This window comes from Equus przewalskii, chromosome 19 (genome assembly GCF_037783145.1).
Source record: "Equus przewalskii isolate Varuska chromosome 19, EquPr2, whole genome shotgun sequence".
Lineage (NCBI taxonomy): Eukaryota > Metazoa > Chordata > Mammalia > Perissodactyla > Equidae > Equus > Equus przewalskii.
Genome location: NC_091849.1, coordinates 34,098,072 through 34,212,438, shown reverse-complemented (window position 1 = coordinate 34,212,438; position 114,367 = coordinate 34,098,072). Strand labels below are relative to the sequence as shown.

Genomic DNA, 114,367 nt, shown 5'->3' with positions numbered 1-114,367 from the left:
GAGAGCCTGGAGGTGCTACTGGGCCTTGAGGCAAGGTATTTCCACTTCTAGACTCATGTCTTCCGATTCTTACCTGTGAAAAGCGGGCAGTTTTCTAAGTGTTCTCAATGACTGCCTTTCTCATACCTGGAGTTCCCCACAGCAGGATCCCAGGCCTGGGATGGACTGACTGGTAGGTTTCTAGGGTAGCTGCCCTCTGCCACTGCCTTTCAGGGCATCCCAGACACACAAAAAGGGCCACGTTGCTTTCCAGGCCTGAGAATATATCTGACCCCAGAAAGAGCATATTTCTCCAACTTCCCCAAATATATGAAATGAGTCTTTAGCTCCTTTTGTCCCTGTAATTCTGTATCAACGATTTAGTGAGATTCGGTTCAGGGGGATATTAAGGTGGAAGGCTCTCACCTAGAGTTTGCCAGCCCCTCATACTTTGTAGTTAGAAAAGGAGTCCCCACCTCAAGTGTTGGAGAAAGTGTGTAAGAATGGGATGGAGCTGAACTCCACCCTTGATATGAGAGTGTGATAGAAAAAAGATCCCCAGAATATCATCTAAAAAGGAAAACCGGAACTATGGACCAGGCTTTAACTGCCCGTTGCCTGTATTTGTTTAGTGATCAGCAGGAAAATCTTTATCTGCGAAGCTTTTTTAGGTTAGAGTGGACAGCACGAAGGCAGAAAACTGGGAGGTCTACAGCTAGTCATGGGGAGAAAGGAAAGAAGGAAGCGGATGGAGTATCTAGAACCAGAGGGAAGGAGCCAAGGGTGGAGCAAGAGGAGAGTTAGCCTGCCTGGGGCCATGAGATTAGCGGGCTCACCAGCGGAGAGGTGCCCTGATACTCTGATTCCTTAACATGCTGACCCTTTTCCTTGCCCACTAGTAGGCTTTTCAGTTTATAAACCTGAGGCGATGAGCCTTTTGGAAAGGGAGGAGGCCTCGTGTGTCCGTGCTGGACAAAAAACCACAGCCAGACGGTGGGTGCAGGAATGCCTTTGGGGCCCCTGTCCTGCTCTGCCTTCGACTCATACTGATTATAGTAAGTAATTCTAAGGGCTTGTGGGTTCTATTGGGCAAGATATAGGCTCATCCTAATTAGTTTTCTCCTGGTTGATTTTACTACTGCCCATGATTATGCAGCCTTTTTCTCTCAGCTCTTGCTCTGATTCAGAGTTACTGTGAGGGGAGGCTAAAGATGGGTTTCTTTGCCCCTCATCAGTTCCCAGTGGATTTAGGATTTCTAAGTGGGCAGAGGAGCATTTACAGAAATAATGTGCCCTATTTAGAATCAGCATCTTCCTTTTTCTTTGGAAATGGAAGCAGAACAGAGACTGGGCCTTTGGATCTGGAACCCCCAAACTCTCAGAACCCTCCTGTTCAAATAAGCACCACGCTGAAGCTGGTGGCCCGTATGCTGACATTGGATGAGAAAAGGTGTCTGGGTGATGGCAATGAGACCTCCAACCCTCCCTCCTCACCTCTGTCCTCTTAGTGAAATTGTAGGGACTTCTCACCCAGGGGAATAGGAAGAGGACCTGAGAGATGTCTCGACAGGAAGAGCTGTTTGCCCCTTGAGGACGAGACCCTCCCTGGCTGGGGAGGGCCGAGAGCCCCTGCCTGCTCCATGCTCTCCTGGCTGCTGAGGGCCGGGGCCCTGGCCCTGGCACAGGATTGATGCCCTCCTTGCCATCCAGACAGTTGGGGCACACTCTCCCTGGTTTCCTAAAGGCAGAAGAATAACTTCAACTACCAGACATTTAAACAGTTGGAGCTTTATTACAGACAAGGTTAACTTAAACATATACACTGTCAAATTCTGTTTAAAGACTAAATCCAATAAAGTCATTGTTTCTATTCATTTTATTCGTTTATTTATTCTGTTTTTTTTCCCTCCCCAAATCCCCCCAGTACATAGTTGTATATTTTAGTTGTGGGTCCTTCTAGTTGTGGCACGCGGGATGCCACCTCAGCATGGCTTGACGAGTGGTGCCGTGTCTGTGCCCAGGATCCGAACCGGCGAAACCCCGGGCCGCCGAAGCAGAGCGCGTGAACTTAACCTGTCAACCACTGGGCTCCACTATGCTCTTATGAGTAGAGGAGAGTGCTCATAATGACCCTCTCCTGGCTTAAGAATGGGAAATCACACCTTCTAGAAAACGTAGCATATCCATTTCAATAGTGCTACCAGGACTGCAAATTATTAGGTATCGAATCAGAATTATAGACTTTAAAAGTTCAAGTTAAAGATCACTTTCCCGTGATGTAAAAACAAACCCTGAAGTCCAGGAGTCCTGAAAGACTCCTTAAAAACACCCTCAGCGAGAGCGGTCGTATGACGTTGGAGAGCACTTGCCCTTCTGCCGCTGTGGGGGAACACAGAGCTTTTTCCTCTCCTGATCTCGCTGGGACTTTTTCGTCTAGCGGTTGGGAAGAGCTGCAGTTTCAAGGCTGGACTTGGAACCCTCTTAGTTAGTACAGGGGGAGGGAAAAGAGGCAAATCTGAGGAGCTCAAAACTCACAGCGTGGGAAGGAAACGGGCTGAAGAGAGTGATTGTCCAGCAGAATGTGGGAACCTGCCGGGGTCCTGTTTTCCAGCTGCAGAATCTGGAGGGTACTTGTTAGGCAGAACTCACATCAGATTGAAGGCCCAGCTGGTCCCGGCCTCTCACAGGGTCTTGGGCCTGTAATCACGGCCTCTCCTGTCACTGCACGGCCGGTTTTTGAGCCGGTGGCTGACCTGTAACCCCTGGGGTCCAGTGAGAAAAGGGGAGCAGAGGCTGGCTGAGGGAGGACCTGACCCCACTGAGTCCAGGTGGAGCCCTGACCCCCGGAGCCTGTGTGGTATCATGGGAGGGACCAGGGGGCTGAGAGTCAGATGAACTCATCTACTGCCCCTCCTCCTGAAGCACTTTTCACGTCTCGGCCCCGGGGATCAGGGCCCCCACTCCCAGGGCCCTCCCCCGGGCCATGGAGGCCCTCGGCTTCCTCTCCAGGATTCCAGAGAGGAAGATGCCAAACCTTGGTGTGTAGTAAGCCCTTGCAGTAGGTCTTCTGGATTATTTACTAGGACAGTGGTTTGAAGAGGTTTCTTCCTGCCACCTGCATAGATAGTTCTCAGGCGAGGAGCTGGAGTTTACCCTAGGCCGTAGGGAACACTTTCATTTTAGTCGGGTGGCCGGGTGGCAGTATGTCCCAATTTGTTTGAGGCACTTCCAGTCGAGATCCCATGTCCCAGTGTGGTTATTAATAGCATTCCCTTTCACTCCCAGAAATAAGAAGTATCCTTATTGTGACAATAAATCATACGGTCCCTGGAGTTCTAGGACAGGTCGTATTTGCTCCAGTATCAGCTCCTACTCTCTGAATTCCCTCCCCAGTCATTCTTTCTTACTGGAACCGGTAGGACTAACTTGCCTACAGGCCCCTCAACTGTCTAACCAGGAACCCCTCTGTTGCTACAGGTTGGTCACGCAGTTGGTTTCTGTCATCCCTGTGGCCACTGACACTGGGCGAGGGTGAAACTGTTCATTGCTCTCTGCTTTGACAACAGCCTGCCTGAAGGAGCACTGAGAAGTGTTTGAAACCCGGTTGTAAACACCCTGAAGAAAATGGAGCGTTGACTGGGGTGTCCTGTGCCACAACCCGTAAAGTTCACATCACTTTAAATTGTTGTTTTCCGTGAACACTTGAATGCACAAGTCAGGGCAGTGGCAGGGCAGGTGTGGGCTGTCAGGCCCATGCAGGGCTTTAAAATGAGCTGAGTTGAGGTACTTCTGGGGGGTCCACCCTCTTCAGGGAGCCAGAGCCGCCCCACCCCACCCAACTCCCAGCTGCTTCGCTCACATTTATGTTTCCTGTCTGGGGCCTAAGGACTTGTGAGTTTGTGACCTCAGTTCTAAGTTTCCCCTTCCGTCTTTGCTACCTGTTGTGCACACTGGAGTGGGATGGAGAAGTCTGCTGGCCCCTCAGGCTGGCTTTACAAGTGGGGTCACCACGGGTGACCGCCTCACACCACCATATTTGCAAAAATTTCCATGCTAATAGCCAACCTTTACTGAGCAACTGCCACCTGCCAGGGACTGTTCTAAGGGTTTACCTGTCCTGGTGACCTTAATGGGGAGGTGGTTTTATTCCCACTTTGTAGGTAAAGAACCCAGCACGGAGAGGGTGATTAGCTTGCCTAAGGTCATCTAAATGATAACTTTTATTCTATTTTTTATTTTATTGAGGTCATAATAGTTTCTAACATTGTGAACTTTCAGTTTTACCTTATTATTTATTGGTCACTGTATATATGTGTCACTTCACCCCTTATGCCCACCGCCAACCCCCTTCCCCTCTGGTAACCACTTATCTGTTCTCTTGGTCCATATATTTGTTTAATGAATGATAATTTTTACAAAAATTACTGCCACTTATTTTCTGATTATAGAAGTAATTATTGTTCATTATGGAAAATAGAGAAAAATTATGACATAAATTTACAAAATTACAAAATAAAACAAGTCATCTCTAATTGCACCCTGAGACATAGCCTCTTGCTTTGTAAGGTTCTGTCAGGTTTTTTTTTTTTCCCCTGAGTATATATTTTTTAAAGCACAGCTGGGATCATTTGCTGCATCTGTTTTATAGCCTGGTGTTTTAAACGTCCTCTGTTGTGAACATTTTCCCTTGGCAGTATCTACTCTTCTACACCGTGCTTTTCATGGCCGCGTAGTCTTATACACAGGCGCCATAATGAATTTTGTTCTTAACCAATTTCCTATTGTTGGACATTTATGTAACTTCCAAGCTGTTGGAATGAACCAACATGCAAATTCACAATGAGAAATATATCTGGCAAGCAAACAAGACTATTTCTGCGAGTTGGTCACACATCTTTTCCCTGTAAGAAAGTAGGTAGAAAATCAAACTATATCATAGAACTCAAAAAGGGGTGTTGATCTTAATAACTGGGTCGGCAAGCCGTGTGATGGCCTGCTGAGACGCAGTTGGACGTGTTTGAATAAGGTTGCGTCCGTTGCAGCTTTCCCAGTTACATCAAAGACGATTCCCGAATCGTGTGTGTCGGGGTCCCCCTATCCACACCTTTAGAGGTGCCCTGAGGTCAATGGGTTCTGCCTGGGATTAATCTCGTCTCTCCTGCCTCTCTCAGGGTCCTGAGTGCCTGTCACCATCATCCCTGTGGACTGACACATGAACATCTTACGTGGCTGTCCATGGACACATACATCTTGTCATCTGTTCCTCCGTGACTTACGTCTCATTGTCTTGTGTGCGGAGAATCCATATCTTTGTAACAGCTCCGTATTTGGTTGACAGCACGTGTCTTAACGTCCTCCTCTATTAGATGAATGCGTAGATTACTGGGAACCTATTCAGTGTCCTTTTCTCTTGCGGACATTTGCAGATTGATTTAATGTGTGTCTGTGTGTAACTTTTTAATTCAAGCAAAGACTTTGTTCATTGCTATCTCTAGTCATTCAACTTTTTTTTTTTTGGCACACCTAGTATGTGCCAGGTACTGTTCTAGATGCTTGGCATCATCAGTGAACAAAAAAAAGACAAGACCCCTTCCCTCACGAGTTTGTATACTGTGGGGTGGGGCTTAGGTGTTGTGAATTTCACTGCGTGGTAGTATCTGCTTAGCCACTCTCTTGTTACAGTGTTTGTTTAGTGTGAGTTTTGCCAGTTTGAATTGTTGTGTAGACATTTTAACTTAGCTACGTTCAAAAGACAGCTTAAATAGTGTTGTCTAAAAATTTTTTTGTAGTGTTCTTATATATAAAGAGTGTGGAGAGTAGAGCAAGAAGGAAAAGGAGAGAAGGCAGTGTGCACACCGGGACCCTGCAGTGTGTCTTAAGTGTGTGTGTGTGTTTCAGCGTTTCCCCCTAAGTGTGGGCGCCTGGGGAGCTGTACTTGGTTTCGTTTTGCTGGGCTGGCTTGCAGTGTGTTTGGATTTGCCTTGGAAGCTGATAGATACATGTAGGCCTCAGACGTGCCAAGTCCTTACTTCCTGAGGATCATTTTATTATATTAATTTATTTATATTATTATTATTTATTATATTAATTTAAATGTAGCCAAAAGCGACTTAGTGGAGTCTGGAAACCAAGGGACTGCTGACCCTGTGAGTAGATACATAGTCAGCAATTATGTGATGTGAGCGGGAAGTTTCTGGACCTTAAGAGTAGAGGGTGTGCAGTTTATACTCAGTTCGGGGCTCGTTGTCATCACGGGTGGAGCAAGGTCCCTCTCACTTTATTCCCTCTTTCCTCCTTAGCCCTCTCCCACCCCAGAGGGTAGGCAATTCTTTGTCTCATTCGACATGTGCCTTTTTTTTTTTGTCTTCTTAAGAAAGGTGTACTTTTGTGTGGGGTACACATATCTTTTTTTTTAAAAAAAATTTTATTGTAAAATAAAACTCATGCAAATGTAAAAAATTCAGTCAATAAAGAAAAGTATAAAGAAGAAATTCAAATTTATTCATAACCCTACCACCTACACTATGAGCATTTTGATGTGTATACTTCTGTCCTCCAGACATTTTTATACACGTATATGTGCCAACATATGTTAACTTAAAATGAAATGATTATATATAGTTTGTAATCAGGTAATGGTCGTCTGTGCTCTTTCTTGCCCAGGGCCCTCTGGTTTCTCTTCCAGTCTGTACATCTGGAGTGGCTCCTTCTCTGTAGTAAATGCATGTGGTAGAGGTTGTTCTGTCACCTTAAAGAGGTCTGGAGGTAGGCACTCCCAGGCAGCATAGTGGCTCTAGGATGCCATCAGGGCCTCAGGCTCCATCTGTTTTGTCCACTGCCATCCTTAGCATATGGCCTCTTCAAGGTCACATCATGGTCAAAAGACGGCCACTGTAGCTCCAGCCACCACATTCACATTCCAGGCGGGAGGAAAGAGGAAGGTAACTACATCAACTCTCCTTAAGGCAGCACTTCTCAAAACTTCAAATGCACCTGTGAGTCAACAGGGGCTCTTGTTAAAATGCACGTTCCAGTTCTGTAGGTCTGGACTGGGGCCCCAAATTCTGCCTTTCTAACAAAGTATCTCACTTTTTAATAACAGGGCTGTAAAGAGCTTTCTGGAAGCCCTGTCCAGTGACTCCTGCTTTCGTTTTCTCGGCCAGAACTGTATCATGTAAGCAGCCCTGACTGTGGGGAGGCTGGGAGAGGTGGACTTTTAAGCTAAGCACTTTGTCACCCTGAATGCAAATGTGTTTCTGTGAGTAGGAAAGAAGAGGGTGTTGTTGGTTGGTGACTAGCAGCTTCTGACAGGGTGCTCAGATCACATAGGAAGAGCTTTTTTAAAAATCTGTCCCTTTAGAGGCTGGCCCGGTGGCGTAGTGGTTAAGTTCACACACACTACTTTGGCAGCCCAGGGTTCACGGGTTTGGATCCTGGCCACAGACCTGCACACCACTCATCAAGCCATGCTGTGATGGTGTCCCATTTTACAAAAAATAGAGGAAGATTGGCACAGATGTTAGCTCAGGGACAGTCTTCCTTAAGCAAAAAGAGGAAGATTGGCAACAGATGTTAGCTCAGTTCCTCACCCCAAAAAAACTGTCCCTTTAATAGTCACAGTTCATTTCCTTTTTTTTTTTTTTTGAGGAAGATTAGTTCTGAGCTAACATCTGCTGCCAATCCTTCTCTTTTTGCTGAGGAAGATTGGCCCTGAGCTAACATCTGTGCCCATCTTCCTCTATTCTCTATGTGGGACACCTGCCACAGCATGGCTTGATAAGCAGTGGGCAGGTCCACACCCGGGATCTGAAGCACCGAACCCTGGGCCGCAGAAGCGGAGCACGTGAACCTAACCGCTGCGCCACTGGCCGGCCCTGCAGTTCATTTCTGATAGAACGCCACATACAAATATGTAAGATCCTGTAAATACATTGTTTTTTCAAAATAAAAAACTAAAAATCTCCAAGATCCTGATCCAGCTGTAAAAAGATATTTTTGAGACATTCTTGGTTGTCGAGAGCAAGTAGATGAAACAAGAATAGCAGAGTGTTTTTGACTGCACTTTACTTTCTCTGCTTTTGTGAATCTTAGAAATTTTCCATGCAGAAAGCTTTTTCAGAAAGTTTTTTTAAAACCTGAAAGATATCCAGAATATATAAAGTACTCCTACAATTCAACAACAGGAAAACAAACAACTCCATTAAAAAACGGGCAAAGGACATTTCTCCAAAAGAAGATATGCAAATGGCTAATAAGCACATGAAAAGATGCTCAGTATCACTAATCATTGGGGAAATGCAAATCAAAACTACAATGAGATACCACTTCACGCCAATCAGGATGGCTATTATTAAAAAAAAAATGAAAATAACAAGTGTTAGGCTATGGAGAGATTGGATCCCTTGTGCATTGCTGATGAGAATGTAAAATGGTGCAGCCACGGTGGAAAATGATATGGCAGTTCCTCAAAAAAAATTAAAGACAGAATTACCATATGATCCAGCAATTCCACTTCTTGGTGTACACCCAAAAGAACTGAAAACAGAGACTCCAGTAGATATGGGCACAGCCGTGTTATAGCAGCTTTATTCACAATAACCAAGAGGTGGAAGCAGCCCAGGTATCCATCAGTGGATAAACAAAATATGGTATATATGGATAAACAAACAAAATATGGTGTATATGTACACACACACACACACACGCTGGAATGTTATTTGGCCTTAAAAATGAAGGAAATTCTGACAGGCTACAACATGGATGAACCTTGAGGACATTATGCTGGTGAAATAAGACAGTCACAAAAGGACAGCTACTGTTTGATTCCACTTACATGCGGTACCCAGAGGAGTCAAAATCATAGAGACAGAGAGTAGACTGGTGGTCGCCAGGCGTGGGCGGAGGGGGAAATGAGAAGTTATTGTTTAATGGATACAGAGTTTCAGTTTGAGAAAATGGAAAGAGATGGATGGTGGTGATGGTTGCACAGCAGTGTGAATGTACTTAATGCCGCTGAGCTGTACACTTAAAAATTATTAAAATGATCAATTTTGTGCTATCTACATTTTAGCACAGCGTTTGAAGAAAGAGTGGCTGCTGGCTGGGCTGGGCAATGAGGAAGTCTCGTTTGGGATTATCCTTTTAGGCTGGGTGCTGGGGAGCAAAGACTAGCTGACCGCAGCCGTCATGTTTCTTTAACGTGCTGTTGTTAAAGAAAAAAAAATACATGCGTGCATGCATTTATGTTTATATTTTACCATAACAAAAACTTTTGGAAGAAAACTTGTTTTTTTTATTATGAAATACAAGTTTTTTGTGTAAAAAAAAAAATTGTGGAAAGTGATTACCTGAATACTTTTCTTCAAGAATTTAGAGTAAATTCGTCCAGATTTTATGTATGAATACCTATTTTTTAAAAGGATCAAGCTGAATCTTGTTTTTCCACTTACGGCAACTGACTTGTTTTTCCACTTATGGTGTCATGAAAGTGTCTCCAAATCTTTCCATGTGGATTTACTACGTTCTCTCTATAGCTCGTGGTGCTTCACTGTGTGGATGGGCCGTATCTATTTGGCCAATGGAGAGTTATCATTTATGATACTTTTAGTTGTTTACTTATTTAGCAGCCCAAGTTAAGATGTTTTAAAATTATTATTTTGTTGTTGTTGTTGAGGAAGATTAGCCCTGAGCTAACTACTGCCAGTCCTCCTCTTTTTACTGAGGAATCCTGGCCCTGAGCTCACATCCGTGCCCCTCTTCCTCTATTTTGTATGTGGAACGGCTACCACAGCATGGCTTGCCAAGCAGTGCCATGTCCGAACCTGGGATCCGAACCGCCAAACCCAGGCCACCGAGAAGAGGAACGTTCGAACTTAACCACTGCGCCACGGGGGTGGCCCCTTAAAATTCTTAAGAGTGAAACCTGCCTATTCTTCTCCCACACGAGAGATGGTAGGCGCATTATTACCCTCAGAGTCTGGTTCCTGACGTGGATTTTGGTGCAAGTTCAGAACCTCAGCGCTGTGTGCGCTCCCTGCTTTGTAAATATTCCTGCCTTGTGTGTGTGGTGCCCCGCTGGTCATTGGGAGCTGGTCCTGGTACCAGGCAAGAGGGCTGACTTTTTTCTCTCCTAACTCAGACTTTTCCCCCAACCTGTGCCAGTCGTGGCCCTGAAGTGTACGTCCTCTGCAGAGGAACGCCACAGGGCCGGGGCATGACGGCCACAGCCCTGGCACTTGAGTCCTGTAAGCCTCACTTCCCTCTGCTGTCCTTTCCAAGACTTTCCCTAGCCACCTAAATAAGCTTTGCATTCCTTCCTGTGGTATAATAAATATATTTGGTCCTTGTCCCCATTCCCAGCACAGAGCTCCTAAAACTCTTGAAATGTCCTGAGTGATAGAATTGTCTTTTGTTACTCATAAAGGACCCCTTTTGAGCACACCAGAGTTTATGCTAATGAGGTGACTTAGGGTGGGACCCCTGGATAGCCTTAGGATGGGGCCGGTCACCAGAAAGACCAAGTGACTGGAGGGCCAGAACCTCTGGGAAGTCGGGGGGTTGGCTGGATATTAAGCGCTATAAAATGTCTTGGACAACGAGATCTGATGAGCTCTTCTCTGTTGGGGAACAAGAACGCGCTTAGGTCCACAGAGGAGCCAAGCTCCTGCCTGTGCCTGTGTATCTCTACATCTGGCTGTTCACCCTTTAACGTCCTTTGTAGTCAGCTGGCAGGAGTACGTAAACTGTCCTCCTGAACTCTGAGAGCCGCGCCAGCCAAAAAGCCGTTGTGGGAGCCTTTGCTTTGTAGCCAGCTGGTCAGAAGCGCAGTTGACAACCTGGATTTGAGATTGGTGTCTGAAGTGGGGGCAGTCTTACGGGACCGAGCCCTTAACCTGTGGGATCTGACGCTATCTCCAGGTAGACAGTGTCAGGATTCATGAGATTGTGGGGCACCCGGCTGGTGTTGCAGAATTGCTTGGTGCAGGAACCCCCCTCCCCATACACACGTCTGGTGACCAGAGGTCTTGAGAGTAGAGGAGGGAAATAGAATTTTCCCCTTGCTGTGACACTGCTGACACGGCAGCCCTGACCCTCCCCCTCCCCGTACAACAGGGGCTTCCTAGACTTGGCCCTCGGCCTCCTGTGCCCCAGCTCTTCCTGCTCCGCAGCCATAAACACAGACTCGAGGCCTCCCCCTCCCTGTGAATCTGGGGTGTCCCTCAGGGATTTTTCCTCCGTGGCAGAGAAATCGTGTGCTTCAGGGTTGGGTGACCTTTGAGGATGTGGAGGCCGTGGCCATATGCTTCACTCGGGGGGGCTGGCACTGTCTGACCCCTCCAAGGGGAATCTCCATTAGCATGTGATGATGGAGAATTTCGAGAACGCGGTTCTGACTGCACAAGTCTCTGTTTGACTCAGTTCACCCATTGCTGCCTCCCGTTTGTTGGTAGCGATGTGGTCTAGAGGTTTCAGGTTAGTTGGTTTTAGTTTCGAACCGTTTGTATCGGAGACCCTGCCCGTGGGAGTTTCACTTCTCTTCTGAGATGGCCGGCCCCTTAGACAGCAGCCGTGGTGTTGGCGCTTCCCCAGCGAGCTCTTCATTGTCCCCCGACCTCGTCTGTTTCATGTTGACAAAAGGGCTAAGGCTGGGTTTGCTCCATTATCTCTACTTTCCTGTTTTCAGTGCTATGAACAGAATTTCATTTTTCCAACCCACTCTGATCATCCTCCTGGAACAAGGGGAAGCACCGTGGGTACCAGATCTGCAGGCGGCCGAGGACACAGAGCTCATCGCATGGGACCGTGAGGGAGAGCCCATTAGCGCCCCTCCTTGTTCTGGCTCCTTCCCTCGTGGTTTAGAGCTTTGGAGAGCCCCAGGCAGCATGCTTATTTAGAGGATTCCTTGTTTTCTCTTGGTCTCTAAGCCACCAGGTGGAAGTCTGATGGAGACCTCCACATAAATACCTCACCATGCGTTCCTCTCCTCTGGGTGAGCCGTCTGCAGGGAGGAGAGTGGCCCGACTGTGGCCCTGCTCGCTCTGTCTGTGCATGACGAGGACACCGGGACCTCCAGCCCTCAGCCCTTCCCCTCAGCTACCGCTTCATTTTCTCGCCCTTTCCTTCTAGGGGTTGACTCTGTCTTCACACATCCCCTGACTTCCCTGTTTATTTCTCAGGCATCATGTCCTGCCCTTTGCTCCCTCCTGCTCATTCTCCTTCATGCAGGTCCAGTACACTCGGCTCCTCTGTCTGCTGGCTCTGGAGGTTTCCATCTTGGTCCCATTCCCCGCCCTTACTGTTCGGGCTTGTGAAGGAAGTGCTGCCGTTCTCTCTTTGTTGTTCTTGATTGTTCTGTTCTCCTCAAGTTGACTTTTGCTCTGAATGGGGATCAGGTCACATCTGGTTTTTTGTCAGATGTAAGAGCAGAACCAGGCAGTTGGACCCACCCCTCAAACAGGGCGTTTCTGAGGATGCTCAGTGTGGAGGGAAGGCGCTGGGAGAGCTCCCAAAGGCTGGGCTCCAGAGAGCCAATGTTCTAGAATCTCGTGGATCCCAAGAAACCACAAGAGGTCTTAGGAGAAAGGATCCTTCAAGTATGGTGCGTGCAGGAAGGGCTCCACTAGGAAGTCACGTCTTCCTGCTTGTCAGAAAATCCACACTGGAGAGAGAGAGGTTTGCGCTCTCTCCCTCCTGCAGCCCCGAGGCCTTCCCCCGGCAGAGTCTTATAGATGTAAGGAGTGTGCGAAGGTGCTGGAACACAGACACGGGTTCTCTCACAGCAGTGGACTCGCGCCAGAGGGCCACCCCACACCTGCAGTGAGTGTGGGACGTGCTTTGTGTCCAGTGGTGTGACTTTCCACAGCGGAGAGAAGGCCCCTGAGTGGGAGCAACGTGGCAGGGCCCTTAGCCGTAGTTCCCAGCTGACAGCACGTGGGAAGAAGTGTCCCGAGGGCTGAGAGTGTGGAGAAGCGTCGCGAATCGTCACTCAGGCTGCTCATCAGTGCTGCATGATAGACAAAGCTCCACTACATCACCAGGCAGGCCCCAAGAGGCCGCTTTTATTGTTCATCACACGGTCCACACTAGAGAAAAGCTGTGTGGAATGTAAAGAATGCAAGAAAGATTTCAGACAAGTCACACCTCATGACACACCAGGGAGTTCACACCCCTAATAGGCCCTGTGTGTGCAGCAAGTGTGGAAGAGTGTTCATGTATTACACTAACTACTGTACACTGCGGGGTTCACACCAGAGAGAAGCCCCGCAAGTGCAAAAGCTCCCGACGCCTGGTTCCTTCGAGGAGTCCCTCTGGGGAAAGCCTTGACGTGTGGTGAGTGTGGGAAGGCCTTCAGGGGTCAGCCCGTGTCATCGCCCATCAGCATCCATACTGTGAAGAAGCCTTAAGACCGCCAGAGGCGTGGAAGAGCCTTCAGCCCAAACTGGAATCTTGGCCCATCAAAGAGCTGGCACTGGAGAGAACCCCCGGGGGGTTGCAAATACACGAAGGCCTTTTCGAGGAGCACCAACCTTCCTATTCATCAGACTCCACGCCTGGAGGGAGGAGGGAAGAAAGGTTGTTAATAATCATGGAGACCTTCGTTAACATCACAGAATTCGCACAGTTTCAGATCCCATGAGTGCGATAAGTGGGAAAGCAGAAAAAGATCACACCTTACCCTATCCCAGAAAGGATGTGGGAGGCAGATTGTGCACACAGACCGAGGAGGGGAAGGCTGTCAGTGGAGCCGACTCAGTCCAGAGCCAGGTTGGCATGCTGCTCTGTGAAGGGCAGAGAGTAAATATGTTAGCCCGTGGGCTCTGTCTCAGCGCCTCAGCCCCGCAGGTGGGGCAGGAAAGGAGCCAGAGAGCATACACGAGTGAGCGGGGCTGTGGGCTGGTAGAGCTTCCTTCACAGAAACAGGCGGCCGGGCAGATTTGGCCCACGGGTCATACTTTTCCATCCCATGTTGTAGAGAGAAAGCCTCTTAAGAAGCCTTAATAATCCAAGGGCGGAGTCACACAGGACTGGATTCCTTCTTTTTTTTTTAAATTTTTTTTTTTTAAAGATTGGCGCCTGTGCTAACAACTGTTGCCAATCTTTTTTTTTTTTTCTGCTTTATCTCCCCAATCCCCACAGTACACGGTTGTATATCTGAGTTGCATGTCCTTCTAGTTGTGGGATGTGGGATGCCGCCTCAACGTGGCCTGACGAGTGGTGCCATGTCCACGCCCAGGATCCGAATCCTGGGCCGCCGCAGCGGAGCGGGCGAACTTAACCACTCGGCCACGGAGCCGGCCCCTGGATTCCTTCTGCAGAGAAATCCTAGCAGAGCGTGGTCCGTGGTGCGGAACCCTCCAGGGTGCCCCAGCGTTGTGTGAGGGGTCTGGGAGGAGATGCGTGGAAGATCCAGAGACCTGGGTTCTGTCACAGAATGGCTGAGGGACTAGCAGCCAGTCCCTCAAAAGCCATAGGGCTTCTATGAGGAGGGAGGTAGCATCTCTAAAAGTGCTCTCAAAGTAAACATGGCAGACGCACTTAAAATCGTGATTTACGTGAAAAGTTTCACTCTTGCCAAAAAGTTTGTGAGCCTAGCTCTGCCAGTTTCCCACAGAGGTCAGTTTGGGAGTATCAGCTATGGGTGGCATGTACAACCATGGGGCTGGGTGAGTTCACCGAGGGAATTCGTGCAGGTTGTGCTGGGGGCCTCCAACGTTTAGAAGTCAGGGAGAAGGGAGGGGTCTGGCACGAAAGACTGCATCCTGTGAGGTGGGCGCCCTGTAGTGGGCAGCCAGGAAAGCGGGTGAAGGAAGCGTCTGAAGGATGGGATAGTCAGCTGCCAGCGCTGCCATGTGTGTTGGGGGGTAGCAGCAGGGCGAGGAATGGACCACAAATCACCACCACCTTGGGGGCCTAAGACAATGGAAACGTGTTCTCTCACAGTTCTGGAAGCCAGATGGTCCGAGTCAGCAGGGCCGTGCTCCCTCCAAGGGCTCTGGGTTATAATCTCTGCTTCTTCCGGCGCCTGCCGGCCCCAGATGTTCCTCGGTTTGTGGTGGAGCTCCGTCCTCTGCCTTCATCTTCACAAGCCCTCTCTTCTGTCTGTGTCTCTCCTCGTCGGTCTCTTAGGACGCTTGTCGATGGATTTATGGCCCACCTGCTAATCCAGGATGGTCTCATCTCAAGATGTTTAACTTAATTACATCTGCAAACACTCTTTTTCCAAATCAGTTCACATTCATGGGTTCCAGGGTCAGGATCTGGGCATATCTTCTGCGGGGACACCATTCAACCCACTACAGGTTTTGTTGGTGGAGCGAAGGTAACCAAGCACCTGAGCCAGTTCTGGAGAGAACAGGGGCAGTGGGAGTGCAGACAGCAAGCATGCCTAGAGCTAGAGGGTACGACTGAGTCACACTCGCCTGATGAAAGCCAGGATCCTGTTACACCCACCTCTCCGTGTCTCCGTGTCTCCGTGTTGGATGCAGCACCCCCCACACACGTTCTCAGGAGGAGGGGCCGGGGGAGGCGGGAGGGAGTCATATCACAGTGTTCCTGTCACACAGCCATGGCCTTTCTGGAATCAGCCATTGTAGGGTGCGCATTGCGTCAGGGTCTCTAGATGCCACACGAGCTTGACTGGGGGTGGGGTGGGGAGGGCATTGCTGAGGCCGGTGGGCAGGAGTAGAAGAGAACAAACTTGCGGTGGCCCGAGCTGCCGTGGGCACCCCCGGAAGCCCTTAGGCTGCGTGCGGGCTCGCAGAAACCGGGTTACTCTGGTACTGAGGCAGCTATCCAGAAGGCAGGTCGTGTGTCCTTCCTGCAGCCACAAGTGACTTGTCCTCACGAAGCTACACCCACCTGCTGAGCCTCCAGGAGAAAGAGGCTGTCCTGTGTGCAGGTTTGGCATTGAGGCCCGTGCCCAGATAGCTGGTGGTGAAGGCCCACCCCAGCTGTTTTACGTACGGTTTCTTAAACAGGGACACAAACAGTGGTGTGCTTTGGGGAATGGTGGGTTGAGGGAATCTCAGCCTTGAACCAAAGAGAACTAAACAGAAGGTCTTGGCGAGGGGCCTTGGCCGGAATAGGCCAAGTTTCGACATATAGACAAGACGGATGCCAGGATGAAACTGCTCACTGGAGCGGGGTGGTACCCGGAGGAAGGTGGTTCGTGAGGAGGATGTATTTCAAGTCTTAAACATAACTTTTTCACAAAGGCTTTCTTTGAGACGGGCCTAAGTAAGTTGGGTCCCCTGTTCTTTCAGCTCACTTGTTCAGGGTCCGTCATCAGCCCACGGGGGTGGTTCCACCATGGTAGGGGCTGGCCCAGCATCTCCGCCTGACACCTGGCTGACACGGAATGAACCGGAGGAGAAGCGTAGGGAGAAATAATCAGCTGTCTCCTGCTTCTCCCTCCCAGAGGGCTCTGCTCTGAGCAGTTACTGTGCCATGTCCTGGAGGACTGCAGTTGCCAACCACCTGGAGGAGCTGTTCTGTGAGCGCTGCCCTGTGCACAGCACAGGCCTGTGGAGGAAGAGTGGCTGGCCTTCTCCCGGGGTCCCTGAGGATGGAGTGACTCCACCCTGTCTCTGTCGGCTTGTCTCACCAGCGTCCTCTATTGTCACCACACCAGTTGCTTGCCGTCTCCCAGCTCTCCCTCTTCCCTGTCCTGTTCCCAGACTGAGGAATGCCAAGCTGAAGGGTTTCCTGGGAGTCTCCTCTCCCTGCAGGCTTCCCTTCTGCTCTGTCAGCCAACCCCAGCTGAAGCAGTGAACAGGGGCCGGCAGTGTGCCGCCCCCAACGCCAGCATAAGCCCCTCCATCCGATTCCATCCTCCCACTGGTCAGATGTTCTTCAAACCATCTGATGGCAGCAAACGTTTTTCCTTGTCTTACATGCACTTCCGGGAGCATGTTCACACAGGCGTGTCACTACAACAAGACAGGCCAGCACTCAGCCGTTTCTGAGGTTTGTCATTGGAGATGGAATTCCCGGAAAGACCCACTTTCTGTGTCCTGTGCCTCTGGCGTAGTTTGTAATCAGAATGAGAAATTAAAATATTGAAAACTCTCTGTGTGTTGTTTTCTAACCTTTCGTAAGCAATGTTTCAGGAATAGGGCTTTGCTCAGCTGATCTTTCCGTGACGTCTGATTCTTTTGAAATTTAATTTTGACACACAAAGCCCATATGGTTTGTGAAGCACAGATTTAAAAATTTTTTAAACCTATTTTTAGCTAAAGGAAGGTTGTAGAAAAATAGGTTTTATCTAATCAAATAGTCTTTTTCGAAGAGTGAAGCCTAGTTCTAATAGGATCGCTGGAAAGGGTGTCTAATCTTGCAATCTTTGAGAGGTGTCCATTTCATTGCCTACTGGTGTGCTAGCTGCACCGGGTTTCCCAAGTGATGTTTATTTGCTGGCTGTGAAGAGAGGGGAATGCCCCCCAGACCGTCACTGGGGCCTGTCTGCAGAAGTGGAGTGGACTTCCTTATGACCCAGGGTTTTCTCGGTGTGATGCTGCCTTCAGCGTGACCTAGAAGGGATGCCCCAGTGTCCTGATGTCCTCTCCACACACGGCACTAAATAAGTAATCTGAAAATAAACACGAGAATGTCCTGTTTTGTAGACAATTTCAGAGGGAAACCCTTGAAATGGGAATAGACTTTTTAAAAAGCATCCTTTGCTTCATCCCTCAACTTTCTTTGGTTCTGATTCCATTCCTCACTCTATAAACTCTTAAATATTTGAATTTCAGTTTTATTAAGATAGGTAATTTCCACTGTTAGACACGGACTTTTCTGAGGGGTGGCATTAAAAACATAGGGCTAGACGGAGCTTTTTGAAAGCGGGGACCCTCTCTCAGTCGTCTTGGTATCTCCAGCTAGACCTGAATGAATAACTGAAGGAGGATTGAGTGACTGAAGGAGGATTGAGTGAACGAGGGCCTCTGTGCTTCCACGTGGCCATAAAGCAGCCAACCGGGTGCTTGCTCCTGGGAGGAGGTGGGGTCCGCGGTCTGCCCGCCCCGCCCCGCCTCTTGCACCCCCGCCCAGAGAGGGGGTTACAGCTGGGTGGACCCCGAAACCCGGGCGGCCGGATGGCCTCAGCACCCCGGGTCAGAGAACAGTGAGGGCGGCGCCGAGATGAGGCGGGGCGGTGGGCTGAGCGCACCTCTGCCCGGCCAGGGAGCAGGGGTGCAGGGAGGAGGGGAAAGAAAGGGCCGCCCGGCGGGAGAGCGCCTCGGACCCGCGAGGGAGCGTGCGAAAGCTTACAACGCTGGGAGGACAGGCAGGAAAAAGGTTTCCTTTCGGGGGAAAAGGAAGGAGAGAGCTGACGGCAGACGGGGGCTGGGGCGCGCAGATCAGCCCCCAACTGCAGGCAGCACAGTCCTGGAGCCGGAGAAGCAGGTTTATGAGCCTTGAAACCTCTGAGCCGGGAGAGATAATATCCATAAAATCCGGGATTGCTAGAAAGCCGCAGACTTGCTTCTCCACTGCTGAAAATAGAAAATAGGAAGTGAAATTAATAGCGCTGGGAATGAGAAAGAAACAAGGCCATGTGTGCATGTCTTTAAAGCTAGACAATAACAGCATCTTCTGAACACATTACGTCCCAGGTGCTGAACTGAGCAATGTGCACTTATTTCATTTAATCCTCGTAACGACCCGAGGAGATGGGTATCACCATCCTGTTTGATCGGTGAGGAGATTCTCTTTGGTTGAGTAGCATGCCCAAAGGTACAAAGCTGAGCCCACTTCCAGCTGACTCACAGGAGGGATTTAATCACTATGCCAGCAGCTTTCAAACTGTTTTGACTCAGACCCACAGGAAGAGATGTATTTTAGGTCTTAACCCCATGTACACAGATGTAATATATAACTGGAAGGAAAATTTCATAGAACAACATGGACCCTCACTGCCTACAGCACTCTCTGATACTTTCTATTCATTCTATTTTATTTAAAAGGAAGTGCTGGTCACAGCCTGCTAAATGCATTCTATAATTCATTAAGGGGACAGGACCCCCCAGTCGGAGAAACACTGCATTACCACCCCCTACACTGGGGGGGCTGGGTTGGACTCTGAAGAGGGCTCTACCAGGCTCCCCTGAATTGCTGGGCCGAAGGGGAAATACCCTCCTCAGATAGAGCCGTCCCTAAGATCTTCTTGACTCTGCTGGTCCTGAGGAATTACATCCCAGTGTAGTGGGAGGGCTTGCCTCAGAGACCTTTGAGGAAGTGCGGCAAATGAAACGGGCAGTGAATTATGAACAAATAATTAATAAGCGGTTATAAAGGGGAGCCGCGTGCATACACGAGGAGCAGTCCACGCCAGGTGGATCTCTGTCCTGTTAGAAATACTTCTCCCAGCACTGTAGACACAGTGCTCCCGAATCTCAGCAAAGCATTTGACTAAATTCCTAATAGCCCTAAGGATAACTTTGGAAATATGGGATGGTGTGTCGTTAAGTAAATTTATCCCTGCTTGACTACCTATCCCAAACAGGGCTCGAAAGAGACAATTCGTGAGGGAGTTCTTTGTAAAAACAAAAGCCCTGAACAAGTGTAAGTTATAATTTACATCGTATATTTTGTTGTGTCTGCCTCCTCCACTGGAAGGTGAGCCCTCTGAGGGGAGAGAACTATTTCCCTTGCTGCCTTTGTGTTCCCAGCCCCCAGCCCGGGCCCAGGCATTTAGATGCTCCTCGGTAACTGGCTGGAATGTTATCATTAATTAGTCAATATCTGCCTGAAAGAGGACTCCAGGGACACGGTCCGGGGCTCTGGCCTTCGTCCTCTCCTGTTCCATATTCTTCCCAGTTACTTGGACAGGGGAACGGATGATAAATTTATCAGAGTTTCAGGTGGCAAAAAACTGGGACAACCCAAGCACTGGATGACAGAATCAGGATCCAAAAATAACTTAGCAGCCTGGACTGGTGGATGGAATCAAGATGAAAAATAATAGAGATCTGTATTCTGCCTGGAGGGTCTAAAGTTTAACTTCATAAGCACAGGGTAAGGGGGTATGTGGTTTAACAGCAACACATGTGAGGGACTTGTGGTTTTTATTGGAAGCTAAAACATGTAGCAGCAATGTGGCGAGGCCACCGACGCTGCAGACTTAGCCAGTGAAAATACAAGGTTAGTGAGCAATCGAGGGAGGTCAGAGTCCCTCTACTTAGTGAGGTCAAATCGTGCTGGAAGAATTGGCTTTGCCTGAACAACAGTTATTTAGGACGATATGGACACTGCAAACCTTCTAAAGAACAAGATGTTGAATTTGCCCACATGAAAATCAAAGATCTCTGCTGAGTAAAGGACACCATAAAGTCTGGATGGATAACAGACTAGGAAAAGATATTATATAAAATTAACAAAGTTGGGGCTGACCCGATGGCGTAGTGGTTCAGTTTGCGCACTCTGCTTTGGCAGCCCAGGGTTCGCAGGTTTGGATCCTGTGCACGCTTGTCAAGCCACGCTGTGGCAGGCTCTCACATAAAACAGAGGAAGATTGACATGGATGTTAGCTCAGCATCAATCTTCCTCAAAAAAGAAAAAAATAATTCACACAGAATTAATATCTAGTGTGTTTGAGAACACTTGCAAATCACCAAGAGAAAAGCAGGAAACCACGGGCAAAGAGGACAAGAGGGGACGGGTGGGCATCTCACAGAAGAGAAAACTTGCCCTGCTAGCAGTGTAAGACCAGGGGCGGGATTCACCCCATCAAAGAAATGCAAATTAAAACCTCAAGCTTCCCTTCCTGGTAATAGCAGGATAGCTCTCTGCAGCAATCCTCCTGCTGAAAACAACTAAATAAGCTGGATCGAAAGTTTTCAACATCTGTAAAGGACTGACAAGATGGGACAGTGTCACTCTGTAGGTCACAGGAACCAAGGAGGGAAGAGCCCAGAGGCTGCTCTCTCCCTAAGGACCTTCACCCACTAGGGGAGGGGTGAGCTTTCCTTTTGATGGCATCTCGAGATGAAAGGGGTTCCATCACAGCCCAGAGCCTATCCCGGGTGGGAAGTCTAACAGGAGAGCCCTCTCCCTCGGTGAGCCAGGACGAGGGCAAGCTGGAGTTACAGCTGGTTCTCTCGGCCTGGGTTGCCCAGGGTATTGAAGCCTTGACTTTGGATAACTCGGCACTGACGATGCCCCCAGCCTCCTAGAAGAAGCCAACACAGATTCTCTCTGGAGGAAATTACCTTCATCCTGGCCCTCAAATTATTCCTACAAATCATTTTTCAAATATAATGACCAGCAGATAGTCAAAGATAACTCGGGACGCAAGGAAATTAGGCTCCAGCCCGTTGCCCTAGAAGCCCAATTTCTGTGGCTGCCAGACTCCAAATCTGATACCTGGGGGCCGGGGTGGCACAGGGCATGTGGCTGTCAACAGCTGTGTGCGCCAGCATCCAGGGACTGTGTGAGTGGGTGACAGTGTGGCTGCATGTGTGTGCCACCAGAGTGCTGGCGATTTCTCCGTGGCAGAGCTGGTCAAGTTTTGTGAGGATATTCTAACTTTTCAGAAAATGTGCTTGAGGAAGGGTCATTTTTTCTAGCTTGCATAAAGGTGCCCTGTGGCCTAGGGGCAGCCCCCTGTGAAGACTTTAGATACTGGAACTATCTGTTATGGAGTATAAAATAACTAAGTTTATTATTTTAAAGACATAGCTTGAATATGCCTGCAGGAAATAGGAAATCAGAACAAGTGATACAGCAGATTTTAAAAAGAACCAAATTGAACTTCTAGAAATGATAAATGCAATGAAAGAAATGAAATACTCACGCCAGTGAGATAACCACTTTATACCGACTAGAGAGACAACAGGAAGAAAGGTGGGATATAGCCAACACTGGCCAGGATTTGGGGAGCTGGGGTCCTTGGGCAACAGTTGTGGACGTGTACAGAGTACTGCCCTCTGGAGAGGCACCTCTAGTGCCTTGTGCAATTGGCACATGTGCCCACTGTCACCTACCGGTCCTGACCCTGAGATCAGAGCTCAGAGAAACCATTTCACAGGCCCATGCAGAGATAAACGTGAGGGCATCTGCCCAGCCTTGTACTGCGGGCAGTATGTGCCAGTACCTGCAGCTGGCAGTGGCTTTATTAAGGCAGATAAGGGAAGAACGTTTTTGTTTGGAATAATTCGTTCTGTTGCCTGTGGAAACTGAAAAAGGAGGAAAGCTTATCTTTAAGGGGCTCTACCTAAATAGGAGAGTCAAGATTGATTTTTCATGTGGAGATGATTACAAAATTCAATTTTAACAATATTTTATTTGTGTTGATGTCATAGTTATTAAAATCACTTAGCTTGTTTTGTTAAAGTCAATACGCACTTGTTATAGAAGAAGTTATTCGGATTATGTGACGTGGCTCTTTTAGAAAACTAAAGTACTTTTATAATGTCGGTGTTTCTTGGTAAGGGTCTCCTTATAGAGTGTAGCAAAAATAAAGTCACAGCCAAAGTGCAAAACTGACCAATTAGTTGAAGAGAGTTTTCTCCCAGGGACTTCAATTATTTGCATCATTAATTTTTGCTAAATTTATTAACAAAATTATCTTTCCATATTTCTTTGGATACATTTGCAAAGTTAATGATTAATTACTTATAAAATTATTTAATGCTATTAAATTTAAAAAGTCTATATAGTAAAATGTAACCTAGAGCCAAATCTGAGATGTGAAGATGCTGTATTAAATTTACATCAAATGACAAGCACCAACTTTGTGTAGAAAGTTGATTAAATAAGAGACACAGACCAGCACTTTAATTGAACTCATAGCATATGCTTTAAATAGTGAATTGAATCTATGGTATTAAAATTAGATCCCCTGGCTCCAAATACTGGATGCTGTTTGTGCTGATAATATTTAAAACAGTGGCAATTCCTGAACATCACTGACTCACCCCTGGAAGATAATCCTCAGAAAAGTTCGACAGGTGAGGTGGGCCAGCCCAGAATCCAGCATCCTGAGCGGGCGTACCCCAGCACCCGTCTGGGCCTGGATAAGAAAGGATTAACTACTGAAATGTATTGCCACCAATCGGCTTTAATGTTTCCTGGCTCGTTGATGTAAAATTGTTTGTGTTGAGGCTACATTTGCAAGCTCCTTATTAAGGGATTAAATTTACACTGGTTTGCTTTGTTGTCTTTGCAATGCTCAGATACATTTTTATTACCTTCTGGGAGCTCTAGGGGTTTCTCATAAGTAAGCTTCTTGTTAATTGCCTCTTTTGTACATAAGCAAACTCCCAAATTAGACAAACGAAGGAAAATGGAGAACTGAAATTTCTCTACTTAAAATGTAATTCTTTTGTAGTTTTATGCACTCTTTCTTCCTTTTCATTAATTATTGAACACACTTTTATAATCCGTGGGGTTAACTGGCCCGAATTAAAGTTGAAACTGGGAAAAAATACATATGTAGTCCAAATGATGGTGCTTTTTTCCAGTAATAGTTCTAAGGGACAGTGGGACGAATTTGAAAGAGCACAAACTTTACACTCGTTCAGACCTGGGTTTTGACTGGGGTTCCCCAATTAGCTGTGAATTAAAAGCTCTGTGAAATGGGAGCATCTCCTCCCCTGCATTGTCACGAAGGTTAAAGCTAATATGAGCAAAGTGCCTGGCACACGGCAGAGAGTTTTTAACATCATTCCCTTGTGTGATTCTTGCCGGGGTCTGATGATTTAAGCACGTCACTCTTGTGGGGTTTTTGTTTTGTTTGTTTTCACGCGTAGCATGGCCTGGTGGACTGTTCTTGCCCTTCTATTTTTCTTTTCAATGTGATTTTATTTCATCTGGACTTCAGACATACCTTCACATGAGTTAGTTTATCCAATCTCCTCAGTCGCCTATGAAGGTCTGTCTCAAGGCCGTCAACATGAGCTCACAATCCCAGATTAGAAAACCCACGAGGAAATGATCCATATGAGTGAGAGTTTGCCTACGTAACAAACAACAGGATTAGATAGACCCTCAAGCACTTCGGACATTGGAATTATGTGGTTCAAGTTATAAGTATGTTAAAAATTATTGAAGTCATAACACAAGGAATCAAAAAGCATGAGAAATAAACAGAATGCTATAAAAAAAGATTAGATAGGTATCAATGATTACAAATGATCACTATAAACTCAATGGATGAGTTAAACAGAAGATGAGAAGTAGCTGAGGTTAGAATAGGGCACTGGAAGATAAATCTGACAAAATTACCTCAAATGTCGCACAGAAAGATAAAGAGATGAAAAATATGTAAAAGAGAAGAAAAAGCATGATGGATAGAATGAGATGTTCCAACAGATGTCTGAAAAGAATTTGAGCAGGAGAGAACAGAGAGAACGAGGCAGAATGGAGAAAAATTCATGTATTTACAGATTCACTCAGAACTATTAATAAGCACCTAACGCGTGTCAGGCACTGCTTTAGACTCCTACAGCGGGTAACGAGATGATCAGAAGAGATCATGGTTGATCATCTGTTCGAACTGATTCTGGACAAGCATCCTCAGTCTCAGGGAAGAAATCCCAAGATCTTCTGAATCCTCACCCAGACACATCAGAGACAAGTGGAAGAACTCAAAGATGGGGGAATATTTGAAAAGAAACCAGAAAGAAAACATGTGTTTTCCACAAAGCAAGGATGCCTGGATGAATAGCAAATTTCTCAACCACAACTATAGAAACTAGAAGACTTGGAAATACCGTCTTCATGGTTCCTGGAGGAACTATCTGGCAACTTAGACCATTACACCCAGCTAATCCATCATTTGAGAACAAAGGTGACTTGAACAAACCCCCAGTATAAAGTCAACTCCTGTTTAGATTTACCTAATCTTTCCTGATTTTTTAAACAGTTGGACAAATATGAATATAGACTGAGTATCGGGTGGTATAAAGAATTATTATTTTGTTAGCGATAATGATATTGTGGTTAAGTAGGAAATGTCCTGATTTTCATAAGATGAATATTCAAGAATTTAGAGGTGAAATCTCAGGATGTGTATAATAACTTTAAAAAAACCACAATGAGATATTATCTCACATAATCATATTGACAAAAGTAAAAACAAAAAAATTGGAAAATACCAAGTATTGGGGAAAGCCAATGTCTACATGCTGCTGGCGGAGGCATAAATTGGCTAGCTGGAGAGTAATTTGGTATCAAGTGGTAAAGCTGAAGATGCATTTTCCTCCTACCCATCAGTGCTGCTGTCGGAGGAGGTAACTGAGAGGACGTGACCGCCAGTTGACCCGAGAACTGGACCTGGGCAATCGGACGCTCCTCACCACCCGCCCTGTGCTGGGAATATCTTCTCTCCCCATCATTCCCACAGTGGGAGCCATTTTCAAGGACGCAGCCTTGAGAGGGCGCTGTGCTGTTGAGACCATCTGGACGGCATACGTGACTGAACTCAGTTAAGGCTTCTATATAAACTTTTAAGATTTGGTGGGCGAGTATGGAGATCTACCTGTCTTGTGGCCGCCCGAGACAAGCCTTGTAAGTAAGTTCCCGTGCTTATTAAAACTGCCACCTACCAATCTGGAATGGTCTACCTCTTTCTAGGGTCTCAGCTGGCCCTCTGGGTCTGGGGGCTGGTTTCAGATATCACCCCAGAAGCTCCTGAGGTTGTGAACCAACAGATACTTTCTACATTTATATCCTAGAAAAATTCTCCTACGTGTGCAGAGGCATATTCCAAGTGGTCCCAATGCGCGCTAGCTAGAAGTTAAATCTACATGCCCCTCCATCCTCAGCATGCATTTTTCCAATACCCTGCCCAGTCTCTTGTGTGTTGCATCCTCATTGGAATCTTTCACACAGACGTCCTATGTAGAAAACACCTGAAACAAATCGTTAATGAAGGACACAATCCTCGCACAGAACTCTGAACAAGAATGCTTATCTAACAGGTGGATCAGTAACAGATGATTATATTCTGATGTGAATATTGCATCACCTGTGATGTGCTCTAGCCAATAACGTTTAGTTTAAATTTAATCCAGCCTTTGGATCTAACTTACAGTTTAAAGGAAATACAGAGGAAAGAGGAAGAGCAACATGCTAACACCACCACAAGGAAGCAGTCCGATCCTAAGGTGGGATATTCCACAGCACAGGCGGCCCTGTCTGTTCAGCTCATCAGTGTCATGATAAAAGGGACTATTCGAGATTAAAAGAGGCTTAAAGGACACAATAAATGAACCGATGCAGCGTGCGGTTCTGGATTGGGTCTCATTTGGAAAACTAGACCTTATTGGGATAATTGGGAAATCTGAATATGGAATGGATAGCAGATGATATTAAGAAATTATTTTTCATTTTGTTAGATGTATTCATGTTAATTTGATGTAAGCAAAACTTCTTTCTAAAATGTAGACACAAAGATTGTAATATCAAGACATCTAAAATTCTGGATTTTTAAAATATAAAGCAAGTTAGTTTTTAAAAATGAGGATGAAATAAAGTCTTTTTTTTTTTGAGGAAGATTAGCCCTGAGCTAACATCGGCTGCCAATCCTCCTCTTTTTTGCTGAGGAAGACTGGCCCTGAGCTAACATCCGTGCCCATCTTCCTCTACTTTATATGTGGGACGCCTGCCACAGCATGGCTTGACAAGCGGTGCCATGTCCACACCGGGGATCCCAACCGGCGAACCCTGGACCACCGAAGCGGAACGTGCGAACTTAACCACCGTGCCACCAGGCCGGCCCTATAAAGGCATTCTTATTCAAAGAAAAACTCAGAGTATATCACTTACGCAGCCTCAGTGAAAGATTCTTAAGGGATGTATTTCAGGATGAAGGAACGAAACACTGAGATGCAAGAGAGAAGAATATGCAGATAAGGAGGTGAAGACATTTAGACAGGTGTTGACTGGATGAAGCAATAGTAACAACAACATCCATGCGGTGGGTGTGAAATCAATACAACTGAATGCTGGACATAGTAACATGCCGGGGGAGCGGGCGGTCAGTGTGGTAGCAATCAGGCCTCTTGTTGTTCTGAAAGAAGGTACAGAGTTTAACCAACTTTGGACTGTCAAGTACGCGTGTTAGAATATGAAAGATATTTACTAAAAGAATGAAAATAGAAAGTGTAACTTCCAAACTACTAAAGAGGAAATAAAGGAAAAAAGAAAACACAACTATTTCTAATGCAAGCAGGAAAGGGGGAAAGAAGCAGCATAGGAAAAATCAAGAAACAAAACACAAAATAGGGGCTGGCCCCGTGGCCGAGTGGGTAAGTTCTCACGCTCGTCTTCGGCGGCCCAGGGTTTCGCTGGTTCGGATGCTGGGCGCAGACATGGCGCCGCTCATCAGGCCACGTTGAGGTGGCTTCCCACATGCCACAACTAGAAGGACCCACAACTAAAATATACAACTATGTACTGGGGGGACTTGGGGAGAAAAAAGCAGGGAAAAAAAAGAAGATTGGCAACAGTTGTTAGCTCAGGTGCCAAGCTTTAAAAAACTCACACACACACACACAAGATAATAGTAATAAATCCAAATATATCGCTAACTGCAATAAATATGTTTCTCATGTTTCACACAAGGGTTGTTGGATTGGATAATTTTAAAATATCAAGCTATATGCTATTTATTAGAGTACATTTAAAACAAAGAGGCACGGAAAAGTTGAAAATAAATGAATGGTAAAAGACATAAAGAAAAAAAACTAACCAAAAGAAAGTATTATTAGAAATGAAGAGGACTTCTATACAGAACTCAAAATATAATGATGTATACCTTAAATTTATTTAATGTTATAAACCAATGAAACCCAAGAAAAAATATAAATAAATAAAAAAAAATTTCACAGCAAAAGAAAAAAGAAAGGAGGATCTCTCCATAATCGTAGACAATATAATTCACAGGAAAGAATTAATAATTCCTAATTTGTATGTACAAAATAATATAGTCTATAAATATAAGAAGTAAAAACTGACAGAATTATAAGAATAAATTTATAATTATCAATGAAAATAGGAGATTTTAGAGTATATCTCAGAAATTTCTAGATCAAGCAAGGTAAGAAATATACTAGCACACCATCAATAAGCAATCTTGTATATAATAATTAGAGAACACACATTCCTGTCAAATACATATGAGACATTTACAAAAATGGCAAAAATTGGCCATGTCCTTGGACGTAAGTCTCAACAAATTGCAAAGGTTATTATCATACAAGACCATATACTTAGACCACAATGCAATTGTTAGAAATCGATTTTTTTCAAAGATACTTTTAAAGCTCCACATTTTTGTAAGTTTAAAACACACACACCCAACTTCTAGATGAGTCATAGGTCCAGTAAAAGACACCACGGTAAAGAGCCTACATCTTACATCTGGACAGCAGCTGCAGTGGGAGTCAGCATTAGATTAAGCTCACAATAGGCCACAGTCATTTTTCTAAGATCCGCCTGACTAGCACGGGCCAAAGTGGTGAATCAGACGGAAGGGTTAGGCATCACTACCCCTGCTTCTTTCAAGTCCTTGATGGGAGTATTAATGTCTGCATTTCCCACGGGGATGCAGTGCTGCTTCCGGTTACTATCTTGGCAAGAGGCAGAAGTTCCAGAGGCTTCCACTTAGCCCTACCCACCATAATGACCAAATAATTAATAATCCCATAGGTCAGAGCTGGTGTGAGGGTTCTGCTAGCCGCCAAATACATCCGTTCCAATTATACTTTCAGGAATCAGGGAAATAACCACAGGGTGAGTTCATGGGCCAACTGGGCCCCTTGTGAGTCAGACTTGGGTTGAGATTCCACCATCTGTCCACCATATACCCCTGCTTCGAATGGTGGGCTGCAGCGGCGTTTTGAATCCTAAGGAATTGGCCGAAATTGAGAGCCAGTATCTAGTCATCCCTGAAGGTCTGGGTATTTCCTTTTCCCCAGCGCACAGCCACTCTAGAAAATGGCTGCAGGTCCTTTGGGGGATGCTTGGAGGAAGATTAAGGTGTTTACTTGTGGCAGTGGTACAAGGTCCTTCTTCAAGGAAACCTGGCCTTTTCAAAGGGCTCTGGGTCTGTGAACTGACTTAAGTCTGGAAACTGGGTGAGAGGGTATCATCTCCACTACGGTGAGTCAAGTTAGGTTTTTCGCTACCAGACCAAGAATTTTTCCTGTTATATAGATCAAGCAATATTCTAATAGGCTGACTGCCTATTCCGTTCCTAGGGACACCATGATCAATTAGCTACCATTAAAGATCTCTGGAGGCCAAGGCATTCTGATGGCCAAAACATCCCTGGGGCCCTTCACAGTTGATGTGGCCATCTTGTCTTTGATGGTTAAGTGCTTCCACTTTGGCCTCTGCTACAATGGAATGCCATCATCCTTGTTGAAACCGGGAGCCTGTCTGGAAGGTGGCATCCTCTGCAGTCATAACTGGCCTACAGCAGAGAGCAACCATAGAACTTTTGAAGAATGCAGGTCCTCCTGTCACTAATATATTTCTCAACGCCTTAGTGAAGGGAGCGTCTTCATGGGTCTTCACATAGACTGTAGTTAGGGATAGGTCACACATGATAAATCCTGTCCAACATTGTGATCTCCCCACACCTTTGGATTTCCTTCTCCACATCACGCCAGCGGAGCTCTGGCATCCTAATCTCAAAATCAGACCTCATTAAACTTGAATATTGAGTTCAAGTTTCAGTCATTCAACTAAATAAAAAGTTAGAGCCACCTCTAGCTACACAAGCTAGAATTCTAGCCTGGAATTCTAGTAAACATATTCATATAAAAAATTTAGCCTGATGTAGTGTTATATTTTGCCCTCCTTGATTTACCAACCTTAGAATCCACTCTCACACGTGTTCCCAGGTTACTGCCCATATATATTAGCAAAGTCCTGCAATTCTTTTGGTGCCTAAGTGACTTTCTCGTGGCTCATATTGTGTTCCTGTCCCTCTGGAACATGCTAAGATTTGACACTAGAGATAGGTCTAATGGCAACACGGGATGGCTGTGGTGGATCCTGAGGGGAACGAGCATCCTCTCTCAAGGCATCTAGCTCAGGTAAGGCTGTCAGGAGTTTTTCAAGTAGAGGAAAACTAGTACTATCAGACAGCAGAAGGCAAACTGTGTCCACTGGTAAGGGGGCTTAGAATGACCTGGGAGTTCAAGATTATCAGTTTTATTTGGATGTTTCAATTCATTTGAGATGTCTCAATTTCAAGTTCAGCATCTCATTCTTTCCTGATCAATGCTCCAATTTTTACATGAAAAACTTGGCAAGATTATTAATCCAAGAGTGCTGTAAGGATTTGCAAGATGAAGCAAGCAAAGGGGTGCAAAGTGAAGAAGGAGATTCTTTCAGCTGTGATGGACTGGCTTGTAGCAGACTAGCCCTCCCATCAAGAAAAGGAAAGCCTAGATAAAAATGAAAACAAAACAAACAAAATTTTATTTGAAGGCATCAGAGAGCTATCAAGACAGCCAGAATTTGAGGGGCCAAGTTTCCAGAGAGAATGGAAAATCATTGAAGTGAGCCCATTTTGACTCCACTTTTCGCCTAGAAGTATTTGCCAGTCTGTAAGTGGTGCAGGGCGAGGGGCCGAGAAGCTTATCAGAAAGTGGCCACTAAGAGGCCAGGAAGCTCAGCAGCTCTCTCATGGGGCTGAGGAGGCTCCTGAAGCAACCAGGACGTGAGGGGCTAAGATCCTGGAGAGGAGAGTCCTAAAAAATGCACTTTCCCTGCTGGGCATTTACTTCTTTGCAAGTAGCAGAGCGAGAGGCTGAGAAGCTGAGCAGAAAGCCTGTGCTAGATGAGAATCTAAACAGAGCTCTTGGCTGTCTCATGGTGCTTGGGACATAAAACATGGAGTTCAGGCCGGTTAAAGAGAAGGGCTCCCCATAAACCCAAGCCTCTCAGTTAGGACCTCTTAAGGTCTACATCCTAGGAGTAATGGGAAACCTGAAACCGGAAACAAATAAAGCTTTGCAGAGCAAACCAGACACAAAGTAGCTCAGTTCCTGAGTGGATTCAATTAATCTGTCCTGCCTCTGACTCTCTGCCTGGAGAAGCCAAGTAAGTCGTCTCTGGACAAAGATAACATCACCCAGCGCCTCTACAATATGTCATACAAAGTGTTCAGCACTGAATAAAAAACTACCAGGCGTACTAAGAAACAGGACCAAGAAAAAAAGTGAACAGGAACGGACCCTTAAGTGATCCAAACATTAGGATTTCAGATGCAGGTTTTTAAATGGCTAATTAATACGTTCAAGAAAAAACATGACACAATGGAGAATTTTACATAAGAATTGGAGTCTATAAAAATAAATAAAATGGAAATTCTAGGATGTAAAAATCCAATCAATGAAATTAATAACTTAATAAATTAATAGCTTAACAGACTTAATTTGACAGCAGAATGGATGCAGCTGAGGAGAGATTAGTGAACAGGGAAATGGATTAGTAGAAACTATCCAGACTGAAGCAGAGAGACAAAACGATGAAAAATACAGAAAAGAGCAATAATAAATGGTAAAAACTGTAGTATATGTGTAGTTGGAGTTCTAGAAGAAGAAAAGATAGAGAATGTGACAGAAGCAATATTTGATAGAATAATGGCTGAGAATTTTCCCAATCATTAATAAACATCAAACTACAGATGCAAGAAACACACACACACAGGCACATCATAGTAGAACTGCTGAAAACCAAAGAGAAAGGAAAAAGATTTTAAGCAAGTAGATGTTGCTGTCTCCAAAATCCAGAGACCAAGGGTCACTGCATCCTTTTGGTGGCAGAAGATGCAAAGTGCAGTAAATTGCCCGTTACCGTGGAGAGGATGTCTCATCACGTCCAAAATCATTGGACACCTTATTCCTCACCAATATTTGAAACCCCTGAATCTGTGTGTCATTTATCTCCCACCCTCTGGCATACCTGTGTCTTATGGGGGCATCCAGAGTACTTGCTACTTCCTGCTCCCTGACCCAAGATGTTTTCAGTGTAGTGGATCAGCATAACATTCTGGGGAATGTCCAGAGGATCAAGGTCGTGTTAGCCTATGTCGTGACAGACAGAGCAAGGGAGGGAGCAAGACAGTAGCCCTGGGAAAGACCATGATTGTACACTTCTGTCTATTCCATGTGCATGTGAACTGTTTCTGATACAGACAGAAAAGAATACAATCACCAGATCAAGAGCCAAGAGCCAGAGGCTGTGCTGGACGACCAAACAGTCCACTGCCACCCACTGCGATCAATCTGGTTTTTACAGGGACCACACTGGGGAAATAAATAGAAATATAATATGTAACAACTGCGTTCTTTAAGTATTTGAGGATGATACTAATGTCTGCCATTCCATGTAGGAGGCAAAACTATTTCTGATTTACTTTGGTTTGGTAGGGGGAGATGAGACAGTTTTAGAGGCTTTTCCAAGTCTTTTCCTACCTTTATGGCTCTTTTGCCATAAGTCAGGGAACCACTGTGAGGGGTCTACCAGACTCTAAATATGTCCATTCTTACTGGGCTTTTGAGAGCTAGGGATAGTACCAGAGGATCTGTGCACGGACCCATTAGGCCCACTGTGGGAAAAACCTGGGCCAGAACTCCAAGTATCACTCAGCCTCCATACACCACTTAACGGGGACCAAGATGTCACTTTCGGTATCCTGATACCAGTGTTGTCTCAGACTCTGAAACCCACCTCTCTCAAAAGATCTTGTTTCTCCTCTTTTTCCTGCGTACAGTTACCTTAGTAAATTGCAATAGGTCCCTTTAGGATTAGAGGAACCGCCATGGTGTTGTCACAAAGTCCTTCCTCAAGATAAGTCAGTCTCCTCTGGGTCTGAGCACTGCCTCAGAGCTAGCAGTTGAATGAAGGATCGATTTTTCTTTTGGCTCATCCACTCTTGATCTTTTTTTGGTTATATAGGTTGAGGAATATCCTAATTGGCTTTCTGTCTATCTTGCACTGGGAATACCATGGCCTGCCAGCCACTGCCACAGATCTCCATAGGTGTCTTCCCTCTGATTGCCACTCTGGCTCTGCTGCCTGTTACAGTAAGTATGTCCACTTTGCCCCCGACAATTGAGTCAGGGCCTCTACTCTTTCAGAATCCTGTCGTCCCCATCGACACTAGGGACTCCAGCTCCATATCAGCCTCCTCCAGGACGAACCTTCGCTTTCAAAGAACAGCTACTGCTGATATTCTCGACAACGTCAGTGCTCACCTCTAGCACATTTCTCATTACTTTACTGAGGGGAATGCCCTCTGGGCCCCCCAGGGAACACAGTCAACTGATGGGCTCTTTAATCTTCAGGTAAACCCATTCTAGCATGTCTACATTTTAACTTTTCCAAGACAGTTCCAGCACCTCCACCTCTCTTACTATGGGGCATTGTTTTTCCAAGCTCCAAGAAGCTTTCTCAGTGATGTGTTAGGATTATTCCAGATATCTTTGCCAGGACATTAAATCCTGAGCCACAGGAGAGTGTCTTTATATTAGCATTCTCTTTCTTATCCAGTCTTACATTCCAATCCCCTGGGTCCAGCACCCTCAAGATCCCCATCCCCAGGCATATTCTCCCAGTTACTACTGGTACATATTAGCTAAATCCTGCAACTCTTTTGGTGAATAATTTCTTTTCTCCCAAAACGAAGTCAGCATTTTCCCAGTTGGGCCATGATGAAAAAATGATCTAGATTATTGGCCTAGAAGCCATGAGGGAAGTTGGGGACAAATCTTGAGGAGGGCAGGTACCATCTTACAAGGCATCTGCCTCAGATGTGGCCTCCACATGTTTCTGAACAAGGGGAAGCTGTTATCCTCCAAGAAGGGGGAAATGGGAATGCTTCTTTAGGTCTACAGAGATCAGGGCAATTGGGGTTCAAGGTTCTTAAGTATGTCCACCACAGGTATCAGGGTGCCACTCTCTCCTTATCAGCACACTGATTTTGATGTAGGAGTCTTAACGAGGCTGTGAATTAAGCCTTCTGCATAATTCTGATACTCTTACAATTAAGTCCTGTGCTTGGTTTTCAGCTCAATCAGCCCTCTAGCTGCAGGTGATGCATGTCTTTTAAAATACCGTCATAGAGGTAATCTGCCTCTCGCACCTTTCCTGAGTTTAAGGCTAGTTAGCTAGAGTGTGTCATTTTCTTCATTCAGCATATTGGTGGCACTTAACAATAACCTAAAAAAGAGTATCTAAAAAAACCTTCAGCAAACGTCATAGTCAATAGTGATATATTGAAAGTTTTCCCCATGGCATCAGATATGAGACAAGGATGCTCACTAACACCACATCAATTTAAGATTGTATTAAAGGTCCTAGCTTTTATAATAAGGCAAGAAAATTTAATTAAAAGTAAAAGGATTGGAAAGAAAAAATAAAACTGTCATTATTCATAGACGACATAGAAAATCCAGAAGAATCCACATAGAAACTATTAGAATTAATAAATAAATTTAATATGATCATTGGATCAATATTAAGGAATAAATTGCATTTTTATATACCAGTAACTCAAAATTAGAAAATGAGATTAAAAAATACTATTTATCATTACATAAAATACCCAGAAAAATATCTAACAAAAGATGTGCAAGATCTCTACAACTAAAAGTTTGAAACATCACTGAGAGTTACATGAGTGAGAATAGTGCAGCTATCCCCAGAAACACCAAACCACCTGTCAAAAATAGTCAGAATCAACCTTATGGGACTCTGGAAGCTAGTGAAAGGTTTACAGCAACCAAGTGCCTGCCTAACCAGGAGAAAGACTACTGTAATAGGGCAGAAGAGCTTTGAGGTGTTTTACTTTAGTCTTACTCCCACCCCCCTGCCACCCCCAGCATGGGGGCAGTCTTGAAGACGGCAGCTTGTGTTCCTAGTGAGGATACTTGGTTCTAGAGAGAGTAGAGGAGACTTTGCTCCCAGGGAATTCTGTTTGTCTGTATGACCTGACTGGGGTTTCCCGAAGAACTGAGCTAAACACTTGCCTTTGTTTTTCTTATCTCAGAACTCTATCAGGGTGGAGCAGCTATGCAGAGGACATTCTTAAAAACACTGAAAGGCAAATGAACAAGCTGGTGCCACCTGGGGCAAAATATAACAGTTGGAGCAAACAACAGACATGCCAAAAACCTGGGAGTAAAAGCCAGGGAGTGAGATTCAGTGGGGAACAGCGTTCTTGAAAAGCTCCCGTATAGACTGGGGAACCTAGATATCCACACACATGCCCAGGGCAGGATGCATGCTCAGAAAAGACCTGAGAAGAGCACAAGCAGGAAGTGAAGGCTAAGACAGAGTTGTAAATGGCCTGGTTAAGCATTGAAGGAGTTCCCCCAACCCAGAGCCAAACTGAAAAGACCTAGAGAGTAATTTTTCTTTTCTTTTCTTTTTTTCATAATATTAAAGATGTCCAGTTTTCAACAAAAAATTATGAAGCATTCAAAGAAAGAAGAAAGTACAGACCATTCACAGGGGAGAAAATGGAGAATATCAATAAAGAGATGGAAATGATAAAAATGAACCAAATAGAAATTCTGGAGCTGAAAAGTACAATAACTGAAATGAAAAATTTATTAGAGGGTTTCAACAGCTGATTTCAGCAGACAGAGGAAAGAACCAATGAACTTGAAAATAAATCAAATAAAATTATCCAGTCTGAGGAGCAGAAAGAAAAAAGTATGAAGAAAAATGGATAGAACCTAAAAGACCTGTGAGACACCATCAAGCAAACCAACACATGCATAATGGGGGTCCCAAGAAGGACAGGAAAGAGAGAAAGGGGCAGAAAGAATATTTGAAAAGTTAATGGCTGAAACCACCCTTCCCCCCCAAATTTGTGAAAGACATGACTCTACACTTCCAACAAGCTCAATGAACTCTAAGTAGGATAAACTCAAAGAGACCCACATTGAGATACAAAATCAAACTGTTGAAAGCCGAAGATAAAAAGAGAAAATTGAAAACAGCAAGAGAGTAATGAACCATAATGTGCAAGAGATAATCAACAAATATTAACAGCTGGGGTTTTTTTTGGTTTTTGTTTTGTTTTGTTTTGTTTTTGGGTTTTTTTTGGTGAGGAAGATTAGCCCTGAGCTAACATCTGTTCCCAATCTTCCTCTTTTTTGTGCTTGAGGAAAGATTGTTCCTGAGCAAACATCTGTGCTAATCTTCCTCTATTTTATATGTGGGACACTGTCACAGCATGGCTTGACAAGCAGTGTGTAGGTCCATGCCTGGGACACGAACCTATGAACCCTGGGCTGCCAAAGTAGAGTGTGAAAATCTAACTACCATGCCACCAGGCCAGCCCCTAACAGCCAATTTTTAATCAGAAACCGTGGAGGCCAGAAGGCAGTGGGCTGACATGATTAAACTGATGGGAAAAAATCCTGTCAACCAAGAATTCTACTTCCAGCAAAACTATCCTTCAAGAATATAGATGAAATTAAGACATTCCCAGACAAATGAAAACTGATAGAGTTCATTGCTACTAGACCTGCTCTATAAGAAATGCTAAAAGGAGCCCTTCAGGCAGAAATGAAAGCACATTAGACAATCTACATGCAAAATAATGAAATTGGAATCTTACCCCACACAATACACAAAAATTAACTCAAAATGGATGAAAGACCTAAAAGTAAGAGTGAAAACTATAAAACCCTTAGAAGAAAGCTTAGGGGGAAACCTTCATGACTTTGGGTTTGGGTATGGTTTCTGAAATATGGCACCAAAAGCACAAGCAACAAAAGAAAAATAAATAAGCTCATCAAAATTTAAAACGTTTGTGCATCAAAAGATACTAGCAAAAGAATGAAAAGGCAATCCACAGAATGGGAAAAAAGACTTGCAAATAATATATCACAGAATGGGAGAAAATATTTGCAAAAAATATATACAGAGAGAGAAGATCCAAGATGGCAGCGTGAGTAGTCTTCTTTGTCTCTCCCCATTCTAATCTACAACTAATTGGACATTCATCACTTAACAAAGGATATCCGTATAGCATCTCAGGACGCCTGAGAGACCCACGCTGCTATACATTGGAAGGCGGATGGACTTCCCTCTGGGAGGAGGTGGAAATAGGTGAAAACTCTCCAACCCCGACCCCCGAACAGCCTAGTACCTGCAAGCGGCTTTCTTCCAGTGGACGCCCCCAGAACATCGCCACACACCAAGGGCAGGAGGGAGCGCACACCAGAGGAGCGATGGTGGAAACAGGTGACCAGAGCCCTACCTAAGCCCCCCACAATTACAACTAAGCCCAGAGGGAAGCTCCAGAGTTACACACCAGAGGCAGCGGGGAACACCCCTACCCGCCATTAGCGGAGAGGCCCCGCCTAGCATCCACAATGCCGGGAGGCTCCTGGAGAGAATCCCAAATGGCACGGCGGCCCACCAGCTGCTGCCGCCGGCTCCACTGACCAGGCTTTCACCCGGGAGGGGCTCGGGACTACCAGAGATCTCCTGGGAGAGGACTGGGGCCGGGTGGAGCTCAAGCGGCTGGCTCCGTGGCCCGGGGGGGAAACTCCAGAGTTCCGTCCGGGCAGCAGGCAAAGTGTCTACCTGCCATTAGCGGAGAGGCCCCACCCAGCATCCACAATGCCGGGAGGCTCCCAGAGAGAATCCCAAATGGGGCAGCAGCCTGCAAGCTGCTGCCGCCGGCCCCACGGACCAGGCTTTTGCCTGGGCGGGGCTCGGGGCTACCGGAGATCTCCTGGGAGAGGACTGGGGCTGGGTGGAGCTCCAGCGGCCAGCTCTGCAGCCCAGGGGGGAGACTCCAGAGTTCTGTCCAGGCAGCAGGCAAAGTCTCTGCCTGCCATTAGCGGAGAGGCCCCGCCAGCATCCACAATGCCAGGAGGGTCCCGAAGAGGAGAATCCCAGGCAGGGCAACAGCCAACCAGCTGCCACTGAACTCAAGGTCCCCAGCTATCCCCCAGGCAGGGCAAGGGGCTCCCCGAGATCCTAGGGGAGAGGACTGGGGCTGGGTGGAGTTCCAGTGACCCAGCTCCGTGGCCCAGGAGCAAACTCTACAGTCTCACAGCAGCCTCAGCAATAGCCTCTGCACAGCACTAGTAGAGAGCACCCACCTGGCAACCACAAGGCTGGAAGACCCTGGGACAAAAGTAGCATGGCTAGGTGAGCTAACCACAGACTGCAGAAGACACCCATAGCTCTGCTGTGACCCATAGTGGACAAGTGAGATTTTGTGGGTGCCGACAGTGACAGAGCTGCAAATATAAGTGATCCTGCCCCTGGCCGCTGGGAAAGCCCATAACATCACTGCAGACCCTAAGGAGGGAGCATGTCTAGGTGGTCTGCAACAGTAGGCACCAGCAGCCTGAAGCCCCCTTGTGACGGCCCCCACAGCTGAAGAGGGAACCCACAGGATCACTGTGACTGCGAGGAGGGGCCCAGGCCCAGTTAGCAACAGCTGATAGGGTTCCTGGTTGGTGCAGTATAAACAGCTGTCCTCCCACCACACCAGCAGAAACAAGTGGAAGCAGTAACTAAGCTCTATCTCTATGTGGAGGCACAAATCTACACCATCAAGCAATATGAAAAAATATATTAAATCTCCAGAACAGAAGGAAAATGACAAACACACAGAAAACAATCCCAAAGACAATGAAATATATAACCTAAATGATGATGACTTCAGAACAGCCATCATTAAAAAACTCAATGAGTTAAAAGAGAATTCAGATACACAACTCAACGAGTTCAGGAGCTATGTCACAAAAGAGTTCGATACTGTAAAGAAGAACCAAACAGAAATACTGGAAATGAAGAACACAATAGAGGAGATTAAGAAAAATCTAGACGCACTGAACAGTAGGGCCGATAATATGGAGGAAAGAATTAGCAATTTGGAAGATAGGAATATAGAAATGCTGCAGGCAGAGGAGGAGAGAGAACTAAGACTAAAAAGAAATGAAGAAACTCTCCGAGAATTATCTGACGCAATTAGGAGATGCAACCTAAGGATTATAGGTATACCAGAGGGAGAAGAGAGGGAGAAGGGGGCAGAAAGCCTATTCAAAGAAATAATGGCTGAGAACTTCCCAAACCTGGGGAGAGAGATGGAACTTCAGGTGACAGAAGCCAATAGATCTCCAAACTTTATCAGTGCAAGTAGACCAACCCCAAGGCACATAGTGGTGAAGCTAGCAAAAGTCAACGACAAGGAGAGAATACTAAGGACAGCCAGGCAGAAGAAATTAACCTACAAAGGAACCCCCATCAGGCTATCAGCAGATTTCTCAGCAGAAACTTTACAGGCTAGAAGAGAGTGGAATGATATATTTAAAAATCTGAAGGACAAAAACCTGCAGCCGAGAATTCTCTACCCAGCGAAAATATCCTTCAAATACGATGGAGAAATAAAAACTTTCCCAGATAAACAAAAATTAAGGGAGTTCATTGCCACAAAACCTCCTCTTCAAGAAATGCTCAGGAAAACCCTCATACCTGAAAAATCAAAAAAAGGAAAGGGGCTACAAAACCAAGAGCAAAGGAGATAAGTAGAAGGACAACAACAGAGAGTATCAGCTCTCCATCAGAACAGACTAAACCATGGGACGAGAAACAAAGGAAATTGAAGAAAACCAGAAAACAAGATATAAAATGGCAGTGGTAGGCCCCCACATCTCAATAATCACTCTAAATGTAAATGGATTGAACTCTCCAATCAAAAGACACAGAGTGGCAGGATGGATCAAAGAACAAGACCCAACAATATGCTGCCTCCAGGAAACACACCTCAGCCCCAAAGACAAACACAGACTCAGAGTGAAGGGATGGAAGACAATACTCCAAGCTAATAATGAGCAAAAGAAAGCAGGTGTCACTATACTAATATCAGACAAAGTAGACTTCAAAGCAAAACAGATAAAGAAAGACAAAGAGGGACAGTATATAATGATAAAAGGGACTCTCCACCAAGAAGAAATAACACTTATAAATATATACGCACCCAACACAGGAGCACCAAAATTTGTAAAGCAACTCTTAACAGAACTAAAAGAAGACATCAACAACAATACAATAATAGTAGGGGACCTCAACACCCCATTAACACCAATGGATAGAACATCCAGACAGAAAATCAACAAGGAAATTATAGAATTAAATGAAAAATTAGACCAGATGGACTTAATAGATATATATAGAACACTTCATCCAAAAACAGCAGGCTACACATTCTTCTCAAGTGCGCATGGAACATTCTCAAGAATAGACCATATTTTGGGAAACAAAGCAAGCATCAATAAATACAAGAGAGTTGAAATAATATCAAGCATCTTTTCTGATCATAATGCTATGAAACTAGAAATCACCTACAAGAATAAAGCAGAGAAAGGTGCAAAAATGTGGAGACTAAACAACACACTACTGAACAAACAATGGATTATTGAAGAAGTTAAAGAAGAAATCAAATATTATCTGGAGACAAATGAAAATGAGAACATGCCATACCAGATTTGCAGCAAAAGCAGTCCTAAGAGGGAAATTCATTGCAATACAGGCTCACCTCAATAAACAAGAAAAAGCTCACATAAGCAACCTCAAACGACACCTAACAGAATTAGAAAAAGAAGAACAAACAAAGCCCAGAGTCAGTAGAAGGAGGGAAATAATAAAAATAAGAGCAGAAATAAATGATATTGAAACAAAAAAGACAGTAGAAAGGATCAATGAAACAAAGAGTTGGTTCTTTGAAAAAATTAACAAAATCGACAAACCCTTAGCCAGACTCACCAAGAAAATAAGAGACAAATCTCAAATAAATAAAATTAGGAATGAGAGAGGAGAAATCACAACAGATACCAAAGAAATACAAGGGATCATAAGAGACTACTATGAAAAACTATATGCCAACAAATTGAACAACCTAGAAGAAATGGACAAATTCCTGGACTCTTATAACCTCCCCAAACTGAATCAGGAAGAAATGGAGAATCTGAATAGGCCAATCACAAGTAAAGAAATAGAAACAGTAATCAAAAACCTCCCCAAAAATAAGAGTCCAGGACCAGACGGCTTCTCTGGAGAATTCTACCAAACATTCAAAGAAGATTTAATGCCTATCCTTCTCAAACTATTCTAGAAAACTGAGGAAGATGGAGTACTCCCTAACACATTCTATGAAGCCAACATCACTCTGATCCCCAAACCTGACAAGGACAACACAAAGAAGGAGAACTATGGGCCGATATCACTGATGAACATAGATGCAAAAATCCTCAACAAAATTCTGGCAAACCGAATACAGCAATACATCAAAAAGATTATACACCATGATCAAGTGGGATTTATACCAGGGACACAGGGATGGTTCAATATCCGGAAGTCAATCAACGTGATACACTACATTAACAAAATGAGAAACAAAAACCACATGATCATCTCAATAGATGCAGAGAAAGCATTCGACAAGATCCAACACCTATTTATGATAAAAACCTTCAATAAAATGGGTATAGAAGGAAAGTACCTCAACATAATAAAGGCCATATATGACAAACCCACAGCCAACATCATACTCAACGGACAAAAACTGAAAGCCATCCCTCTGAGGACAGGAACAAGACAAGGGTGCCCACTTTCACCACTCCTATTCAACATAGTACTGGAGGTGTTGGCCAGAGAAATTCGGCAGGAAAAAGAAATAAAAGGAATCCAAATAGGCAACGAAGAAGTAAAACTCTCGCTGTTTGCAGACGAGAGGATCTTATATATAGAAAATTCCAAAGAATCCATAGGAAAACTATTAGAAACAATCAACAGCTACAGCAAAGTTGCAGGGTATAAAATCAACATACATAAATCAGTAGCATTTCTATACACTAACAATGAACCAACAGAAAAAGAACTCAAGAACTCAATCCCATTCACAATCGCAACGAAAAGAATAAAATACCTTGGGATAAATTTAACCAAGGAAGTGAAAGATCTATACAATGAAAACTACAAGACTTTCTTGAAAGAAATTGACGACGACATAAAGCGAAGGAAAGACATTCCATGCACATGGATTGGAAGAATAAACATAGTTAAAATGTCCATACTACCTAAAGCAATCTACAGATTCAACGCTATCCCAATCAGAATCCCAAGGACATTCTTTACAGAAATTGAACAAAGAATCCTAAAATTCATATGGGGCAGCAAAAGACCACGAATTACTAAAGCAATCCTGAGTAAGAAAAACAAAGCCGGAGGCATCACAATCCCCGATTTCAAAACATACTGCAAAGCTACAGTGATCAAAACAGCATGGTACTGGTACAAAAACAGGTGCACAGATCAATGGAACAGAATTGAAAGCCCAGAGATAAAACCACACATCTATGGACAGCTAATCTTCGACAAAGGAGCAGAGGGCCTACAATGGACAAAAGAAAGTCTCCTCAACAAATGGTGCTGGGAAAACTGGACAGCCACATGTAAAAGAATGAAAATTGACCATTCTTTTTCACCATTCACAAAAATAAACTCAAAATGGATCAAAGACCTAAAGATTAGGCCTGAAACAATAAGTCTTCTAGAAGAGAACATAGGCAGTCTACTCTTTGACATCAATTTCAAAAGAATCTTTTCGGACACTGTAACTCCTCAGATGAGGGAAACAATAGAAAGAATAAACAAATGGGACTTCATCAGACTAAAGAGTTTCTTCAAGGCAAGGGAAAACAGGATTGAAACAAAAAAACAGCCCACTAATTGGGAAAAAATATTTACAAGCTACTTATCCGACAAAGGATTAATCTCCATAATATACAAAGAACTCACACAGCTTAACAACAAAAAAAACAAACAACCCGATCAAAAAATGGGCAGAGGACATGAACAGACATTTCTCCAAAGAAGATATAAGTATAGCCAATAGACACATGAAAAGATGTTCATCATCACTAATCATCAGGGAAATGCAAATCAAAACTACACTAAGATATCACCTTACACCCGTTAGATTGGCAAAAATATCCAAAACCAAGAGTGACAAATGTAGGAGAGGTTGTGGAGAAAAAGGAACCCTCATACACTGTTGGTGGGAATGCAAACTGGTACAGCCACCTTGGAAAACAGTATGGAGATTTCTCAAAAAGTTAAAAATAGAAATACCCTATGACCCAGACATCCCACTACTGGGTATCTATCCTAAGAACCTGAAATCAGCAATCTCAAGAGTCCGTTGCACCCCTATGTTCATTGCAGCATTATTTACAATAGCCAAGACGTGGAACCAACCTAAATGCCCAGAACCTGACGACTGGATAAAGAAGATATGGTATATATACACAATGGAATACTACTCAGCCATAAAAAAGGACCAAATTGTTCCATTTGCATCAACATGGATGGACCTTGAGGGTATTATGTTAAGCGAAATAAGCCAGACAGAGAAAGACGAACTCTATATGACCCCACTTATAGGTGGAAGTTAACATATAGACACGGAGAACCGATCGGTGGTTACCAGGGAAAAGGGGGAGTGGGGGGAGGGCACAAAGGGTGAAGTGGTGCACTCACAACATTACTAACAATAATGTACAACTGAAATCTCACAAGGTTGTAATCTATCATAATCTTAATAAAAAAAATAGAGAGAGAGAGAGAAAGGTCTAGTCTCAAGAACATGTAAAGAACTCATAACTCACAACCAGAAGACAAACAACTCAATTTAAAAATGGGCAAAGTGCTGGTGGGAATGTAAAATATGGTAGCTGTTGTAGAAAACAGAATTATAGTTCCTCAAAAAATTAAACATAGAATTACCATATGATCCAGCAATTCCACTTCTGGGTATATAGTGAAAAGAATTGAAAACAAGGACTCAAACAGATATTTGTACACTAATGTTCCTAGTAGCATTATTCACAATAGCCAGAAGGTGGAAACAACTCACATGTCCCTCAGTGAAAGAACGGATAAACAAAATGTGGTATACACATACGATGGAATATTATTCAGACATAAAAATGTGTGAATTACTAATCTATTCTACAATATGGATGAACCTTGAAAACACGCTAACTGAAAGAAGGCAGACACAAAAGACTCCATATTCTATGATTCCATTTATATGAAATATTTCGAATAGGCAAATCCATAGAGACAGACAGCAGATTTTAGGAGGTGGGTGAACAAGAGAATGGAGAGTGACTCCTTAATGGGTACAGGGTTTCTGTTTGGGATGATGAAAAAGTTCTGGAACGAGATAATGGTGATGGTTGCACACCATTTTTAATGTACTTAATACCACTATATTACTTTAAAATAATTAAAATGGTAACTATTATATGTATTTTACAACAATAAAAAATACTATTGATAGGAATTAGTAAAGATTTAAACAAATGTAGGGCTATACCATATTCATAGATTGGAATATTCAATATTGTAAAAATATGAGTTCTTCTCAAGTTCGTCAATAGATTCAATGCAATTACAGGTGAAACTCCAGCAGGGATTTGTGGAAATTGTCAAACTGATTCTAAAGTGTATATGGAATTGCACAGGGCAAAGGATAGCAACTACAGTCTCGAAGTAAAAACACAAGTTGAAGGACCTACTCTGATAGATATCAAGACTTACTATAAAGATGTAACAATCTTTAAGACAGTGTGGTATTGGAGCAAGGATAGACAGTCTAATGTTATATGTTTTCTGTGTCAGTTCCCCCTATTAGAAAATGAAACTTAGGGGCCGGCTCCGTGGCCAAGTGGTTAAGTTCGCACACTCCGCTGCGGCGGCCCAGGGTTCGGATCCTGAGTGCGGACATGGCACCGCTCATCAGGCCACGTTGAGGCGGCGTCCCATATCCCACAACTAGAAGGACCTACAACTAAGATATACAACTGGGGGTGGGGGGGGGGGCGCGGGGCGGGGTTGGGGAAATAAAGCAGGGGAAAAAAAAGATTGGCAACAGCTGTTAGCCCAGGTGCCAATCTTTAAAAAAAAAAGAAAATGAAAATTAAAACCTGTGGAAAACCTGTGAAGAAAGCACTTGAATTAGATTAGAGAACCACGTATATTGAAAGTGATCAAGTGTTTTAATAGCTGAAAGCATAAAATGATACATGCACGGCCATGCATGTTTCCCTTTCTATGAACACCCGATTTCCTGTGTGTGAGGAAATAAAGACAAATTGTTCAAATGTTGATCCTGGAAAGTTTTACCATGTTCCTTCCAAGAAGCACATCCAACTGGAAGGAATAATGCTCGAGGAAGCTGGAGGAAGAGGAGGGTTACTGACTGAATTGTGTCCCTTTACCCACCCAAATTCACATGCCGCAGCCCTAACGCTCGCTGTGACTGTATTTGGAGATCTGGCCTTGAAGGCAGTTCAGAGTGAATGAGGTAACAAGGGGGAAGCCCGCGTCCGACATCGCTGGTGTCCTTGTAAGAAAACAGAGTTCCTACGTGCACAGAAAAAGGCCATGCGAGGACCCAGTGAGGAGGTGATGATTTGCCAGCCAAGGAGAGGGGCCTTAGGAGAAACCAGACCTGCTGGCATCCGATCTGGAACTTCTAGTTTCCAGAACTGTGAGAAAATAAATATCTGTTGTTTAAGCCACACAGCCTGCGGTGTTTTGGAATGGCAGCCCTAGCAGACTGAAACAAGGAGCCTCAATACTTGACAACAAATCTTTAAAGGAAATTTGAGATCATGTGGACAGATGACTGCTGTTGCCTACAAGAGATCATGGTCCTGACAGGAGCAGAAAAATCACATTCGAAAATGCAATTCCCGCACAGTCTAAGATTATCAGAAGCTGCATAACATGAGCAAAGGGAATGTAACACTTGTCCATTTCAAGTTTCCTGTTATGCTGTGTCAATAGTTTCAGAAGATTATTTACAACCATCCACTCCTGAAGACTCCATTGCCAAGGAAAGCAGACTCGCCGCCAGCTTCTCGGATCCGGACAAGGACGAAGCTCGGGCATTTACTGTGTCACCCGCTCCTTCCGCAACTCCTTCCTGTTCATCCTCATCCACCACTGAACAGCAACAGGACGACGGCCTCCACATCTCCCTTCTCATCTCCAAACCTCGCTCAGGAAACACAGCAATCTTCAGTCATCATGTTTGAAAACTTGCCTTATTTATTTTATTATTGCTAAGTATTATTTACTTTCATTAGGTGTCTTTGACATATTATTTCACTATTCATTTACATTACAGTACACACTTGTTGCAGTTAAAAGGAAAACATGATTCGTATCCTATAATGTTACTGCACAAAGTCATTAATGAGTTAATTAAGTGTTAAACAATTAGGTAACTGGTGTTTTAAAGGCTTTATACTAAGCAGAAAAACATGGTTGATTGTTATATACATATTTTTAGAATGTTTCAAGAACGGAGAGAAATTGGTGGGGGTTTTTAGATGGGTTGAGAATACATTATCATTTTTTCCTTTTAAAATAATGGTGCACAGACTCCCACTATCTAAAAATTCACTATCGAACATGTTTTTAGGAACGGATTAGATTCTCTGAGGCATGCCTGAACTGGGACACAAGGTGCTAGGGAGAATAAAGTCACCGGGTTGTCGTGTTGCTGTGTACTTGTGCTGTGTTCCATTAGAAGACAATATGCTCAAGCATTAGTGACGCGGATTCACCCACAGATTAGGGTGGCCACACACTGATCACCCAACTTACATTTAATGCTTTCCTTCTCGACACTGGAAAGTAGTCTGTGTGCTGTTACTTTGTTTCTATGTGAATGTTTACAACAATCAATCATCAACTGGTTTTAGCACCAACCGATGATCATTGCCTGAATCCATCATTTCACTGGAGTTTGTGAAATCATGTTTTTCTAATACTTTTATTTCCTTCACATTGTTTAACTAGCATTCTGTGAAAGTTTTCTTCATTAACTAGGACTATTTGGTTATTCTAAGATAAATTTTTACTGGAAGAGCAAAGTAAATGCTTAAAATTTTCCCTTTAATTACAAGTTGTCAAAGTAAGTATTTGTTTTCATAGTTGCCTCAAATGGTAACAAATGAGACTTCTTGACTTACTCTCATTTTGAGTATCACTATAAAATAATTAATTTTCCTTGATTCAATGTGTTCAATACAATCATTATTCTTTTAGCTGCTCAGATTGTCACAGCTCTGTTCAGTGGGGACACCTTCATATGGGCTCCTAGGTTTTTGACATAACATTATCTTCTAAAGCTTTCCTGCTTCTTTACACAAAAAGGTGTCCTAGGTGCACCGTGAAAAGTGCCTGCTCTAGACCTGGAATCAGCAGTTTCGCAGAGAAGCCAGACTTTGCTCTCGTGGGGATGGTGTTAGAGATCGAATCACGCGCGCTAGGGCTGCTCGTCGCTTCTAGTCCGTTTCAACGGACGCGGCCAGAGAGCATGTATTTGAAAACCCATGAGTTCACATTGATGTTTCATTTTTAACACTATTATGTTTTCATCTAGTTTTTTTGGTTATCCAATTGTATATCTTTTCTCTTACACTAACAATATTGATTCCTTACATTATTAATATAATTACTTATGTCCTTTAACCTATTTATAAGAAATACTATATTTTCAAAATTCCAGTACTGATAATACTACAAACAATATAACTTTTGAGAGAAATTTAAAATTTAAGAGAGTTTCATATTTAAGGGTATAAAGTTTAAAATTTTAGTTGGAGACTTTTTTTTTGTCCTTAAAGTACATCCCATTAAGGTGTAAAGTCTTTAGAAGAAACACTGTCTCTATGTGATTATGTTGCCAAGTTGATATGGTTCAGTTCATTTGTTCTCAAATTAAAAGAATTTTTTAATTTTTGCTTTTGTTTTTTGATTAGGTAATAGAATTACGTGATTCAAAGTACACACAGAGGTCTAAAAGTACACAGTCTCGTTTCTGTCCTTACCTCAACTTCCTTTCCTGTTTTTATTGGAAAAAGAAGTTTCTTGTTTATTCTAGCAATGCTTGTTTTTGCAAATGTAGGCAAATATTATACCTGTCTTATTTCCTCCCACCTGCACTGTCTCTCTACAAAATACAGCATGCTATATTTACTGTTCTGCACTTCGATATTTTTCACTCAACAATATATATTGGAGATTTTTCTACTTCGATACATAGAGCAATTGATTATGTTATTTTTAAGAGTCAAGCAGAAAGTTTTATTAACTTGAACCAGAATAACAAACCAGAATGTGTTCATAATATAAAATTTCTGATTAGACATTCTTAAAGAGTATAGCTATTTCCTAACATATTTCTCAATCTTCTAAAAATTGATATATATCCAAAAATTATAATTTATACAATTATCTAGAGCTCATATATATGTGTATTTGGTATTTTTATTCAATCCATAACTATGGATGAATTTATCTACTCATAAATAACCAATGCCATCAAAAGACAAGGACTTTTTTTTTAACGTTAACCACAATACCATTATCATACCTAAACATTTTAAAAATAACTCCTAACATCATCAAATGTCCACCCAGTAGTTGAGTCACCAGTTGTCTCATAAAGGCCATAAATGTTACTTTAAATCTTTTTAAAAAACTATGATCCGAATAAGGTCGGCATATTATGATTGGTTAATATGTCTTTTTAAATCTTTTAAACTACAGGTTTCCCTCCATCCCTTTTTCCCCTTGGCAATTTTTGGTGAAGAAAATGGGTTGTTTGTTCTTTAGAATTTCTTACAGTCTCCGTTTTGCTGATTGCATCACTGCGGTGTGGTTTCACGTGTTTTCCTGCCCTCTGCATTTTCTGTGAATTGATAGTTATATTTCAAGGCTTGACCACATTCAAGTTCGGTATTTTTGGCCAGACGAATTCAAAGGTGGTGGTGGTATTTTCCATCAGAAGCACATAACGTCTGGTTGTGTCTTTTCGGTGGTGTTAGCAGCCACTGATGCTCAATGCCTAGATCCTTTAATCTGTTCGTGGTTCATTTATTTACTTTTTTATTGTGGGAAAACATACCTAACATAAAATTTACAATTTAAGCCATTTTTAAGTATACAGGTCAGTGACATTAAGTACATTCACATTGTTGTGCAACCATCACCACCATCCATCTGCAGAACCTTTTTCATCTTTCCAAACTGAAACTCTGTACCCATCAAATAATAACTCCCCATTCCCCGCTCTCCCAGGCCCCGGCAACCACCACGCTACTTTCTGTCTCTATGACCTTGACTGCTGTAAGTCTCTCATATAAGTGAAATCATACAGTATTTGCCCTTTTGTGACTGTCTTATTTCACTAGCATAATATCTTCAAGATTAGTCCATGTCACAGCATGTGTCAAAATTTCCTTCTTTTTTAGGGCTGACTAACATTCCACTGTATGGAATAGATTATATTTTGTTTATCCACTCATCCTTCAGTGGACACTTGGTGCAGACATGGTAATGTTTCTTAATGAATTTAATCTAAAGTTCCAAGGCACAACAGTGCTCCTCTGTGAGACATATATGCAGCAGCCATTATCGTTGTCTGAATCACAGGTGGTGTCAAGCGGCCATACACACTTCCGGTGTTACTGAAAGTTAGAACAAGAAGCAAGATCTCGTTTCCCATATAAATTTTGCAGCAGATATATTTTCTGGGCTCAAACTACAGTTCCGACAGTGTTTTTCAGACCTCAATGCAAGCGCGAAGGAAATTTCTATATTGCATATAAGGAGCTTACACCTAACCTTCAACTGGATGTGATTAATCTACAATGTAATGTTGAGATAAAAGGCAAGTATCAAGAGGAGAAGATAACAGAATCCTATAAGTGGCTTTCAAGTGATGAATACACTCAATTAAAATCATATGCTCTTGGACTGATACCAGTATTTGGCAGTACTATCTGTGTGAAGACATTTTCAAAAATGAAATCTGTAAAATCTCATTACAGATCAGCATTAACAGGTGAACATTTGCAATTGATGTGGATGATAGGGAGCACTAACTTTGAGCCTCAGTTAAGCAGCAGACCTGTATTATAAAAAATTGTACTCAATTATTATATTTTGAATTTTGTCAGTAAAAAATTTCTGGAGGGGCTGGCCCTGTGGCTGAGTGGTTAAGTTCGTGTGCTCCGCTTTGGCGGCCCGGGGTTTTGCCAGTTCAGATCCTGGGCGTGGACACGGCACTGCTCATCAGGCCATGGTGAGGCGGCGTCCCACATAACACAACCAGAGGCACTCACAACTAGAATATACAACTCTGTACTGGGGGGCTTTGGGGAGAAGAAGGAAAAAAAGAAGATTGGCAACAGTTGTTAGCTCAGGTGCCAATCTTTAAAAAAAAAATTTGTGGAAATTTGTTTTAATTTTTACGTACTTACATAGTATCCTTGATTTCGCTTCTTGGCATGCAAAGCCTAATACTTCGTCCGATCCCTTACAGAATAAGGTTGCCAACTCCTGGTCTAGAAGAACACTGGATGAGTACATCCAGCTGCCCACTGGATAGCTTCTAGTCATTCAAACAAAACCCTTGATCCACTCCTAAGTTCTTTTCTTGTCTTCCACTTGTTAAATGGCCTCTAATTCAATTGCTCAAGCCAAAACTCTAGAGGTCTTCCTTGATTTTTTTACTTTCCCACAATCTCTATATTAATCTGTTAGAATGCCCTGTGTGGGTCCTACCTCCACACATAAAGCTTTAATCCATCTACTTCTCTCCATATCTTACCCGTCTCTTATCCGCACTACTGAAACAGTCTAATTGGTCTCCCTGCTTCCACTCTGGCCCTCTAATGATCCAATATTTGCTCTGTAGCTAGAAGAATCTCTTTAAAATATTAAAAGATCGTCATTCCCCTGTTTAAACTCTTTTGCCTCCCCACTGCATTTAGAATAAAATCCTACTTTCTTATCACTCTTTGAAAGGCTCTGTATAACCCAGGCCCAGCCTACCTCTTCAGTCACATCTGCGATGGACTGAATGTTTCCGTCCCCTCCAAATTCATATGCTGAGGTCCTACCCCACAATGTGATGGCATCAGGAGGTGGGGCTTTGGGGAAGTGATTAGGTCATGAAGGTGGAGCCCTCCTGAATAGGATTAGTGCCCTTATGAAGACACCCCAGACAGCTCCCTTTTTCTTCCCGCCTTGTGAGGATACGGCGAGAAGATGGCCATCTATGAATCAGGAAGCAGGTCCTGACGACACTGAATCTGCTGGCACTTCATCTTGGACTTTCAGCTTCCAGAACGGTGGGAAATCAATTTCCACTGTTTATAAGCCAGTCGGTCTATGGTACTCTGTTATAGCAGCCCAAACAGACTGAGACATCTCATTCCTCTCCAGGTCCACTGGTCTCCTCGTCAAGCATACCAGCCTCTTTCTCTTTCCTGGCTTTTGCACCAATGAATCGCTTTACTGGAACCCCCTTCCCCACTTGCTTTGCATGTCTGGGTCCTTCTTTGCCTGTGGATACTAGATCATGTGTACAGTATGCTTTCCTTTTCTGTTACTCTCCACCTTATTACCTGGTTTATTTCCTTTTCAGCACTGGAATGTGATATTATGAAGGCAAGCAACATCCACCACGCCTAAAACAGCACCCACATATAATGGGTAATCCTGGATAGTTGGCAAATACTTTTGAATAAAGGAAATTCTAGGAAAGTCTCATCATAGGGGGAAATAAGAGCCACTAGAGCACACAGCTGAGGTCCTACCTGGCCTAACGGTCAGGAGATTTCTAGAGGGAGTGTTTAAGTTGATATCTGAAGAGAGTAGGAATTAGTCCATTGAGGGCTATTTCTAGGTAGGTAACACTATTCTAGGTAACTATTCCTGGTAGAGAGATGAGCATGAGGAGCAGAAAAAGCAGAGGCCTAGGGGAGACAGTAATAAGAGCCGAAACTGTAGTAATTGGGACCAGATCATTTGGACTTCATGAAAGCGCAAGAGGAAGCAAATGAAAGGTTTAAGGTGGAGAGCTGGCAACAGTGCTTTTTCCTTTGGCAACATCACTCTGGCCATAGTGTGTAGAGTGAAATCTACAGGGAAGCAAGACAGAAAGCAACATGTTAGGAGGTTACAGTAGCAGCAGTGAGAATGAAGGAATGTATCGAATGAAGGAATGTATCAATTTGAAACATCTAGGAGAGACAGCATTGGTAGGACAAGTGTGGGACGTGAGACAGGTGTCCAGGAACACTCCTAGGTTCCAGTCTTGGGCATTTGCGTGGATGGTGGAGCCATTACTAAAACTGGAAACAACACAGGAGCAGATGGCTAGAGGTGGGGTAGAGCATTCAGACATGTTGAGCTTGAGCTGCCTATGAAGTATTCACATAGCTGGTTTAAACATGTCTCTTACAGTGGTAATCCAGGGTCCAAGCCCCTCTGATACCTTCCCCTTTCTTCATCAGTGTCTGATACACAGCAGGCACTTATTGTTGCAGGAAGGAAAGAAAGGAAGAAATCTAGGTGGGTCTGGGGGTCAGGAAAACGAGATACAACATTAAGGGTCATCAGTATTTAAATGGTTTAACTCAGCAGAGTGGATAAAAATCAGCCAGCAGTGTACAGAGAAGGAGGGTGCAAGAGCCCTGAAGAACTCCGGCATCTATGAGGAAGGCATAACAATGACATCTAAGCCTCGCTGAGCGCTGTATGCCTCATTTCCCTGTTACGTGAAAATGTTTTCCCTTCACGTATGTGATCCCTACCTGAGAACTGAACCCAGTGAAGGTGTGGGGAGTTGACTAACGTTCTCAATCGTAATAACAGCTAATGTTTACTGAGTTTACAGAGTGCAAGGCGCTGTCCTAAGCATTTTACATGTACTAATTCTCATAACTCCATGAGATGATTAAATGCTAATGAGGAACTCCAGAGACAGGGTGAAGATACAGGATGGAGGGGATAACTTAAAAAGCAAAGGCCCTGGGAAGGGGGCCAGCCTTGGACAGTAGGAGGGACACCTTTTTGACTATAAGGAGGAAAGGACAGAGGCAGAGAGGTACATGTTTAAGTTTGTTTAAACTCAAATCTTTCATCATGAAACTTATTTTCTGTATAATACCCAGTAACTTAAAAAAAGAAAACCTCTAACATGGTGTGTTTTTTTTAAAGATCTGCACCTGAGCTAACATCGCTTGCCAATCTTTTTTTTTCCCTCTTCTTTCTTCTTCTCCCCAAAGCCTCCCATACTTCGTGTATATTCTAGTTGTGACTGCCTCTGGTTGTGGCATGTGGGACGCTGCCTCAGCGTGGTCTGATGAGCGGTGCTGGGTCCGTGCCCAGGATCTGAACCAGCGAAACCCCGGGCCGCTGAAGCAGAGCGTGTGGACTTAACCACTTGGTCATGGGCTGGCCCCTGACACGATGTTTTTTTTTTTTTAAAGATTTTATTTTTCCTTTTTCTCCCCAAAGCCCCCCGGTACATAGTTGTATATTCTTCGTTGTGGGTCCTTCCAGTTGTGGCATGTGGGACGCTGCCTCAGCGTGGTTTGATGAGCAGTGCCATGTCCGCGCCCAGGATTCGAACCAACGAAACACTGGGCCGGCTGCAGCGGAGCGCGGGAACTTAACCACTCGACCACGGGGCCAGCCCCTGACACGATGTTTTAATAGGTATTATAGATGTAGTAATGAAGTGCTGTGGGGATTAAGGAGAGAGGAGAAGCAATTCTGCCTTAAGTTCAGCGGGCACAGATGGAAGTTGGGCAGGTTCAACGTTTCTTGAACACCTATTAAGTGCCAGGTATATCTGAGGCTTTAAGGATCCCAAGATGGGCAACACGTGGAGATTGTCTGGGGTGGGCCTCTGTTGCTGTGGGCTGGCCAGCACCCATTCCCCACTCTTCTGTCCCAGGACTTCAATTTCCCCTTGAGGATTCCATGTCTACTTTTTTGCCTTAATGGAACATATGACCAAGGTGCTCTGGCCAGAGGGCGGACTGAGGCTGAGTTCTCTCCCAGAAAATTTCATCTTGAGATGAGAGACACAAGAAATAAAAATGACTGGGTCATCATCCCAAAATATACGACCTGAAAAGATCCCTTAAGAGTTCCTGCTTCCTGGAGCCCTGAGCTGACCTGGGCCTTGTCCTTCCAAAGGCTGGTCCTTCAGCTCTTCCTTCCGTTCCAGGAGCCACCCCACATCCTTCTACAGAGTCTTGTTTTGATAAGGTTAGTCAGAGCCAGCTTCCATTGCTTGCAAACAAAGGATCCTGGCCAATGGATACAGCCACCTACAGAACGTGTGCCAAAGAATGGCAGGGGGGTAGGCTTTTAGTAGATCCAAGATTGGCAGTCCCCTCTGACCCCTTTCCCAATGTGTTCTCAGTCCCTACCATGGGGATGGTACCATGGCATGGCTCTTTAGAGAGGCTGACACATCCCAGCTAGAATCCACCTTCTCAACCATAAAGTCACACTTTTCAGCCCCTTCTGGGTGCCAGAACTAACAACTTTTGAGGAACATGCTTTGGGGAAGGCTATCACTCCTGGCCCTGTAGTTGTGACTTCAATGCATGTTTCCACATCAGTTCAGCCACCCACACCCACTGCCATACTCTGGCATGTGGAGTCCTTTGTGAAACTTCTGCTGACCTATAATAGGTCTTTGCTGGGCTTCCTTTGTGCCACTACAGTAGCTTGTCCTGCCCACTACCATGGACTTATCACACCACATCATCATTACTTGTCTAGCTTTGGTAGTAGCTGTGAAATCTTTGAGGGCAGAATGTAAGTGAGGGTCCAGTACAAGGCTTTGCATTAAATGTTTGTAGAACAGACCAAACGTTACACATAATACACGAAGCCAGGGAGTATTACAGGTAAAGGTCAGCGGAACCAATCCCTTTAAAAAAAAAGACAGAGAACCAGTTAAAGGTACCTATCACCTTCCCCCTCCAACACATACACACAAAAAGTGACAGTTGACTCTGAAAGATAAGGTAACACACCAGAGGTTACTCATTGGCAGGTCAGGGCCTAGAATCCGGCCCACTGAAGTCCCGGACAGTGTTCTCTGCATGGTGTGAAACTATCCCACTCTCCCCCCATCAACATGGCCCAGCTGCATACAGATCGCATCCAAGTCTTCGCAATTCTGTTCTCAGGTTGTCTCTCCCACATAAATTACTCCTCAGTCCACTGTCAGCTTGGGTTTCAGGACAAAGTTTATTTGAAGAAATTAAGTAACCTGTGACAAACTCCCCATCCCAATATCTACCCTTCTACCTCTCAACCAAGGGGCTGTCCTGTGTGGGTGGGGGGAGGGGGAGGGGGTGTTGTCCCACTGCACAGTTACTCTCCACCCTTCAGCACGCCCCATCTCAGCCCTGAGTCCCTGTGACCAAGGCCACTTTTTCAGAGCAGTGGTGTTGCCCTGAGAGCATTTCAGGTCAGTTGTCATCTCCTGAGTTCACTGGTCACATTCCAATCACTATGATCAACACGAGTGATGACTGGTGGTCAAAGGTAGACAAGAGGCACCGGCTGCCGAGGGCACACTCTCTACTCAGGAGGGCGCTCGGAATGACACGTGGAATGCTTGATTTGTTAACGTGCTCAACTACAACATAAAAAATACAGGTGCTGGGAAGGTACCTACTGTAAGAAAGCAAGTTATGATCTGAGGGATGTCTGGAAAGATATAACATAAGAAAGTACATAAAGAGAACTCTGTTCGCATCATCTCAGCAGTGATGAGGGGGCGGCAACCTTAGAGCTTGGTCTCTAAATTACTCAAACTCTGAGTCAAACGTATCTCGAGATGGAGACCAGCTCCTTGACCTCCTCGTGGACACTGAATCAAACACTGATGATCATGTCTTTTTCTTCTAACTCTTCTCTCATCAAATAAACTTCTAACCTGAAATCAGGTTTCCTGTATGAAAAGAAGGTCTATTATGGGCAAGTGATCAATTTACATATAGCCCATAAACCACTTTCCTGTAGGATTATTAGTAAAAACCTTGGGTGAGACGAGAAATCTGAATTTCCAGATCTGTGAGGTTGAGGCCCACACCCAAGAAAAAGAGGTCTACAACGTATCTATTCTCTTGGCCTGATTACAAGATCCAGCATGGAGGTGTGTGGGAGTGAGGGTAAGACTCCGTCAGCAACAGTGGCGCTCTCGGACTGGAAGTTAGTATTTGGCTTCCGCAGTCATTCGTAAGTCCAGTGAGCAGTGGCCCAGCCCTGGCCCTTGCACAGGTCCTGGTGGCGAAGGAAATAGGCATGGACTCGGAACTGACGGCCACAGTGGGGACAGGCATGCAGGGCTCCTGCATGGGTCTTCATATGCTCTGTCAGATGGTGCTTCAGCTTGAAGCGCTTGTTGCAGATGCCACAGCCAAAGGGTCGAAGGCTGAAGGTCAGCATGATGTGCCGGTCACGCTTCGGCTTCACTGCAAACCGCTTCCCACACAAGCAACCAAAGCGTTTCCCATCGGCAGGGGGTGCCCCTCCAAGCTTCACAGGCCCGTGCACAGCCTGCCCTGCTCCTCCAGGTCCCCCACTTCCTGACACGATTTCATTCCCGTGAAGATCCACTGGTTTCCCTGACGAGCCCGCTCCTCCAGACGCTGCCCCTGCTCCTGACGGCAGCAAGAACGCTAGCTCTCCATTCCCCTCTGAGTCCCCTCCAGCAAACACTTTGGTCTCCTCCTCTGCTGCTCCAGACTGAGTTCCACCTCCTGATTTCTCCTCCTTAGGCTCAAAGGGCTCCTGCTTAATGTAGAAGATTTTGAGAGGCCGTGCAGTCTGAGGGGCAGGAGGCTCAAGTGGTGCACTCTCCCCCTCTGGAAGCCTGCGGGGAGTAGAGGACACGGGCAGTGGCTGGGATCCATGAGGGCGAGGAAAATCCCCTGACGCTCTCTGAGATTGAGGAGTCTGAGAGGGTGCTGCTGACCCCTGGTCCTCCTCCTCCTCTTCCTCAATTTGAATCTGTAACACATCTTCCAGTTCACTCCCCTCCCCTCCAACAAGACTCTGTGTAGAAGTGGACGACTGCACCTCGGTCTGGAAAGAGGAAGAGCTTATGCACCAGCCTCCTGGAGAGGATGTGGTGGAAAGAAGCGTGTGGCAAGCGGTCGATCCAGGGGTTGAAAGTCCGCCACCTGAGGTTTCTAGGTCTCTAAGAATCTCTGAGCACTGATCTACTACTTGCCACATCTGGAGCCCACTGGCCACAAGGAGGTGAGCAGGGAGAGCATCCAGCGGCAGGCGGAGGCGCCCTGAATAAATGAGCTGGAGCAGCCCCTCGAAAGCATCCGCTTCAATGACGCTGGGCAGAGTGAGCCGTGGCGCGTCCCTCAGAAGCAGTTTGTCATGGAAGTAAGGAGAGGCCGCGGCCAACACGGCTTTGTGAGCCCTAAGTTCCCGGCCCTGCACCAGGAGGGACACGTCGCAGAACTTTCCCTCGAGCCTGTGGCGGTTCAGGGCTTCCAGCAGCAACGAGCTGTGCTGAGGGAACTCGATCTGGATCGTCCGTGGGGCTGGGCTGAAGTTCGGGGAGGGGGCTACGGGAGGCAAGGGCGTCGAGGTATCCATGGCCTCCTCGGAAAGAGAGCCTCCGGAGGATCGAGCACAGGAGACGAGGGGCCGGGGCAAGACTGAAGGCTGCGGAGGAAACAGATGGGGTCACAGAAGCTCCGGCTAAGAGGGACCAGGTCTCCTCGCACTCCACCCGCCTCCCCCACCCCCCGGCACGCGGAAACTGTTCGGCCAGCGGTGGTTTCTGCCGATCGGTCCCGCGCACTCCTCCACCGAGAAAACAAAAACTGCCCACAAGACACCAACCGGGGTTTCACTTCCAGGACCGCGGAGGACGAAGCGCTTCAGCCACGAGCCTGAGCTCGCCGGCCCTGACCGACCCAGCCCGCTGCCACGACCCCGCCAGTACTCACCCGGCAGACCCCGAACGCCTCCACAGCTGCCGCGCTGTCCTGGGCCGGAAGCCGCCGCCTCCTCGCCGGACGCCGACGCCGGGCGCGGTGGGCGGGGCCAGGGCCGCAGCCAATCGGAGGGCGGCGGCCTACAAGCCTCGTGTTGATTGGCTGCGCGGGTGAGGGGGCGGTGCTGGCAAGAGGCCGCGGGCCCCCGCGGCGCCGCGTGGGGTGGTCGTCCCTGCGGGAGTGGGGAGGGCGGCTCTGGAGAGCGCAGCCCGGACGGAGTCAGTGACGCGGGAGTCACCGCGGCGAGTAAACGTAGCTCCCGTCCCCCGGTAGGTGCCGAAAGAACGAGATTAAGTGGGCACCTGCTGTGTGGGCTAGGCGTTGTCCACAGCACCCTGTGTCCTCCCCCCGCCCCGCGAGGTAGGTGTTGCCATCTCGTTTCCTCGGGGGACACCGAGTCTGGCGAGTGGTCGGCCTGCGACTGGAACCAGGTTCTTTCCTCCATTCCGCACGGGAGCATTTTAACCAGCAATTAAACCAACCCTATTTCTAGGTAATTTCTTTTGTTGTTAAGATACATATAAATATACTTGGAATCTTTTATCAGATGCTGGTGCTTGCTTCTTGACTCTTTTCTCCCTCGGGTTAAGTGGAGCAGTGGTGAGGGAAGAGCTAGACTGGGTACGTTTGGCCACTGCAAAACCCCTGGTCAAAAACGGAGTGAATCTCCTGACTGGGTCGGGGAGAGAGATTCTAGGGGGAGACTATGGCATCACGCAGGGATATAGTTTCTCCCAGGCTGTCAGCCTCCTCTCAAAAGGCAGATCCTATCACCCTGCTGGTCTCCCTGGAGATCCCAGCCTAGGAAAGTCAGCACAGCGATAAAAGAACAATCTCCGTTTATTAAACATGATTTTTCTGTTTCACCACACACTCCAGAAAAAAAGGAAATGGGGCTGGGAGTGGAGAAAAAGGGACAGTGAGGGGGGATAGAGAAGGCTGGGAGTGGGGTGGGGTGGGGAGGGAGAACGAGAAAACAAAATAAAACAGGTAGGAAGAGCATCTCCCTACCCTTAGGGGGGTGGGAGAGAGGGAAGCGTGGAGGGGAGGGGGCCAGGAAGCTCTGTACAGAGGGGTTGCCCCCAGCCCCCACACACACACCCCGGATATGTACAGTACAAATCCCAGATAATTACAACAGCCAAAGAAGAGAGGAGGGAGGGGGTTCAGGGGTAGGGTCTGGGGTTGGGAAAGCAAGGAAAGGGCACAGGGATAAAATATCACATATTTACAACTTTTATATAAGTATAAACTTGGCCCCGGCTGGGTGTATGTGTGTAGGGGAATGGGACTGAAGGGGAACTGTCCATACAAAAGAAAGAAGGGTGGAGTCTGGGAACAGAGTCTCAATACCAAACGCAAGAAGGGATGAGGGGGCAAGGCTGGGTAGGGGACAGCAGTCAGGGAAGAGGGGGTGCCAAGGAGGGGCTTCACCCCTCCCATGACCTACCCACCCCAAACCCCATCCATCCTACCTCCCCTATCCCGCCAGAGAGCTATATACAGAGAAACACCGAAAAATTGTGGAGCTGGCGGGAGGGAAGGAGGGAGGTGGAGGGAGATTGGGGAGGGGGGGAGGATGAGAGGGAAGCCCAGCCCTGTCCTGCCTCCCCCCAGGGGGACAGAGTCATGGAAGGGGGCCCCCAACACCCCCCCCTCCAACACAGGTCCCCCCACCCTGGGGGAGAGAGACATGGCTTTTCCTAGAGTAAGTTCCCCCCTCCCCCTGGGAGTAGAGACCAAGAAGAGAGAGGGGAGGGGCAGGGGGGACTGTATGTGTTAGGGTAGGGCAGATCAACTAGTCTGTCCTCCCCAACATACACACCCTCCTAAACCCTAACCCTTCACCCTAACCTCAATTCCACCCCACCCAACACACTGGGGGAGGGGGGGGCATAAGCCCCCTCACCCCGCTCTGGGACCAGCCAAGAGCAGATCAGGTGTGGGAGGAAGGGGAGACAACTCCCATTCCCCCCTTGCCGCCCCCTCCCTGCCCCGGTGGCCCCTCCACCCCATCTGGGTTCTGGGTGGGGAGGGAGTAAATTTAAGAGTGGTAGGAGGAGAAGGAGTTTGTGCGTGCTGAGCCCCCCCAGACGCTCCTGAGAAATCAAGGGGTAATAGGGCCCCCTCACCCGGGGTCCCCTCCCCATAACAAGGGGGACAGGGGAGGCCAAAATGGGGCGGTGGAGGGGAGTTAGATTGTCAGCTCTGGTTACTGCTAAAAAATCACCCTGAAGTTGAAAGTTTGGAGGTGCCGCACCCCCAGGGTGGGGGCGAGGGTCTGTCCCCCAGTGCTCAGGGGAACGATGAGGCAGAGGATGGGGATAGCACCCCGGAGTGAAGGGGTCTGTGTGGGGTAGGTGGTGTCCTGGGGCAAGGGTCCCTGGGGGTCACAGGGGGCAGCACCCCAACAGGAAGGAAAAGGGGGCAGCTAAGGGTCCCCACTCTCCCTCCTGGAAATGGTGCGGTGGGGGTGGGGGATTGGTGCCCCCCAAGGAGGCATTTAGGGAGGCAATCCCGCTGTCCCTCGGCGACGTCCAGTCCTGGTGGTTGGTGCTGTTCCAGGGTGGGGTGCATGGGGAGGGGAAGAAGGTCTGTGATGCTGGGTGGGCTAGTGGTCTGCGGTGTTTCGGAACTCGCCGTTCTCGGTGATCTGCAGCCGGGGTGGGGGGGGCGGGGCTGGGGGGGCCAGGCCGTTCCAAGGTGGGGCCAGCGTCACACGCGGGTTTGTTGGACCCAAGGGGGGAAGCTGCCTCTCCTGCAAGACACCAAAGAGGAGAGCGCGGACTTATTGAGACGCTTCGCGGGGGCCTGGGTGCCAGTCCCCTAGTAGTGGCCTCCCCCATAACCAGCCCCCTCCATAAACCATGTCCACCCACTTCCCCGGAAGCACCCTTCCCCCATCCTCCTCTTGTATCTCTCACCTGCAGTAGAAGTTACATCTTCTGGGATCAGAGAGAGGAGAATCTCACCCCAGACTCCTAACAGGGGCCTTCCTTCAACCCAGGGAGTCACTCACACCAGGAAACCAGTTCAAAAGAAGCAAGTTCCCACCTCACCCCCAACCTCACCCTTGTTATTTTGCCCTGCCCAGCCCACCCTCCTCTTGGAACCCCTCTCAGCCCACCTCCAATCCAAGGTAGGAGCTTTGTGTTGAGGGAACAAGGGGAGGCAGTACAGCAAAACCTCATTAATCCAAACCCCCGTGGATTTGGAAATTTTTCATAATTTGAACAAAAACTGGGCTTGAGTTTTCCTTTATCTATGAAGAAAGGGTGTGCTAAGCAAATTAATAGTGGAAATGTGCCTGTGGGAGGGAATAGTTAAGCTGTACTAGAAAACAGACTTTTCAATCCTATCTGTTCATTAACGCATGCTCCCTGAGGGCCTGGAGTGGAAAAGCCTTGTTCATCGAGTTCTACTTACTGTATATATTTTGAAGACATGCATTTCATTAAATAGACACTGTCATTCACTTTTGTCACTTATTCAGAGTGGCCATCTTCTCAAATATAACATTCCAAATTAGAGAGGTTTAACTGTACTGGGGGGGGAAAGGAAGGGGATTCAGGGAGGTGATGTGGGAAGGTACAAATACTGTGGGAGGGCTGCCTCATGCTAACAGCAGAGGCAGAAACGACCAGGAGCTTCTGCAGAGACACAGCATGCCCCAATCTCTGCATCCCCAGGAAGCAGAAACGCTTCATTCCTTTCCACCCCCACATTCCTTTCAGTCCCTCTCCCTGGGCTCCCACTTAGAGAGCCAGGGGTACCAGACCCTACTCCCACCCCTGGGCCTATTCTGTCACCCCCTACCGCTCCTGGACCAACTCCTGGCTCCTGCCCTCAGCTCTGGCTTCTGTTCCTCTGCTGGGAGAGGAGAAGAAAGCCATCTGTACTACACTTCTGGTCGCTCACTTGGCTTTTTAAAATAGAGGTACCAAATTAATTTTTAAATTAATGGCTGAGTTGCAGAGGGACCAGTACCTAAAAGTGGTTTAGAAAAAGTGTCCAAATTTATTTCCTGGGCCACAGGGCATTTAGGCCTGGGCAACCTAGTTATGTGTGACCATAGCTCTAAAGGAAACAAACATGTTCCAAGTAGAGGCTCCCAAACCAGCTCTCCCTTCCCAACCACAGAGCCCACCTCTCAGAAGGTCACCAAAACCCCGGTCTTAAGCAGAGCTGCCCTCTTAGCTTGCTGAGCATATCCCACACTCCACAAGTCAGCAAAAGAGGAAACTGCGTGTGGTGGGGGATCCTGAGTGTGGCAGGAGGGCAGGGACAGGAAACCTCAGATTCCCTTCCCTCTGCTTGTCTGCTGGTGACAGCACATAGGCATGCCCCCTACACCCCCATGGACCCAAATTTAGAAAGTAGATAAATTAGGGTGCCATTATTCATTTTACAAAAGAAGTCACTGCAGGAGTCCTTTAAATGGTGAGGTCCCCTGGTGCCTTTTAGCATCTGCTTACAGATCACTAACTACTTTGACAGAGAGGCTGGCCAGGCAGAGTTAAAATTACAGTGTGAGGAGCCACTGCCCACTGCAGATCAATCCCACAGAAAATAAAGCAACTCAGAAATGATGTCGGTGGCTGACAGGTTCCCATTTACTGGCTTTTTAGGTAGGATTATGTGTCCGGCAAGGCCACTGGGTGGTGGGAGAGGGGGAGTGAGTGGCATTCACAACCCCAGGATGTGAGCTCTGACAAGAAGAAAGATTTATTTAACATGCGGTCCCTGGCATCTCTGCCTGGGAATCAACATGGCTCCTGAGCCCATGATGTTACTTAGGAAGACGCCTCACCCCACTGCCAACTCCCACGCCACATGGGCCAGTCCACGTCCTAACATCTGTCAAGGCTCCTTTCTTGCTCCTTGCTTTACTCACCCTGCCTACTGTCCCAACATCTGAACAGCATTCCTTCCAGGGCCCTGCAAAGTCTCCATGAGTTACCTACCCACTCTTAGTTCTCACCCAGTGGGGCCGACTAGGAGCCCCTGATGCCTTCTACCTCATAGATGTAAGGGAGGAGGAAGAGAAACAGGTGGGGGTGGAAGGAGGAGGGGCAGAGAACCAAGGTTAGGGAAGGAAGGGAACCCCCAACCTACCTGCTGCAGTCAGTACAGCCCCTCTAGCCAGGGTCCCCCAACCCATCATCACCGCCACCCCTTTAACAAACCCCACCCCCAACATCCCAACCCCCAAGGACGCTCTGGTGAAATGGGGGGTGACAGACATACACTGGAGAGGTAGAGGAGGAGGACTGAGTCAGGAGGAGGCTGGGGAGGGCGTGTAGGAAGGGAGTGTGATCTGGGGATGCGCTGGGGCTGGGCCTGTCTAGGGGTGAGTGCTTGGCGCTGGAAAGGTATCACTAAGAGTGCGGGGAGGCAGCGGGAAGGGCTCTCTTGGGGCAGTGCCTTGGGAGGTGGGTCTGTGCGGGAGGTGTCAGGATGGTAGGGTCTGTGGAGGATGTCGGGTGTGGAGGGCAGCAGTGAGGGGGGAGAGGCTCTGGAGAGTCGGAGGGGAGTGGGCTTCATGACCAACCTGCAGTGGTCCGGAGTCACCTCCCCCTGTGTCCTCCGCCCGTGGTCAAAGCGGAACCAGGAGAATTACCTGATGAGGAGCTGCAGGGGGAGAGAGTGGGGTCATGGGGTCAGGAGCCTTGGTGGTGGTGGTGGGGAAGCCTGGCGGTCAGAGCAGAGGAAGGAGGAGCATGGGAGGGAAAGTGAGCAGAATTTGGAGACAGCAAGGGGTAAGGGCACAGGAGGGAGGTCCTGAAAGCTGGCTGGTGAGAAGAGAAGGAGGGCAGCAGAGAGCTGGAAAGCCAGTCAGGTGTGAGGACCAGAGGGAGAGAGACCAAAGGAGGCTAGACTTAAACACTGAGGGAAAGGAGAGCCTGCGGGGGAGGCCTTCAAGATCTGAAGAGTCAGGAACAGGAAGCTCTGCGGGAGCTGCCAAGGAGTCAGGAAAACTGGGGAGCCAAGAGAACAGAGGTGATGGGGACCCCAACTCCCCAGGGCACCGTCCAGAGCCTGGGGAAACTAGAACTCATACTGCCCTGTGCTCTGTTCTAGCAAAGTGCAGCCTCCAGCCCTCCCAGCCCAAGAAGAGCTCAGAGGAAGCTGAACTCCGACTTGAACAGGAGCAGGCACAGAAGGGGCAGGGGACCCGGGAACTGGATAGGGTCTAGGGGCAGAGAGACTGAGGTTCTGGAAGAGATCCTGAGACGCAGACAGGAGTGGGAAAGACAGGGTGGGAAGGCACGGGGGTGGGGCTGACGCTGCCAGGAGTGACAAAGGCACAGACGATGGGATGAAGATGGGGTCACTGAGGGGCTGCCAGGAGCAGCCAGTGGACAAACGGAAGACAGTGGGAGAGACGGATGGCGATGGGGCTGGGCTGGCTGGTGCAGTGAGTGCACGAAGGACAGTGGGATGGATGGGGATGGGACACGGAGAAGATAAATGACATTGTAATTTCCACCTGAGCGTCGAGCAGCCTCTTCTTGGGTTCAGGCAGCGGCTCAGCCATGGCGGGGTGGTCCCGGCGCAGCTCCTCCTCCACCAGCATCAGCCTGAAGGGACGGGCTTCAGTGGGGTTAGTGGCGGGCACGGGCTCGGAACCTGCCCATGTAACTTCTGATCTCAGGGAACCCCTGCACCTCTCTGGAAAAGCCTCAGGCATCCTTCTCCCCTCTCCCTCAGTCCCTCTCCACCCAAAAGACTCCATTACTCACCTTCTTCTCAGGGTCCCTCACATCTCCCTGCTAAGGACAGCTTTCTGGGCCTCAGAGCGCTCTACCACCCAGACCCCCCCGGCCCTCCACCCTCCATTCAGGCCAGTGCCCCCCCACAGACCTTCTGTGGCTGAAGACCTGACACCTCGCCCAAGAGGGATCTCTGCAATCACTATTATTCCCAGCGTCTCCCTGCCTTTGATAGAGATTCTCAAGGTGATTTCTCATAAAGGATATGAAGGAGAGCAGTCGTTTTCAAAAAAAGTTTCAAGTCAAGCCTTTTTCTTCTAATTAATTGTACTCAAAAATACTTTTAGACTGGATCGAAATGGAGCTGGCTCTGGTTGGAGTGGGGCCCGGGGTCCTGCCCAGTCCTCAAGATAACTGACCCCCTTGCTTGGCAGAGCAATTGAAAGCGTGCACAGGCTTTATGAAACAGGGGTTACTTATTTTCTAACGGAACACCTTTCCAAGGCTGGAGAGGGAGGGTCTGGCCAGGATGGGGATGGTCAGGAGCTCCTCTGGCTAGGCACCCCTGCCTAGGTTTGGGGGAACATCCCAGGCTGGGTTGAGAATAACCAGTGAGTAGTCCCAGCCTAGGCTGGGTGCAGACACACAGTGATGGCTGGACAGTAACAGGCACATTTTCCAAGGGCTTCAGAAGTTAGTCTATCAGGAGCGAGGTCAGAGTTGGTAAATGGACATTTAGTGCACTAAGCAAGAGGTTTCTCCCTTCTGGTGGTGGGTAAGCGGTGGCACCCGTGGGAGTAGGATGGTGGGTTTTCCTCACGGCGTCCTGAGTTGGGGGCTGGCAGCTGGAGGGGGAGCTCCCTGGGTCTCCTCAGCCTCAGGTTCTCCCTTGCTACCCCTCCCCGGGCCGCTCCTCACCTGCCAATGATGCTCTTGATCTGCGAGTCCTTCTCCACCTGCTGCTGCCTCAGCCTCTTCTCGCTCTGCTCTAGCCGGGCCTGATACTGCATCAGGATTTTACTGGTCTGTTCTTCCTGGGACAGCAGCCTCCGCTCATACTCTTCCAGCTTCCGGTTAGACATGTGCAGCCGCTCCTTCAGTGAGTGGATCTCCTCCTCGTACTCCTTCACCTGCCCGCCGGGCACACGACCCCGCACTGTGAGGGGCGCCTTGCCCTGAGCCCACCACCCAGCCTCCCTCCCTGCCTGCCAGGCACAGCCACTGCCTTGCGCGGGATATCCCAGCTGCCTTCTCCAGCCTGTCCCCTGCCTGTTGATCATACACACGCTCGCTTTTGAGAAGGCCCTTCCATGGAGCTGAGGCTCCCTCAAGATGGAGCGAGGTGATAGACCCCTACACCCCGAGAGGTATATACATGTCCTCACCTGTGTGTCTGGACACATGAGGACCCACACGGGAACCTAGGGAGACTCACGGACACACCTTGAGTGACTGTACCCCAAAATTAAAGCTAAGGTGATTCCTCAGCCCCAACCCAGGCCCCAGAGCACACTGGGGAGACCAGGAGGAAAAGACGTTGGCTAGGGAGAGGAAAGGCTCTGTCCTGGGGACACGGCATCTGGGCTTCAAGTGAGTCCAGGCTGAGAATCCAGCACTGCCCCTCTGTGGATAACGACCCTGAATACGGGGGCTGGGAGGGCTCAGAAGACTCATTTTATCTGCCCTGTTAGCTCTAGAGTTGAGAGCTGTGCCAACCAATCCAACACAGTAGCCATTAGCTACTTAAATATGGCTACTTAAAATTTAAATAAAACTGGGGCCGACCTGGTGGCATAGTGGTTAAGTTCACATGCTCCGCTTTGGCTGCCAGGGGTTCACCAGTTTGGATCCTGGACACAGACCTACACACTGCTCATCAAGTCATGCTATGGCAGCATCTCACATAGAAGAACTAGAAGGACTTACAGCTAGGATATACAGCTATATACTGGGGCTTTGAGGAGAAAAAAAAAAGGAAGATTGACAACAGATGTTAGCTCAGAGCCAATCTTCCTCACCAAAATAAATAAATAAAACTAAAAATTCAGTTAATTGTACCAGCCACATGTGGCCAGTGGCTACCGTACTGGTCAGTGCAGATTAGAGAACATTGCCATCACTGCAGAAAGTTCTACTGGACAGTACTAGTCTACAGCCTTCCTCAACAAGGACTCCTCATCTGAAGCACAGAACAGAATAAATGATCTGAGAGGCCTTTCTCATTCTCCAAAGAGGGTACATACATAACCAACCCCATTCTAGACATAAAGGATGTTAATTCATTACCTACGATGGCTCCGTTGGAGCATCAAGGCTTAATTCTCATGGAATTTGCTGGACCAAACCCATCTAATCAGTCCCCAAATTTTCCTATGCTCAAAGACCACTTCCCCCAGGAAACCTCTCTGCTCCCCCAAACTGGAGTCATTACATTCTTCACATATAACCTAATCTTGCCGCCACCCTCTTCTTCAGGGTCCTGGGAGCAACGGCTTCCCTAAGGAACTTTCTGCTAAGTTATCTGTGTGTGCCCCAGCACTCTTGCTGTTTTTTGCTCTGGTCCACCACCAGCTGAGAGTCTGGATGGTCTTTCCACACCTGGGTCAATACATACCACATCCCAACACCGACCCTCTGTCACCAATGCCCATGGGACAGTGACTGGGTAAGCATAATGCAACCCCTCTGCCCCTGCCCAATTTATCAGCTCACACTGCTGGTAAAATAACTTTCCTTTCCCGAGCAGTCCTGAGAGCCAGGGCTTCCGTTCTCCCTGGGGAAGAACATGGAGGTAAACCTGAGATAGAACATGTTTTCCCCACATGGTCTACGATGTGTACAACCCACAAAATAGAGTTGAAATTGGCTTTTCAACAGACTGATTATATCTGGTCTCCCCTAATAGACTGAAGGCTTCTCAAGAGAGGGGAGCAGGTCTTTGTCTTTTCTTTCCATCATAACTACCTGACCCTGGATGCCTCCCTTGGCAATGACTAGAGGCCTCCCCAGTGGGGAAAGGGCAAGGTGGGCATGGGGCTGGTGGGGCCAGCGTACCCTGTCCAGCCGGCTCTCATCCATCGACTTTGAGTACTCCTTCAGCTTGTACTCTTCCCGCTCAATGTGGGCACTCTCGATGTCAGCTGACAGGTGAGGCATATTGGAGACCCAGGCCACCGTCCGCTCGGAGGCTGGCATCGTGGGGTTCAGCGTGGATGGCGTCTGAGAGTGCTGGGATGAGGCAAGGTGGGGGCAGAGAGAGGGAAGGTGGGAGAAGGCAGGGTGCACTGAGAGGGAGAGCACTGCCAGAAGAGCTGACAGTCCCCACCCTGTTCCCCTGCTCTGGCACTGGTCACCTCGGGAATGCTATGTGCGTTATTTATCATGTCTCCCCTCTGAACGTGAGCTCCGTGAGGGCAGGGATTTGTGTCTGTTGTTCACTGCCGAATCCACAGTGCCAGACAGCACATGGCACAGAGCGGGCACTCTATACACATTTGTTTAATGAATGAAAGGAGGTGAGAAAACTGTGAGGAACTTCACACCACAGACTATTCTACCCCCACTTCTCCAACCCATTTCCTTCCCTCCCTGCTCTTCACCCATCCGGCCTTCCTCCCACCCTCACCTACCTGCTTGGTGATGGAGGGCTTGAGCCCCCCACCCCCTCCGCCACCGCTGCCCCCGCTGCCCCCAATGCTGCCCTCCTTGCTGAGGCTCTGTTGCCGTGGACGGGCAGGGCCGTAACTCGGCTCCGGTGACTGCAATAGATTCCCGCTGGATGGCCGGGGTTTCTGGGCAGCGCTGACTGTCAACTGCTGAGACTTGCCCCTCTGCAACGGAGGCGGCTGGCCCCCGCCACCCCCACCACTGCCCCCACCACCACTCCCACCTCCAGGCCCTGAGGGGGCGGGCCTCTGGGGACCAATGGTGATCTGGGGAGGGGACAGCATGTGCTGCAGGTTGTCCTGGAGTGAGAGCTGCCGACGGGTGAAGTCAGTGCCAGAGGGTCCAAACTCATCACTGTAGCTGTGGCTGTGAAGGATGGAAGCAGCGGGGGGCTTGGGGACCCCTGAGGAGAGGTCCTCACTCTTGCTATAGCCATGGAATGGGGCGAAGGTGTCTCCTGGGGGCTCTCCACCTCGGTGGTGGTGGTGGTGGTGATGGTGGTGATGGGAGGAAGGTGGGCCGTGGCCAGCACCCGCTCCGTGGCCTCCTGGGGGGCCTGGCCCATCAGCAGCCATATGGAAGAGAGGGTTCTGGAAGGAGAGGGGGATGCGCAGTTGCTGGGCAGGGACACCGTCCGTGGTGACGCCCATCTGGCTGAGGCGCATGCCAGCCGCAGTGATGGACGAGCCACTCCCCTGGGAGAGGCGCCCAGCAGGTGCAGGCCGCAGCCCCAGGGCCGCTGTCAGGGAGGCCTGGCTCGAGTGCAGCAGGTCCCCAACAGCCGCCAGATTGGACACACTGCTGCTGTTGAGGCGGCCGCCAGGCCCATCGCCCTGCAGATCCAGCATGGAGACACTCTTGTTGACACTCAGCATCTTCTGCTCTGGCTCTGTGATGTCCGAGCTGCTCGTGCAGTATGCTGGCGAGGAGCGGGCCAGAGGCGGACGGCTGACATAGAACAGGTCTTTCCCCCCACCAGGAGGCGGTGGGGGTGGCTTTTCCTTGGTTGGGGAGGGGAGGCGAGCCATGTCCATAGAGCTGTGGGAAGGGAAGGGGGCACACAAGCAGGAGGTAAGACCAAGGCTGCTGGTGATGCAGCCTGCTGTGGTCTGGCACAGGCCTCAGGGTGCAAAGTGGGACCTGCAGGGAAGGGCTGAGAGCTGGCGGCAGCAGCTCTGGAGAGGGCAGGCAGGGAGGATGGGAGGGGACATGTGGGCAGAAGGCAAGGACAAGGCCCCGCCAGGAAGGGAGGGAGGCCTAGAGGAGGGGAGATGTGGGCAGCAGGAGCGGGGATGAGGGGCAGGTCTGGGCAGATATGGAGGAGATGAGGGTGCATGGAGGAGAAGAGGAGAGTTCGAGGAAGGTGAAGGCCATTGGAGTGGGAGAGGGGGAGCAGACAGGAGAGGAGGGCTGGGGAGGGGAGAGCCCCTCACCTGTTGAGGCCTCGAGCCATGAAGGACTGAAGGTCGATGGAGCTGGAGAGAGATGGAAAGAGGGGCGAGCACAGAGAGAGAAGGAGAGCAGTGGGCAGAAGACATGGGCGAATGGAAGGGGAGGTGGGAATGGTGGAATGGGTATGGCATCATGGAGGGCGAGATGGCAGAGGAACAAGCAGGGCGGTCATCAAACAGTGAGCAGCAGCTGAGGCCCGTCGCCATTGCATCGGAACGTATGCTGTGGCTCGGGAGGCCCACTAGGGTCTTGGTGTTACTTCTCTAGTGCTGGATCATGGCGAGGTCTGTGGGGTTCTAGTGGGAGGCTGGGGGTGGTGCCTATTTACCAGCTAGTACAGAGATATTTGCATGTTTTGACACCACATTGTTGATCCAGCATGCACTGGCTGAACCTCAGCTCTGGGACAGCCAGACCCCTACGCTTACAACAAGCTGGAGCTAGAGGAGCCTCCACACTTCTCCTCGGGCTCCCTCTGGCTTTAAAGGACTCTCAGCCTAACCACTGACTGTACCTGTCCCCTTACCATTTTCTCTGAGAACCTGCTGTTCTTCCCTTTCTTTCAAGCCCTAGAATGATGTCTAGTGAAGTGCATCCAGAACAGAAAAGGAGGGGTTTCTGGGGCACAAGGGTGGGGGTCTCAGGTGCTCACCTGTTGAGGTCCCGCATCATGTAGCCCTGCATCTCGGCTGACGGACCCCGCAGCACCACAGGCTGAGGCCGGGGCCGCTCGCTCTGGCGGCTTGGCTGCCTTTGGATGTTGGGGTTCCTCAGAGCTGTGCTGATGTCATTGAGGAGCCGGGGCAGCGGGCCCAGCTTCAGGAGGGCTTCCTGGAAGGGTGAGGCTGTTACCTGGGGGCTACGTGACCAGCTCTAAGAGGGCCTCAGAGAGTGCAGGCGGAGGGTGTCTGAGCTGGGGGAGTGGTGGTGATACGTCGGAGGACAGGGCAGGGAGAAAAATGTATGGAGGGGGTGGTCCCTCAGGCCACAGGAGCCTCTGGAGACATCTGGGGATGGGGCAAAGGGGCATCTGCTGACCTTGCTGAGCTGGGGTAGCACCTCCCAGAGCAAGGCATGCAGTGTGGAGAGCTCTCGGCCCAAGTCGATGTAACCCTCAAAGCTGCTGCTGTTGGTCAGCGTGTCCAGGTTGGAGATCTCGTACAGGAACTGCTGCATGGAACCCCACTCCAGCTCCAGAAACTCATTCATGAATCCCAGAAAGTCCTCCTTTGAGGTAAACCTGGCCAAGGCATCCAGAAGGCAGAGGTCACACACGCAGAAGGCCTCACACCCACCCCGGTCTTAGGGTCTCTGAGGACTCAGGAGACCCTTCCTGCCCACCCCCAGCCCTGAAGCTTCCCTCACTTGGAAAAGTTGGCCAGGTTCTGGATGACCTTGGCGATGAGGGTGAGGGTTCGTGAGGTCTGCTCATCTGGGTACTCCTGCATGAGCCCAAAGAGACTGGGCGACATAATGGCTGGGCAGAGGAAGCGCAGGAAGAGTGAGGCACTGATCAGCCTGTCAGCGATGTCCTCCCGGCCCCGCTCTGCGCAGCGCAGTCGCCAAGATGCAAACACCTCCTTCAGCTCCCTCGGGAACACGCTGGGGGGAAGGGGTGGGGAGACAGAGAGAGAGAGAAAGAAAGAGAGAGACTGGGACTGAGCCCCAGAGACCCTCAGCTTCCAGGGAACATGCTGAGGGGGGTGGCAGGAGGTGAGGGTGTAGAAACAGGTGAGAGAGACAGGGAGGGAGGGACTGCAGGAAGACAGGAGGCTGCTGGAAGGAGAGGGCTATGGCAGAGGAAACAGACAGATTAGGGAGAGAGAAATGGAGGGGGAGAGAAGGGGACGGGAGAGAGACACGCGGGAGAGAGACGGAGGGTGTGTGAGAGAGACAAGGAGAGGAGGAGAAGAGAAACAGACACCAGGGAGAGACAGAGATGGGAGAGAGATGGTGGGTCACTTGAGGTACAGGGAGCTCGGACCCCCCAACTCTTCTGGATTCCAGGGAAATGGGGATGGAGGTGCCCCCGGCATGATCCCCAGTCCTTGGAATGGCTCAGAGCTCACTCTCCCCACCTCCCCATTCCACTTCAGTGTTCCATTGACACCGGAAACTCTGACTGGAGTAAGGCGGAGCTCACCATCGCCCCCACACCTCCAACTGGCTCCTCCTCCTGACTTCCCTGGTTCTGTCACTGAGGCCACAGGTCTCCTAAACACCAGCCTCATGACCTCAGCTCCCGCAGTCAGGTGAAAAAGCTCTTCCTCAGTGGCTCCTTACAGTAGCCCCTTCTCTACTTTCCTGTCACCATCCTGATTCAGGATCTGACTTCCATGCCTGACCCACGAACAAGAGCTTCCAACTAGCCTGGACTTCATTCTCCCGACTCGTCAACCCCCACCCCCCACTCTACTTAAGAATTAATCTTCTCAATCATGATACCTCTTGGCACCAGCACCATAGTGGCATCCCATGACCTAACAATGAACTCAGACTCCTGAACCTGGCAGCTGAGGCCCTCCAGATTCCCATTCTAATCCTCCTGTCCAGACATCTCTCCCTCCACTCTCCATTCTGAGCCATGTGCTCTGTTAAACCTGTTCTAACTGCTGTCCCCTGAAAGCTCCTAGGCCTTCTCACCTCTATGCATGTGTGTGTCCCACAGCCTTCTCCTGGAATGTCTTCTTTGCCCACCATATCCATGTATCAGAACCTGACCCAGTCTTCACAGCCCAGCCCAGGGGCACCTCCTCCACAAAGACTTCCCTGCTTATCACAATCAAAGCTCTGCCTTCTCTGACCTTATGTTGTATTGGAGGACCCTCCCTTGACATTTAACACATACTACAACTGTTCTGTGGCTTTTTGTACATCTAATTTGTCCCTCATTCTAGTGGAGGCCCTTTGAGGGCAGGGACGAGGCCTCATTCTTCTGTCTGCTCTACAGCACCCAGCACAATGCTTTGCCCATAACTGGTACTCAGTCCTCTTTGAGGATGGACAGATGGATGAACAGATGAACACACGACTCCCCCGACCCCGGCCCCCCAACCCAGCGCTCCCAGTCTCACCAATGGGAGTTGACCACCTTGCACAGGGCCAACTCACAGCACATTCGCAGGTTGGCCTGGTGCTCTGCCAGACTGGACGCCGTGCACTTGATGGGGTCCACCTCACAGTTCTCCTCAGACTCATACAGAGCACGGATGAATTCCCCTGGGGAGTCGGGGTGGGGGCAAAACCGGGTATCGTCACACTTTCCAAGGGCAGGGACAGGGACTGCCTGGGCTGGGGGAATCTTGGAATCATGCGGTTGGAGGCTGAGTCCGGGGACTCTGGGCTTGGAAGCATCAAGCTGAGGAAGGTGGATCTGGGGTCTGGACTAGCCGGGTTTAGGGTTGGGGTGGATCTCTGGTAGGTTTGCGAAGAAGAGGACCTGAGGGTGGGCCATTACCAATGGCATCCTTGAGGTATTTCTGACCAATCAGTCTCATGTACTCTTCTATGGCTTTAGTGGCGAGCGTGTTCTCGCGGAATATGAGGTGCTCCCGTTCCATGAACCGGTCCACCTCAGACATGGCCATGTCCGAAAGGAAGTCCTGGGGCCGAGGAAAATCCAAGGGTCAGCCTCTGTACAACCCAAGCTCATGAAGACAGAAGTGCCCTATGTTCACTGTCCCCTCACGCAAGTGCCCACTCCCAGGTCGCCTTTTCCTGAAGGCACAGCACTCACCTTGGCCTTGCCCGTACTCTGCAGGATGTGAACCAGTGCACTGGCAACCTCCTCCTTGCCCTTGACATTCAGGGCAGGCTCCAATACTGCACACAGCATCCGATAATGGTTGGTGACATACTCTGCAAACTCCTTATACAGCTCCATGGGCAGGATACTCATTGTCTGGTAACGTGCTTTCAGCCGCACAGCTGGGCAACCTCCTTTGCCCTTGCCCCCTGAGCCACCCCCTGAGCCCCCTCCCCCTCCTGAGCCCCCCATGCCCCCGGAGCCCCCGCTGCCTGTTGGCAGGGTTACAGGGTACCACTGCTCTGTGAAGTGGCGCCCAGCTAGGGTGGCCACGGGCACAGTCACCAGGCCGACATAGCCCGCCTTGTCCTTCTTGCGCTTTTTGTCTGAGTCACGGTAGAGATGCAGCCGCAGGGCACGGACCGCTGGCAGGTTGTTAAACTCAAAGTGCTCGCCCCAGAAGACGGTGTCCCCTGAGGCTGAGCGGGGCTTGGAGGTGGTGCGGGCATACAGCATGTCGTCCAGGCAGAGCTCACAGTAGTACCGCTTCTTAGGGGGCAACTCCCGGGCCTCTATGATCCACAGCTTCAACACATTGTCCACCCGGCGGCTGTTGTCCTGGCATGGTGGGGTGAGCACAGCGGATAAAGGGGAAGGGACAGAGAGACAGAGACACCAAAAGAGGAGAGCCAGTGAGAAAGTGAGACAGTCTATGAGACAGCAATCATAAGGCTGAGAAGGTGTGTACTGGATTGAATAGAGTACCCCCAAAATTCATGTCCACTTGGAACCTCTGAATGTGACCTTACTTAGAAATAGGGTCCTTGCAGATATACCTATATTAGGATGTGCTCATATTGGATTCGAGTGGGCCCCAAATCCAATGACTGGTGTCTATGGAGAGGGAGGTTTGGAGACAGAGACACACAGACGGAAGGTGGCCATGTGAAGGGGGAGGCAGAAACTGGACAGATGCAGCTACAGGTCAAGGAATGCCAAAGACTGCTGGCAACCATCAGAAGCTATCAAGAGGCAAGAAAGGATTCTCCTAGAGCTTCGGAGGGAGCAAAGCCCTGCCAACACCTTGGTTTTGGACTTGGAGTCTCCTGAACTGTGAGAGAATACAGTTCTGTTGTTTTAAGCAACCCAGTTTTTTGTAATTTGTTACAGCAGCCCCAGGAAACTACTACAGAAGGGTAGCTCATACATCAGACAACAGAAGCAGTACTGGGAAAGATTTTAAAAGCTAGAAAAACAAACCAAAAATATTAAGGTGGAATTTGAAGGGGACGGGGGGGACTCCTTCAAAGACAATCAGAAGTGAACTGCATAAATACAGGATGAGTGAGGCTATATAGTCAGTATGAAAAGGGCCTGAGGGGATACTACTGACCACAAGCTCATGGTGAGACTCTGATGACGCTGCAATGCAAAAGGGGCATGGTGTTTGGTGTCTGGAGCAAGGTGCATGAGTTAGATCGCATCCAGCGTCTTGGGTCTAGTTCTTTAAGAAAGACACTGAGAAACAAGGGGTCCCCCAAAGGAGGGTCACCAGGACTGTGAGCTCACTGGAAACTGGGATACAGAGAAGAACTCACAGAACTAGGAGCATTTCTCCTGGGAAACAGAAGCCTTGGGAAGGACACAGACTCACAGAATTTCTGAGCCAAAGACACTGTAGAGAGCATCTCTTCCAACCTGACTCCCGCCAGTTTTACAGAGAGGAAACCGAGGTCTGGAGGCTGGGCCAGCCAACAACTCATGTGGCCTGCAGAAACGCTGCAAGCGGGGGCTGGGCGGCCGCCTGTCAGGTTCTTAGTGGGGCATTTCTGCCCGCAGGGAAGATGGGCCAGAGGACTTGCAGAGCCCCATCAACCCTGTAGTCTGTGATTTCTATGGTAGAGAAACAGATCATGAGGTGGAAAGAAACAACGGACTCAGAAAAAATGGAGGTCACCTCCTGCTCATCCAGGTCCCCTCCACCTTGTCCGCTCTTCCCCCAAGTCTCCCTTCCTTTAATTCCTCTTCCTCTCCAGGCTCTCAGCTTCCACTGTGGCTTGACCTTTGCCTTGCCCATGCTGTCTATGTCCCCTTTACTCCCAATACCTTGTTGGGTTTTACTGCCCGTTGTAGATTCTCGATCCATTTGTCCCTTTCGGCCGCAGAACGACAGGCAAAACATTTTGTTCCTGATGACGTTGTTACCTAGAGAGGGGTGTGGAGTTGAGACGGGGCCGCAGAGGGGAGCTGACTCCTAAGTACTGGAGACCCCACCACCATCTCCTCCTCCCTGGCCTATCCTCCTTTCTCCCAGCCCCAAAGGTTTCTGTTCTCTTGACATTCCCACCTGTGCCGATTTCTCCAGGCCCCTCTGCCCTCACCTTCCCTCACCCCAGCCCTTCAGCCTTTCCCAGGTCACTAGATCCAGTACCTCAAAACAGAACTCCTGGCCCAGGATGGAGCTATGCACTGGCTTGATGATGGAATCTTCATCCAAGTTGAGCTCCAAGGCCTCAGCCGCACTGCTAGGACTCAGCAAGGACTCATGAGAGTGCGACTCCTTAAAGCTCTGCATCAGCCGGGCCCTGGCAGGCGGGAGGTTCAGGAGAGAGGATCAGGGCCCCACTCTGCTTACACACCCAGGGGCCTGCATCATCAGTCTGGCTGTAGGACGGAGACTTGGGGAAAGGGCCTCCTGAACCCCCATCCCACACGGACACAGACAGAAAGAAATCCAGCCTATCCTGGGGAAGGACATGAGGAATGTAAGAGAAATCAGAAACTTAAGAAACCCCCTCCCTCCAGTTCACACTTAAGGGGTTGTGAGGACTAGGGACACCTAGAAATATCTCAACCCAGAAATGGACCATGGCAGAAAAAAAAAGGGAACAAGTGGGCCTGGGACACTTCCAGGTGGGACTTCTAGGTGACCCCCCAAAACCAGAGCCTCAATACAAGGGAAAAAAAAAGTGCAAGTAAAAAAACAGAAGCACAAAGATGTCTGTCTGGGCCTGGCACACAGCTAGTGGCTAAAAAACATTTAGTGATTCAAAGAATGAATGAATGAGGTAAGAGGACAAGTTTTAGCAGAATCAAGGGGAAAAGTGAGAGAAAATCACAAGAAATAGGAGAAAGCTGTGGGCAGAAAAGGAAAATGAAGATGAGAAACTGAAAATGGGGACTGGGGAAAAAGAGGAGATAGGACAAGAAGCAGGAAAGAGGGAGGCAAGGACATGTGCAGAGAGACAGAGGATGGAGAAGATGAGGAGGGGCAACTGGAGAGATGGACGTAAGAAGAGAGATGGGGAACAGAGGGGATGAAACCCGGACAATCACTGCGGGAAGGCAGAAGGAAAGGAGCTGAGGGGAATGGAGGATGGGGGCACGGAACAGGAGGCACAGGAGAGTGAGGGCGATGGAGATGGCCTGGGGATGAAGAGTGGAGAGCCGTAGGGAAGCGGGAGGGGGAGCTCGGGTGTGGGAGCCTCCAAGAAGCTATTTATAGCAGCCCCGTCATCTCGGGCGTCAGCGCGACGCTCCCCCGGCCCCCCGCCCCCGCGGCCAGGAATACCATGCCCTCACCCCCCGCCGGCCCCAAATCCAGCTCTGGTGACATGGGAGGGGGGCTGGGGAAGGTGTGACTCACCTATCCCAACCTCCCTACCTGCCCAATCCTGGGGGCGGCCAGACATGGGGGAAAGGAAGGACAGGATTCTCCCTGGGGAGAGATTGGGTGAGGGGGAAATGCAAAGAGGGACCCCAAGAAGCAGACAACAGAAGCAAACATGAGCCTCCTGCAACCCCGGCTCAGAGACAGTGCCCTCTGGACTTCTCCAAGGGCTTCTTCCTAGTGCTTCAGGCCACGGATTAACCACAGCCTCTCCCTATTCTGTCAACCTGTATACCTGTGCCGGCCTCCCCTTTCTCTGTCATGCTCTATGCTGTCCCTTCCCTCACACCCGTCTGCCTAGATCACACCGCTCTCTCTCCTCCCTTCCCTGGATCCTTAAATGCCCCTCCCAGGCTCTGTCACTCCTCTGCCTTTCTGTGCAGCTCCTTCAGTCCTGGGCTGGAGCCCATCCTTCTGTCGGCCAGGAGACTCCCTCCTTGGCTTCACCTTCACTCTCTTTCCTGACTCTCTGCTCATCCTCTCGCTGCTCCCTGCCCCTCTCTTGCTTCCTCTTCTCTGTTCTGTCCCATGCCTTATAACATCCCTCGACCAATCTGAGGCCCTCAACCTCTGTACTCAGGTAACCCCCATCCCTCCAATCTCAATCCAGAGCCCACTATATGGCATCCAACTCATCCCACCCGCTCCAGCCCCTGTACCGGTCATGGTCAGCACTTCGGAAGCGAGGCAGGATCTGGCGAAAGCTGCTGGTCCGGTCAAGTTTGGGTTGTGACTTCGTGCGTTTGATGGAGCTTTTTAGCCTCCGGCTCAAGAAGCCTTGCTGGGGGTGACAATGGGGGTAGGGGTGATTTGGGGCAGGGTCAATGCTACCTACTCACCCCTCAGCTGGTAAAGAGTCCCTGGATGAAGGTGGGACGGGGAGAAAGGGAAGTCTCTAGAGGCGAGGAAAGGGGGATAGAAGCCCTGCTACCACTTTGTCTTCCTTTGCTCCCACGGGTGCAAGCACACACACAAACACACACACCAGCTTGGAGAAGGTGGGAGGGCTGGTCTGAGAGGCAGGGGGGCAGAGCCAAGAAGGGGAAAACCAAAGAGGTGGGGAGACACACACATTCTCTCTCTCTTTTCCCCCTCCTGCCCCCTTTCTCAGAATCCTGAGGCTCCAGCTGGGGCTGGAGGGGAGGGGGCCCAGCTGAGCCACATCTGGCAGGCACCTTCACTCACTCACCGAGGGCCGGAAGGGTGCAGCGGGGGCGGCCTCCATGCTGTACTGCTTCCCCCCTGGGACGCTCTTCCTCCTCGAGCGACCCAAGTGGTATTCTGGAGGAGAGGAAAGGGCCAGAGGGAAGTGGGGAGGGGTCGCTGTTAGTCTGGGTCTCCACCCATGGCCCCAGTACATTTGCCCACCTCCCTCTGCCCCTCAGCTCCAGCCTCACCTACCCCCCGGAAAGCAGCAGGAAGAGCAGCGGCGGCTGAGAGGCTGGCGGCGGGAAGGAGGGGGCAAGGAACCCGAGCCGGAGCCCCCGGAGGGGGACGGGGTGGGAGGCCTTAGGCCCATGACTGGGACTGGCAGTCAGCAGAGGGGCATGGCTGAGAGGGTCAGTAAAACCCCAGTAATAAAGGATACCAAAAGTCCACAGAAGCTAGGTCCTTGGTGCTCACCCCCCCAGGAAGGGGCCAGCTTGGGGGGGGGGGGGAGTTGGGTTAAAGGTCATTGCCCATAAGCAGGCTTTCCTCTTCTCTTAGCTGGGCACATCTTCCACCTGCTCTCCCTTCCTGGAATCCCTGTCTGTCTGGAGGGCCAGGGCTGCCTCCCATGACCCCCTCCCTGGACTGGAGGGGGAAGTCTTGGAAGGGACCTGTGAGGAGTAGCAGGGGAAGAAGCCTGGGGACAGAAAATTCAAGGAAGGGGCAGATGGAGGGAGGGGAGGAAGGGTGGGTTCCACGTGCACTGCAGTGGCAGGGACTCAGAAGGGAAGGGGGGGAAAGGGAAAAAAGAAGAATGCAGGGGAGTGGGGAGGATGGGCAGTGGAGGCTCGGGGACTCCCAAGTGAGGGTGGGGGGGAGGTGAATGCGGATGAAGCTCAGACTGCCAAGAGTCTAGAGGGGTGGCAGCTCCGAGGTGGGAAGCTGAGGCTGTGCTGCCAGGGAATTTAGAGGGGCCGAGGGGCTAGAGGAGAATGAAAGTGGGGGGATGCCAAGCTCCGGCTCCAGCTCCAGAATGGCTGCCCAGGCCTGGGCTCCCCCCTCAGCCCCACAGTCACCACTGCAGCCAATGGGGGGGCAGGTACTGCATCAGGGGCGGGGCTACCATCTCCACGGCAACAAGAAGCTACAGGCTTGGGGGGCGGGTGGACCGGAAGAGCTGCCTGTTAACCCTCTAGGTTCCAGAACAAGGAAGAGCCACAGCTACATTTTCACTGTTTGCTTCCAGAATTGCAAATCTCCCGCAAACTTCCCTAGAATCAGTCCCCAGCTTCCCTCTGCCTCTAAAACCCAGGTGTTAGGAGGTCTGCACACAAAAATGTGGATCCCATGACACAAGAACCCTTGTCAGTCCCTCGGGAACACATGTGTAGAGCACAGAAACATACACTGAGCTGTGGGGGTACACATGTGAGAACCACAATACAAAAATAAATGGGGATCTAGGTGCTTATGAGACACACAGACAACTGTGAGCATTGGGGCGCCACGGATCCACATTCTGAGACCCTGAGGCTCACAGACCCCACGGGATACATGCTTAGACATATGTGAGCACTGCAACAGGAGAGTACATACTTGAACCCCGCACCCACGAGAGCTGCTGGTGTGGATGCGTGGCCCGAGTCCCCCGGGGAATCATGTGGGCAGCACACTGCAGAGATGGACATTTAACCCTGAGACATACACATGGCCCCCACACAGGGGAAGCCAGTTTAACTTCTAAGATACATGCTTGAGTACACCATGGATCTGATGACATCGAGGTGTCCCCATATCCCAAAAGCGCGAACATCCTTCATTCACAGGAAAAGTACAACCACATCCGCTCTGTCTCAGGACAACCCCTTTTTCTCCCCCAGCCCTTCCCTGACTCCGTGACTGCTACCAGAATAACAAAAAACCAAGAAGCAAAGGCATTACTTATCCTTCTGTTACACACTCAACCGTGCTTCAAAGGGTGCAGGCTATCTTTTTCCTAGTCTCTGCATTTCTCAGGTATGGCTGCCTCACTCTCACTCCAGGGAACCTAGCTCAGCCATTATTTTCATATGCTAGCTCCTCTAAGAAAGACATGAAGTCTAACTTTAAATCCACTAAAATTTTGCTTTGGAACTACAGAATTCACAAAAAGAGAACGGATTTGCTAATTGGTTTGCTTGATTCTTGGAAGTAATATAACCTTATACATATCGCCAGAAACTAAGATCCATGAACTCACACATAAGTCACATACACACATACTTACAAAGATTCTCAATGCTGCAAAGAAAAGAATAGCAGAGACACATAGGAAAAGGGGGCAGAGTGACAGAAACACAAGACATCTCCTTATTAGTGCTTCATGCAGCGACACATACAGAAAACACAGCACACACTGTGTACACACAGAGCCAACCTGATAAGGATACAGTGCGATCCTGGGTCTCCATGTCCCATCCCTGCATGATGTATACACGCATGCACACACATAACAGCCACCTACACAGACCCGTAACACAGGCATTGTGCATACACCCACACATGTACACACCCTGTGTACACACACAATTGCACTCACACACACACAGCAAGGGCTTGGACTCCCGCCTCTCCAACCTCTCTAATCTTGCCCTCACCCACAGAATCTTGCTCTGCTCTCCAATTCCCCAAATCCTAACCTTCCCTTCGGCCTTTCTTTCTTGTCACACCCAGCTGGCAGCTCTCAAGGAGAGCCAGAGGAGGGAGGTAGCCAGAGCAGGATGAGGAACAGAGTTGGACAGAGAAATGGGGGCAAAACTCTGTGCTGGAGACAGGAACCTCTAATGACAGTTTCTGCCGTGACAGGCCTCACTGTGAGCCAGCCTCTATGCCTGAGTGGCCTCCCCTGATCCAATCAAGCTTGATCTTACAGGGCCTCTATGAACCCGGTGCCTCTCCCATTCTCGCCCTTTTCTTCTCTCAGAGATCACTTTCCCCGAAAGGCCTGACCGTCCTCCTCCGGCCTCCCCAGCTCCCAGGCCCCTTCTCCCAGCACCTCCATCCAGTTCTCCATCTTAAGCTCTCTTATCCTCTTTTCTCTCTTCTAAATCTGGCTCAACTATCTCCCACATTCTCATTCTCCAGCTATTCTTCCTCCCTGGCTCTCTCTCCTCTCCTCTCCAAGCCTCTCTCATTCCTCCTCTCCTCCTTTCCCCGGACTTTTCCTCTTTATCCGCTCTTTCCCTTTTCAGCTTTTCTGTCCCCACTCCCCGACTGAGCAGGGGTTCACACCTGTGTAGCCCAAAGGTGTTTTATATACGGTAGGATTCCAAGGAACACACTCACACACATTTACTCCTTCCCCCCACCTGCACACCACCCACATCCAGACACACCCTGGACACCCATGCTGGGATTGACACAGATACCCAGGCCAAAGATGGAACACACATGCAAAGACACACACCTGCCACCAGGGACACAGAAAATCCTGCTCATGCAGCCACACATTCCCACACACAGGAGACTGACAGGAGGTGAGCCCTAGCCAGGGGCATGCATGCTTAGGGTCAGAGGTGACATATATCAGTATGGCCAGGGACTGCTCACAAGACAGTGGCTGGGCCAGCAGCCCTCTAGGCAGGAACCGGGCAGAGGCAGGATAAGACAGGACAGGCTTGCACACGGCTGGCTGCACCTGTGTGCACGAGGAACTGGGCCCCCGTGTGCACATGGCACAGACATACGGGACACGAGCATGAACACGAACACACACGCGGACACACGGGCTGCCGTCTCCACTGAGGGTCTTCAAGACCACCCCACACCAGCCGCCCCCGCGCACGCTAGCGACCCTGGCCTCCATGAAGCCGGTCCCCGAGACCCCCCCCACCCCACCTCCGCTGCCCCCCCTCCAGTTACCATAACTCCCCCCACTCGGAAGATGCAGCGAGAACATGCGGAGGGAGCAGCTGCCGCCGCCGCCGCGGCTTCCCCACCCCCCTCCCCGCACCCACGCACACGCGCGCCCCCGTCCCCACGCGCGCGGCGCCCCCCTCCCCACACGCGCGCGCTCCTCGTCCGCCCGGCCCCGCCCTTACCTTGCACCGCCCCCCGGGGGGGGGGGTCGGGGGTGTCCCCGGTGGGGGAGGGGCCCCGCCCCTGCGCGGGGGAGGGGCGGGGTGCGGCGGGAGAGGGGGCGGTGCGGCCCGGCTCGCGCCGCCCGGAGCGATGGGGGCGGCGGCGGGGCCCGGGACGGCCGGGACGGCCGCGCGGTGACGGCCGCGGGAACGGCTCCCTCCGCCGCCGCTCCCGCCGCTGCCGCCGTTGCCCGGGCCCCGCCGCCGTTGCTAGGCGACCGCTGCTGCCGTGGCCGCCTCTGTCACGAGCCCCGTCGCCCGGAGACAGCGCGAGAGAGACGGGGGAGGGGGGCGAGGGGACCCCCAAAACCAACCGGGCCTCCCACCATCCCCGCCTGAGCAGGACCCCCCACCAAAACCGCGGAGGGAACAAGGGGTGGCGGCTCCACCCAGCAGAGGAGGAGCCCTGGATTCTAATACTCCTCAAAGGTCCGGCGACCTCTCCTGGGCTCGGGCATTCACAGCCTCAGCACACGTCTTCGCAAGGCCCCAAAGACCCCAGTGTCCCCTGCACATCCTCCAGACCCTTTACACATTCCATGTGCCCCTAAAAACGCCAAACGTTCCCCAGCTATCAACTCTTTCACTAACCCTCTCCCAAAACATCTATACCCCTGGACCCCCTCCCAACCCCTACTGAACCCTCAACACAACCACCTACACATACCATCCCCAACTCCAAACGCACACGAGTCCCCCCACCCAAAGCACACAGGAGACCGACATCAAAGACCCCAGACCCTGAGGACTTAGGGTAAGGAAGAAGATGGGGAAATGTGGGCAGAGACACCAACCACGGGACATATGATAAACATGCTCCATGAGCATGTGACCATTCTGGCCTGGACACACAGGTATGCACACGTGCACACAAACCTTTCCCAGACATGGCATGACTCACACACACACACACACACACACACACACACAGATGTGACAGACATCACATTCTCTACACACACTCCACCACCACTACCACCACCACCACCACCACCTGGCTTTGCCTCACAGAGATGTACTACCCACACACCCCCATGGTCAGAGGTTTCCATGACAATGACACACATCCCTGGCCACCCACCCAGGGTCCCAGAGCTGGTCCCCAAGGGCAGTGAGGCCTGGGCTTATCAGAAGAGGGCTGATGGGAGCCAAGGGACGGAGACAGGCCACTGGTTCTAAGGAAGAGAAACTGGAAGCCTGGATCCCTGAGGGGAAGGGGAGCTGGTGGAAGAAAGGGGTCACCAGGGTTTGAGGGGATAGAGGACCTAGATCCCTGGTCCTGGAAGGGGAATGCGGTAATAGGGGGCAGTGACTAGGGGGTTTCCGGGGGCTGAGGGCGTCTCTCTGCACCTTGGCTGCAGATCACTGTTCTCTGCCTTCATCTCCCCTCACTGTTCCCATGGAAACCTTTTAAGCGAACTTCTCAGGAAGACAAAAATCTTTTTTTAAATGACTAAAGAGGGGGGTGGAGGGGGGGCAGAAAGAGGGAGGGAGAGGAAGAGACAGATGGAGAGAGGGAGAGAGTTGGAGACAGACTGAGCAGATAGCTCTACAGACAGAAAGGAGATGAGATGGGGGTCTGATGGAGTTCCACCGGGAGCGGTGGGGAGAGACAGAGGAATCAAGAGGGGTAGAGAAAATAAGAGAAATCGGGGAAGAAAGAGAAAGGGGGTGACAGAATTGCAGAAAATAGAAGCAGTTGAAAAGAAGAGGAAAAAAGGGGCAAGAAATGAGGGAGGGCCCACAGAACAGAAGGTCTGGAAGAAGAATCAGGAGCTTGGGGGTGGGGCAGAGGTCTGGAGGGAGGGCAGGAACTAGGTCATTCTCTCCAAGATCCCAGACCAACGGCTGGGAGGGGCAGGGGCAGGAACACTCGGACAGGAAGCTAAAGATCTAAAGAGACTATTTTTACAAGCACCAGGAAAACAGTCAAACTTCGCTGCTGGAGAGGAAAAAGGGAGCGAAACAGAGCCAGGACCACTGGGGCCTCTCACCCACAGCCCCTGTCGCGCTCCAGATCCCAGAGGAGGGCGCTTCTCCTCCAGGCTCCCACACGCAGGAGGTGAGACTTTGTCTCCGCCTCCTCCCACCCCCTGACAGCTCCCTCAGGTCCCCGACTCCCCCCTCCCTGCAGCCCGGTCCACCTTCAGCCCTCTCCCCGCCACTGTCCGGGGCACGAGAGCCTGCTCGGCCGCCGTACCATGCTCGCCGTGGGGCCGCCCCTCCACCGGCACGGAGACTGTGCGTCTCAGCAGTTTGTTGCGGCTGGACTCGCTCCTCCGGTCCCGGATCAGAAGGGGGTGTATCTAGGGGATGCGGGGGTGTGTCAGACCTCACTGGCCCAGGCCGACCCTCCTCTTTCCCTCCCCCACCAAGGAAGGATGAACCTCCCTTTCCACCCGGCCTGCCCACCTTCTGCCCCTCCACACTCTTTAAGTGTCTCTGGGTGAGTCGATCTCTCTTTGCCTTCTCTCTCCAAGTCTTTCTCCCTCCCTCCCGTCCCACCCTCCTCTTTTCTCCCTCCATTTCTTTTGAAACACCCTCCAGGGAATTCTCCCAAACCCTACTCAGCTCTTCCCGCAGCCCCTCAGGAGTCTGCTACTCCCTGAATCCACTTTCCCCTTGACCTTCAGTTCCTCCATTCTCTCTGCTTTCCTCCCAACCTCCCACCTCCCTCACCCCCTTCCCTCCCTCCCTGCCTGTCACGGGGGTAGCAGAAGCTGCATTTATAATCAGGATCCACAGCTTGTCTCCCTCCCACGGCCAGGCTTGCGGCCAGACTGGGACCCAACCTCCCCACCCCCCAGAGGGCCTGGTCACCTCCCCCCACATTTCATCTCTTTCCATCGCCCCCCCCCAACTCAACCTCTCTCACTTCCCTCTTCCCTTTAGCCATTACCTCTCCCTAAGCCTCATCCCCAACATCCCCTCTCCAACCCTCCAATCTCCTCCACCCCTACGGGAACCATCCCCACCCCACTAGTCCCCAGCCCTAGTTCCACAAGCCATCAATTCTAGCTCCCTGTGGCCCTACACACTGCTCATTTTCCCAATTCCATCCCACTCCCCTCTCTCTGCACCCTTCCTACTCCAGACTCTGGCCACTCTTGTTGCCCCTCAGCTTGCTGGCCACCGGTCTCCTCAACCTGTCTCCATCTGTCATTTCTTCATTACCCCACCCATTGTCCTCGTTCTTCATCCTCACAACAGGCCCCACTCTTATTGGTTCCAGTTTCCCCAATTTATCCAACAGACCCCACACCTTCGCTTAAGACTGGTGACTCTTAGTGAATCAGTCAAATGCCCCCCAATGCCTAAAACTTTGACTCCCCAAACCACCCTTTAACGTTCCCATGTCCTCCCCTAGACGCCTCAACTTTGTGGCCTGGAATCTCTCTACCCAGCCATCTCTCCACACTCTCTCTTGCCCCCAGGTCCCTCAAAACCCTGGTTAACCCCGACTCCAGTTCTAGCCCTGCCTCACCACACCCTCCAACAGCTTCTGGGCACAGCTCTCACCACCTCTCTGGTCCCACAGGCTACCCTCTAAGTCTCTAAAGCTGGTCCTCCAATCACCCCTACACCCTGAATCATACCTCTGGACATCCACCCTTCATATTCACATCCACTGTTTCCTCGGATGGACCCTCCACTGCTAACTCAGCTCCCAGATCAGAATCCACACTCCCCTGGCTCTCTAATCACCCTGCTTGGCCACCACCTCCCACAAGAACCCTCTGTTCATTTCTCATCTTTCTCTGGCCAGTCCCTGCCCCTATCTTACTCCTTTAGACAGCTTCCCATACTCCCAGTTCCCCTCATCCCTCATCCCAGGCATCTCCTCCCTTATATTCCTTCCTGATGTCCCTGGAGAAAGCCCTCTCAGTGTTTCTCTCAACTCTGGTCTGAGGCACCTTCCCAGTCTTCACCGCCATCCAAGCCAACATCCTCTGTCATCTCTCCTAGTACCCTCCAGCCCCCTCCCAGTTTCCCAAAGACCCCACTCTCCCCTGCCTTTTCTCTGAGCCCTTCAGTTCCCCTCCCTGCACTCTGCCCCATGACGGGAAAGGACAAGGGGTGGTGAGTGATGGATCTTGCTCAGTCAAGGGAGAGATTAGGGTTCTTGGGGTGATCCTACAAGTGATTCTCATTCCTTCACCCTTTCTCCAAGTCCTTCGGTTTCCCTTTCCCATCCTAACCCATCCCACAACACGCGCTGGGTGAAAACAGGAGGCACCCCCCAAATCTTTGGAACCACATTTCTTCCCCAACACTGGACATGGCCCTCAAAGACCCCCCTGGCCAAGGTGAGGGAATTCTTGCTCCTTTCCACATCCCAACCCAAATCTCAATGGCCACCCTCTTCCTATCACTTGCACATGTTTCTCTCTTCTTTGTCTGCCGTCCTGTGTCTCTCGCCCCTTCACTCATGAAGCTTCTCCCCATCTTTCTCTCCATGTTCTCCCACATTACCCAGAGGTCTTCTCCCAATCTTCCTACCCTGCTCACCTCATCCTCATCCAGCATGAGAAGCTGGTTCCCCGAGATGATGCAGAACCGAGGGTTCCAACCAGGACGATCATATGGGGAATGAACGTATTGGGTTCGGTGCATAGGGGGTCCCCGTACATCTGGGGGACAGAGACACACAGAAATGGTAAGGGAGGCTATATGCATTTGGGAGACAGAGGCCTATAACGGCTAGAAGAGAGTCCACAAAGTGGGAGAAGGGGACCCCACCCACCTTGAGGAGATCACAGTTAGGGGTGAGGCACCTGGTAACTTTAAAGGAACAGAAGATAAGCCTCTATATCTGGGGAGAGAGAGGGGAAGGGAGTTACATCACAGGGGGCTCTGTAGACTTGGGGGAAGACATACAGAGAGGTGGTTCAGGGAAGCAAATTATATCATGACAGAGAGGGTACAGGTTTGGAGGCAGAGACAGGTGAAGGAGCTCTCCATCCCCTTCAGAAAAATAAAAAGGTGGAGGGTACAGCAAAACTGGCAGAAGACAAACACAATGAGACATTGGTGGCAGGTGTCTGAGAAGAGGGAGGGTGTCCGAATAACTACAGAAGACAAGAACCACCCGTCTGCAAGAGAGCAAGAGGAAAGCTGCACAGCTGTGGGAAAGAAGAATGGGGTTGGGGATGTAGAAACATTTGGGTCATGAAATTCTAAGAGCTAAACATCTGGAAAAGAGAGGAAGTGAGGGGGCTTACCTGCTCACAGAGTCAGACATGAGAGGGCTTCCCCTCCTGCCTCTCCTCTATCCTCCATTCCCTCCTCCCCTAGCCCCACCCTGCTCATCCTTTGGGGCAAGTTCTGGTTCTTCTGGTGGTAGGGGGAGGATGGATGTTGTCAGCATCTGGCTGTGGAGGGGCTGGGGAGTGAGGTAGGAAATATGCCCTTGTTTGAATGACTAAAGACTGAATTGATCTCTTCCCCCACTCTGTGCCCAGAGATCAAAAGATTCAATACTGTCCTCTCCCCTCCCCACCTAGTTTCCATGGACAGGATGGAAGCCAACTCCACAGGTTAGGAACCTTCCCAAGGCACAGTGAGGAGCTTGAGGAAGAAAGAAGGAAGGGAAGGACAGAAGATCCAGGCCTATGATATGGAGGGGGCCTTCAAAGACTAAAGCTGGGGATGGGGACAAAACTTCTAGAAAAGAACAGTAGACTAAGGGTTGCCCAGGCTCAGAGATGCCCCCAGGGTCCTTCTTCCCCAACTCTCCTGTTCTTCCCATGCTCCCATCCCTGCAAACTGCCTCTCCTTTAAACCCCAATGCCACACACCATCACAGGAACACAGGGGACAGGCCCTATGGGAGTAAGAGAGAAATCAAATTGGTGACAAAGTGACAGAAAATAAATAAGCTTAAGGCATCAGAATAAGAGAAAGTTTAGAGGAAGAAAAATCAAATTCTGTCTCCTTTACAGGATAATTAATCTTACGTATATTGCAGGAAAAGAACTGGTCTTTGAGCTTCATTCCAACTTAATGCCCTACGTAGGAGAGTTTTGAAAAACCTAGCCCCTTTCTGTCTACAAACATGTCCTTCAATTTCCCCAACCTGCAGATCAGAGTGAGAGATGAACCCCCAGAATATAGATATCTAGAAACCCCAATACTTTGAAACTCTCACTATCTCGGTGCCATCTCAGAGACGCTAAGCAGTACCCCCTAGATGCAGAGATTACCAATACCTAGGCTCTGAGACTGCAGACACTGCAGGCAACATGCCCCGCACACTCAGACTCTGAGGACCCCCAGAGGAGGAGAATGTTGATACACATGATCATTATGGGAGGGGATGGTTCAGGGTGCAGCCACCGGGAGGCAGTTAGACTTCAGGGGGCACCTTCCTCCAGGGAGCAGGGAAGGACACACGGAACTTAGCTTAGGAGCAACTCTGGAAACATACACACGCGCACGCACACACACACACTGTGTGAACTTAAGTTTAAGGATGACTCTAGGAGGCAGATGCAAGAGACAGGAACATAGCTGAGAAAGGAGAAAGATGTACTAGGATGAGAAATCCCACAGAGCTCAGATGGGCATCTCTTATAGGCCCTGTTCCAACCGTCAAAACCTGTCTTTGCACCCCAAATCTCCAACACCCCAGGAAGAGAAGAGACAAGCAAAGAGGAGTAGGTGATAAGAGCTGAGGTATTACGGGAAAGTGGGTAGGCACAGACTTGTGACAAGAGAGGGAATGGGGTAGGGAGTAGAGGATGGGCTGGGGGACAAATAGCAGGGATGGATCTAAGAGAAAAGGAGGCATAAATGATGGTAAATCCCTAGGGACAAGGGAATATACCAGAAGAGCCCAAATGGACACGGGGCAGCGGAAATGAGGTGGACCTAATAGGAGTACTGGTGCAGGGGGTCAAGGAGGAGGAGCTGAAGAGGTGGCAAAGATATAAGGGAGCTACCAGATAGAAGACAGGGAGAGAGCATGGACACCAGAGAAGAGACTGATACAGGGGAAGGACAGAAGGGGGACTCATATAAGGAACGGACACCATATGGGGGGAAAGATATAAGTGATGGACACCAGAGGAGGGAGGAGGAATGGAAATAAGGATTGGAGGTGGGGGAGGGGGGTAAAAGTGGTGAAGTGAAGGGAGCGGATAAGACCCCAGGGCTTACATTTCACTGGTCAAAGGCCTTAATGAGGGCCAGAGCCTGGGGCAGGGTCCTAACCTGCCCCCTACTCCCATCACTCAATCTTACTTGTATTGCCCCCCCCCAACAAACACACACATAATGTGGTCCGCCCCCCCCCCCCCCCCCCGTCTCTCCTCCCCCAACCCTTTCCCTCTCTCCTCTCTTCCCTCCATCTGGACCCTTCTTTCCTCCCCCCTCCCTGCCTCCCTCTCTCTCCATCTGGCCCCTTCTTTTCTCCCTCCATCCTCCTCTTTTTTCCCTACCCCCTACCATTCTCTGAGCCCCCCCACCATATTCTACCCCCCATCTTCTTGGCTTCTCTTTTCACCCCTATGTTTTCATCCCCCCAGCCCCTCTTCTAAGACTGTTCTTCTATTTTCCTTGATATTTTCCTCCTCTCTCAGCTCCCACCTCCAAATTATTTCTGCAGCTCTTCCCCCAAGCCTATCCTTCTATCTTCCCACCCTTTCTGGCAGTCTTTCCCCTTCATCATTTTTCCCTCAGCCCCCTTCAAAGCCTGTTTCCTGGCCCCTCGGGCCCCTATCTACCCCTATCCTCTGGCGCCCAACCCCTCCTTCTCCACTGCTCCCATCCCTGCCTTCCCGGTCCTCCTCTCTCCCTCCATTTCAGCTGCTCCCCTCCCTGGCCCTAGCTCTGCTCCCCCCACCCCCCGCCCCTGCCCCTCCCCCTCGTGCCCCCCCCACTGGCCCTCCCCCTCCCCTCAACCACGTACCTCTGAAGGGGGCATAGGACATCGCGGGGATGCTCCCCCGATGGATGGAGGCTCGAGACCTGCTCATCAGGCCTGGGGGGGAGGGGGCGGGGGGACGGGGGAGAAAGAGAAGAGAGAAAGAGGGGGAGAGAGAGGGGGAGAAGGAGGAGGAGGTGGAGGAGGAGGAGGAGGAGAGAGGAGGAGAGAGGAGCGGAGAGGAGCAGAGAGGAGGAGAGAGGAGGAGGAGGAGGAGAATAGGAGCCAACAGCAGCAGCGGCAGCCGGGAGAGAGAGAGAGGGGGGCGGGGGAGCGAGCAAGAGGAGAGAGCAGGAGGAGGAGGAGAGAGAGAGAGAGAGACTCTGCAGCCCCCACCCCTACTCAGCGAGAACCAGAGAGAGAGAGAGACCCCTAACTCAAAAACACACCAGAGAGAGAGAGCAGTTCTAAAGATGCAGACCCGAGACCCTGAGACCGAGAGACCCCAGACCCGGAGAAAGATACCTTGCTACCCCCTGGGAGTTAATCTGAGGCACAAACCCAAAATCTAGAGGAACAGAGACCCCAATTTCAGAAAAAAAAGACCCCAGACTCTCCCCTGAGAAAGGGATCAAAGGTCAGAATCTGAGCGTCCAGTCTCAAAAAGGTTCTCCACAGCCACAGAAATCTTAGACTCCAGACTCAGATGGTGATTTCAGGCACCAAGACCTGAGATGGAGACTCAGAGAAAAGGATGAGACCCAGATTCAGAAGAACCTAGACCTAGAATTAGGTCTTAGAGAACTCAGATCCAGAGAGAGGTATCTGAGACCCCGGTCTTAGATCTCAGAAAAAAGAAACTGCAGACTCAGAGACAGAGACACTCCAGACCTGGGTGGGTGGGGGGTAAGGAGAGAAGGGAGAGAGAGAAGAGACACTCAGCTAGCCCAGAGATGAAGAACTCAGAAACCCCAAACACATCAAGAAGAGTTTGAAAGACCTCAGAGAGAGACTGATTGCAGACACAGAAACCCCCCAAACAAAAAGGAAACTCCATCCTGAGAAAGATCCCAAGGCAAATCCTGAAAGACCCCACAGAGCTCCATCTCAGAGACAAACTCCAAACCCAAAGCAGGGATCTCAGGGAGATCCGAACCCCAGAGAGGCAGGTATGAGAGAACACTGACATCAGCCTGGTCACACCCACCCAACAGACGGGAGACCCCAGACCTTGGGGGGATACTGGGTAAGGGGAGTGGCAAGAGCCTTTTTCTCTGCTGCCTCCCCCCACCTGTCTCTCCTCTCATTGGCCCCTCTCTCCATTTTTGGGTCACAGGATGTGCTTGGGCCCCAGGGAGGTTATGTAGGGCAGGTCCTGGCTCCTGGGGGGATGGGTTAATGGAAGGAGACCCAAGGCTGAGAGGTAGACCAGTCCTGGAGAGTCAAATAGGAAGGGTGTAAGGGACAAAAGGACCATGACTACTTCCTGGTGTCCTCTCCATATCTCTAACCTGCAGCTCTCATGTGCCCCCACCTCCTCAATTCACAGTCTCTAGTTTTGGGGTTTCAGTTAAGAAGGCTGAGGCGCCCTCAGCCCCTCTGTCCCATTTACAGGGTCTCACTCTGTCCTTTTAAAATGCATCTTTCTTCACCTAGCCTTCGTCTTGCCAAGCCCATGCCTGCCTAATCACTTCCCTCTACCCAGGGACAGCTGGCTTCTCCTCAGATCATCACTGTTCATTCCCAAACCCAAGCATCTGTCAGTCCTAACCAAAATGGCAGGGGGCGCTCTCTTCGCCCCCCGAGGTTCAATCTGCTCAGACCCTCCCACTCCTTAAGGCCTCGGGAACAGGGCAGGGGCTGTCACTGGGCACATTCTGGGGGTTAAGTATGATTCCCCACTCCACAACCTGACGCATCGAGTCTGCGGGGTCTCCAGCCCCCCTTTCCTAGCGCCAGCTCTCTCATCACGTGGCCTGCGGGGCTGGCCTGTGATTGGCCTCTTCGCGTCGCTCATTCAGGTCCCGCTGCCTGAGGGGCCCGGTCCCCTCACGTGACAGTGGAAAACGCCGCAGGAGCTCTCCTCAGCCCGCAATTGGCCGTTTCCGGTTTACACGGAAGCGAGCATGCCATTTCTGTGCACGTCTGCAGATCCGGCTGTCGATTGGTCAGATTTCCCCTGCGCTCCTCCCTCAACAGGAGGCGGGGCAAGCCGGGCCACGTGAGGGCCGGGATTGGCTGGCTCTGGAGGCGCGGGGTAGTCCGGTTTCTACTGTCACGTGGTGTGCGCTGTTTTCTTATCACGTGCCTGCTGCCCAGGTAAGAAGAGGTCGCTGTTCCTGGGTTTGGGGGCCTTTCTCGGCGTTACGTGTGGCTTTTGATATTCAACCCTCCTCCTCCAGCATAGGCTGCATGCGGCGGGGGCGGGCTTCCGCAATCCTGCTCGGCGGAGGGGTGAGTGGCCGGCCCCGCCCCTTCCGGTCCTTGAAGCCGCGACCACCACCTGCGCCCACATCCCAGAGGTTGGCCCCTCAGGAGGCAGTGAAAAGAGAGTCTTTGCCTTAAATTTTCCAGGTTTCTTTCCGACCTTCAGGGACCTTTTCCTTTGGAGTGCAAAAGAGGGAGGGCAGAATCTGAGTGTCTACCCAAGCCAAAGGTTCCTGGGATGCAGTTTCCTGGGGGGATTTGTGGGGAGACACCGAATTCACCTCCTGCTCTCAGGCCGCTCTGCTCCTGTCGCTTCTTTGGATGCCAGTGCTGCTGCCTGGGGCCTCCCGCCTTCTGTTGCTACCCCGAGCCCTGCTGTCCATGGCTTCAGGAAGCCCCCCGTCCCAGCCCTCGCAGGCCTCGGGCTCTGGCTATGTTCCCGGCTCCGTCTCTGCAGCCTTCGTCACCTGCCCCAACGAGAAGGTTGCCAAGGAGATCGCCAGGTGGGGACCTCAGTGTGAAGCAGGGAAGAATGATCATGAAGGGAGAGTTGGGGGTGGGCGAGAACAGTGCCCGCCCGCTGCTTCCTGCCTGCTCCGGCTTGGGAAGCCTGTCTCTGGGCTGCCAGTGCACAAATCCGGGTCATGGGGCGCTCTGAATGGGGCTGTCTCTTCACCTTCAGGGCTGTAGTGGAGAAGCACCTGGCAGCCTGCGTCAACCTCATCCCTAAGATTACATCCATGTGAGTCATAGGAGTTGGGGGGTTAAGCTAACTCTAGGGGCTGACTGGCAGTCTTTTTCCTTGATGGAAATCTTTTCTCCCACAACACTCTCTCCCTGACCTTTTCAGCTATGAGTGGAAAGGAAAGATTGAGGAGGACAGTGAGGTGCTGATGGTGAGAAACATTCCCCCACCCAACAAAACGTCAACTGGCTGACCCCTTTGACCCTATCCCTCACCTGATCCTGAAATCCATCACCCCCACCCCTTGATTCAACCATGTCTGTCTTCACCCCTTAGATGATTAAAACCCAAAGTTCCTTGGTTCCAGCTTTGACAGATTTTGTTCGGTGAGAACTTGGAGATGGGTTGGGGGGAGGGTGTATACTGTGTGGTGGGACTTGCTGGGCAGTCTGAGGGGGTGTGCTCCTTTGGGTAAGTCTTTGAGTGATCGCCCCCATCTTTTTCACAGTTCTGTGCACCCTTATGAAGTGGCCGAGGTGATTGCATTGCCTGTGGAGCAGGGGAACATCCCATACCTGAATTGGGTGCGCCAGGTGACAGTTATTTCTGACTCCAGCACAGTCCAACCATGATGAGCCCTGTTCCTGCCATGTTCCCCTCATACACTTCAGTGCCCTCTGACTTCCAGGTGATGGCACCCTAATAAATCCTATCTTTGGTTCTTGCTGCCTTTTGCCTTTTTCCTTGTCACATATGGAAATTTGGTTGGGAAAATTAGTCTAGTCCTATCTTTCACAATGACTCAGGGATGCTGGATTTGTTTATTTATCTTTATTTCAATCATACAGAGTCTGGGATCCTTTATCATTCCCCCCTCCCCCCTCAGTCTCCGTCCCCAGGGGTTAAATAATTTTAAAAAATATTTAAAAAGCTGTAACAAAATAACATCAAAGGAAATGGGAAGAGGGATGGGGGAAGGGTCAGGAATCATGAAGGGAGTAGAGAAGAGAGAACCTCTTCCCCAGCCCCCGACCTGGATTCCAGCCTGGGCAGCAGGGAGAATGACCCCCTACCTCCCCAGGTACATCCCAGCTGTAGGTGAGGTCAGAGGTCAGGGTATGAAAGTGCCGGTGTGTGTGAATGGGGAGGTGGACAGAGGCAGGTTGTTCAGAAGATGCCCCCACCTCCCCACTCAACCAGGTACTGCACAGAGCCATCAGGCCGTACTCTCCGAGCAAGGACCCGGACGGGGTCCCCTCGGGACAGGTAGCCAACCCCACCTCGGACTCCTCCCCCAGTCCCAGGAGACAAACTACGGCACAAAGGAGAAGGGGGAGCTGAGCGTCTAGGAAGACCTGGGGAGGAGGCTGGGACTGAGGAAGATGAGGCAGTCATCGAGTGGGGGGCACTTTTAGGGATGTCTGTGGGGAAACCAATGTGAAGTTCCAGGGGTGACCTAGGGAAAGAGGGCAATTGTGAGTCCAGATGCAGATGAAGATTGACCAGAAGTGGATGCCCCATGTGGATCAGAGGAATGAAGAAATGGACAGACACTGAGAACTTAAGAACACAGAGGTGAAGAGGGGTGTGACAGGTAAAGGGGTAGAATCTCACCTGTCTGGGGGTTCACCATCCCCAGAGGTCCCTGCGGTGCTGGCAGAGGGGTGGAAGGAAGCGAACATCCGGATGGGACTGCTGGGGTTGGGGAGGGGGAAAGTCAGGACCTGAGGCAGGGGAACAGACCCTCTCCCCGTGAGAAGGGCAGAGCTCAAACACTACCCCAAGGAACCCCCATCCCCAGAATACTGGGGATCAGACACTGGTTCTAGAAGTCTCTCTAAGACAAGAAGTGGGAAGCCAAGGGTGAGAGGGAAAAGAATTTGGGGTGAGAAAGTCCAGAGGATATAGATAGTTGGAGGGGAGGTTCCAAGGGAGCACATCTGGTTGGGTGAAGGAGCACTCACCTGGGCAGGCAGCGGGCGTCTGTGGGCCGGAAGTTGTAGCCGCTGCTGCCCTGGTAATTCTGGTTAGGGCTGGGGGGTGGTGGAGACACTGAGGCCTGGAAGAAGGAGCAAAGGACTGAGAGAGAATCCTTGATTGCTTCCCACACCGCCATTTGCCCCATGGCGTTCCCTCTGCCCCTGTACCTGCAGTGCCCTCTGCAGACGAGCCCGCTCCCTCTGCTCCTGGGGCTCGGGCTGATTGCGCACTGCTGAGGGTGGCCCCAGCTCCTCCATTTTCCCCTTCTGCCTCCTCCTCAGGGGCTCTGGCTCCGGCCTCCGGCGCTTCCCCAGGGGACGTGAGACCCCTCCCCCAGGGCCCTGCCCTGAAGGGAAGCTGTAAGAGGCCTCCTTATCCCCCCAGCCCCCTCCCGGACACCCCAAAGACCTCCCCATCTCCATACATATACCCCCAGATTATACCCCATCCCCCCTGGACCAGTGACCTGGTGGGGGCTCCATCTCCAGTAGGGGGCTCCACAGGGGGAGGGATCCGAGCATGGAGACCAAACAAGCATTTCCTCTTCTTAATCTCCCTCCCTGAAATGAAACTGGGGTGAGGAGAGAAATGATATAGGGTCAGTGCTATAGAAAAGGACCCCTCTTATGCCATCATTCAGTCCTTTTCAGAGATGATCCAGGTAGCTTGCGGCCCCTCCCCTCCTAGGCTTCCACATCCACATCTCCATCTCTTTCTGAGCCTCCTTCCAACTCACCGGTCCTTGTGGCTGTTGAGAGCAGACAGGAGCTTGGAAGAACGTTCTCCCTTGGGGGTGTCTGAGAGCTGCGGGCGAGGAAGGAAAATGGGGTCAGGAAAGCAGTGAACCCTCCCTTCCCCTTTTCTTCACATCTCCCTGTTCCACCCTAAGCGCCAAAGCTTCATACCCCTTACCTCCCCAAGGAGCAAACTGTCCCAATTCTCAGAGGTGAAGGGGAGGATCTCACGGTCAAAATCAAAGTATTTTTTCTTACAGCAAACACTGAGGTGATAGAGGACAAGATGGGCTACATCCACCCTGCAGAAACATTGAGTTGTCAAGGTCGTGGAAGCATTACAAAAGCCAAGGGAGTCCCGAGGTAGGAGGTTGGGGCATGTAGGGTGAAATACTGCTGAGAGAGGAGTTAGCTTGAGGTCATGCCCAATCCAGCTCACCAGCGAAGCTGTAGTCTCCTGACCTTCTCAGGGCCCCCCCGACACACACAGCATTCAAACTCATAGAACCTGGACGTGAGCAAGAGGGAGAGAACATACCTTATGTGGGAGACCATACCATTGCCATGAAGGACTCACAAGCAAGGACGGGGCGAACAGGTGGGGAAGGCTTCAGAGGTGGGGAAGAGAAGGGATCTGAGAGGGTGGAGCAGAGCAGGAGGGCTCCCTGGGCTCCTGGCGAGTCTGGCCTGGTCTCACCTGTCCCCATAGAGGAGGGGCTTGCTCAGACACTGGGTACAGGCCTCGTGGAACCACTGCAGGCAGCTCCGGCACTGCAGCATTTTCAGGTTCCACCTGAGGGGGACACAGGACTAGTGACCTCCAGACACTCCCCCCTTAACTGCCCCAAACCCTGCTCACCACCTACTTCCACCCCATTCAGCACCCCTCACCGTTTTTTCTCCTTCACTCCCTAGGATTTCCCTCTGCCACCACCACATTACTCATTCCTTAACCCTCTGCCTCTGATTACTCACTCCCCAGGGCCACCACAGTAACAGTAGCTCTGTTGCCGGTTGCTCAGATGTCCAGCGTCCCAGTCCAGCCCCTTTAGCCCGTATGGCAGAGAGAGTTTCATGCCCAGCATGGCCCGGGCATAGGGGCCCTTCTTCAGCGCACCCCCCCTCTGCAGAGACAGAACAGGTGGGCCACCTCAGGGGAGTGAGGAAAGGCTTGGGAGAGGATGTGAGTGGGAGGCTCCCACAGGAAGGTGCCTTTACCTTGGTGGCGATGGCAAAAACGCACTGGCGGCAGACCCAGGATGTGCCCTCTCCCTCTCCAGGGGCTGGGGCCCTTGGAACGTGGCAGTCCTGGTGATAAGCTGAATAATGATAATATTGATGGTAGACCACTTATTACAACCTGTACATGTATTACAGCCTTATTTTCAACCTGCGTGTGCTAGGTATTGGGACAGGAAGAGTCTTATCCGTCCCACTTAATCCTTGACCATGGTCCTGCTGGGCTCTGTGTATTACCATTATCTTACAGGTAAGGGAACTGAGGTTCCTACAGGTTTAGGGTCTTGCCCAAGGTCATACGATTACAAAAGGGTGTATTTGAACCACCCTCTGCCTGCAGAGCTCACACATCCCCATTCCATGGCTGCCTCTGCCTGTGCTGGAAAGGAGTGAGGTTACATGGTTAAGGAGACTGGCAAGAGCAGTGGCCTGGGGACCAGTGCTGGAGTGAAGGGTCAGAAGTAGCCTGGAAGGACCAGGGCAAGCTGGACCATTCACGTGTCCTCCTGTCTCACCATGGCGACACTTCTCACAGCTGACCAGCCGGTTCCCAGGGACCACAGTCTCAGAGCGACAGACACAGCAGAGGAGTTCCTCCCCAGGGAGAGCAGCTGTGAAGGAACAGTGTCAGGGGGTTTGTCGGTCAGCCCCTCTCTGTCCCCGAGCCAGGTTTCTGTGTTCCGGGGAGGTACACTCTCAGGCCTCTAGGGTCTCACCAGGGCTAATGTCTTTCCATAGAACCAGGAACTGGGAGTCATCCTCAAACTGGACCAGACACACCTCCCGAGCACTGTCCACCTGGAATGGATGAGCACAGAGGATGAAACAAGAACCAGAACTAGATAAGCGGAATGGGGAAAAGGTGACAGGTCAGAGGTCAAAGGTCTTACCTTCTTGATGGTCCCCAAGTATAGCAGCCCATCCGTCCATCTGGCCAGCACATCTTGACCCTCCCAAAGTCGAGGCCTGGGGCCTGAGGTGGGAGCAGGGGAAGCTGGGTCCCAAAGTGGGGGGGCACCAGAGCGGCTCAGCCGGGGGGGCTGTGCCATTGCATCCTGGGGGGGCCTAGTCAGAAGAGGGATGGGAGGAGGAGGTTATGAATGCTGAGCGACTGGCCATGTTTTCTCTGGCTATGTTTCTCTCAAGGGCTCAAGCGGCTGCGCCCCCAGTCTTCAAATCCCTGAGACACCCAGATAGGAAACCACTCCGCACCCCTCACGAGCTTTTTGACTCCTGCTCTTCCAACTCCAGTGACTAGCTCTCCTTTCCCTAACCACCCCCCCAACCTAGTTCTCTAGATTCCCAGCTTACAGAGCTCCCCTGGGATATTATATCCTGGTCTTGAGATTTTAGCAGAAACGATGGTTGCAGAAGCAAAGGTTACCGCTCAGTTTCTACTGTCACCTTCTCTTGTTGTTTAGAGGTATCATAATTGGGGTGCTGTCACCCACAGATGTGTTTTGGGAGCTTTTCTGGAGAGGTATTCCAGAGTAGAAACGGCTGCCTCCCTGGGCCTGCGTGTCTCATTCAGAACAATCGTCCTGATGCCAGGTTATGTCAGGTCACCCTCAAATTCGGGGCTCCCTGCCCCCGGGTTAGATAACTTCCCTGAGTGCCCCGGGAGGGGGGCGTGTCCCCGTCCCGGTCTCTACTCCCCACGACGGCGAGTCCGAGAGGGGACTTGAGTCGGCCCAGCCGGACCCGATGCCAGGGCGGCGAGGCTCTCCCGCCCGCGCCCTGCGCGCCGACCCCCGGCTCCCTGCCCCCCCACGGGCGCCTCCCGCCGCCTCCTTACCAGTGACAGCTGGGGCCGCCGAGAGCCGAGCAGAGGCAGACGTGGGGGACCGAGGCGAACCCCCCGCGCGGGGAGGGCACGCCTGGGCGTCGTGGGGCGTGCAGGCAGAGGCCGGGGGGTCCCCAGGCCCAGCCCCTCCGTCCCGGCGGCTCTGGGGCGTATGACGCAGCAGCCAAAGCAGCAGCAGCGGCAGGAGGAGGCGGCGGGGGAAAGGAGGGGAGGGGAGGGGAGGGGAGGGGAGGGACAAACCGGCTCGGGCGGAGGGTGGTGGGAGGGGAGGACTGGGGGGAAGGAGGAGCCGGGGGGGCGGGCACCACCTCACCCCACCTCCCTCACCTCCAAGAGGCCTGGAGGGCGCCGAGCGTGCGGCGGCCTCTCCGCGGCTGGGGCTGGCGGGCGGGCGGACCCGGCGGGAGAGGGAATCCCCGCAGCCCCTTCCTCCGAAGGGACACCCGCCCTCGGGGCAGGAGGGAATCCCCCCTCCCGGCCGCCCGCCTCCCGACTGGCCCCCACCCCATGCCACATCCGTTAACTGCCCCCCCAACCTCCACAGTCACCTCAAGCCCCGCCCCCCGGCCCCAGTTCACGACCCCGCCCTCCATTCACCCTTCCCATTGCCCCCGCCACGCCCTCCTCCCTCGAGTGCCCCGCCCCCTCCCGCCCTCCCCGTGGCAAGTCGTCCCCCCACCACTGCCGCGCTTCTGCGCACGCGTGACCCCTCCCGCGCGCGGCACCTGGGAGCGCTGAGCCCCGCCCTCATGGGGCGGCGGCCGTTGGCGGTTGGCGCGAGGGAGTCGGCGGGCTGCGTCCCGCCCCGCGCTTCCAGGGCGGGGGCACAGGCCCCGAGGTTACTACCGAGGCGGTGACGCCACCCAGAGCCAGCCAATGGGCAGCGGGCGGGGCCGGCCCTGGCGGTTCGAACGGGAAGGCAGGGAAAGGGCGGGAGAAGAGAGCCAGCGGTTTGTGGGACAGCGCGCGCGCGGGCCCCGCCCCTGGGCCTGGGTGCCCCGCTTCCCACCCTCGCCGAAGCAGCGTGCCTGCCCGGGGCGGGGGTGGCCGGGGCAAGGGGGACGCACAACCAGTGACTGGAGGGCTGTGGATGGCTAGTGCGCACACCTCCTGGATACGGACGACGGGGAGGGTAGGGGAGCTGAAGGCCACCCAGGCGCCAGGGGACGGCCCGTCCGGGAGACAAGCCAAAGCCCTCGCCCTGCGAAACACACAAATGCTTGGCCGACCCGGACAGACTCACAGTCCCCATCTTTACAGATATGAAAAATATCTCCCTTCTTGGGCAACAGCTAATACAATCTTTATTTTTTAAAAAACAACAAAAAACTTCATTTGATAAGCCCAGGTAACACAGCAACCCCTCCCAATAAAGCATCCCTCAGCCGCCCCCCTCCCCCCTGCACAGAGGATCTGGATCTGTCTTCATTTCCTGTTGGCCTGGGCAGTGCCAATCACACACTGGTTCACCTGTGGGCAGGAGATTTAGACAGAATAAAAAAGTTTTTAGAGTAACCAACAGAATAGTTTTCCCAAGATCTCCTCCCAACCCCCACGATTAGGGCTGCCCTCAGAGAATACTGAAATAAGGGCTCTGGAAGGAGGTTCAGGCTGGCCTCAGCTATGGTGAGTTCTCCTGTGCCCACTAGGCATACAGGGTCTGGAAGAGGTGAAAAGGCCTGAGAAGGGATGGAAGCCCCGCAGAAGCAGAGAGGAGGAAAGAAGGCTCTTTGGAAAATGAATGGTTCCAAGTCCAAGGCAGGAAATGTACAAGAAGAATCTAGAATAAAGATTACTGGGGACCTCTCTAAAGGAGACAGGAGCCAACTTGAAGGCGCTCCCACTGGCCAAAGATGTGACAATTTGAGAGTCAGAAAGAACAACTACTGCAAAGGATATCTATCAAATACACAGGCATCTGTAAAATGATCCCCCCAGATAAAAATTCACTGGTTACCTTTTTGGAAGTTGCCAGGATATAAACTTATAATACTGAAAATTGATAAAGAATCCAGCATTTCTCCTGCCTTTCCTATAGGGACTGAATTTCAGAATAACCAAATAGATGGCAAGGGGAAGTTCTTTACAAAAAAAATCATGACTAATAAATGTAGAACAATTTGAAAATCACCATTTTAAAACTCCCTGGTAAAATAACAGATCTAGGTATGATCATTGTTTGATAAAATCACTAGGTGAAAAAGTCAACAGGGAGTTTTAAAATGGACAGATCAGACTGACAACACCCAAATCCAATGATCAATTTTTATATCATTAAAACTAGAACAACCAGCTCTTAGGTGCCTCCTGATATGATGCAATAGAAAGTGCATTGCACCATCTAAGTTTTCTTGCCAAAAAATTTGAACCTGACTCAGCTCTAATCAAGCCCCCAAATCTAACTACCAGATAATAAAAATTAGGGATAATAGAGGAAGCAACCAACTGAAATCCAGAAGGTGGTATATTTTATAGGGTAAATGACCCTATTTCTTCAACAAATAAATGCCATAAAAGGGGTGGGGTTTTTATACATTTAAGTTTCTCGTAGAGACAATTTCAACCAAATGAAATGGGCGGCCCTTGCTTAAATCCTAATTGGAACAAACCTAACATATAAAAGACATTTCTAAGACAATCAAGTGAAATTGAACGTAAACCGGGTATTAGAGGATATGAAAGAGTTCAAGTTGTTGGGTGTTAATGATGTTGATATAACTTTAACTGAACTTGCAAGACAGCAAGAGAAATCCTGCTCAAAGTAGAAGCCGAGGGCAGGGTGCGGAGGTGGCTGTTTCCACGGCAGCCACCGGGGCTGAAGCCCAGGAGCAGCAGGGCTCACCGGCAGAGACCTGGACAAAGCCAGGGCTATCGCAGGGCTATCCCCTCAGGAAGATGGGTAACCAGAGGAAAAAATCACCCTCCGGAGGCAGACACTAAAGAACTTTCTGACTTAACTCTAGTGGAGGGAGCATAAGTCTCCTAGAAAATTCATGGCGATGGCCACGGCTAACCCTCGTGTGGTTTGAAGGCTGAATTCACACTGTTTGGAATGGTCTGAAAAACCTCTAAGTCTCCTTTGATCAGCAATCCCATTTCAAGGAATCTCTCCCTAGTTAGATGCGACTAAAGAAATACAAAATGACATGTGTACAAGATTAGCCAATGTGGCCTTGTCTGTAATAGAAAAATGGTGGAAACAATCCCAGTGTCCAGGAGAGGGAACTGTAGATAAACTTTGGTGCAACCACACAGTGGAGTCCTAGGCAGAAGTAAAAATAATGGGATGATGTCTGTGTGCTGTTGAGGAGTAAGCCTGGGGCTGTCTTGTGAATCAAAACCACATATGTATGAGAGACAGAGGATGAGAGATGTCTTTTATATGAGGAGAGGAATGAGCACGTGCATATTGCTTGTATTTGCAAAAAGAAACACTGGAAGGATAAGTAAAATGATAAATGATAGAAATGACTACATCTCCTAGGACAGGAAGGGAGGATGGGGTGGATAGGGGTGATGGTAAAACTTCATTTGTTGTGTTTAGCTTTCTATTAGTTTTGACCTTTTAACTACCTATTTTTAAAAACTTAATTAAAAACCCCCAAAGCCAATAGGTAAAAAATGGATCCAAGTGAGTAATGCCCCAGATGCCTGGCAAATATAAATCCTTTCTAGATGAATGTGCTCCCTAGCCTAAAGGACAGAAGGGGTTGGGATGGAGAAGCCCACAGGCACCCAGGGGTCCTGACACGGCCCGGGCTTGGAGGTAACCGCACCTTGGAGGCAAAGCGAAGGGAGTTGAGGGACTCGGAGACATTCTCTTCTAGCGGGGAAATGTTCACAAACATGAGCCTGTGGAGAGAGGAAAGGGGGCCAAACTCCAGCATCAGTGGCTGGGTGGAGCCTGGACCAGGTCTCCACTGTTTTCTGTTTCCCACCCTGACCCCGACATCACAGTTTCCACCTGACGCCTTCCACCTGCCCCATCGCTCACATCTTAGCGCTGCCGCCCAGAGAGTTCTGCAGCAGGTAGGTGAGCTTGCTGTTCCGGTAAGGCACGTGGGACTCCTAGAGAATTGACGGGGACAGATGATTAGGATAGGACAGAGTTCAGCATGGCCAGCCTCAACCTATCCCCAGGTCCCACCTGCCCCCACCCCATTCCCACCTTGTTGCTCAAGGCCATGATGACCAGCCCCAGGGTGGACAGGCTGCTATTAATGGCCTGTGTTTCCCGAAGGCGTTCCCGCTCGCCAGGGCCAAGGGCTAAGCCAGGGTCTAGCCGCTCGCTCCCGGCCAGGTCCACAAGACTGAGGGGGGCCCCGCACTGCAGGCCTCGTGCAGCATGCTCCCCAGAGATCTGCAGCTGGAACACACTGTGACTGCGTGATGACCGCTCGTTCTGGGCTGTGCGGGCTACAGCCCGGTTCTGGCGGGCCAGATGGAGCAGGGCCTCCACCTGGGGATGGGGAGCAGCAAGGGGCAAAGGAAGGCAAGAAGTCAGTACACAGCAATGTCAAGTACGGCAATGAACAAGAGTCAGCACCTGCCCGCTTGGATCTTTCTTTCTAGCCAGTGAAGAGATAAAATAAATTAGTAAAATGCACAGTATGTCTCAGAGTACTAAGGAGTAAAATAAAACAGAAAAATAAAGAGCGGGTGAGGGTTGCAATTTTAGACAGGATGGCCAGGGACGGCCGAGAGTGTGGATGGCAGGCTGAGGAACAGCCAGGAGGCCGGAATGGCTGGAGTGAATTGGGCAAGGAGAGTAGTAGGAAATGAAACCTGAGATGCAATGGGCAAAGGGCCAGCGCCACGCCCCCTCCAGCAGATGCAACGCTCCTCTCCACTCCCTGGTTCTATTAAGGAAGATCTACCTTACAGCCCACCAGCCAAAACAGAATGTGGCAATCTATCCTCACACCTCACCCTTCCTTCATCCTTCAACTTTCTCATGTTCCCTTCTCCATCCAACTCCATCTTGTGTCACCCTGCCCACTTCCCCCATTTTCCAATCCCAATGCCCATCAGTGCTTACCTCTTTCTCACAGGAGACAGGAACATATCGGGCATTGGTGACAGTAAGCTCCTCGCTCCCTGGCCCTGCCCGGCGAATCTCGCACTCACCCCCCTGGCCCTTCCGTGTCCCGGTGGCCAGCAGGTCTCGGACAGTCTCATTGTAGATCTCTACGTAGCTTGCCACAAAGCTGTAGGTCCAGCCCTGGCCACCCAGCTCCTGAGCGATGGAGAAGAGGTGCCGCAGGGCCCGAGGGATCAGCCCCTCCACCTGGGGGTCTCCCCCAGGCCCACCCTCCATTGTGAAAGTCTTGCCGCTGCCTGTCTGGCCGTAGGCAAAGATGCATACTGGGTAGCCATCCAAGGCTGACTGGACAAGCATGGCAATCTCCTCAAACACTTCGTCTTGTCCACTCCCTGGTGGGAACACCCGGTCAAAGGAGAAGTCATGGCGGGTAGGGGGGGCTGGTGCCCCACTCAGGGTCCCACGCCGCTCATCAGACCGGGAGAGGCTGAGACGGGTTGGAAGGTCAGAGGGCCCACCAGGGCCGGAGGGAAACAGGAGGAAGCCAGGGGATGGGGTAGGCTCCCCTGGAAGGACAGGGCGGACCCGGCAGAATACTCGGATGTTGCCTTTGAGTTCCTGGAGCTGGTTGTGTAGTCGTCGACGCTCCATCTCTAGCCCATGGAGACGTTCTCCTCGCTCAGCCAGTAAGGCTGCCTGGGCCACAGTTTCCTGACGTAGAGATGCCACCTCCGCTTGACTGCCTGACAGAGCTGCTTCTGATGTCTGCAGCCTCCTCTGCCCAGAACAGAAGACACACAAAGGGTGAGATGCAACCAAGAAGAATAAGTCATGATAGCGTGGGGGCAGGAGTTGGGGCAGTCCCTGCCCCCAGGGACTTTACAGCCTGGTAAAGAAAGAGATAAGAAAATAGGAATCATGGTGCTAGAATAGAGAGTGCTATGGGAATATCCAGAAGGGGCAGAAGGAAGATGATATCTAGGCTGACACCCATAATTCTAGGCGTAAAGCAAGGGAGGACGGAGTACAGAAGGAACGCTCCACAAAGAAGGAAGCACATATGCAAAATGCTCTGCAGAGAGAACTGAGCCATTTGAGAGACTGTAAGTAATTCAATCTAGTTGGTGCACACCAAGGAGTCAAACGGATGTGAGAAGAGGGAGAGAGAATGCATGGGGATTTTTATTCGAGAAAGAAAGAAGGGCAGAGAGGAGAAGGGCAGACACAGATCCAGGGGGAGCTCTGAAAACAGAGTCAAGGAGAGGGAGAAGTGGGGCAGAAAGCAAGAGAGAGTCAGGAGCGGGCTGGGCTGGAGAAGGGTAGAGGACAGAAGGGTACTGTGGAAGAGAGGTGGTCAGGGATTCTAAGCCCAAAGCGACTTCAGGGTAACCTGGAAAGGAGGGTCAGCATCTGGGGAGAAGCTGGCCTTTACCTCCTGCTCCTCCAGCCGGGTAGCCAGTCCCCTCCGCTCCTCCTGCAATCCCAACTGCTCTTTCTGGAGCTCTTGTACCAAGCTCTCCTGCGTGCCCAGCCGCTCTTCCAGCTCCAGGACACGGGCACTCAGGTTCCCCAGCTCCTGTTGGCCCTGCTCAGCCTGGGCCTGTACCCTGGCCAACTCCCCTTCCAGTGTCCTGCGCTCTGCCCCCAGGACTGTGGCCTGCTGCTGGGCCTCCCTGAGCTGGTCCCGCAGCTGTTGGTTCTCCTGGTCCAGCGTCTGAGTCCTCTCACGGTAGCATTTCAGCTCTGCGGTTAGGTCACATAACTGACCCTTTAAGTCCCAGGCCGGACGTTTGCTGGGTTTCTTCCCCCCCAGCATGGGAGGAGCAGCTGCTGCTAAGATGGGCACAGAAACGATAAAGGTCAGGAAGTCTGGGCTCTCTGTCTCTCCTCCCTCCTAGCCTTTAGGGCCTCCACACCTGATGCTACATCTCCTTCCCCTCCAGACAGGGAAGAGACCAATTGGATTTTTCTGGTACTCACCCCCTCCTCTTCCCTATCCCAGCCTCTCACCCAATGATTATGTTTGTCACCTACTGCCAGGCTTCTGGGCAGGAACAGCAGCAGGGCCTGGCTTCTGATTCTTCAACACTATGGGATTGGGGAATCGACATAAGGAATTACAGCACCAGTGTCCTTCCAACTCCATCATTCTCCCTTAACATATGCCCCCAAATCCCTTCTCGGCCCCAGCTCTTACGCGCTATTACCTGTGGCAATAGCTGTGGAACATCGGGGTCCTGTCTTCTTGGGAACTTTTGGTGCTGTTAGGAGATGGGAGAGGGGAAAAGGTAGAGCGATCACTCTCAGGTTGTCCTGTACTCTGGCTGGCCAGGGGCAGAGGAGTTGCTTTTTCTAAGGATCAGAAATAAGATAACTTCCCTCTTCCCCTAAGTCTGGCCAGCTCCTAAAGATACCCTTCTGAGGACCAGAAATTACTCAACATGCCAAGAAACAAGTTGGACTAAGGTAAGCAAAAAAGAGCACGGGGGCAGAATCAGGTATAAAGTGTGCTACCATTTGTATAAAAGAATGTCGAGGAACATGTCCACATTTGCTTGAGTACCCACAGAACAGCCCTAGAAGGACACACAGCTGCCCCTGCGGAGGGAACTTGGTGGCAGGGGACAGGGTAGGAGGGAGACTTCTCACTGTATAACAACCTTTATGCTGTTGGAATTTGGAAACAAGTGAAACTTATTACCTATTCAAAATAAGCTAAAATTGAAATAAAAGAAATAACTGAGCTCAAGAGCACTGGACTTCCGTGTCCTTGGCCTCTGGCCACCCCTAGAGCCCACCTGCGGTCTGGCCTTGTGTCTGTGGCACTGTGGTGAGGGCTGGTGCTCTGGGGCGGGATGTGGCAATTTTGGGTGCTGTGCCCAGGCCTCGTGTCCTTTTCTGGGGAAAGACAAGGATGGGGTCCACAGTTACTCTCCCTGATTGGTTTACACTCTCTCACACACACACTCAGGTACATGTACAGCCTTCCAAACCCAGCTCACCTTCTCAGGCTCCAAGGCATCCTCCATCTGGTCAGGCCCCCTCTTAAATCTGCTTCCTGGGAGAGGCAGCCGGGAAGGGGCCTTGACCAGGGGTCTCTTCACCTCTATGTTCCCCTTCACTTCCAACAAGGGTGACCTCTGCTGGGAAAAGAGAGACCCTTAAGAAAACACCCTAGAGCCCACATGTCCTAAGAACTCCCTTTTTTGGCTTCCTGGCCTGATTCTCAACATCACCACCAACAAGCTTTAACTGAGTACCTCTTGTGCCACAAACTGGAGCTCACAGATTATGTGCCAGCCAAAAAGCGTGAAGAAAAGTGGGACGTAATGCAAAAGTGGGAGCAATCTCTAAGGGAAAAGCTGGCTGGACATTGGACTTCAGCTAACCTTAAGAGCAGTACCTAAACAAGCAGAGAGATGGACACCCCTTAGAAGGCAAAACCTCAAACATGCACATGGTGTGGCTGGGAAACCAATAGGACCTTTTAGCTACAGCTGAGAATCATAAATAAGGGAGAGAGTGGAAGATAGATAAGGCTGAAGACTGTGGGAGACTGTGGGAGGAGCAGGTAACATGGATTAGGAACTGTTTTAAATGCTTTGTCTGTATCGACTTACTCAATCCTCACAGCAGCCCACTAAGGAGGTGCTATTATTAGTCTGATTTTGCAGATGAGGGAAAGAAGGCACTGAAAGGTAAAACAGCTTGTCTAAGGTCATCAGCGAGTAAGAGGCAGAGCAGGGTTAGAATCTAGACAGTCTGGTTCTGGAGGCCATGGTTTTAACCATTAGAGCACACTGCCTCGTAGGTCTTTGATGCCAAGCTAGGGAAGAGTTTAGGCTTTAGCCCGGCATACTGGCTCCCTGGAGAGCCAGATACAGTTTCTGATCAGGCATGTGAAAAATACACAAAAGAGCCTGTTATAAAGAATAATAATGAGTTGTAAGCAGACAGACTTGCATGGGGACAACCAGGAAGTAGCTTGACCAGTTTGGAGACGACCAAAGTACAGGTATGAGGTGGCGGCAGTGGGAAAGAAAGAGAAATCCCCTCCTCTAAGCAGCCCAATTCAGTGTCTTGGGATTACGCCCACCCCACAGTTACTCCCACACAGGGTGACCAACCATTCTGGTTTGCCCAGGACTCGGGGGTTTCTTGGGATACAGGACTTTCAGTGCAAAAACCAGTCATTCCTATGCAAACCGGGACGACTGGTCACCCTACTCCTATGCCATCATCAGGAAAGCACCATGGATAGATCAGCTTCTGACTTTCACTGCAGGCAACTTTTAACTCCTAGGCCAGTCTCTCTCTGCCTTCAGTTTAGTGCATTCATTCAATATTTACTAAGTGCCTGTGTGTGCCAGGAAACGATCTGAGTTCTGGAATAACAGATGTAGTCCCTGCCCTCAGGATGCTCATGGGACAGTGAGGAAGAGAAGCATTTAAAGAGATGATTAAAACTTTAGCGAGTGCTATCACAAACGGAGTCCAGAGGAGGGGGTGGGCATCTAGTTTAGATGGGGAGAGTGTCCGAGAACACTTCTAAAAGGTACTTTGATGCCAAGGTTGAGGATGAAAAAGCGCTGGCTTGATTGGCTTGAGCTGAGGAAGAGCATTCCAGGAAGAAAGTAAGGAGGGATGCAGGTAAGGAATGACAAACTGTTCTATTCAGCTGAACACAGGGATGTGCATGGAAAGTGGGGAGATGAGAACAGAAGCAGAAGGGAAAAGATTGTGGCGCTCACTATCCCATGACAACGAGTCTGCAATTGACTAAGGGCAAGAGGGACCCTGATGATTTTTAGTCAGGAGAGTAATATGACTAGATCTGTACTGAAAACATGAACTCTAAGGTGAAAATGAACGGAAGTAGAAGATGAAGGGTGTCATGGGCAGAGAGACTGCATCATTCCCTCATTCCTCCATTCGACAAGGACTCCTTGCACTAAGATTTGTTGAAAGACTGCTCTGTACCAGACGTGCTAGGTGCTGGGGTGACAGTAAGGAGCACAGAGCCCCTGCCTTCCCAGAGCTTACTTTCGACGGCAGCCTCTCCAAACTGGGGTACCACAGGAGAATTAAGCTCTACAGAAAATGATCCATTTTCTCAATTCTCCCGAGAATGTATAAACTCTTACTATTCTAGGTGCCTAAGAGAGCAGTTAATTGTTGACACAAAGGATGCCTTAGGGCATTAGAGCTTACCTCTCACGGAACTCAAGTTGAAGGGACTGTTCTAAGAGTTTGAGGGCTAAGGAGAAATCCATCTCACCGAAGGCCAGAATGAAGAGGACCAGAGTGGGGGAATACTTACATAATACTTAATATTTAAACTGTAATACATCCAAACCATTGATTTCTATACAAATAAAAATGAAAAAGAAAAAGAAGGTGGTATGTTTTTCCTGTCACCTGCAGAAATGTGCACAAGGAATGCTTATTTTAATTTCGTTTAATCAAATGTGATAGGAAAACCAAATTTTTCTTTAAGTGTTCCAAGGTCCAACACTGGATTTTTTTTTTCTAACCCACGCTCTTCATTCTCTCTACACTACCACACTAAAGACCTACCTCCCTAGAATTTGTGTGGGTTCAGAAAATGTGTTCAAAAGTTTGTTCATTCAGGACAACTCCAAAGAGTACGTACGCATTCCTCTCCCATCTATAAAGCTAGACACAACGACTCCAACTTTCCACAATACACATCCGCACTCAACCTTCTAGAGAACCAGACATTCATCCAACCCCGCCTATCCCCACTTCCCAGAGCAGAGATGAGGCCCTGCTCTAAGGCAACCCCTCCAGGCGTGCATCAAACCCCACCCCCTCACCTCCTCAGGAACAGCGCTGGGGCATGCTTCCTTCCCTCCTCTGCACAATCGACTTTCACTCTCTACTGGATCATTCCAGTCAGTACACAACACGTGCTATTATTTCTTCCAACCTAAAAAGAGTTTCTTGACTCTGCTTTCTCTACCAGCTACTACCCTTTTTCTTTGCTGTCCTTTGCAGCAAAACTCCTCCAAAGTGTGTCTATATAGTATTCACTGTGTCCAATTTCTCTCCTAAACCCTTCCCAATCAGGCTTTCTCTCCCACCATCCCACCAAAACTGCTCTCAAGGTCACATGTAACCCTGTGTTGTTAAGTCAATTCTTCATCTTCATGTTTCCTGACTCATCAGCAGCACTGATCGCTCCCACTTCCTTAATACACTTTCTTCATTTAGCTTCCAAGAGACCATCCTCTCTTGGTTTTCCTACCTCACTGGTAGATCCTCGTCATCTCTCCAAACTTTACTGGTGGTCTTTCTACTCTCTATCCACACTCCAGTCCATTCCCATGGCTTTAAAAACCATCCATATTCTGACAACTCCGAAATTTATATCTCCAGCCCAGACCCAGCTCCTCAGTGTATATGGAACTGCCTTCTCAACGTCTCTCCACGTGGAAGTCTAATAAACATGTCAGACTTAATGCATCCAAATTGACCTCCTGATTTCCAACCCCCTTTCAAACTCGCTCCTCTTGCAGCTTTCTCCATCTCAGTTGACAGAACTCCATCTTTCGGTTGCTCAAGCCAAAACACCCAGGGTCCTCTGGTCCTCTTACATACCGCACCTAATGTCAGCAAAGTGTGGCTGACTCTATCTTCAAATCTGACCACATGTTACTACTTGCACTGCTACTACCCTGATCCAAGTCACCATCTTCTCTCATCTAGATTATCATATTCCACTGGTTCTCAACTGGGGACGATTTTACATCTGACAATGTCTAGTGACATTTTGATTGTCATGATTAGGTGGGGGTTGCTACTGGTATCCAGTGGGTAGAAACCAAGAATGCTGCTAAACATTGGACAAAGTACAGGACAGCCCGCCACAATAAAACGTCAATAGCATGAAAGTTGAGAAACCCCACCTCATTCCTAACAGTTCTTGTATCTATCCTTGCCCCCCTACAATCTAATCTCAATGCAGCAGCTAGTGATCCTCTTAAATGTAAGACAGATCTTGTCTCTTTGCTTAAAACCATCCAATGATTCCCCACCTCACTCAAAGTCAAAGTCCTCGCAACCGTCCCTACAAGAAGCAGTGGGATCAACAACCTCACTCTCCATTATCTGACTTCCCTTCCTCCATCTTTCCCCCTTGCTCGCTCTGTTCCAGCTTTGCTATACATCTCTTTAGGGACTTCTCTAGCAGATTCCCTCTGCCTGGAATGCTCTTCCCTCAGTAGCCACTTGCCTATCTCCCTCACCTCCTTCAAGTCTTTATTCGACTCTCACCTTAAGGGAGCTTACTGAAACCACTCTATCTAACACTCTATCCTGCCCTCCTCCCTCCCTCTTAATCTACTTGAATTTTTCCTTTTCTCCATAGGACTTACCACCTTCTAATAGAGTTATATAATTTATTTATTACATATTGTCTGTCTCCCCATAGAATGGCAGCTCCATGATAGCAGGGATCTCTGTCTTCTTCATTGCCGTATTTACAATTGTGCCTGGTACATACTAGGTGCTTACTAAATATTCGATGAATAAATATGAGAAGGCTTCTACTCTTTTCCCCTATTACATTACACTGCTGTGCTCTTTGGCTGTCAGGATACAATGAATATCTCTTCAGGTTGAAACTTGACTTTCAGTAAATCTTAATGTGAAACACTAGTAAACAGAGGATTCAGGCAGGAGCCCTTTCTGGCACCCGAAGTCAATACACTCTCACTGTCACACACACACATCTCTATCCAATGGAGAGGGGAGGCTGCAGATGGTTGTGGGGTGCAGCAGGGCACCGATAAGAGAAGAAACTAAGTCAACCAGTCTCACTGGGCAGAGATCTCTGCAAAACCTGGGGAAGGAGAGAAAATGAGAGATCCTTCAATTGAGATTACCATTCCCTCTCCCCCCTTCCTATATCCTGAAGCGGCAGCAATAAGGAGAGAAGAGACGACAGGACATCAGCCGGGATTTGGCTCAGACACCATTTCCCCAGAGGCGGAGTCATCTCCGAACTCCCCCGTCTCAATCACACACTGCAATCGCGGGTTGGAAGGGAGAGACGAGAACGTGTCAGACAAGCCTGAGAATGCCAAATGGGAAATCCTGGAGACACGAACGCGAGGAAGGGCATCAGGGACTCCCTGAAGCTGGGGGCTGGCAGGCAGAGATGCCCTCCGACCTCCTGGGGCTGCTCCCTGCCGTCTCCACTATCCCTGCCTCCCCTCTTCCCACCGCGCGGGGGGCACGGACCAGCAGGACCAAGGCTGGCCGGAAGCCGGGGACTGTCAGCATCTGGACGGCCAGCCGTCGTCCCCGCTCCCGGGGGCAGGGGACCCGCGCCGGCCCCTACTCACCTGCGGCTCCATGTCCAGCTCCGTGCCACACGCGCCAAGGGAGCGCAGTAGAGGAGGACAGGGCGCCGGGGCTGCGGGGACCCGCGTTCTCCCGCCTGCTCGCGACGCACAGCACGCGCGCTCCGGGCTCCTGTGCCCTCCAGCCCCGCGCCACACCCGCCACTTTTGAATTCCAACGGCCGCCACTCTGCTCGCCTCGCTCCGCACGCAGGAGCCAATCGTCGCCGTCGCCACAGCCGAGGGCCAATCGCAGCGCCCTCCGCCTCCCGAGGCCACACCCCGCCCGGCCGGCGCCGTCCCCTGCCTGCCTCTCCCGAGCCCGGGCGGCAGGCCGGTTACTTACACTTCCGGCTCCACTTTTCCTCCCTCCGGCACCCCGCCGCTAGCAGGAGTCGCGCTCAACTTCCGCTCTGCTCCCGGCCGCCGCGCACGACGTCAGAAAATGCCTCAAACACGCCGCCCGAGCGTAACTGGTGGGGGGGCGGGGACGCCGGAGGAAAGGCAGCGCGCGTGCGCAAACGAGGGCCGGGCCCGACGCGGGGTGGGACGAGCGCCCCCTCGTGACTTCGGTAGAGAGCGCACTGCTTAGCCGCGATTGGATCGACTTGACTGCGGCTCGCGCGCGGCGACCCCCTGCCGAGTGGAAGTGGTCCCGGAAGTGGGAGCTGGAGCCCCCACGCGGGCGGGAGGGTGGTTGCGTCTGCCCATTCCCTGCTCTTTTTGCCGTTTGTCACGAAACTTAGGGACGTTGGGTACAGTTCAGCGCTCCATGGAACCCCCCACTGTGGGGATTCGAGGCTCAGGGCAGGAGGCTTTTTCTCTGCAGTCTTCTGCCTCGTTGTACCTCCCTTGTACCTGGGCGCTGTCACTGCTGCTGGGGAGCTGGCTTAGGGCTTTCAGAGCCTCGAACCCACAGAGGATTTAGTGCTTCCATTTATGGAGTATTTTATGCTTTTCAGACTAAATGCACATGCATGATCCCCTTTAATAATCGCTAAATTTACTGAGCTCTTACTATGTGTCAAGTGCTTTGCATATTTTATCTGCAAGGAAGATGGAGACAAGTTTAGAAAGGTTAAGTAACAAGTACAAGGTTACACTGCTGATTGGGAGTGGGTCTAGATTCCATTAGCTTCAAAATCCAAGCTCTCTCTTGTCATCCCACACTACCGCTAACAATCCTAGTAACAAAAACAACTCCTTACATGTGAAAAATTTACAAAGTGGTTCTACTACGTTTATTCATCTGAGTTTCCTACCAATCCTGGGGGTAGGCAGGACAGGCATTTTATTTATGAGACTAAAAGGTAGGGGACCAAGGGATCTGTCTTGGTACGTAATTGGAGATTGACAGGATTGGAACTCAAGCCACCTATTTTATAATCCAGTGCTTTAACTTGGATTCAGACCTGCTCGTGGCTGGGAACAGACTGTGGGGAGACGCTTATGGTGTCTGAAAACCCTGTCGTCATCCCCGAACCTGTGCTGTCTTAGGAAACCTACAAAAAGCAGGAGCTTGAAAAGAGGAGCAGGAGAAGAGGAGTGAAGGGGGAAACCGGAGAAGACCAACACTTAATGGGTGGGTAAAGAGGGAGAATTGGGATGAGAAACTGAGAAGCAACGTCCGTTTATCAGTTAAAAAAACAAACATTAGACTAGGAGAAATATGGACCCGTTAGTACATCAAAGGGGAAAAAAAGATTCATCTCAATTGATGCAGAAAAACTACCCCAAAATATTCAACATCTATTGATATTAAAGAAAAAAACTCCCAACCTGATAAACGATATCTTCAAAAATCCTACAGCACAC

At 49.8% G+C, this 114,367-nt stretch overlaps 5 protein-coding genes across 59 annotated transcripts; 1 reads left to right on the top strand and 4 right to left on the bottom strand.

Annotated features, from left to right (window-relative positions):
• Positions 1 to 55,100: 55,100 nt before the first annotated feature.
• Positions 55,101 to 59,875, bottom strand: ZBTB9 (zinc finger and BTB domain containing 9). The gene is made up of 2 exons (XM_070584414.1): positions 57,852 to 59,875; positions 55,101 to 57,564 (listed from the first exon to the last, which is right to left on the bottom strand). Exon 2 carries the CDS (start codon positions 57,493 to 57,495, stop codon positions 56,110 to 56,112), a length of 1,386 nt encoding a protein of 461 aa, XP_070440515.1. The 5' UTR covers positions 57,496 to 57,564; positions 57,852 to 59,875; the 3' UTR covers positions 55,101 to 56,109.
• SYNGAP1 (synaptic Ras GTPase activating protein 1) lies at positions 58,722 to 92,356 on the bottom strand. Of its 23 annotated transcripts, none has more exons than XR_011529689.1 (21): positions 90,322 to 90,427; positions 86,922 to 87,043; positions 84,613 to 84,718; positions 78,335 to 78,426; positions 77,805 to 77,926; positions 75,907 to 76,060; positions 75,582 to 75,680; positions 73,467 to 74,093; positions 73,188 to 73,332; positions 72,805 to 72,949; positions 71,096 to 71,332; positions 70,769 to 70,970; positions 70,383 to 70,561; positions 69,712 to 69,753; positions 68,242 to 69,316; positions 67,667 to 67,840; positions 65,531 to 65,736; positions 64,390 to 64,480; positions 63,451 to 63,530; positions 61,326 to 61,443; positions 58,722 to 60,657 (listed from the first exon to the last, which is right to left on the bottom strand). XR_011529689.1 is itself a non-coding variant. In XM_070584394.1 (19 exons), the coding sequence occupies exons 1-19, from the start codon at positions 92,242 to 92,244 to the stop codon at positions 60,511 to 60,513; spliced, it is 4,029 nt and encodes a 1,342-aa protein (XP_070440495.1). In that variant the 5' UTR covers positions 92,245 to 92,356; the 3' UTR covers positions 58,722 to 60,510. The 23 variants fall into 23 exon arrangements, 17 of the variants coding, with proteins under 17 accessions (XP_070440495.1, XP_070440504.1, XP_070440494.1 ...); XR_011529688.1 differs by having other exon boundaries at positions 59,120 to 60,657; positions 65,531 to 65,742; positions 90,322 to 90,426; XR_011529691.1 differs by having other exon boundaries at positions 60,528 to 60,657; positions 64,390 to 64,493; positions 65,531 to 65,742; positions 90,322 to 90,426.
• Positions 82,654 to 94,114, top strand: CUTA (cutA divalent cation tolerance homolog). 10 transcript variants are annotated; one of them, XM_070584419.1, is made up of 9 exons: positions 82,654 to 83,166; positions 84,334 to 84,474; positions 92,298 to 92,595; positions 92,679 to 92,850; positions 92,998 to 93,206; positions 93,386 to 93,445; positions 93,554 to 93,599; positions 93,725 to 93,774; positions 93,897 to 94,114. In XM_070584419.1, the coding sequence occupies exons 5-9, from the start codon at positions 93,025 to 93,027 to the stop codon at positions 94,018 to 94,020; spliced, it is 462 nt and encodes a 153-aa protein (XP_070440520.1). In that variant the 5' UTR covers positions 82,654 to 83,166; positions 84,334 to 84,474; positions 92,298 to 92,595; positions 92,679 to 92,850; positions 92,998 to 93,024; the 3' UTR covers positions 94,021 to 94,114. The 10 variants fall into 10 exon arrangements, with proteins under 10 accessions (XP_070440520.1, XP_070440516.1, XP_070440517.1 ...); XM_070584416.1 differs by having other exon boundaries at positions 82,679 to 83,266; positions 84,328 to 84,474; positions 92,679 to 92,730; XM_070584415.1 differs by lacking the exon at positions 92,679 to 92,850 and having other exon boundaries at positions 82,654 to 83,266; positions 84,328 to 84,474.
• A 90-nt stretch (positions 94,115 to 94,204) lies between these two features.
• PHF1 (PHD finger protein 1) lies at positions 94,205 to 99,749 on the bottom strand. Of its 5 annotated transcripts, none has more exons than XM_008543714.2 (15): positions 99,137 to 99,749; positions 98,232 to 98,406; positions 98,058 to 98,139; positions 97,857 to 97,952; positions 97,321 to 97,421; positions 97,078 to 97,226; positions 96,800 to 96,895; positions 96,542 to 96,610; positions 96,281 to 96,404; positions 96,105 to 96,172; positions 95,835 to 95,939; positions 95,536 to 95,725; positions 95,353 to 95,447; positions 95,003 to 95,083; positions 94,205 to 94,844 (listed from the first exon to the last, which is right to left on the bottom strand). In XM_008543714.2, exons 2-15 carry the CDS (start codon positions 98,388 to 98,390, stop codon positions 94,556 to 94,558), a joined length of 1,704 nt encoding a protein of 567 aa, XP_008541936.1. In that variant the 5' UTR covers positions 98,391 to 98,406; positions 99,137 to 99,749; the 3' UTR covers positions 94,205 to 94,555. The 5 variants fall into 5 exon arrangements, with proteins under 5 accessions (XP_008541936.1, XP_008541937.1, XP_070440511.1 ...); XM_008543715.2 differs by having other exon boundaries at positions 95,003 to 95,080; XM_070584410.1 differs by lacking the exon at positions 95,003 to 95,083.
• Positions 99,750 to 100,426: 677 nt separating this feature from the next.
• On the bottom strand, positions 100,427 to 113,168 carry KIFC1 (kinesin family member C1). 20 transcript variants are annotated; one of them, XM_070584376.1, is made up of 11 exons: positions 112,899 to 113,168; positions 107,189 to 107,326; positions 106,985 to 107,084; positions 106,394 to 106,447; positions 106,221 to 106,274; positions 105,619 to 106,019; positions 104,184 to 104,963; positions 103,314 to 103,604; positions 103,140 to 103,213; positions 102,922 to 102,997; positions 100,427 to 100,615 (listed from the first exon to the last, which is right to left on the bottom strand). In XM_070584376.1, the coding sequence occupies exons 2-11, from the start codon at positions 107,213 to 107,215 to the stop codon at positions 100,571 to 100,573; spliced, it is 1,902 nt and encodes a 633-aa protein (XP_070440477.1). In that variant the 5' UTR covers positions 107,216 to 107,326; positions 112,899 to 113,168; the 3' UTR covers positions 100,427 to 100,570. The 20 variants fall into 20 exon arrangements, with proteins under 20 accessions (XP_070440477.1, XP_070440478.1, XP_070440484.1 ...); XM_070584377.1 differs by having other exon boundaries at positions 105,619 to 106,016; positions 112,899 to 113,065; XM_070584383.1 differs by having other exon boundaries at positions 106,197 to 106,274; positions 112,899 to 112,973.
• Between the last annotated feature and the right edge of the window lie 1,199 nt (positions 113,169 to 114,367).

Bases quoted from the DNA above. Each gene is read 5' to 3' on its own strand.
- ZBTB9 (XM_070584414.1), bottom strand. From the start codon at position 57,495: ATGGATACCTCGACGCCCTTGCCTCCCGTAGCCCCCTCCCCGAACTTC.
- CUTA (XM_070584415.1), top strand. From the start codon at position 83,187: ATGTGGGCAGAGACACCAACCACGGGACATATGATAAACATGCTCCAT. The intron at 83,267-84,327 runs GTATGCACACGT...TATTTTTACAAG, and splicing joins ATTCTGGCCTGGACACACAG to CACCAGGAAAACAGTCAAAC. The intron at 93,446-93,553 runs GTGAGTCATAGG...TGACCTTTTCAG, and splicing joins ATCCCTAAGATTACATCCAT to CTATGAGTGGAAAGGAAAGA.
- SYNGAP1 (XM_070584392.1), bottom strand. From the start codon at position 90,388: ATGAGCAGGTCTCGAGCCTCCATCCATCGGGGGAGCATCCCCGCGATG. The intron at 69,317-69,711 runs GTGAGGGGCTCT...CCCTTCCCACAG, and splicing joins ATGGCTCGAGGCCTCAACAG to CTCTATGGACATGGCTCGCC. The intron at 65,743-67,666 runs GTACGCTGGCCC...CCCGGCGGGCAG, and splicing joins ATGAGAGCCGGCTGGACAGG to GTGAAGGAGTACGAGGAGGA.
- PHF1 (XM_008543714.2), bottom strand. From the start codon at position 98,390: ATGGCACAGCCCCCCCGGCTGAGCCGCTCTGGTGCCCCCCCACTTTGG. The intron at 97,422-97,856 runs GTGAGACAGGAG...ATCATTATTCAG, and splicing joins CTGTGAGAAGTGTCGCCATG to CTTATCACCAGGACTGCCAC. The intron at 95,448-95,535 runs GTACAGGGGCAG...TCCTTCTTCCAG, and splicing joins GTCTGCAGAGGGCACTGCAG to GCCTCAGTGTCTCCACCACC.
- KIFC1 (XM_008543717.2), bottom strand. The intron at 106,448-106,984 runs GTGGGCTCTAGG...ATCTCCTAACAG, and splicing joins GACACAAGGCCAGACCGCAG to CACCAAAAGTTCCCAAGAAG. The intron at 103,605-104,183 runs GTAAGCACTGAT...CCCCATCCCCAG, and splicing joins CTGTCTCCTGTGAGAAAGAG to GTGGAGGCCCTGCTCCATCT.